The sequence below is a fragment of the Zootoca vivipara genome, chromosome 2 (genome assembly GCF_963506605.1).
Source record: "Zootoca vivipara chromosome 2, rZooViv1.1, whole genome shotgun sequence".
Lineage (NCBI taxonomy): Eukaryota > Metazoa > Chordata > Lepidosauria > Squamata > Lacertidae > Zootoca > Zootoca vivipara.
The window spans coordinates 57483170-57605065 of NC_083277.1; the positions used below are offsets into that span (position 1 = coordinate 57483170).

The 121896-nt window shown below is 43.6% G+C and overlaps 2 protein-coding genes across 12 annotated transcripts; one reads left to right on the forward strand and one right to left on the reverse strand.

Annotated features, from left to right (window-relative positions):
• Window positions 1–14951: 14951 nt before the first annotated feature.
• Window positions 14952–37854, reverse strand: ZNF346 (zinc finger protein 346). Of its 6 annotated transcripts, XR_004691979.2 has the most exons (8): window positions 37749–37849; window positions 32844–32947; window positions 32654–32749; window positions 31655–31841; window positions 31013–31249; window positions 25736–25821; window positions 19375–19468; window positions 14952–17977 (listed from the first exon to the last, which is right to left on the reverse strand). XR_004691979.2 is itself a non-coding variant. In XM_035105835.2 (7 exons), exons 1-7 carry the CDS (start codon window positions 37807–37809, stop codon window positions 17872–17874), a joined length of 843 nt encoding a protein of 280 aa, XP_034961726.1. In that variant the 5' UTR covers window positions 37810–37854; the 3' UTR covers window positions 14952–17871. The 6 variants fall into 6 exon arrangements, 5 of the variants coding, with proteins under 5 accessions (XP_034961726.1, XP_034961722.1, XP_034961719.1 ...); XM_035105835.2 differs by lacking the exon at window positions 25736–25821 and having other exon boundaries at window positions 31697–31841; window positions 37749–37854; XM_035105831.2 differs by lacking the exon at window positions 25736–25821 and having other exon boundaries at window positions 31013–31246; window positions 31697–31841.
• Window positions 37855–38692: 838 nt separating this feature from the next.
• UIMC1 (ubiquitin interaction motif containing 1) lies at window positions 38693–121656 on the forward strand. 6 transcript variants are annotated; one of them, XM_035105824.2, is made up of 14 exons: window positions 38693–38862; window positions 51414–51553; window positions 69713–69800; window positions 75528–75652; window positions 76034–77170; window positions 83617–83681; window positions 86708–86796; window positions 88269–88348; window positions 93194–93359; window positions 106316–106394; window positions 108841–108967; window positions 117028–117091; window positions 119095–119137; window positions 120011–121656. In XM_035105824.2, exons 2-14 carry the CDS (start codon window positions 51422–51424, stop codon window positions 120222–120224), a joined length of 2409 nt encoding a protein of 802 aa, XP_034961715.2. In that variant the 5' UTR covers window positions 38693–38862; window positions 51414–51421; the 3' UTR covers window positions 120225–121656. The 6 variants fall into 6 exon arrangements, 4 of the variants coding, with proteins under 4 accessions (XP_034961715.2, XP_034961713.2, XP_034961717.1 ...); XM_035105822.2 differs by having other exon boundaries at window positions 38694–38862; window positions 69710–69800; XR_004691976.2 differs by lacking the exon at window positions 108841–108967 and having other exon boundaries at window positions 38694–38862; window positions 69710–69800; window positions 120011–120101.
• The last annotated feature ends 240 nt before the right edge of the window (window positions 121657–121896 follow it).

The window sequence follows — 121896 nt, forward strand, 5'->3', positions numbered from 1 at the left end:
TGCACCTGAACGCCTGAAGGATAGAAAAAGCAGTTTAAATTTCAGTCAGAATGCCTATTGCTGTGCTGACTAGCATAGAGGGCAACTGCCTCCCCCCAAAACTCAGCAGCTAGTAAATAACTGCATTTCACCTGCTGAGGCAGCCACCATAGTTCAGCTTTATTCTACGGTAGTAGGGTTTGAGCGATCAGCAATTCCACCATATCAGAAATGCTTGCTGAGCTGATCATCTGGCTGAGTTAGTGACAGTTGCACAATCCTCAAAAGCGTAAGCAACAGAATCTGGAAAGGCCCAGTTTCATATGGCGTCTGGCACATTGTAAACACGACCCATTTGTCAAATAGCAGTAACTGTTATCAGAAGGAAGAGCAAGGGGAAGACGAGCATCGGAGGCAGAAGCGATGTGCAGCACAGAGTTATAAACTGAGATAGCCAGAAGGCAGGGACATGGCTGGACACTTGGGGAAGGTTGTTTGCTTCAGACTGATGTCCATTCCAGTCTACAGTGGGGGAGTACTGAACCAACAGGGGACATTTCTCAGCTGCTTCACCTACCTTGCGGAGTGAGGTAGAGAAGTGGAACAGCTGCCATTTTGTTTCCCCAGAAATCCCCATTCTGAAGGTTTCTTTAAAAAAATTTTTTTGGGGGGGGGGAGTGAAAATGGCCGCACCACAAAAAATGGCTGCCTCTTTTAGGGGTATCTCGTAGGCTTGATAGGGAAAGATATACCGCAAGTGAAAAAAAGAATTTTTCTATATGCAACTACGGCAGCCAGGGTAGTGATTGCTTCTAAATGGAAATCTCAAATCTTGCCCTCAAAAGAGGAGTGGATTTGCAAATTAAATGAATATTTAGAACTGGCAAAGCTAACCTCAATCATAAGGGATCAGTCAAATCAAAAATTTAAAAAGGAATGGAAATGTTTTGAAGATTATATGTTAAAATATTGTTCTAAGAAAGATATGCTAATATGCCTGGAATAAAAATGTAAAGTATATCTATGATTTATGGGGTCACGAAGAGTCGGACACGACTAAACGACTAAACAACAACAACATATCTATGATTTGGAAAAGAGAAGAGATAAAAGAAATAAAAAAAGAAGAGATACATTTGGAGAATGCAAAGATAAAGGTGGAAATAAGAGATTCAAAGAAGTCAAATTGTGGCTGAGGGAAGCTGCAGGTGGGGGGGGGGAGAGTATTATATGATAAGTATGTAATATTTGCTTTCAATGCTTTTGGATTGTCTTCAATCTTTCTTTCTTTCTTTCTTTCTCTGTACTACTTACTTAAACAAAATAAATAAAATTTGGGGAAAAAATTGGTTGCCTCTTTTACCACTCCCCTGGAGGCCATCCCTATAAAGATCAGCTGCTAATACAGAAAACCATTTTTACAGAGTGGGTAGATCGTTCTTCTAGCACTTACTGTTTTGTTTGAGTGGTGCAGTCTTAAATACCTCTCCAAAAGAAAGAGAAGTGAATGAAGCAGGCTATTTTTCAGCTAAATCACTGTGTGCATGGAATTACACCCATGAGTGCAATGCATGGCCCCTTCCTCTCACACCTCCCCTGCACCCCCTACAACTGTTCTGGAGGATATGGGACACCCTCTGAGCAAATTTGGGGGACGCAGGGAAGGAGAAAGAGGTGAAATCCTGCTGCGTTCATGGAAGTTATTCAGCATGCACAATGTTAGTTGGATACAAATCCATAGTCACAGTAGGCTGCTCCACGCCACGCTATTTTTGAAACCTGAAATTGTATGGGGTGGGACGGGACTTGTATTGCCTTTGGATTTTGAAAATAAAAGAAGGCCTTGCAAAGCCCCAAATATAACCTTATTTAAAAGCAGATCCAAAGCTTTAAAAGGAGTTCATTGCCCACTTTTGGGATGTGTGTGGGAGGGCATCAGCTGCATATCGACTCAGCGGTAAGGCCCATTGCATTCAATGAACTTAAAGGTAAAGGTAACCATTAGGTCCAGTCGTGACCAACTCTGGGGTTGTGGTGCTCATCTCGCTCTATTGGCCGAGAGAACCGGAGTACAGCTTCCAGGTCATGTGGCCAGCATGACAAAGCCGCTTCTGGCGAACCAGAGCAGCACACGGAGACACCGTTTACCTTCCCGCTGTAGCGGTACCTATTTATCTACTTGCACTTCGATGTTCTTTCGAACTGCTAGGTTGGCAGGTGCAGGGACCGAGCAACGGGAGCTCACCCCATTGTGGGGATTTGAACCACCGACCTTCTGATCGGCAAGCCCTAGGCTCTGTGGTTTAAATGTGAGTTGGTGAAATGCTGTAGTGAAACAAAGTTGGAATGATTTCATGAAACAATTGCTCCTCAAATTAAACGGTCACTGTCATATTTTGGGGGACAACTCTCTCTCTCATGCCAGCTCTAGTCTACACCAGACTCTACTGTGTAAAAAAAACCCCACAATAACATAATCAGCACCATCAGTGCCTGGAATGCTAGAGAATTAAGCTTAGGCAAGTACAAAAAGTTGATGTCTATACAATAGGTAGCCTACCAGGAGCTTCAGAAACAGCCCTCAAATGTCCCTCATTGCAAGGTACTCCCCCTAAAGCTCTTTTATTACAATTTAATAGTCTTTCCCTGTGTGTGTGTTCCTGTGTGTTCCTGTATTGCTGGCTTTACAGAGCTACAGGTTAATGGTAATAAAGGCCACTTTGGGGCCTGAGCCGTCAACAAAGTGGCTGATGTCCAGCAGCTCCATTGCTATTTAGAGCAGAAAGCTCAAAGGAAACAGGAGGGATATATTTATTCGATGTGCCTCAAGTTATCCCAGAGGTTTTGGTGTTCCACGTACTCAGCCATAGTTCCCAACTGCTGTCAGGTGCAAGACTCTCCTTTAAGTAGGGAGAAGAAATGCTGAATGCATACTCTCCAACAGTTCTCTGATGAAAATAGGGACGTCCCATTCCATAATGATAATTTTTCTATTTATAACCCCCCCCCAACTTACTGGGCAGCTTCCAACATATATATAAACATAATAAATCATTAAACATTAAAAAAAACACCTCTATACAGGATTGCCTTCAGATGGCTTGGGAGTTGGATAACTCCATATCCTCCAACATTTCTCCAATGAAAATAGGGACATCCTAAGGAAACATTCCGGGATCAAATCAGAAACCAGGACGGCTTCCCTACATCAGAGATGTCCCTGGAAACTAGGGACACTTGGAGGGTCTGTGAATGTAGGGCTCCAACCAAGGGTTCCCCCCAACCACCCCCAACTTACTCTGCCAAGGGCCATTTTGCATTTGGCTTCCAGTGTGATATGCCTTGCCTTACCACAGGATACATACACTCTTGAAGGCCCACTGTCTGCCTTCCTGCACTTTCATCAGACACTAGCAACACAGCCATTAGTCTCAAACAAATGTCATTCACACCCCAAATGATAGGTTTTTAAATCTCTCTCTCTCTTTCTTTTTCGCGCGTGCGTGCGCGCGCGCACACACACACACACACAGAGTCACATTATTCTAACGTGTGTGTGTTTTGAGAGGAATGGTGGGACAGAAATGTAATTAATTAATTGTGGTGATGCAAGTATGCATCTTTGCGCTTTGTATTTCTGTTATTAACTGGAAGAGTGTCTCAGCCTTTTTGATGTATTGTTTTTGAATAGATTTCTAGTCTGCTTTGTGGGGTGGGGTGGGGTGAGGAACCTAAGGCCAGGGGCTAAACCTGACCCCCCCCAACGCCTCCATGTGCCTCTTTGGACTCTCTGCAGCCTCACCCCTCAGCTGTCCTTCTTTGCACCCTCCTTGCATGTTTTTAGCTGGAAGGCACCCCTGAACTATGAAAATGGCTCGTTTGCCTGAATGGAAGACAGAGGTGTTGTGTATAAACTAGCCTATTGCACACAGAGAGAAAATTAGCATTTGTTGCTCCACCCACTTTTGGCTATGGTGCCACCCACCAGTGGCATGTGGTCCTTGGAAGGTTGCCCAGAAGATAATGTGGCCCTCGGGGGTGAACAGCGTTCCATTTCCCTTCTGTGTACCCTCCGCAAGCCAGGCTGCACATTCCTCTATGTCCAGCCAACTGCTTTATGCAACCCTTTACGCCAAGACACAGAAGGGAGCTTTATGTTCCACCTTACACCGTACACAACCCCATCCTGCGAAAGCCGAAGACTGGCTCCATCTCCCCAGTCACTGCAGCCACAGTCCTGGGCCTCTGCAAAGAGGAACATTTGAGGTGGGGAAGCCTGAAGTTGGCAGCTGGCAGAGTGACCTGACCTCTCCCCGTTTCTAATGGACTGAATGAGTCAGAGTGACCAGCAGCCAGCGGCACCTCTTGGGCTCCTTATTCCACATGCCTGCGCTGATCTGTGCCTACCCGGGAAATGCTGTAGGTGATTATGCTAATCCCCCTTCCCTCTCCCACTGCAGAAATGGCCAGAAATTAAGAGCTTGTTCCATTCCTTCCAGGAGTAGCTGTCAGGCCTCCCCATTCCTAGTACTGCAAACCCCAGCCCATCCCCCTCCCAGCCAAGCCAAAGGAATGTTTAATCCAGGCAGCCTATTCTAGTCACGGACAGGAGCAGGGGTTGTCTGATCCGTCTCTGGGAAGAGGTCAGGCAGGCATGGGATGCGGGGGTGGGGGTGGAGGGGGCTTGTGCTCCAGGATGCTTTAGAGTGCTGAAAGGAGGCAACAGGAAGGGTGCGGAAAGTTCCAGAACCAAGACAAAAGCATTATGTGGGCTCAGTAGGCACTTGAAGAGCTAGGGCTTGGGGCAAGCAAAAGACTAAGGAGATAGAAAGAGGCCGAAGCAATTTAAGACTCTATTGCAATAGCAAATAAATAATAATAATAATAATAATAATAATAATAATAATAATAATAATAAGAATTTATACCCTGCCCATCTGGCTGGGTTTCCCCAGCCACTCTGGGAGGCTTCCAACAGAAATATTAGAATACACTAATTTCTTAAATATTAAAAGCTTCCCTAAACAGGGCTGCCTTCAGATGTCCTCTAAAAGTCTGGTAGTAATTTTTCTTTTTGACATCTTGTGGAAGGGCGTTCCACAGGGTGGGTGCCACTACCGAGAAGGCCCTCTGCCTGGTTCCCTGTAACTTGGCTTCTCGCAGTGAGGGAACCGCCAGAAGGCCCTCGGCACTGGACCTCAATGTCCGGGCAGAGCGATGAAGGTGGAGACGCTCCTTCAGGTATACTGGACCGAGGCCGTTTAGGGCTTTAAAGGTCAGCACCAACACTTTGAATTGTGCTCGGAAACTGGGAGCCAAAATGCGAGAGAAACACTAGTGTGGAAAATGGGAATAATGGACCACGATGGGACTCCGCTTGCAGCACAATAAATGTGCATTTACTGTTTATTGTCTGCCCAGGGTTTTACTGACCTTGCCTTGAGGTTCCTACTATTGTGGTGGGAATACTGACTTCTCAGAGCAAAGTGCAGCAATTTGTACCTGGAAGCTATGCTGAATCCACCCTGCCCATCTGTTGCTATTAGCTCTTATCAGTGACATGTGGCTGTGTGAATTATCAGTAGGACGTAACACCAGACCAGGATCTAGTGAGGAATCATTAGTGAACCATGATTGCAAATTCCACAGTGGGCAAAATGGCAAAAACCTATCACAGGCCAAAGTGAGCAAGTGCGTCATTGCTCTTTTAGCTAATATATATGGCCCTCCTGCAGTAAATCTGGCCCAGTGGAAGTTTTATTCACTAGCTAGGTGTGAATACAGTGGTACCTCAGTTTAAGAACAGTCCGGTTTAAGAATGATTTGGTTTATAAACTCCGCAAGACCGGAAATAGTGTCTTGGTTTGAGGACTTTACCTCGGTCTAAGAATGGAATCTGAATGGTGGAAGGAGGCCTCATTAGGGAAAACGCGCCTCGGTTTAAGAACGGTTTTGGTTTAAGAGCGGACTTCCGGAAGGTATTAAGTTCATAAACCGAGGTACCACTGTATATAGCTCCTTGTTCAGGCAGACCCAACCCAAGCAACTTCCACCTCTTGCATCAGACACTACCAGCTTCATTATTAAGATCTGATTTATGTATATTCCGGCGTATAAGACGACTGGGCGTATAAGACGACTCCCAACTTTTCCAGCTAAAATATAGAGTTTGGGATACACTCGCCGTATAAGAAATACGACCCGGCGTATAAGACGACCCCTGACTTTTGAGAAGATTTTCCTGGGTTAAAAAGTAGTCTTATACGCAGGAATATACAGTACCTGTCCTGGCTCTATGCAGGTGCTGCTCCCAAGGACAATAGCTCTTGAAGCTTATAGTAATCAAAATCTAAGAAGAACCCTGTTGGAATCGGACCAAAGATCTATGCCAGGCATCCCCAAACTGCGGCCCTCCAGATGTTTGGCCTACAACTCCCATGATCCCTAGCTAACAGGACCAGTGGTTGGGGAAGATGGGAAATGTAGTCCAAAACATCTGGAGGGCCGAAGTCTGGGGATGCCTGATCTATGCAGTCCAGTATTCTGTTCTCAGAGGCGGCTACCAGATACCTCCAGGAATCCTACAAGCAGGGCAGGAGAATGCAACAGCATTCTCCCCATTCATGATCCTAGGTATTTAGGGAAATTTAGAGGCCTACTGTCTGCCCAACCTGCTAAGAAGTGCTCAGCATACGTAAACCTGACAGTCCAAAGCCTTAGTCAAGACACCACCACTTGGGATTTGGCACAGGCTGAGCTAGAGAGTTCAGCTCACTCCCACTCAGTTTTTGAGGTTAGAGTATTAAGCAGCTGCATTTCTCACTGGCTCCTGGAAGTTTTCAGAGGCTGGAATTTTGTGAATGAAGCTCAGAAGGTAGGACAAAGAGTGGTATAGTAGTGGCTGAAAGTCACATTGCAGCTGCCTGGCTGAAAAACACAAACAAAAACAGGAAACGGTCCCAGGCACCAGAAGTGGAAGCATTTAGGTAGAGTAAGATGCAATCTGGAGTGATCGCTTGAGTTAGACAGTTACAGGCTCAAACACAAGTCTCTGTTATTTGTTGTAAATAGCCATTTAGAACAGTGTTAGAAACTGAGATGTGAAAGCTAGGAGCTAAATGGCACTGCCTGCCCACTCGCCTAAAATTCTTAAAAGGGTCTCTTCTCCAGCCTTCAGAGAGTAGCTGGAAGAGGGGAGGCAGAAAAAGGTCCTCCTTTCCTTCCACTCTGCAGTTTTAATTTGAAATCTTCGGCACAGTACTGCGCCCAGAGCTCAGAAACTGCTCACGCTAATGAAAGTCCCTGTTGCAAAATGCGCCTAGAAAAATGGGAGTTTCGAACACTGATTTAGAACCAACAGTATACAGTACTAGGTATTGCATTACCTTTACCAAGTTTACTAACATGGACACAACCAAAATGACAATGGCAGGTGTGAAAATGCTAAGGAAGCAAGAATATGAGATCCCTACTAGATCAGAACTAGGGCCCACCTAGTACAGAGCAGGGGATGGAGGTAGCAGCCCACTTCTGTTCTTCAAGCTCCTGTTTTCAGAGATATACGGTCTCTGGAAGTGAAGATTCTCTTTAGCTATGATGGCTAAGAGCCACTGATTGATCTATAAAGTTATTAGTTTTTCTATATATGATTAATTTATATAGTTAAAAGCCATTTAAGCTAGTGACCCCCCTCCTTTGGGGGTGGGTGTCATTAGCTATAGCTATGATATTATGTGAAATAGGGTTTCATTTTATCTGTTCTGAGCTGGTTGATTTAACTGGGTGATCCTAAGTTCTAGTATTGAGGGAGAAGAATCTTTAACCACTTTTTTCAAAACATTCATAATTTTGTAAGCCTCTGCTATCATTAATGCCATTTTCTAAACTGGAAGGCTGCAGAATACTTCCTTTCTTCAGAGGGTGCTGCATTGCGCCGATGAGTGTTAATTGCTCTTTTCTGTAACTTTCCAGTACAAGATTTAGACATGGAATTATCAGAACTGAACACAGTATTCCAAACGTGGCTCCGCCATAGATTTATAAAGGCATTATGATATCAACTAGCAGTTTTAAACCCCTTTCCTAATAATTTCCACATTGAGTTTGACTATTTGACTGCTCTGCACAGCACAGATTTTTTTTAAAGTGAACTGTTTATCATAACTCCAAAATCAGAGAGCTCTTTTTGGAGCTCCTGGCAGTGTTGGAATTTTCACCATCCTGGGTATCATCTGCAAACTTGGCTACCTGACTGATCACCCTGGCTCCACATCATTTATGTGTAATTTAAATAGCACTGGTCTGAAGACAGGTCTTTAGGGGAACCCCTCTGCTTACTTCCTTGTGCTCAGAAAACTATTTAATGACTGCCCATGTAATAACAGGGGAGGTAAAGGCTTAAGTGGGAGCAAACATTGTAGCTAAGTTGAAAGTGAAGGAGGAAAGGCTTTGTGGAGAGGAGGATGCCAAGAAGCAATTCAGAAGCAGAGAGGGAATTAGTTTCATGGAGAGGAAGAGGAAAGCAGCTCCAGGAAAAGGGAGGGGCACTTGGGACAAAGGCTCAACAAGAGTGGATGCAGCCCTCAGTCCATGTTGCCTTATAGAAAAAAGTACTTATTCCAGATGCATGGTCAGGTGACTTCCTTATTTGATGCAAGAGAACATTGCCAACCAAAGACATTTTGCTGCCTGACCTGGAGCCCAATTCCCCCACCCCCAGATTTTAAAAAATTGTTGTCCTAGACACAAATCCTCTCTTCATATATTCCACCCACCACTTTTTCAGGTGGCATCTGAAAAGCAAGTTCTTTCACCCTACTTTATGGGAAACCCTTATGGTAGCACTATGTTTTCACATAACAGCAGTGTGGTTCCCTCTCTGCCGGGGTGTAGGACATTTGTTTAGCCATTCTTAGTTCACCAAACCTTTGAGAAATATGTTCCACTACCTGTTTGTATTTATTTTTATAACTCTGTGTTGCTGTTGTTTTTAGGATGCGAGACCAATACATTTTGAATGTAACGACTTCAGATCACATTCTGTGGTTGTCAACTGCCTTGTGTGTCCACTGGGTGGGAAAGTGTGGGCAAATAAATTAAATAAACCTTTTGTGAAATCTAGTAGTCATACCTCGGTTTAAGTACGCTTCAGTTTGAGTACTTTCAGTTTAAGTACTCTGTGGACCTGTCTGGAACGGATTAATCCACTTTCCATTACTTTCAATGGGAAAGTTCACTTCGGGTTAAGTACGCTTCAGGTTAAGTACAGACTTCCGGAAACAATTGTGTACCTAAACCGAGGTACCACTGTAGTGGAAATCTAGCAGAGCCCGAATGTATGGTAGGGTGGCACTTTTGTTGCAATATGTGGCTCCAACCACATATGCAACAAAACTGCACCAGGAAAGTCTTACTAATGTTTGACACAAAAGCATTGTTATCTACCAACCCTGCGTTTCTGCAAGAGAGACTCCATCCACATGCCTGCTGAGCCAACAAGCACATCCACCAGATATGCATGGATGTAACTGTTTACCTGCAGCGTCCAATCTTTAGTGTGTATGTCACTAACAACAGGAAACCCAGCTGGAGCTGCGGCAACAGTAGTTACGTGCCAAAGCTAGCAAAAAGCAAGGGGATGGGGCAAGAGTACAGCAGAGGAAGTTGCCTTGTAAGCAGCGGAGACTGTTTGTCCATCTAGTGCAGTCTGACATGCAGCAGCTCTCTAGCCATTATAAATACAGATGTCAGGGATTGAACCTGGGGAAACCCAGCTGGATGGGCGGGGTACAAATAATAAATTTATTATTATTATTATTTAACCTGGGACCTTCCGTATGCTTTGCCACCAAGCTGTTGTCCCTCCAATGACATTTAAGTCACAATGTCAGCTATTTCGAGAAACAAATCTAGAGACAGCACAGAGGACCAAGCAGCTTTGTAAAATGGAGTACACATCACAAATGCCTAACCTGCAGTACCTTCCCCCTTTCCAGTCCCAGCTTACTCACTTAATTCCAAGAAAGAAAACTGCAGCAATGAAAAGCACAGCTACGTTTTATGAATCACTGAGTTAGTCAGTGAGGAGAGTGCTCCATGCAACAAAGCCAAGGAAAAGAGCCCACATCAGATTAGGAAGCTAGCACAGCAGCAAGTTTGTTTACTCCACAGAAGTACATTGAAATCAATGGTGCTCATTTTCAAGCTTGTTTTAAAGCTGTGGGCGACTGTTGCAGTTTTAAAGCTGTGGGCGACTGAATGCTCCTTCATCACCCCCGTGTGGTCAGAGATGTTAAAACCCCAGAATTCTGTATTTATTCTTCTGTTCAGGCAGCCGGAAAGCAGTTTAACACACTGTATTCTGAACTCAGGACATGGTTTGGGGCTGGTGCTTGCCAACAGATGAGGAGGTGGTAAGCCTATGAAGAGACTCATCGGCAAGAAATGGAACTGATTTCAGATCACAAACACAGCAGGATGGCAGAATGCCATATATACAGTCAATCATGTGAGCCCCCCAGCTGCTGCATGAAGTGGAACAATATAGACCGAGGCATCCCACCTCATTTGCTTTTCGTGAGCAGGTCCTAGTTGGAAACCGTAGTTCTGTTTTCCGAGTTTGTAATAAGGCAAAGAAGGGCAGAGACACCAAAGGCATTCCCTGCCCCTTAAAACAGAGAGGAGGAAACTGGTGTTCTTTCAGATCCCATCAGCTGAAATGAGCATAGCCAACAGCCAGCATCATCTGGAAGACCCGATTCTCCCACCCCTGCTTTAAAAACACTGTAGTAGGTCAGATATTTATCTCCTACCTCCCCTTTCCCCCATGTGGTTCATCGTCTGATAAAACAGCTCTATGTATCACCAAGCTGATGTTCTGGTGTGCTTGTTGCTTGAAGCCTTGGAGGGCCTGAAATAAGTCAATTTCTGGTCTGCCTTATTCACCAGGGAGGTGCATGGAAACCCAGGCATGTCAAGGAAGCAACACTCAACTTTCAAGGGCTGAAAGATCACAGGAAATAACTTTCAAACTATATTCAGTAAGTGACCCCAACACAGAGCTTATTTCACATATTACACAACAGCAAGACTGTGTTTGCCACCATATCTACATATTAGAGGGGGCCATAGCCAAACTGGGCTGCCACCAGTGCATGTAGGATAAACACCTTGTGTTTGCTTTTAGGTGTAAGCTGCCCTCCCTTCATGTGCTCCTAAAAACTGTAACAGAGGAACAGGAATGACTCCAGCTTTTTACCAAGCTCCAGCAATGGGGATTTTCCCTTGAGAAACCATGTTTGTCCAGTTGAATATAGACTTTATACACACAAACCTCTGTCTCTCTAGGAGCTCTTTACAAGAAGCCCAAAGACAAGTTGCATTTTTTTTTTAAAAAAAGCCTGAGGACCTGTTCACAAGTATCTCATGACTCAGACCCTATTGCTTGATCACTGAAAACACATTAGCTTTTCTTTTTTAATTTTGAATTTGCAAACGCCAAGGAAGACCACATTTTCCTAAGTTATCTCACACATTTTACGATCTAGGCCCTAGATTCCAGGCGTAGTCACAGAAGAGGTGTGATTTGAACAGGACAAAATTGATTTTCACAAGTTTGGAAAGCAATGAAGTTCAACTTTGTTCAGCTAAATTAATAAAAATCTAGTGTTAGCAATAGGTATTCCAGATGTGTACAAGACTTGAATTCAGTGAGCAAGTCTGGTAAATTTAGTGTTTGACATAGGAAGGAGCCAGTGTTCCAGTCTTAAGAGGACGTCAGGTAGGCAAACATTATTTCCTCCAGGGAAAGATGTCCACCAGGGCCATTGCAATGAGGACCTCTTCCTCCACAGCAAAAGCTGTCACACTGAACTCCTAAGCACAAGGTATGTTGGATGAGAAAACATGGAGGCTCCCTACAAGGATGTAGGTATCCTGTTTGCACTCAGATGTACAGGAATAATTGTTATTCCACGCCTAACAACTGGTGTCTCTTTATATGCAATAAAACCAGTCAACTCGTTTTTTGAGGGGCATCCAGCTGCCTTTCCTCAAAGTATGCTTCCGCAGCAGGACCGTCATATTTTCTCAGCACTCACAATTACAGAATTGTGTGGTTCTGAAAATGTATTTTATCTACACATCTTGCATCCACGTGGAAACCCTCTGGGAATGCCGTGCGACAGGAGGTTCTACAACATGGATGAAGTGCTTCTTCATAGTATACAAAGGGCCATGCTGTGCTTCAAAAATGTCCTTGCACTTCAGTAAGCTTGTGTCAGACACATTCCTGCTGCTTCTCAGACAGAAGGGCTGTGTCCTTGAAAGAGAATGATGATACGGCTACTCCACTCTGTGCAACAGCAGCCTTGAAGATAGGAGTATTCATAGCAGACCCATAGCAGGAGTACTCATAGTAGACCCATTGGCATCAATGGTTGACTGAGGTTCTTTAATTTTAATGTGTCTACTCTGTGTATCACTTAGCCAAATACAACCAAATGTGTCTGTTCAAGCAGACAGTCAAGTTATGCTATGAGCAGAAAGCATCTTTTTTCCTTGAGTTTAACATCAACAGAAGCCAGACAGACCATGGTTTTTAGCCTACAGGTGCCCTGATAGAGATGGATGCAAAATCCTCCCTGATCACCCCCTGCTCCGACTCTTTCCCCTGGTTTAATTCCTGGGATGCAAGTGATCTTTGCTTGTCAATTTCTCTCTAAATTGGGAAGTATTTATGGTTACTTGGGTTACTTGGGGAGATTCAGCAAAGATCCAAAGATTCCTTCTCTGCAATTAAATATGACACAGAGAGCCATGCATTAGCAAGGCTTTGTGCTGCCACCTGATGGTAAAGCTCCATTGGTAATGAGGAAAACTTGCCCCAGGACATAATATATGCAGACACTTTCCTCTAATTTACAGGCACATGAAATATTCAGGGATCTCAGAATATATATATTTCCACAGCAGTTTCAACGATGAGTGTATATTGCAGAAAGAGGAAACACCACACTGAGGAACAGCTAGGTTCTTTGGTACAATGGAACGGTGAGTTTAGCAAGCGACAATATAACTGGGTCATCCATTCTAATGCTTGCTTTTACCAAACTCTTAACCATTTCAGAACATATGCATTTGCTGTAAATAAGCATAATGCTGGTGGTCAACAAAAGAGATTTAAAGACTGTCTCAAGGCAAATCTAAAAAAATGTAGCATAAACACTGACACCTGGGAAACACTGGCCTGCAAGCGCTCTAGTTGGAGAACAGCCTTTACCAAAGGTGCCATGGGCTTTGAAAACACTCGAACTCAGGACAGACACAAGGGAGAAACGTGCTAAGAGGAAGGCATGCTTGACAAATCCACACCATGATCAACTCCCGCCCGGAAACCAATGTCCCCACTGTGGAAGGATGTGTGGATCCAGAATTGGCCTCCACAGTCACTTACGGACTCATTGTTAAAACCGTGTTTATGGAAGACAATCTTACTCGGCTACGAGTGATTGCCAAAGAAGAAAGAATGCTGCTTCACACACACTTCGTTTTTTCTTCCATTAGCCTGAATCTTCATACTTCTATCATATCAAGAGCATATATTATCTGATAGGTTTTTTTTGGAAGTTTATTTTAAAAAAGGACAAAGGATTAGGACAAGTGATTCAATTATTTCTAAATAATAATAATAATAATAATAATAATAATAATAATAATAATAATAAACCAGAGGAGAAAGGGAGCAAGCAAAGACTAACCTCAGGCCCCTACATTCTTACAAAGTTCATTCACTTAGAATCATAGAGTTGGAAGAGACCACAAGGGCCATCCAGTCCAACCCCCTGCCAAGCAGGAAACACCATCAAAGCATTCTTGACATATGGCTGTCAAGCCTCTGCTTAAAGACCTCCAAAGGAGACTCCACCACACTTCTTGGCAGCAAATTCCACTGTCGAACAGCTCTTACTGTCAGGAAGTTCTTCCTAATGTTTAGGTGGAATCTTCTTTCTTGTAGTTTGAATCCATTGCTCTGTGTCCACTTCTCAAGAGCAGCAGAAAACAATCTTTCTCCCTCCTCCATATGACATCATTTCATATGACAAACTTAGTTGGTCTCTAAGGTGCTACTGGAAGGATTTTTTTTTCATTTTTCATTTGGAAAAGTTATGAAAGGCACAGCGAACCCTGCAGAAGTTTTACCTGCCATATGACAAGCCTTTTCACGTTTAAGGAATTAATCATAATCTTATTTGATTTGAATTTGATCACTCAAGAGATTCCTTGAGTCTCCCTGCATCAAAACATGAATTTGCACTGTAGTAGCTAATCTTCTGCTACAGAAACAACCAAGAAGCAGGACAATGTTCAGTTAGCTCAGTGAAGTTTCCTGAAAGCCAGAACTTTAGCAGTGTTTGTAGAGGACATTGTAGTATCCAGACAGATGAGCAGTTTCTTGGCATCCTTCAAATATGCCGCAAACTTATCAACAGGCCTTGTACTACCACTTCTATATTGTCAGTAGTTAATATTGTCAGCAATTCTGTTTCAGTTTAACTCTATTGCACCGCATCCCAAGCCCTCAAAACAAAACCCAATAGGTATCTACTGTTACTAGATCATGGTAACCTCTTTGCATATTGTGCTGAGAAGTGGATCTTCATGGGCTATAGCACACACTGCCATAGTTTCACTTCTATGCATGCTTTAAAGCAAGATTCAGCTCCAGTGGCTGTGGCTAAAAGTAGTCTCTCTCTCTTCTCCCTGTAATACACAATGCTGCCCCAAGCAAGCTGTTCAAGCACACACAGTGCAATTTACACACATCAAATTAAGGTATTTATGCTAATTTCTCATTTTACATAATTTGTTTCAAGTGCAGAATTTGGGTTTTCCTGGAATCATGTTAAGACCAGCCCTGTATGTTGATACCCAGCTCCTAGGGTAAAAAACTTGACACAAACAGAAACAGAACATCTACTGTTAATATGAATAGAAAAAACAAAACTTTAATCTCTAGAATAAGGCGGAGTGTACCTGGCTAACCCAACCCAAATAATAGGCAAGAGACAAATGGAAATTCATGAATTTATCATGACGCTTCCATATCAGGCTGAGCCAACATAGTCATCATGTTAATGATGTAACAGAGTACTTACTCAGCTTTGGACTTGCCAAAATATCTGATCTTAGCAACTGTAACAGAATGCAATATACAACAGAAATCAAATTGTAAGGTTAGATCTGCATGGAGGCAAATCTCTTCTTGCCCAAATCTCTACTCTAGGCTGCGAAAGTTCATTGGGCAAGTCAAAGACTAAAATCCAAGTACAGCACAAGACATTGGAGAATGCCAAAACAGAAAAGTCAAAGGCAGGAAAAATATGAAGTTTAAAATAAAGGGTTAGGCACACATAGCTACTGTTTAAGTCAGAAGATACATTATTTGTCCCATCAATTATTTACAGAAAAGCTGCATAGCGTGTGCATGTGATAGAGCTTTTCACCACATGTTATAAGAGCAGAGCCTTATGCACAAGGTTACTTTAATATCTCCCCCTTAGTCAAGGTGTTTGATTGAGGCTAAATAAATAAAGCAATTTTAGGGACTTACAGGACAAACACTGCTCAGTCTGTTGGAAATGGGAGATGTATATCCAGGACACCTAGCCTCATCACTCTACCCCAGTTTATATATATATAATCATCTGTGCTCGTCCTGTGTTCTACATGTAGAGAATATCTCATACACAAAAACCTGACATTGGTGAAAAGAGAAAGATAAGCTTTTTATTGTAAGAAAGACTGCTTACTTGGGATGCGGTAATGAATCGTCAATGTAGGGAAGAGAAGAGGGAATGCAAGAAAATGCACCACTGGCATGGTCTGATGTGAACCTTACCCTGACTAACAATATTGCTGGGAAAGCACAGAGACGAAGACTCTCTTAAGTGTTCTAGGGTGGCACAGAGGGAGTACACAGACATATCCAAGAAGAGCTGCATGTACAGTAAGTGTAAATACAGGTAGCACTATTCACTCATTTCCATCGAAGCAATACTGCAGATGGAGGCACAGAGGCTATCAGAAAAGAGAGAACGAGAGTGTCTCCAGTCAATACCGTCCCCCACTCCTGGGGTCAGAGTAGAAAGGGGAGCAAAATCACAATGAAAGCCACCAGATAAGGTAGAGGACAGGACAGTCCATCTCCCATACCTAGGTTCAAAAAATAACTGCCACCTAGAAGATTAGGTCAGGAATGTAATGAAGAATGAGAGGGCCTATGATACACAGAATTAAAATGTCTACAGAGTATACTGGTTTGCTGCTAATTACGGGGCTCATGGGCTAAACAAACTTACAAGCAGGGATGACTCCAAAGCTGCAGTCAGTCGAGACTCAAGAGTACAAGGTGTCCAATTTTAATGAATGTCCATTTTGAGCAATAACACTGAAGCAATTAGGTAGGAAGGGAGAAGCACTAAGGAAAAAAGAGCCACATCCTGTTTAGAACACGAGTAGAAAAGCAGTTTTTTTACAGTAGGCTAGGCAAGAGACAAGTATCTCACATCTCTTGCCTTTATGCTTATGTGAGTGGGGTTGTTTTTACAAATAAGATTAGCATTTCAACTGATTGCTTTGGAAACAGGCCATATGGCAGACTTGAAACAAACTCAGATGTTAGGAGACTTCAAGCTTACCTTCTTATATCCATACAAGGGAAAAGGAAATGACCAAAATGCAAACTAATTTTATCTCTGTCCAAACAAAGCATAGTCAGTTTGCCTCAAGCAGCATTCCCAGCTGCTACCTATGTTTTCCGAGTCTCAGGAAGCAATCGGAAAGAATGTCTTGTCTCTGAGTAATGGTTTCACATGGATGGAAACTAGTTATTGGACTTGCAAAGTTCACAAGTGGAAGGCCCACAATGCTATGGAAAGCACTATTTTTCAGCGTAGAATTGCCTCGAAGTCAGACTATAGCTGCTTGTTCTCTCACCCTTGCTAAACCTTTGTACAAATTAATTAAAAAGCTTTAAGGTTCTGAAAAAGGACATTTTTAAAACCTTCCATCATACCAAAAAAAGATTTATGATGAACATTTAACACATCAGAAAGCTGTACATAGTGAGGCTCAAAAGTACAAGTTTCCACAAATATGCCAGGAACCGAGGGAGAAGTGCAGTTTTCTGGAGTTACTCCTTCTGCTTGCCTTTCTGAAGCAGATTATGCATACTACTAACAGAAACAGCTTTTTATTAAACGGATTACCAGATGTTCCAGAACCAACATCTGCAGAACTACAAAAAGGATGCAAATGGCATATTGGTGACCTAAGAAACTCTGCACACAAACTCAGTTAATTCAGAAAGGGGCACGACAAACACAGTGATGTAACACCCCATTTCTAGGCAAGGAGGAGATAATCAGTCTGTCCATCATGCCCATTCCACACCTCACATTTAACAAGCACCCCATAACCAAGAATTATGAACTTTCTTCCAAAAGTTGCTCTTCTCTGATTGGTAGTGGGTGTAGAACTCCCGTCTGCTTCTTCTGGGCAGAGGAAAATGATGGGCTCGAGATAGAACACTGGTAGGTGCCAAGTCTTACTTGTGCCAGACACAGCTCCTACTCATTCCCACCTCACCCATCAGCTGTTACAGCAAGAGATTACACAATGAAAACTATTCTAAAGGTCTTTGCAAATGCCAACTAGTATATCTGTCCCTTCTAGATCCTTTAGCCAATAGTTAGTTCTGAATCAGCTAAACTTGCACACTGCAGGATAGGAGGGTTTCATTCAGCCAGAGGAACAATAAAACCGTAGTGGGTTGATAAGCGATGTTCACTTTTGGGCCACCGGCAATCCAAAAAGAGCACAGGAGCTTCTTCTCTAGAGGTCTTGGCTAAAATAGCTGTAGCCATCAGGGCCCGTTGTCTCCTCTCTTGTGTACAGCTGCTTCTGGTATCGTGCTGTAACAGGTACTCCTCCTGGTATACTGTGGATTGAGACAGAGGTGGGACAGATTATTGAAAGCGCTTCAAAAATTATCACTGCAAAGTGTACAGGAAATGAACGTCTGCTTATTGTGGAATCTCAAGCTGGACAAATACCTTGCAAAATCCAGTTGTCTTGAAAAATCCCACTTCCATTCACCACAATAAAACACCCTGAAAGTGTGTGATGGGTGAGGATAGCAATCTGACAAGATCTACAGTTGTAGCATACAAAAATGGCCTCACCTGTAGATTTAACTTCATACCAATGGAAAAGAATTATAAATCTTCGGATGATTTCTGCTAAAAGTTAACAGGATTATATGCAACAAGGCAGCACTGTCCACTTTTGGCAGAATGTCTAACTTGCAGCACAGCCAGCCACAGCCCTAAAACTTGTTTGTCATGTAAATGCCATGTTCAGCACATTTGGCAAACAGAGTTTCCCCAGCAAGTTGAGTGCATCCACATGCGTGCACAGAGCATGTGCCACCACTAGGATATAGCATCACCCAAGTGATGAAAAGACCAATGCCACCACCAGGATATAGCATCACCCAAGTGCTTAACGTATGCCATACAGAAAAGGTCATTAGATTTCTTTGATGCCATACCCTGTGAGTCTTCATGTTTCATGGCAATTCCATGGTGCTTTGACTGGTCCCACAAAAACAAAAATAATAGAACAATCTGCAGATCTGTGCGTTAAAATGATATAGTCGAAAATATTTTCCCTTGCCAACACCCTACCCCACCCCCACGGTTCCAAAGACAGGCAAAACACCACATGACATGTTCTATGTAAAATATTTTGCTTTCTCCAAGAAAACCTGTTTGACAGCGACATATATCGGAGGGTGTTTTTTAAAAAAATTCTCTACAAACTTTATCAAAATTAAAAATGCTCAGGCAAAACAAAGCAAAAAACAAAACAGAACTTTGAGTAGTAGATGCTGGGTATGGTACCCAGGAACTTGATGTTAATGACCAGAATAACAAGAGAAGTCAAGAGGGCTGTTGACTCCTACTTGTCTGAAACACATCTATGGAGAGGCTACTAGGACAAGGCCCGAACCAAATAAGAGGTTACAGTTGCCAAATTGGCTTAATCGATTTGGTTCTGGCCAAGTGAAGGGGATCCACGCCAGACAGCATCATCTGGAAAATCTGCAATGTGTCATTTGACTCATAAACCTCTCTTTCCCCAAAATGCTTATTACCTTTGGTACATAAATAGCAACATAGACCTTTTACACATTAGAGCTGCCTGCAGATGAATCTGAATTTTGTTGTTGTTGTAAAAATCCAGACTATAAACCAGATGCGAGACAATGCTTCCTATTCAGTAGCGGGTTATACAATGTAGCTACTACAGACAGAAGAATATTTAAACACTTACTGGTTCTTGTGTTTGAAGCCGCTGATGTGAGCTTGGTACTGCTCTATGGAGTTCAGTACTATGTTACAGCTTTCACATGGATATCCCTTCCCAGCTGAAAGACAGGATTAAACAAGTGTGAGCACCAAATTCACTAAAGCAAACACCCCAATGTCAATTACCAAAGATGATGCTAGGAGTTCTAAGCCAGGGGAGAGGAACAGGATCCAGCCAAACAGCTGGATCAATAGTTACCCCATGTGTCACTTGACAGGTGGAAAGGGCTGCCCTATGGCAGGTCATCATGAGAGCAGGTGATGAAAATTCAAAGGAAAAAATTGAGGGACTCATGATTTCCACTGTTAGCCTAGCTTGAACTCAAGCTGGGCTGCAAGGGAAGATTCCTGCCAAAGCAGAGTTTGCAGAGATAGGCTCCACTCAGGAGTTGAGTGGAATCAGCCACAGCATGGTTTGCATTGGGCACCAAATATAAAAGGTGTCAATACAAGAATTGCTTATCAAGGAACAACCAGGAGTGCACATCTGTACCTACCCCACAACTGATGCTGTATATGATGTCAAGTGTGGGGCAGGTGGGCTTGATTTGGGGGAACCATGCTGGGCCTAATTAGACTCATGGTTCCAGAGCTTCCCCACCACTGCTCTAAGCACTGCTATCCAGCTCCTAGCTGCCACTTTTAAGTTGCACAGTAAAATGATCTCTCAGCACACAGGGAGCTTAATCAACATTTCCAAGAACATTCCTCTGACTCAGGGTCAATTACAGAAGATGTGGGAGATCCATGATTAGATCTCCAAATGGATCTATTTTTGCTGACAACTACTGAAGGGAGTTTCAAAATCAGAGTGGAGCACTGTTGTTGTTTAGCTGTTTAGTCGTGTCCGACTCTTCGTGACCCCATGGACCAGAGCACTCCTGTCTTCCACTGCCTCCGCAGCTTGGTCAAACTCATGTTCGTAGCTTCGAGAACACTGTCCAACCATCTCATCCTCTGTCGTCCCCTTCTCCTACTGCCCTCCATCTTTCCCAACATCAGGGTCTTTTCCAGGGAGTCTTCTCTTCTCATGAGGTGGCCAAAGTATCAGCTTCAGGATCTGTCCTTCCAGTAAGCACTCAGGGCTGATTTCCTTAAGAATGGATAGGTTTGATCTTCTTGCAGTCCACGGGCCTCTCAAGAGTCTCCTCCAGCACCAGCACCCTCCCACCATTTTTACTATCTTAAAAATGTTTCTGCCCCAGCTGCTATTTGCCCCACTGGGGAAAAATACACAGGTATATTTCACCCTGCACAGTAAACAGCAGCTGCTGCTGCAATACATGGGGTGGGTGGGTGTTAGATTTAAAAAACGACATGGAAAGGATTAGGCCTAACCCCCTGTTTTCCTAGGGCAACTGTTCCAATTATTTTTTTGGGGGGGGGCATTTAAAATAAAAAGAACCAGAACAGGGTGTGGTGGGAGGGAAGGAGGGAGAGGGGGGGGAGTTATTCCATTTGGCAAGCAATGCTTGCACTGATCGGCACAGTGTGATGCTGAATTCCACTTCAAGTGTCTTGGGGCACCTTAAATAACAACAAATTTAACACAGCACAAGCACTCTAGTTCTCAAATGCTTATGTCCTAATAAATGTTACCCTTTAAGGTGTCACAATACATTTTGTTGGTTTTGCTGCAACAGTTTCAAGTAAGTGCCCCTCTAGAAAAAGTAAAAACAGAAATATTGTACAGGAAGATCTGATCACCAAACTCCTGTTCTTCACAGGACTCCCACTACAATTTTATTCTCTGTATTTGTCCCTTTTGCTCTGGTGATTAAATTGTACCAGAAGAAAAGTAGAATACTTTAAAGCAAAGAAACAGAGTAAGACACAGTGTGTTCAATAACGCAGTAATATTCCGTTTTGTGATTCATCTGCTTCAGGTCGTCTATAGTTACTGGGGCTGCAATCCTAAACCAACTTGCATGGGACTAAGTCTCAAAGAACACACTGACACCCAATTCTGAGTAGATATGCATAGGACTGTACAGTTGAACCACCTTTTGTAAGTATGGTATATAATGTATTCAAGCTATGTTGGTGGATTTTCTTCAGTATAGTTCTCCAGTAAAGACACGTATGTCTGTTCTATCATCTAGGGGATTGGTATCAGTGAGAGGAAAATTTAAGAGGCAAGGAATACACCAGTGTCTTCATGCTAATACTGCATAAATATGGATGCCACGTTGCAGGAAACAATGAAAAATGGGTATATTATAATGGCAACTGTGCACTATGGAGAATTCCAAGGCTCAAAACATCTGCTTAGATGAGAAAAATGGTGTTAAGGCTACATTACAGAACGGTTCCTAACCGTGAAACTGGATCAGCCACTTGTAGAATCAATTTGGTTGGAAATGCAGATTGTAACCATCTGATGCCTCAGAATTCTCACTTGGGAAGCATATTAAAGTGTTCTTGCCTGTAACTACCATCTCCTTTGCTGCAACAGCCCCAACATTCTTTCATTGGGCTTTAATTATAAGAAATGCAGTTATGTAAGTAACTTGAACACTGTTGGAATATCTGTTCCCCAATGGTTAGGAAAAACAACTTTTTACACAGCAGTAGTAGGACATTTTTGAGTTCGTCCAGGCAAGGGTGGCCAATGAGGTGCCCTCCAGATGGTTCTTGGGCTACAGCTCTCCTCAACCCTAACCATTGACCATGCTGGCTGAGGCTAATGGATGGAAGGCATTCACTGGCAAAAGCCTAATCCCCTGCTGTAAACCCACCTCCATAGCACAAGTCTACCATGCTACCCCCTGTGTGGAATATGGGAGCCAAAATGGGCATCCACATGAGAGGAGGTGCAGAATGCATAGAGGCATAGTCGACAAGCGTGTGATGTGGCTACTTAATGCTGTATGACTATGAAATAGCAGACATTAGTCTTAGGCATCCTTTCACTTCCCCCAACTTATCTTAGCTGGAAATAGTTTTAAAGCAATTTCTGTGAATAATTTTCTCAGTTCTAATTTGCAAGCGTTGACAGTTTGGGAGTTCCAGATCTTAATAAAACTAACATTTTTGGGGCCTCTAACTTAACTCCCACCCGTTCCCATTTCAATGAATCAAATAAATCCAAACCAAGAAAATGAATTTTCTGTCTTTTCACTCAAGGATCATGAGAAATGTAAAATAAGGTTCCCTAGTCAGCTAGAAGGGGAGTCAATTTATCATAAACACAACAACACTAAAGGCTTACTCAAGGCCTATTTACCCAAACATTGTAAACAGCCTGATGAAAACTCTTCTCAAAAGGATTGAACATACTGTCATACCTTGGTTTAAGTACGCTTCGGTTTGAGTACTTTCAGTTTAAGTACTCCTCGGACCCGTCTGGAACGGATGAATCCACTTTCCATTACTGTACTTTCAATGGGAAAGTTCACTTCAGGTTAAGTTCGCTTCAGGTTAAGTATGGACTTCCAGAACCAATTATACTCATACTTCGGGTTAAGTACGTTTCAGGTTGAGTAATCCGTGGACCGTCTGGAAAGGATTAATCCACTTTCCATTACTTTCAATGGGAAAGTTCGCTTCAGGTTAAGTACGCTTCAGGTTAAGTACAGACTTCCGGAACCAATTGTGTACTTAAACCGAGGTACCACTGTACTATGGAGAATTCATGACACTGCTTCTGCACACTGGCTCACCGATCACACTGCTTTAGACTCAAGAGGAACATTCTCAGCAAGGAGAAACAAAATACATTAAAGGTTTCAACAAAAAGCAACACACATAAAACTTGAAATATCTTCCACCATTCAACGTTAATGACCCTGGGAGAAAAAGTCTTCCTATCCACTTTCCCTATACCATGCATAAATTATACACCTGTTATGCTCATTTCTCTCACACCATCATTTTTTCCAAGCTAAGAAACCTCAAATGTGATCCTTCCTAATAGGGGATTTTCTCATCCACCAGCATCATTCAGGATGCCTCTTTCTGCACCTTTTTCCAGATCTACAACATTTTTCCTGATGTGCAGTGACTACTACTGTAAACAGTATTTCAAGTGTGAAAACACCATAGACTTATATAAAAGCACTATGATACTTACATTTTTTTTACTTTTCAATTCATTTCCTAATGCTCCCCCACCACTGAATCAGTGTCCCCTCCCCCAGCAGCCAAACACCAAGAACAAAGGATTCATTCTGTATGTACTGGAATGTACATTAGCTGGAAGAATATTAGCCTATGAAAAAAATCTACTGATTTCTAAATGAACCAAAAAAAGGGCATGGGTACAACAATACTGTTGCAGAACTGTGAAACTTCACTGTCTTTAGATGGAGGAAGATTTGGGGTTTTAGTTGAATTTACTGAAATGACACGCACTTCTTATTCCTGCTATGTTGCATCACAGAAGTGAAGGTAATCAAATGATGATGATTGGTTTTATTTTGAAACGCCAAACCCCATTGAGGAGTTGGAAGTCAAAGTACTATGCCTTTCTGTATACCTTAAATTAAAAACTCATTCACACTATTTGTCTGTGGCTACTGTACGGCGATTCTCATCAACAGCCTTCTAGGCCTCCTGAAAACCTACACATATGGGTTGGGGGACACTCTGAATGCAGTGGGGAAAAGGGGTACTGCCTCTACCCACCCTTTCCTCCTTCAGCTCACCACACCACAGCCTACTACATTCAGGAGTGCTTACCAACAACTGACAATGGCTTTTCAGGGGGCTTAAAAGGCTGTCAGAGAGGGAAAGGGTGATTACTTTTCAACTATACCATTCTGCTGCCATTTCCCTGTAACCAAGCAACTGATACCAAGGTCTGCTTTTGAACTTCATTAACACTGAATAGTATTTTCACAGCCTTTATACATACAGGATATCTGTTTGCAAGAGGGCAGCAGATTTCCCACTTGCACAACAGGACTTCCTCTTTCTTTCTTCTTCCTGCATTCTCCCAAAAACTGCTCCAAAGGGTTGGGGGACCCCTCCAGAGCAGCTCTGAATGGTGCAGGGGCTTCCGAGGAAGGAAATAAGGGGGAAGCCTGTTCATATGATCTTGCATTGTAGTCATATTTGTATAGCATCTATAGTCATGTAGTCCAGCACTGGCTGGTTTGCTGGCTACAGCTCCTTTCAGACTGAGATGAGTTGCTTCCCAAATTCAAGATGGGATTATTGCAAAGCACTCTACATGGGGCTGCCCTTGAAGATGACTTGGAGACTTCAAGTGGGGTGGTGGCCTGGGAGAGGACGTTCTCTGTGATGCCCCATATGTTGTGGAGCTCCTGTCACACAGAGGGTACCATCATTATACAACTTTCAGCAAATGCTGAAGTCACTTTTGAAAAGTGAGATATATATTTTTTGGACCCACCTAACTTCTGTGAGTTTAAGTTGTTTTATACTCTTTTAAATATTGTGGTTTAATGTTGCAACCTGCACTGGGATGCTAGGGTGATGGGTTGGTAATTAATATCATTCATATCCTCTGCTATTTTTTCTTCTTCACTAAGGACGTTTTCTGCACTTTACCAATATTCTTTAAACTTTACACCAACTGTATACATTTAATACAGTCACATCAAACAAATGTTTGTTTCTTCTTGAATTCAGCATTTTTTTTATTTGTATGTTTCACTTCTCTGCCAAGCGAGAGGCCCCTATGTCAGCTAACAAGAGAAAACTGCAATGTAAGATATAATCACAAACAAGTTCCCCTAACCATTATCAACAGTAAAAAAAATCGAAGGTATCTGAAGAAGTGTGCATGCACACAAAAGCTCATACCAATAACAAACTTAGTTGGTCTCTAAGGTGCTACTAGAAGGAATTTTTAAATTTTGTTTTGACTACGGCAGACCAACACGGCTAGCTACCTGTAATTATCAATAGTTTATGCCTCCTTGGAACGGGAGTTCTAAGGAAGGAGCTCTACTTGAAAAATCCCTGCCTATAGTAGCCATCCATCTGGAGGCGGCATCTAGAACAGGACCTCTAATGAGCTCAGCTTGAGAAGTTTGTATGGTCTTTAAGATAGCTTGATCTAAGTCCTTTTAAAGCCCTGAAGGGGAAAACCAGGACAGATAGAATCCAGTGGATTTATTTATTTATAACTCTTCTAGTACTTCTGCTTGTTTCCAAACAAAGCAATTTTGAATTGGAGATCACATATCATTTGCTTTTTATAACATATTTATTTCTTTTCTCCACTGTCTTTTCTCTTTCACCACTTCTTCCATGCCCTATAACATTGCTGCTACTGTCTTATCATTTTAGCTATTTGTTGAAAATAGTATAACCTCTATCCATGTTTTTGTATATCTATTCCCCCCTGTGATTCTTACCAAGAGTATTTTTGTGCTCTCCTTCCATAGATAAGTTCCCTGGTCCTTGGTAAGATTTTGGTTCTGGGTTTCCCCCTGGGTTTGATCTATATTAAATAAAGGTTATTATTACTTTTCTATTTTTTAAAAAAATATTTAGATCTGCAACTTACCCTCTATGCATACATTGTTTTCTGTATTATCTGTTCTATATACTCTGCTGACCATGTTTCCCTCTTTCAAATATGCATTGCTTTATTTCCCCCCCTTCTTCAGGATGTGTTTGAGGATCTTGTTAGTTTGGCTGGATTTTGTAAAAGGACATTGGGCGATAGTCAACCTTGTGTCAGTGTTTCTTCTTCTCCTCCCTCCCACAGTCCCCTGTACTCCCCAATCTCCTCCAGAGGGTCCCCCTCCCTTTGGAAGAGATTCCTGGGATGTGCAGTGGCTGGAGAGGTAGGAGAAGTCCCATTTGCACAATTGGAAATCTGCCAGATGTCACCCATTTTTTTTTGCTTTTCATTCTTAACAATTTTTTTAAAAAAAACACCCTCAAAAATATCTCAGGATAGTGCACAATAAAAATATCAGCACAAATGTAGAATTACCAAACCTCTCCACTGTTCCAAATACCTTGATAAAGTTATATTTGTTTTATGACTGAGACAAAAGTTCTCATCTGAGAACACTGCCCCCATATTACAGGCATCAGGGAGCTAAAAGGGGGCAGGACTGGGGGGGGGGGATGAGATGAGCAAAGTTTAAGCTAGGTGGCAAAACTCAGTAATGTTCCTCCTGGTAATGCTAGCTACCTTTCAAAATCCCCAGAGCTGCTAGAATGAAAATATGCAATGATGAAACATCTTTCTGACAGGGGCACCTAAGGACTTGTCATCAATGACTTTTGCCCTCTATCTTCTAAAACATTACACCACCCACCCTTCTTCTTTATTCCTTGGTGATCGCTTGTGGCAGAGTAAGATTGCCTTCCATGAACATGGTCTTAACAGTGAGTCCGTATGGTAGCTTGCATATGGAGAGGCTATTCTAGTTCAGCCTTTTGGGTTTGCCTCACATTAAATTTATATACAGTGGTGCCTCGCTTAACGAATGCCCTGCTTAACGAAATTTCCGCTTAACGAAAGGATTTTTCGAGCGGAGGTTACCTCGCTAGACGAATGCGTTTTACAAAAAATTCGTCTAGCAAATCGTGGTTTCCCATAGGAATGCATTGAAATTCAATTAATGCGTTCCTATGGGCAAAAAAATATTCAATAAAAATTCAATGCATTCCTATGGGATTCGCTAGACGAATTTTTCGCTATAAGAAAAGACCCGTGGAACGAATTAATTTCATCTAGCGAGGCACCACTGTAATCTGCTTGTGTTCATTTGGATACCAAACCCTCCTTCTGCACTTCAGTTCTCTCTCCCCACTTTGCACCCTTTGCCCAACCGCTCCTCTCTGCACCTGCTATCTGCCAGGCATGTGAAAAGCACATTGGCACATTAAATATCCTGTTCCTAATCATTATGTTCCTATTCAGCCCTACTCTGTGCAAAGTTGTGCATGCAAGTCTATTTTGGGGCATGGAACTTATTCACGTCCAACTCTGTACAGAATCACACTACACATTATTAAAGTTGAAAGGCAGAAGCTGTTTTTAATTGGGAATTACTTTTTACTTGGGAATTACTTTCCCAATTAAATGAACTTAAAAATAAAGTTTCTGGCATATATATTCAGTATCCATCTCTAGGTGCTTATTCTGCAATCTTTAAGAGTGAACAATTTTTGTACATGTTCAAAACACACAGTTGAGAGTTCCACTTATTATGCCACTTTGTGTTAATTAACCTTAATACCATCACAATCTCTTTTTTTCAACAAAAGCTAATGCATAGCTAAGTCACTACTTGGAAAGAAATTCCTTGGATGCTTTGCACTGCGTATCATTGCTTGATACAAGCTGTAATAAAGGTTCCATTTCCTAATCCAGGGAGATATTGTGCAAACCTTAACGGGTTCTCATTGTTTTCTACAGATGTATATTTTGAATATTCAACTTTTTTTTCCAAATCAACCAACTGTGGCTTGACTTAAGTGATGTAATAAAACTTCAGCTACTTCAAATGGCTTTGAATTTGCCAATGCTTGCACCGTCATACTAATTTGTAGATGGCTCAAGCTTTGGGGTTGGAAAGCCCAGACTCATTTGTTAAACCATATGTTTCCAAGATGTTACTTATTTAAATTCCATAGTCTTAACTACCTTGCTGAGGCAATTTTGAAAATACATTAATTCCCTCCCATAGGTCAGCTTCATTTGATGGTTGTCAAATCCACAATGTATGCAAACATCTGCCCTAATAAAAGAGGCACTTTGAAAGATATTGTTTCTTCAGTGGCATTTTCCATATACCCTTTTCTACTGCTTCCTTTTAAATGTTCATAGCTGCTTATCTACAGTACATTAAGACAGATCCGGAAGGTTCCGGTTTCCGCCTGCAGGAATGGCGGACCTGTTTTCCATCTCTCTGACCTTCGTAAGGAATTTGGCGGTTGCTAGGGGAGTAAATGGCAACCCCCTACCCTCTCCGGGGGTTACGGAGAGGGGCCGCTGGCCCGCGATGCCCCCAGACCCACTCCGACTGTTTTTGGAGTGGGGGGAGCTTGGGCTGAGCACTTACGAGGGCCAGGACTCCCGGACGCTAATCTGCATGGCGGGGATTTCCATGGTTAAAGAAGATAATTAGGCTTAAATCTATGGACATACTTCAGAAGGAGGGGAAGAAGCGCTGTTTACTGCTGAGAAATTTATGCTGCTGAAAGGAGAGGAGTCAAAGATTGTACTGCATCTGGAAGAAGGATTGATGGGGACGGAGCGATAAGGGAAGCGAGTTTTTATTTTTATTTTTTCCTTCATATTGTTGCCTCGTACCTTCCCGGACGCGATGTCCTGGCTTGTTTGGAGTGAAAGAGAAGCAAAAGACTGTGTGAGTTGAACTTTATAACTGTTGTTACTGAGCATATTTTTTTAAAGATGTGGAGTTGCCGATGAGAAAAGCCTCCCCCTAGTCGGGCGGAAGGAGTTCTGGACGCGCTCGGAGGATTTATGAGTTGTGACGCACTTTAAATTGGAGCAGCGACCTGAAGCTAAGTTCAGCTATAGGGAAAGGAGATCCATTAATTTACCAAGAGTTTATGGTTTGATGTTTGGGTCTCCTGCCTGAAAAAGCTGTAAATTCTATAATGATCGTGAATCTTCATGGCTATGAGAGAAAGCGAAAGTGATTTGAGCTTTTTGAGATGGCGCTGCTTCGGGCTGCTTCGACGCAACAAGGAGCTCCATTAAGAAGATTTATGGGGAGGCTGGACTGATTAACTCACACAGGAGAAAGAACATCTGTGAAACTTTGTTTGATATTTATCTCAGCGGCTGGGAAACAATCGGATGAAAGTGGAAAACATCTATGTGACTGTAAGGGGAAGATCTGGATTATTATGAACTTGGAGGACGATTTGAACTTTAGAAAAAAGACGGCAGTGGACAGTTGCGAGGAATTCCCAATTTCTTGAAGCATGGGAACCCAAATAAAAAATTCAGACCTAAACTAGCATCTTGATAATCAAGCAAGGAGTTAAACCTGGCCTACATCTTACATGCTGATGTGGTATTCAACACAGGTGACCATGTTGGAAATGATCAGTGTAATAGCACTGTTTACTGCCATGGTTGATGTCTTCTATACTCTTTGTACTGAATATAAATGTGTTGTGAACACTATGTCATGTTGGGAGCTGGATTTTTATCCAAAGCCAAGGAGAAATGTTCTCTGCTGGATATGCTGCAGTACGTCTTCAGTATTTTGTTTGACCTACGGTATTGATTACAGCAGGCATCCCCAAACTGCGGCCCTCCAGCATAGCTGCCAAGTTATCCCTTTTTTTAAGGGAAATTCCCTTATGCTGAATAGGCTTCCTCGTGAGAAAAGGGAAAACTTGGCAGCTATGCCCTCCAGATGTTTTGGCCTACAACTCCCATGATCCCTAGCTAACAGGACCAGTGGTCAGGGATGATGGGAATTGTAGTCCAAAACATCTGGAGGGCCGAAGTTTGGGGGTGCCTGGATTACAGTGTAACTATTACAGAGCCACAGTGAAGCTTTGTCTCTCCCACCCACCATGCTCATGTAATTCAGAAAGTTTCCTTTTCAAAGTGTGTAGACCAGGCATAGGCAAATTCGGCCCTCCAGATGTTTTGGGACTACAACTCCCATCATCCCTGACCACTGGTCCTGTAAGCTAGGGGTGATGGGAGTTGTAGCCCCAAAACATCTAGAGGGCCAAGTTTGCCTATGCCTGGTGTAGACAGACTATTTAAAAAAACAAAACAAAACAAAGGGAGACAGAATACACTGTCAATTCTCTGCTCTCCATTCAATCCCACACCTCCAACTACCTGGTAATTCTGCTTGAATGCTTCAATATACGGTAACCTGAAGACAACTTCTCGTACTTTCTCAGAAGCCCTTATTTCCCCATTCACGTTCTTTTTCAACTGGCACTGTCACTGTCACCACTCACAGGCATAAACCGCTGCTTTTCTTTTCAACTTTTGCCCCCCAAAGTTGGTCCATTTCCAGGGCCGTCTCAAGTAGGTCGGGCGCCGTGGCGCCGAAATTGCTCCGGTGCCCCCGCCCTTGCAGTGCGCAGCATGGCTTCTGCGCGGCTTTGCCGCGCAGCGCCCCACCTACCAGCCCCGCGCCCCCTGGGACTACACCTAGAGCCGGGCCTGTCCATTTCCAAGTCATCTTGCTTTTCCCTTTCCAACACCAGAAAAATATGGGCCTTTCTCTTTGCCCTTTCAGCAAAAGCTCTTGCCCATAACTTGGTCATGCCTTGTTGTGACTCCTACATTTTTCTGTCTAGTCTTCCACTGTCTCACCTTCACTCAGCACTCTGCATTTTCCTCTCACCTTTCAAAGTTTCAACCACCTCCCTCTTTTCAAGTACACATGTGCAGCAGGAGGTTCTTCCTCGTGTTCAGGATTTTGTGGGGAGCTGGGAGTCTTTCCCACCCCAAACCAAGATTTTCCTACTACTTTTGCCTGTGCCCATCTGAAGGGATCGATTCAAGCCCATTCCCTCTACAGCTGGTATACCTAACGTAGTGAATTATCTGAGAGCTTGTTTTCCATGTAGGGCGTTTCCAACAGAAGGCGAGTTGTGGCTTTGCAAACCTTTACAACTCTTTACGCTCTTTATTCTGGAAAGTCTTGCTGTTAAAAACTCACCTGTTGAAGCTGCAGGTTCCTCGGGGCTTCTCCCATAGTGTGCCATTAGCTTAAGTTTGGTCTCCTGCTTTTTGTGTTTTTTGCCCACGTAGTGTTGTTTTGCCATCAGGGGATTATTGAATGTAGCATGGCAGAGACTGCAGAATTTGTCTGGGTCAGAAGTGTTTTGGTTCTCTTCATTAGAGGGCACAGTAGTGGGAGGAGGAATAGCTGGTTGTTTCTGAGCATGTACAGCTGCTGTAAAATCAACCCCGCAAAACATATGAAGAAAATCCAATCAGAAAAGTCACAATTTCATGTAATCAGAACAAGCATAATAATCTCAACTGTGCCAAAAAAATCCCACTTAGAATAATTATTTTCTAAATAAAAGATTTGGATGGGCTTACTGTGGGCATATACACCAATATTAGCTACCCAGTGATCAAAAATAACAAAGAAATATTTTGGTGTAAGGTTTGTTATGTCTATCTATCTCTGACCACCAGGGTCATCAAGAAAATTAATCACACCAGAATTCCAATTTTCAACTGGAAAACATGTTTTCTTGAACTCCCTCAGTGTCTGCCTCATTATCATATATGTGAAGCAGGGTTTACTCTTCTGTGTTTGTACAATAGATACCCAGGAGCCTATTCTGACCTGGACTTTTCAGCACAGCACCAGGAGACAATTCCTCTGTACCTTCTGCTTTAGGAGGTTGCTCCTTCATCTTCAGATTCTTGGCATGGGTCTTGCCTAGGTAATGGGAGTTAGCCACAACAGGTGACGAAAAGGTCATATTACAAATGGGGCAGCATTTGTTCCTGTCTTCTTCACTGCTGCCCTCCTGTTTGTAAGAAGGAATGAAAAAAAATTACTGGGGCTGCAGAATGAAAGTTCATCAGCAAAGTGTTCCAAGTTCAGTAACTGGAATTTCTTTTGTTCAGCTTCACCCTATCCTTTACTGAACACACTGAAAGAAGTAGTTACAGGTAGGTAGCCGTGTTGGTCTGAGTCGAAGCAAAATAAAAAAATTCCTTCAGTAGCACCTTAAAGACCAACTAAGTTTATATTTTGGTATGAGCTTTCGTGTGCATGCACACTGGTGTATCTGAAGAAGTGTGCATGCACACGAAAGCTCATACCAAAATATAAACTTAGTTGGTCTTTAAGGTGCTACTGAAGGAATTTTTTTATTTTACACTGAAAGAAGCTAGAGAAGACTATTAAAGCTATTCAAGACATGTTATGTAGCAAGATACAATTGCCATTCAGTTAGTAGTTTTGTAACTACAAACAGAATTCTTAATAGTGTGCCAAGGCTGAATTCTACTTTTCAAATAAATTTAGTATGAAATGAGCTTATTATAAGTAGAGTGTATAACCATTTTATTCCCAATGGTTTTTGAAAGAGTTATCTCCTTGCACTCAGCTTCTTCATTTTTCCGTGTACAGGAACATACAATAAGGTGGGCAAAGTTTAAATGTGCATTTGCCCAAGCAGAATAATGCATAGATTGTTCTTGCAAACAGTGCCTGATCTTCAAAATCCTCTCTGGTGCATTATTCCACAACCCAAGAAATGCTATTTGCCAAACTTTCTAGTGCATTAAATTTTTAAACTTGTTGTCCTTGGATTACTGGCCTGACTGGCATTACCTGCTTTGTATCCAGCTTTATTTTCTTGCTTGAGCAGACCTCCTCTTCACCATGGATAGCCAGGTATCGACGAACTTTGTTGGCATGTTTCTTACTCTGAAGGAAACAGCATAGAAGAACAAGATAACCATCTCAGGAACCCCACACACTCAGGGCAAATTTCAGTAACTGCCTGTAGATTTAAGCATACCTGATAATGAGCGAGCTTCTGAGACTCGGAGATGAGCACTGCACTACACACTTTACAATGGGCATCCGTGAAGATGTGGCTGTTCTCTCTGATCATACGATCCACTGCAAAAAGCAAGCACACCAATATTAAAAACGAAACAATACAGGAAACTTTGCCAAGGGCCCAGCTATCACCTCTTAGGGGTTTTGCCAGCATCACCCAAGTGTTCGCACCAACTTTGAACACTGGTTAAATAAAGGTCTTGTGGCAGATAATGACAATTCTAATTCCCCAATCAGGGAGACATACCAGTAATTTAAAACATGTAAATACATTAAGGCAGTTTTTTCTCCTTGTCCCACATTCAAATAAGGGTGAAAATGCACATGAGGTGGAAGTCATCCAGTAATAACACAGCAAAGAATGAGATGTCTACTGTTTCTTTGATATGCTGCATTGCATACTTTCCATCAGGGATGAAGTATAGGATTGAGCGATTTCCACAATGCTACATAAAGGACAGGCTAACAGTAAGGAATCATGCAAAGGCAGAAGTAACTCTACTGTTAAGTGACATGCCAGTAGTCCGCTGCAGAATAAAACCGTTTCCAACAACTGCAATTAATGATTTACCATGGAAATAATGTTGTTTAAGTCAGCACAGAACACTACACTACACAGAAAGGCTCGATATTTCTTCCTACCATTGATCCATGCCCAATTTTAAGTACAATGCCAATGCTTCCATTAGTCTTCAGCTAAACAGTCAATTGGCTAATGGGTCTTTCATTTAGAGACACACAGAATGTCAGCAATTGTTTTCCATTTCCAAAGTTGCAATGCTTAGCGCCTCAACAGTGTCAAGATGATAAGTATCACTTTGTGGTCAACAGCTTGGTCAGCTTGGTGTGCATGTATTCAGGTCTCTTAGGCAATGATCTTACAAGCAAGAAGTTGCTATTTACACACTGATTAAGAGGCAGACTGGAAATATACAAATGTGAGGGTAGAAAATCTTCACAGCTGTGATTGATTTGCAATTGTCTTCAAAACACATCCCTTACATTCACTTTACAAACTCCTCAGAATCATTATATTGACATGACAAAGTGCATTTCAAATACTGCCATTAGGCACATTGGGGAAGAAAATCTATTTTTGTTTTAATGACCCAGTACAGTTTAGTATCATCAGCAAACTTGGCCACCCCAATGCTCACTCTTAACTCTAGATTGTTTAACAAGTTAAAAAGCACAAGTCCTTGTAGGACTCCACTTTCTACATCTCTCCATTTGGAGAGCTGTCCATTTATTCCTATTCTTTGCTTCCTGCAACATAACCAATTCCTGATCCACTAGACGAGCTATCCTCTTATTCCTTGACTTATGCAGGACTCTTTGATGAAGTACTTTGCCAAAAGCTTTTTGAAAATCCAAGTATACTATGTTAACTGGATCATCTCTATCCATATGCTTGTTGACACTCTCAAATAACTCTAATAGGTTTGTGAGACAGGCCTTGCCCTTGCAGAAGCCATGCTGGCTCTGCTTCAGTAAGGCTTGCTCTTCTATATGCTTGGTTATTTCAACAAGTTTCCCCAGTACAGACATTAAGCTTTACTGCTCTGTAATTTCCCAGATTCCCCCCTCACAGGTTCCTTTTTCAAAATTGTTGTTACATTGGCTACTTTCCAGTCCTTGGGTGTGAAGGACAAGCTGCATGTTTTTGTTAGAAGATCAGCAACTTCACATATGAGTTCTTTGAGAACGCTCAGGTGGCTGCCATCTGGACCCGGCAATTCCTCAGTTCTTATTTTGTCTATTAGGCCTCTCATCACCACCATCTGCTTCATCTATACATCCCAGATAAAAATCATATATCCTCAATGATTTCCAGGCCATTCTGCACAATCATAGAGGCTGCAGCAGAGGGAGAGAAGGGAAGCATAACTATTTTAGCAACTCCGCTGAGAGACCAGCTCCTTTTGTGTCTTTTAGACTGTAAGTCTGAAGGCAAAGATTTTTTAAAAATACTAATTTAGAAGTCACTTTGGGACTCTGTTAGGCTGAAGTATGTGGTGAAAATGCTGTAAATTACTAAAAAAAATGAAAGGGAAAACTTGGTATCAAATAGGCTATCCTTAGGAAGGTTAGTGACAGAAGACTTGTGGCACCTTTGCTGAATCCACAAGTGCATTTAATCTCTTTCTCATTATTTGTATATACAGAACTTAAATAAGTTTATTCCACCACCACCCCATCTCACACACAAGTATACAACTCTTACGTCTTGAGGAACCAAGTAAAAAAATTACTGTACTACAAAATTAGCGTCATCTCCTAAAGTAACACTCTTAGTCTAAACTCACATATTTTATATACTGTAATCTAGGTTAATATCATTCCAACAAGCAGTTAGTGATGCTTTTATCTTGAATTTACGCTGTAAGAAATACCTTACTTGCTGAGGCAGTCGAAAGTTAGAGCTGATTTAATAAAACATAGACAACTTGTAATAGTTGACTCTCAGCATACTATCTAGCATTACTTAGAGTCGACATCCAATATTTCTCTCGGGGGAAAAAATGGGGAAAAAATTGTCCAGTAGCACCTGAAAGACCAACTAAGTTTGTTCTGGGTATAAGCTTTCGTGTGCATGCACACTTCTTCAGATACACTGAAACAGAACTCACCAGACCCTTCTATATAGTGGGAGGATGGTGTGGGAGGGTAGTAGGAGATGGGTGATTGACTCAATGGGTATGGTAAACCAGTGACTAGTTACAGGTAGGTAGCCATGTTGGTCTGCCGTAGTCGAAAAAAAATAAAAAAAATTCCTTCCAGTAGCACCTTAGAGACCAGCTAATTTTGTTTTTGGTATTAGCTTTCGTGTGCATGCACACTTCTTCAAATACACTGAAACAGAAGTTGACGACTGTTAATGATTGCAATTAGTCCTACAGGAAAAAGCAAGGAATAGTATGCAGATGACCAAAAATTGCTTTAGCATGTGTGATGAGACAAGAATCCAATATCTCTATTCAGACCAGGTCTCTCCATATTTTTCAGTTTAGTAATAAGTTGTAATTCAGTTTAGTAATGATTAAATATGATAATTGCTAACAGCACAAAGTATTTTCTGTAGCCTAGTGACATACGGTGGCTTAACAAGAAACATCAAACTTTAAACAGAACTGTACTCACTACACATTTCTACCAAAAGGTTCACAACTGGACATGGTAACCACTGAACAAAGTTGATAGGGGGAGGGGAGCTTTGAGCACATTATAAACAGTAGTTTTCCAGTAACAGCTGGGCAGAAACTCCTGTTTCACCTTTCTTACAGTAAACAAAATGCTTCTAAAAATTAAAGCAATTGTGATGAGAGTAAGACTGCTGCCCTAAGACCACCACATTGCATTAAATATATATCTGTACAGCTATTTAAAAAGAAGCTGACCGGGGGCTGGGGGAATGCTCCAGTGAGACTTGCATTTAAGGAAATGGATCTATTAAAATACAAAACCAGCATCGAAAGCAGGGATAGGGATCCTGTGGCCCTCCTGATGTTGTTGGATTCCATCTCCCATCATACCTGACCATTGGCCAAGTTGACTGGGGCTGATGGAAGTTGGAAGTACAACAACATTTGGAAGGACACAGATTTTTGAGTCCTGTCCAAGGCAGTACAGTATAACGTAACAGAAGAATGTTTGCAAGCAGAATATTTGCACAGTCCATAATCTGGCAAACCTACGTGTCATTGTATGACAAAGATTCAGAAAGCACAGGATTAGGATTTTAGTGTGAGGAAACACACCCAACCCACATGTTCATCACCCCCATTCCATATCCTTTTTTTTCTATTCTCATGCCTTCCTGTTATTTCCCCAACATTTTCAATTTCTTGCAAATTGTCTACCTTTACTATGACCACAGAACACATATTGCACAGGTTGTAGACCAGCAGACAGTAATGCTGCAGTAAATCAAGAGTTCTCTGCAGTACTCTCGGTACTCGCTCATCCTAGGTTCATCCACCCCCCCCCCCACATCTCAACAAGAATATTTTGCTTCTATTCATAAATTTTATTGTGCTGACCGGGAACTGCATGCACATCAATAACTGAAACGTATGGTACAGAACTTGGACACTGTAAAGTTTGTAGTTTCTTTAAGACACCACTCTGGAAGTTTAAGGAAGAAAGGAGAGTATGTATTTTCTACCCATTACGAGGATAGAAATCTAATCCCATTCGTAAAAAAAACAAGCCAAGGGGATTTAGGAAATCACAGCCACACATTCTGTATATGTACCATAATCTGTGAATCCTACACTGTCCCATAAAGCAGATATGAAAGTTCACTTCCCTCATCAAATAGAAGAGCAAGGAACAAACGGAATATGAGGGGACAGAGAAGTCAGATCTAAAGCCACTCTAACGAGGATTTCACTAGCAGGGGGAGGATGACATATTCTTCTACACCCGCTCAATAAGCAAGAAGATCAAACACTGAAGCCTTGAGGCAGTTTAAGCGATGGCTAGACCTGAATATGTAAGATACAAGCTTTTGTGGGACCTAGCCTACAAAATCTTACATTTTGTGAGTGTGTGTATATTAAAAACCAGGATCGATAGGAATTGGAAGCTTCAGGCTGCGAAACTAGCAGCGGAGGACTTCTTGGAGGTGGCGGAAAGAACGCAGAGTTAAAGGTTCGCTCGCTCCGCCTCCGTGGGTCAAAAGAATCGGTAGCCACTGGCAGCCACACGCGGGTCGAGTTGGGGAGAAGAGAGGCCAACAGGCCCCACCCACCACGCTCCTGATGCAGCGCAGTAAAGCAGAGCCGGGCGAGGCAGAGTAAGGAGGAGGCAAACCCCCGCCTCCCTCAGAAGGAAGATGACAGAAGCGCCCCCGCCTCACCTGCCTCCTTCCCCACCGGTAAGGCTGAAGCGTCCCCGTTGCTATCCGCTTCGTCCGCCATCTTATCCCCGCGTCGCCGCCCCCGAGGTACCCGCCTTCCCCCGGACCTCTCGTGGATCCCGCGAGATGCTCCGCTCTCCAAGACACGTATCGCGAGATCTCTCCCCCCCCCCCCGCAGCCCGGGAACCGAAAAGATCGGGAATCGCGAGGAGAATCGAACGCCCTCGCGATATTTGGTTTGCACGTGTTCGAAGCGGCCTCTCCTTGGGCGTCCATTTCTCTTGAGGACACAGGGGAGCAGGGAGCGGTTGCTGTGGGGATGGAGCCTGGCGGCATGGCCGCTGTCGTGAGGAGGCGCCGACGCAGGCGAAACACTTGCACGCATCCCCCCCCCCACCTGGGCATGCTGCAAAACGCCTCCAACTGGTGTGTGTGTTTATGGGCCCACACATTTCTATGATGTCGCATTTACACACCTCATTTCTGTGCACAAGAGAGTAGCAGCTCTGTTAAAAGCACACACCCCTCTCTTGGGTAGGGGAACATGGTAGGCGACTAATAATTACGCTACGGCCGAATGCGGCTACAGGACATGCGTGTTCTTATATGGAGAGCCCCCTCGCGGAAAACCCGATTTCAATCCGGTTGGGGGGAAACAAAAGGCAGAGCCCCCAGAGGGCGACTGGAAAGGCCGCGCCTGCAGGAAACCACAGGTGAGGGTCGAGCGAGATGACCCTTAGAAGCCGAAAGGGCTTCTGTGTCGGCCGGCGGCGCTGATCCTATCCAGGCCCGGGGAGAAGCCCGCTTGCCCGACGCTGAGCCGCCTTCACCCAGGATGACACCGAAGGACTGGGCTGTGGGACGGCGCGAGAAGAACAGCTCCCGTGACCCCCCCAAGCCCCGCCCTTCCCTTCAAGCGAGGCCGCCGACTATTTCCATTTTAGCTCCGGGAAGTGAAGTTATTGGCGCCAGCTTGAGTGCGGGCAAAATATCCGCTGCCGAGCACCCGTCACTCCCAGCAAGGGGCAGTGGAGCCGCCGACTTGCCTCTGCTGCTGCGCTGGTGGGAGGAGAGGGCGGGGCAGTGGCCCAGTTTGGGGAGGTGCCGGCCCCGGTGAGTAGCCTTGTCCGTCCGTCTGCCTGTCTCCCTCCCTCCCTCCGTGGGGCACGTAGGACCCTTTTCATGCTTCCCCTGTGGGGGCTCTTCACCCCCCCCCCCAATCGCAGGGTCGCCCCATGGATCTAGCAACCTCTTCGCAGGGAGTCTTGGTGGTTGGGTGGCGCTTCGTTGCGACCTTAGTGGTCTAAACCCACCCCCTCCGTCTAAAGTAGGGGAGGATTCAGTAGGACCCGGGCTGGCCTGGCCGCCTACTTTTTTAACAGCCGTTTAATATGCAGAAATAGTGATGGGACGCTTTTTATGGCTTGAAGATGCCCACCAAGCTGGCAGAGCTTCCGGAGCCCTTTCAAAAGTTTGCAACCTTAGAGTGAAATCTGACAAAAAGTTCGTTCTCTCTACAAAGGCCCTGTCTCTCTACAGGAGACCTGCCTGCTCTGATTATCTTTTGCAGGGTTTTTTATGTGTCTCTTTTCAGTTCTCTTCTCCTCTGTTTAGTTTATGCACTCCTCTAGAAGTACCTTCTACCTCAGGTTCTTGATCTTGGAGAATGCAGAACTTTTAAAAAGATTGCTTATGTCCGCAGCCTTGCAGATTAGTTCTGTTTGTACTTGATAACAGCATTCCTCAGAACAGGTGAGGTTACAGGGAACCGGGCAGAGGGCCTTTTTGGTAGTTGTGCCCGCTCTGTGGAATGCTCTCCCAGCAGATGTCAAACAGCTATGTGATTTTTAAAAGACATCTGAAGTTCAGGGAAATTTTTGTGTGTGATGTTGTATGGTGGTTTTACTCTTTTTTGTTGGGAGCCACCCATAATGCCTGGGGCAACCCAGTCAGATGGGCAGCATATAAATAATAAATTATTATTAATAATAATATTCCCTTTAAAGAAACAAATCTGCCAGTGACAAAATACCAATAAAGCTTTCTGTGTTTCCTGCCCTGCCCTGCCCCTGCAATTCTTTGGCCATAATTATATTCTCATTTCCTTCTTAGTTTAGATTTGATTCCATGCTTTTTGTGCCTTTCCAGTTCTGGGTTATAAAGCTCTCTCATTTTATTTTTTTAAATGAAAGTCTTGTCTAGTTTGCTCATCTGCTTATAGTATCACATAACGGGGTTAGTAAAGCATGTCTGTGCAGAAGGGGGGGAGACACAGAGTAACATGGCTGTCTTCTAACAAGAAACAGTATTCTGTAGCAAAGCACCCCACATCTATACAGGTACTTTTACCATGGGAACTGGAAAAAGAGCAGAGGAATGGAGTTGGGGCAGCTTTTAGGTTTGCAACCTGTATTCAAACAAAAGAATGATTGGTTTTGAAGTAATTTTAGCATAAGCCCCCCCTTTAAACATGGAACATTCTTATTTTGGTCAGAATTAAATATAAGGAATTGGGTGTTCCATATGGAAAGTGTGTTCTAGAAAGCTGTGGATTTATGGAAAACTGGAAATAGTTAAAATTCTGTTCTGTAAAGCTGTGTATAATTGAATAGGGTAGCATAAGTGTGCCTTGAGATGGGGTTCCTTTATGGACTCCTTAATCATTAAACTTGGCCATAGGTTGATTTGTACAGGAATACAATGCGATAATTGATGACCTTATTTCTTGGCTAGCAGGAAATATTTTATTGCTGCTGTTTCTAGTCTTTGTCTGCATCAGAACTGTAATAGGGTCAGGTCTGATTTGAACATTATTTACCTGCTCATTGTCGAGGAAATGTTTCCATGTGGCATTCAAAATTCATATTGCGTATACCAAATTGGCAGAATCTCATAGAACATCATGCCAATATTAGATGTTCTGTAACACTGATAGGGTGACATTCCATGCAATTGGAATGACTGACGTGCTGAGCCTAATACAAACTTTACTTTCTGCTGTGTGGAGTGCTGTCACAGGTATATTTTAGTAGTCTCCACTTGTGGCATTAGTAGATCTGAATCAGCACAGAATACGGTAGTTGCAGCCCCCCTAGAGGCGGACTTTATTATCGGTGCATGTGTTTTCAAAGGTAACAGCCTCAAGCCAGAGATATATATATTTTGTACAAGCAACCCATCTTAAACCTAAACACATTTTCTTAGAAGCAAGTCCCTTTGATTTCAGTGGTACTTTCAAGGTATGCTTAGACTCTCAGTCGTTGCATAAAAAAGACTTGTCTGATGCATAAGGTATGAATCTGCAGCTCTGCTCTTCTGAATCCTTATTCCCACTTTGCTGCTATTTGTTCTTTGAGCCTGTGCTTGCAACCACTGACGTGAACTCTACAGATCTGTTCTACATTTGGGAGACTCAGTTGAATTCATCTTTCCTTGTAACTGCCGGGTGCATCTAAAAATTGATCCATTCGATTTTACCAGATTTGGGTCAACCTTATGGTACACCCTCTGGTTCTTCCTCTTGCCTTTGATGCAGACAACAGTCACACACACAAGAGTCTTATTAATCTTGAGCAATCAGCAGAGATTCAGAGTGCAACAGTGTATATCCTTTCTGAAAAATTTGTAACATTATGTATTCCTTTCATCTTGCTACCCAGGTCATAAACTCATAGAATTGTTGAGTTGGAAGGGACTCCAAGGGTACTTTAGTCCAGGCCCCTGCAGTGCAGGTCCCCTTTAGGAGTTTTCTGAACAGTGGGGTACAATAAACCCAATCTTTTGGGGCTGTTGTAAATTTGTTAGTTTTCAGAAAACATGGTAAACTGTTGGGAACAGAATTTTTAAAGGAGAGCACTATGTATTTTGTTTAACTACAAATTTTGAATCCATGGTGTTGAATCTCATAATTTTTTCCTCATACCTACATTTTGGATAGCAGCTTACAAACAGCTATCTGTAGCTTGAACCTCTCTAACTCATTTGGGGATGAGATTCATTTTTGGCCTTATTTTTTAGCATTTTAAGCTGTCACAGCTTGGCAGGTCTAGTTGCTGCAATGTCAAGATTGTGAATTATCCTGCTGGTAATTGTTTTCTGATTCATCAAAGTGATAGATGATGATGAAAGAAAATGGCAAATAATCATAAAAGGGGAGTTTTCAAGGATGCCCCTGAAAAGTGCAATTTCTGAAATGAAACACATGGGCTTGCTTATTAATGGGTCACCTTTACTGTCTGACCTTAAAGAAAGAAATGTTCTTAAGAGTCCAGAGATGGGGTGGGGGACCCAGATGATTGGAAAATCAGCCTGTGAGCTAACATGCAAAATTAGTTAATAGACTCCCAGGGAGAGAGTAAGATGGAGGCATGAAAGCAAAGCAAGATTTTCAATGCTTCCTGACTTGAATTCTCTAATTTTTGAGATTGCAGGGGCATCAGCCCTGTTGGCTTCAGAGCACCAGTGACAGTTGTATGGTTGAGTATGCAATCCTAAACCCTCTTACTTGGAAGTAAGCCACATTTAAGTCAATGGGACTTTTTCTGAGTAGACATGTATAGTGTTGCTTCTATTAAAATGTTGGGGATAAGTGAGTCATCCTACCTGTGTTTTGTGCTTCATAGCAATCCCATATTGATGTGATCTGTCAGGCAGATGATATACTGCACAATCTGAGCAAGTTGAGTGCTGGTGTGAGTGTTGTTTTTTTGGCAGGCTTGCAAATGCTCTTCCCCAATCTGCTTCCATGTATTTCACAGGCATACGAAGATGCATGATCTGATTTATTGAATATGAAGTAATAACACAACCAAATCTTTCAGAATTGTCTTTTGTATTGCATTTGCCTATTGCTCCAAAGTGTGTAACTTGTAAATATTTGAGTGTTTTTGCTTCCCTTTCTGTAAGCAGTGGAAATTTCAGAGTGGCAGTAGTTGTTTTCCCTTCAAAGTGAGAGCATTGGAGACTTTAGAGGGTCTTTGTATTTACAAACAAACATACAGGGCAGGATTCAGTTAATGAGTCATGCTAACAGAAGCCTGCATGGAGACTTCTGCTAGTGCATCAGAGCTTTCCCCTCCTTTCCTTTCTATGCAGAGCATGATACTGGCTGTGGGGCAGTCTATATCTATATCTCTACAGTATATATCTGCAGCACTTTCTAGTTCTTTGTTTACTTTGCCACTGGATCTTTGATTGTCTAGCTGTGGGGGGTTGCTCCTGGATTGTTAGCCCACTTTGCATAATTAGCTGAGCTCTGAAAGTTTTTGGGGTGAGAGCAGGAAGTTCTGCTGAAAGAGTTGGGGTTAAAGTTGGCTGCACCTGAGAACTTCTATCAGCGAGGGGAGGACAACAAAGCAGGGAGACAGGTGAATGTCTTCTTGCTGAGGAAAGTAGCAAGACACATGCAGGTGAAGCTGAAAGAGTTTGCTGGTTTATATGAGGGCTTATCCTCATTGCTTATCAGTTAAGAGGGAGGAGGGAGAGAGCAAACAAAGCCAGCACACTATCTGCAAAGTATCTGTAAAGTATTGGTTCAGCTGAGCAGTAATTGGTTCAGCCAGTAAGATTGTCTTCCATAAACACGATTTTAACAATCAGTCCGTAAGTGACTGTGGAGGCCAATTCTGGATCCACACGTCCTTCCACAGTGGGGACATTGGTTTCCAGGTGGGAGTTGATCACGGTGTGGATTTGCCAAGCATGCCTTCCTCTTAGCACGATTCTCCCTTGCATCCTGAGAGCGAGTTTCTTCAAAGCCCAAGACACCTTTGGTAAAGGCTGTTCTCCAACTAGAGCGCTCGCAGGCCAGTGTTTCCCAGTTGTCAGTGTTTATACTAAATTTTTTTAGATTTGCCTTGAGACAGTCTTTAAACCTCTTTTGTTGACCACCAGCATTACGCTTTCCATTTTTAAGTTTGGAATAGAGTAGTTGCTTTGGAAGACGATCATCAGGCATCTGCCCAACATGACCAGTCCAACGAAGTTGATGTTGAAGAATCATTGCTTCAACACTGATGATCTTTGCTTCTTCCAGTACACTGATATTAGTTCGCCTGTCTTCGCAAGTGATGTGTAAAAATTTTCGGAGACACTGTTGATGGAATCTTTTGAGGAGTTGAAGATGGCATTTATGTTTCACAAGCATATAGTAAGGTTGGTAGTACAATAGCTTTGTAAGCAAGCATTTTGGTTTCCCTGCAAATGTCCCAGTCCTCAAACACTCTGCACTTCAATTGGGAGAAAGCCACACTCGCAGAGCTCAGGCACATAGCCCTAGTCTGGAGCCTGTGGGAGAAGGAGAGAGGGAATTGTTTCATCTGGTAAACTGAAAGGCTCTGCTAAATTCCTCTCACAATTTCAGAGAAAAGGATAGAGAGCTGCAGCACCCAGTGCAGACAGCACTAGTTCTGAACCCAGTAGAGTACATGAGTCTGCTCCATAAATCTTCTTTTCCTAATGTAAATCTCTATCCTATTTCCTTCTGTTAATAACCTGATTGCTAAAGCAATAGCTCAGACAGAACTTGTATAGCTATTCCTGTCTGTCATTGCTGCCTGAATGTATCTTGTTCTCTTAAACAACTGTGTGTTTCTCCTTGCTGTCCCTTGTTCCTGGATTTCCACCCCCCCCCCCGGGAATAATCTTTTGGTTCTACTTCTCTCTTCTTCCAAATCCTTCCTCCATATAGTTCTTGATTATCTGTTCAGTCATCCTTAAATGTGTGTTATTATCCTTGCTCAAGTTCAGCTCTCATTGCCCTTGCCCCTCCTATCCATTCTCTTCCATTGTTGAGCTTTGGTTCAGAGGTGGCAGCCACAGAAATCTATGGACTACAGCTCCCATATCCTTGACCATTGACCATGCTGGTTGAGACTGATGAGAGGCGGCAGTCCAACAACATCTAGAGGACCAAAGGTTAGCCACCCCTGCTTTAGATTGTAGGCTCCTGCCCTGGCTGCTTTTCTTTCTACTTATGCGGTAAATTTGCATTATTGCTACATTCTCTCATATAAAAGCAATTTCCAACATTTCATAGCATTCTAGCATGATCAGGAAATGAAAAGCAGAGCTATGCAGATTGGAATAGGTTTAATTCTTAGTGGTTCTCATTGCATTCTATGATACAGAGAATAGGGATACATCCAGGAAGATGGTTACGAAAAGACCAACACTTACCTGTACTGGGGTAGCTGTTTTTATGGGAGGAGACTGTCCTGGTAACATCTGCATTTGATATATGGTGGGGTGCACAAAGCCCCCCCCCCATGGCTAGTGTAGTAGGGCGTGTCATTTTAGGGGGCGAAACTTTTGCAGATTTCTTCAGTGTCTTTAAAATATGTTTTTAATGAATTCAATTCTTCTTTTTTTATTGAGTAGCATTCAGCTTGGTAAATTATGTTTGATTAGAAAGCACATAAACCAGGGGCGTACCCAGGATCAAAACTGGGGGGGGGCAAGGGGCGGGGCCAAGGCACAGGAGGGGAGGGGCCACAAAGTGGGAACGTGGGCGGGCTACGGAGCCCAGGTGAAACTGACTCTCACCTAGGTCTCACCTAGGCGCCATGAAGCAGCGGCCGCAGCATACCCCCAAAAGCACATGTTATTACCTAAGCCAGGGGTTCCCAACAAAATTTTCTCGAGGACCCCTCATCGAGCCGCTATTGTGACAAGGACCCCCATTAATTCCTAATCCTAAAATTAAAAAGTGAGAGCCAAATTAAGAGTCTTTTTATATTTTATATTTATACGTTTTTTACAGTTACAACAGAGTACTCCATCAGTATACAGTTAGTTTTAATTTTCAGTTCTTAATGAGATGAGTTAAATCTGTCCTTTGAGTCCATTATTTCTGAAATATTAGGTTCCAAACTTAAGAATAACTGAGTAATCACTCCTGTGTTGACAACTGATCTTTACAGAACAGCTTGCGTATTTATTTACTGTTTTGCAAAGAGGCAGCATGCGCCAGGGAGGAGGGAGGGGAATGGAGAAGACAGGGTACCTGCGCAGTAGCGCACAAATGAAGCCGACGCGCGCAAAGCATCTTTGGGAGGTGAGCGTTAGTAGAATGCGCGTGCTGCCTCTTTGCAAAACAGTAGTGTTTGTAAAGCGCCACCTAACGGCATACAGCAGAACTACTGCCTCTATCTAATTCTAGTTTTGCGCTAGACTCTGCTCATGCAGGAAGCGGCCAAAACAAAAAATCTGTTATCATACGAAATATATTTAATATATATTTTTTTCTAATAGCATCTTGCGGACCCCTCTGGCATAGCTCGCGGACCCCTGGGGGTCCGCGGACCACCTGTTGGGAACCACTGACCTAAGCATTTCTATATGTTCAAGTACGCATATCACCGGGCTTCCGTGCTCTGGGCAACTGCGCAGCAGGCAGGCATTCGAGAGGTACAGCCTTGGCTCAGCCTAGCGGTGCTGCAATGAGAAACGCTTCGCCCGTCATCTGGCCAGCTGTGGAGGGTCCATGAAACCTTCCCTGGCAGAAAAGAGGCAACCCGATCCTAAGACGGGAACCGTTGCTGGATCAAAGCGCCCCCTTACAATAAAGCACCGGCAAGACTAGGGCAAGTGTCCCTCCCTCCCCTCCAACATCCCACCTTCAGAAGCCTGCCTGGCCCGCCTCTCAGCCGTTCGTAAACAGCAGATCGCCGGAGGCCGCGAAAGAGCAGCTTCGTTACTCGGCAGGCCGCCGGCGCCATCTTCGCTTGAAGCCGCTCCAGGAGCGCCTTCCGAGGCTGCTCCTCCTGCTGCTACTTGGTGCGCCGGGTGGCTGGCTGCAAGTTGCGCTACTGCTCCGCCTCGGAGAGAGAGCCACTCGTCGTCACTCACCGGGCTCTCCCGTGCACAGCGGAGAGATCCAGGCCAGCTTCTGGGGGGGCAGCTGCCCCCCTGCCCCGCGGTGGGTACGCCTATGACATAAACTGCTCTTGGAAAGCCAAAGAACTTTAATTTTGCCTTCTGAAAATGTCTATAATTTTTTTTGTTTCTCTGCATAAAACATATCCTTTTAAGCATACAACATTACCTTGTAATCATAAAACAATGTTAGAAAGTAATAGCATCAGTTAATAAGAAATGTAAACAAGAAGTTTAAGCAAGTCTTGCTTTGATTCGTTCTTGGACATCAGCTGCCGATTTGCTTCTTTGCCACTGATGAAGCCCTCACACTTTTCATGTGTATAAAGGTAAAGGTAAAGGGACCCCTGGCCGTTAGGTCCAGTTGCGGACGACTCTGGGGTTGTGGCGCTCATCTCGCTCTATTGGCCGAGGGAGGCGGCGTACAGCTTCCGGGTCATGTGGCCAGCATGACTAAGGCGATTCTGGCAAACCAGAGCAGCGCATGGAAACGCCGTTTTCCTTCCAGCTGGAGCAGTACCTATTTATCTACTTACACTTTGACGTGCTTTCAAACTGCTAGGTTGGCAGGAGTAGGGACCGAGCAATGGGAGCTCACCCCCGCGGGGATTCAAACTGCCGACCTTCTGATCGGCAAGCCCTAGGCTCTGTAGGCCTGTGTATAGACCCTGCCTACTGGCTCCGTGACTTGTTTCACACACCTCTGTATAGACCGAGCATGGCAAGGCTACTATAGAACTTGCATGGGCTTGTCAGTGGACTTCTTTACTTTGGCTGTGTAAGTTTACACGTCAAAGGAGGTTCATATACCCAGTCAGACCAGTCTTATCAGCTCCAACAGGGACAAAGCACAGGGGCTGATGCAATATGTCTTCCTTGAACGTACAGGAATGCCTCCTAGTGTGTCATTATCTCCGCCCCTTAAGTCAACAATCTTTTGGACACAAGCTCTCCTCTCTTCACTGTCATCTGAGCACAAGAGTCTGGATTATCATTTCACTGAATGCATACCATGCTGAGCACTAAATGGTTGGCAAAACAGCATCCACTACAGTCTTTTGTAGCTGAAACAAGATGCAGTGCGTGCCTTCCACCCAACAGTGTTTTACTTCGATGTTGAACCAGCAGGGGTAGTATACACTATCAGTTGTAAATTGTTGAGGGTTTTGTCTTTAAGTCTTTTTTGAAACCCATATGGAACAAAGCCTGTTTGCTGCTGTTACCACCTTGAATGGTTCACTGGAACAATGTCTAGAAGAGCCAGATCTGTGGTATGTTTTTCTGTCCTTATGGCCTGTGTGATCCGATACTCATACACTTAATCCGTGGACGGATCCTTAACATCATTGACACTCAGAGGCTCTCCAATTGAGAGTTGGGTGAAAGAAGGATCAATTTCAAGTTCTGCAGCAGTGTCTAGCATCTTGTCACTGTTACCTGTCCACTTGCTGTTAGACAAGGTCTTCCCATCAAATGCTGTGATCAAGTGTCACAGGGGTTACTCATTAGTGTGAACACAAACCATTAGAGCAGCTTATGACCTGGCTTGACCTCTACCCAGTGCTCAGAGGATGACCTCCAAACCATCCTAAATATCTTTGCAGAAACTTACGAAAAGCTTGGCCTATCACTCAACATCCAAAAAACCAAAGTGCTGCACCAACAAGTACAAAATAACCCCTCTGCAGCGCCACAAATCCAGCTCAGTGGTGTAACGTTGGAAAAAGTTGATCACTTCACCTACCTAGGCAGTTATCTTTCCACAAGGGCCAACATTGATACTGATATCCAGCATCGCCTGAGCTCTGCAAGTGTGGCTTTCTCCTGATTGAACTGCAGAGTGTTTGAGGACCGGAACATCAGCAGGGAAACCAAAATGCTTGTTTACAAAGCTATTGTACTACCAACCTTACTATATGCTTGTGAAACACGGACCCCTTATAAACGCCATCTCCGACTCCTCGAAAGATTCCATCAACAGTGTCTCCGAAATTTTTTACACATCACTTGTGAAGACAGGTGAACTAATATCAGTGTACTGGAAGAAGCAAAGATCATCAGTGTTGAAGCAATGATTCTTCAACATCAACTTCGTTGGACTGGACGTGTTGTGCAGATGCCTGATGACTCTATTCCGAACTTAAAAATGGAACGCGTAATGCTGGTGGTCAATGAAAGAGGTTTAAAGACTGTCTCAAGGCAAATCTTTAAAAATGTAGTATAAACACTGACAACTGGGAAACAGTGGCCTGCGAGCGCTCCAGTTGGAGAACAAGCCTTTACCAAAGGTGTTATGGGCAGACAATCTTACGAGTGATTGCCAAATAAGATGGTACCACCCACCCACCAACCCAGTAGTTAGCATTTGTAGAATCACCTCCAATGGCCTGCAGGCTCTTCTTCATGAAATCTACAATATTATAAGCAATAATGTTAGCTGGTTTTCCCCTCTTTGAGCCTTTCTCTGGAGTGAGGTGGTAGAGATATCTTCCACCTGGCTCACTGCACACAGAATAATGCTGTTCCGTGATGATCCTGGGGAACTGCTGATCTGAATTGCCTGCTTTCAGCATATCTTTAGTTGTATCTTCACAGCCATCTAAAAAGATGTAGTCAATTTCATCCTTCTGACAAAGATAAATTCCTGATCCAGGGATTTCGTTACTTTTTCTTGTCCCCTCTTGACTTTATTGTGATCAGTTACAAGTCTCTTGTGTTCTTCAGCGACCAAGCCAGCATCCACAAAGGCAGCAGTGGTGATGGCAGCTATGGGATGTAGGTCAGCACCATATCTAATGCTATGCTTGGCAACATTATATATTTCAAATTGTTGTATATATTTTTCTAATTAAAATGTTATTTTTTGAAGTATTACAAATGGAAGGTATACTTGGTTTTCCTAATGTCAATTCCTAATGAAGACTCCCTGGAAAGACTCCCTGTAAAAGACCCTGATGTTGGGAAAGATTGAGGGCACAAGGAGAAGGGGACGACAGAGGACAAGATGGTTGGACAGTGTTCTCAAAGCCACCAACATGAGTCTGACCAAACTGCAGGAGGCAATGGAAGGCAGGAGTGCCTGGCGTGCTCTGGTCCATGGGGTCACGAAGAGTCGGACACGGCTAAACGACTAAACAACAACAACAACAACAATGTCAATTAATAACTTCCATAATTTCCAACTTGGGCATCAGCTATTTGTTCTTCATTTTCATCAGTAGAGAAAATATTTTCATTTGATGATATTGAAGCATCCTGCTTACTTCTCTGCTTATATTCAGCAAGACTTACTCTCTCATCTTCTTGCCACTTGCTTCTTGACTTGTCTCTTATACCCAGGCAGATCTGGCAAGCCAGACTGATGTGATCCAATCATTTTTAATGATTTTAATGTAATTTTACAAACATTTGTTCCTATTTGTTTTTTAATATGACAATTTTAAAATTATTGGAAATTCCACAAAAATGTTAAAAGGTCATTATGTTTTATGTAGGTATATACCAAGCTAAACTAAATTACATTAATTTAACCAAAATATCATTTGAATTTCCAAGTGATGCTACAACTTTTTAGCACCCCTCATTTTTGGAATTTGAAAGTTGAAAAATTCAACACGCCCTACCAGGGCAGCCCTTTGCGAGCCAAACCTAACCAGTATGGCCCTTGACCATCATCATGCACATATCTCTGCTGGCTGTAAGATAACCCAGAAAGGCATTCCTACCATGATAGCTTTCATGCAGGTGGGACCTTGTATTTTCTCTATGTATTCTTTTGGTTTCTTTTTCGTGTTGTTATCACTTAAGATACAGATCTGATAGCCAGAAAAGCTTTGGAGAACATAGTGCGGGGGTGGGAATGGGGAGGATTTGCGGTGTTGCTGCTTCTCTCAGTTGGCCAAGAGCCCTAATCAGCTTTTTTGGCTGTGCTTTCACTGTTAAAGCTTGTTATGTAGCTCTCTTGCTATGTATAGTGTGGCAATGAAGGACTTTGCCGGAAGCGCCAGCTCTAATTGCACTTGCACCTGCCCTCCCCTCTGTTTCTCATAACTCTTAGCATTTCTGGCTTTTCAGCAGTTTCCCCCCTCTAGCTGCAGAATGCCCTTTCTGGAACAGGTAGCCATGTTTTTTCCCAGCAGAGGGCACTATGAGCATGCTGTTCAGTGGGCGACTTAGGCTATAAAACGAGAGCCAAGTGTCCTTGACTTTTCTCTCGCGTTTTCATTTAGTCTTTTTGCCGTTCTTCTGACCTTTGTCTTATTCCTACAGTAGACTTCCAAGCTGTTGCTCTGTGAGCATATTACTTGAAAAATGCAGCTCCTTTCCCATGCCTAATTGAATATGAAAGCTGGCAACTGCTTCTGATGCTTTGGTTTTCCCCTTCTGTAGTGCTGAGTCTAGCACGATCCGCTGTCCCTTTCTCAGTTTTTCCTGCATCAGCAGTGGAGCCAGGTTTAGGCTAATAGGGGTTTGGGATGGCAGGCTGATGTTTTCTGATGTTGCATGAATAACTTTGGGCATGTTGGAAATGTGTTTTTGCTGTTGCTATTCATTGCTTTGGAACCTGCTGTTAGTCTGTGTTTTCTAGCTTCTTCCTGATTTAATCAGCTATATAAGGTAGTTTAATTGGGTGAGCTGGGATTTATGAATGTGCCTCCAAATAAGTCTCAGGTCTCCACACCTATGAGACAGGAATGGATTGCCTAGGGTGTTCTACCTCCAAGTAATCAATTAGGAGGGGAAACTGAACCAGGATCAGTTGGACAAATAAATATTTCTGTTTGTTCCAGTGGAAAGGATGCCAAAGAAAAAGCGGAAAACTTCAGATGGACCTGATTCCCAGAGCCAGGATCAGGGAGAAGAGTCAAGGGAATTGTCAAATGCCATGGTTGTGGATTCGTGTATTGTCATATCTGACAGTGATGGAGAGGTGAGTAGTCAAGAACAAACAATGCAAATTCTGACTTGAATTCTATTTGTATACCAGTGCATTTTCTTTCCCCTCCCCCATAAAATTCAATTTTGAAATAAAGTTGGAAATGCAGGCAACAAAATGAAAGAACACCACAGAATATTATTATATTATATCATGATTATATTATATCATGATCACTACTTAAGAGGAAAAGGAAAAAGGAACTCACTGATTACTGGCCTTGGTATATCAGGCAATGGCTGCTGGGACAATTAGAGTTTAATAGCCTGGGGAGAGGGTCACTAACTACTGGATGAGTTTGGATGTCCGAACTACAGTTAGAAGAAAGAATATGCATCTGTATTTGATTAGAATGCAGTCAGGTGTTTGATGGGCTTCCATAGGAGATAAGATAAACAAAAGCCATGGTGTCAGACGCCCCGTTACCCGCCCCCCAATAAAACTGCTTCCTTATTGAGCAACTTCATACATAATCATGGTCCCCCAAATTCCATCAATCTGCTAATTTATTTTTATGGGAGAGTTTATTTTACCTGTCTATCTGGAGTTAGGTAGCTGGACTTTGACACAATAGTCTATTTATTCTGCTTAATGTATTTTTAGGGGTGCTTTGATTTATTTTTCTCTAAGTAATCATATTGTAATCTTTGGAAAAGACCCTGATGTTGGGAAAGATTGAGGGCACTAGGAGAAGGGGACGACAGAGGAAATGGTTGGACAGTGTTCTCGAAGCTACGAACATGAGTTTGACCAAACTGCGGGAGGCAGTGCAAGACAGGAGTGCCTGGCGTGCTATGGTCCATGGGGTCACGAAGAGTCGGACACGACTAAACGACTAAACAACAACAACAACAACAATCATATTGTCATACATGGGAAGAATAGGCATTTGGCATTGGAAAGAAACTCTCCCCATCCCCAATTTTCTCTCAATATAAGCCACAATTTTCTCTCAATATGCTGTAGTGATGGCAAAGTGTTGTTCAGCTGTACTTTAAGAAGATGTAACAAATGACCCTGTTCAGAAAGGAGTCTCATTCTGTCCAGTGTGACATAATTATGTTTAATAGAAACCAAATGCCAAGCTTGGAGGCATTCCGCAGAATTCCCTAAGGACAACCTTTTACTATTAAATAATAATAAGTGATTATAGCAGCATTATTTACACAGTTTACTGATTCTAGGGAAGGCCCAAATCCCTGTAAGCTAAATCCAAGTCCAGCATCCTCACCCAGTACTTTTAAAATTTCAGGATAGCATTTTACATCATACCAAGGGCTCTTGACTTCCCTACTGATTATAGATCTTGTGCCTAGTTCCTTTTGTGGCCAGTATTGATAAGCAGATAGTTATTCTGTGCAAAGACTAAAAACAAAGCAAAAAACACAAAAACAAAACACAAACACAAAAAAATCCCACATAAGCTAAACAGGTTGGGGGGACCTTTACATCAGATGATATTGAAAGTTACATCTGCACACTTATTAGAGATCTCCCCTGCTGAGAAAATTCTTTAAAGAAATACATCATACAGGAGTGATTATTCCTTTTTGTTAAGCCCCGATCTCGGCAAATACGCTAAGCTAACTTCAGATTTTTGCTGTGTTGCAATCTTCATATTGAAATCTGCAAGGAAAGACAAAAGCAATAACGACAAGAGAGTCTACAATGCATGCAAGATCAGGACCTATTGTTGGCCTCAATCTTTTATTTCAGTGTGCATATATTTGAAAATAGAGAAACAAAATAACTCTTAAAATGAATCCGTAAAAATATTAGGCACTTTCACTTGACTATACTTTCAGACCTATAAACAATAAATTCTGGTGGCATAATCTCTCGTAGTACAGTACAGGATATGCTCAGGGAGACCATTAAAGAGCCAATTAGGTTCTGTTTAAGTGAAAACAGTTCACAGCCAGTTGAGTAAATGGATTTATTCTGTTTGCTCTGTTTTGAGATCTGAGGCTATAACCCTGCCTTCTCATTTCCTCTCCTGCAAAAAATACATTCCCTGGGAATTGTGAAAAATGTGTCTGACTCCTGAAACATTTCCTCAGATTTGCCAGGCATGCAATACAAAATTCAAGTCCTGAATTCCGTTGTTGCATTAATGTAAAAGGCATGTAATAGTCTGGATAACCGACAGTTTTAGAGAGGAATAGATTCTTAATTCTTCTGGCAGCTGCTCACATGTGGTTCCCTATGATACACAGATTTCTAACAACAACAACAAAAATCCTTCCAGTAGCACCTTAGAGACCAACTAAGTTTGTCATTGGTATGAGCTTTCATGTGCATGCACACTTCTTCAGATACCACTTCTTCAGATGCACACTTCTTCAGATTCTTCTTGGTATCTGAAGAAGTGTGCATGCACACGAAAGCTCATACCAATGACAAACCTAGTTGGTCTCTAAGGTGCTACTGGAAGGAATTTTTTTATTTTGTTTCGACCACGGCAGACCAACACAGATTTGTAAGGCAGGCTTGGAAAACAGAAGTTCATTGGGCTCTCTCTCTTTGGCAACCTCCTGACAGGTATCTTTAGAACAAGCCTCCCGTACTCCTCTTGAGCCAGGATGCTTTGTAGCAGTTGCAGCTGGAAAGTCTCCAGCAACTCACTTTTGATGATCTCTGGCAGGCTGAGTCTCCCTGGTGTTTCTCAGTCATGCTTTGTTGTCAAACTCCTCTGTGCTATTTTGCAAACTTCTTTTTGCAGTGGGCTTTGCCATAGCATCTGTTAAGGCTAATCTGAAGCAACTTTTCTGCCCAGTGGCCTGTCTAATCAATACTGATTGCCTCATAGGCTCAAGTTGCTTTTGTTTTCAACTTGTGCTATCTGTGCATATGTGATTAGGCCCTTTATTAGCTTTTTACTGATATCTACAAAAAATGGTTTCTTTTCTCAGTAGAGTGTGTGTAGATTGTGAAGCGATGGTAAGCTGAATTCACTCTAACATATTTGTTACATATTTATCACACCCTCCTTCAGAGAACTCAAGAGTGCTACCCTGTAAAGTAAATTAGACTGAGAGGGAAAGGAAGTCCTGTTGCATGGGCAGAGGTCTGTGTGTTAATGGGATGGTTTTGTTGGATACAACCATTTATACTGACTTTCTTCTGTAGTTTTACATATTTCATTAGGACAACTTGTTGAGCTGAATCTGTACAGCTTTCTAAGTATAAGAAAGAAGATGTGAAAGCTGGCATTGGGTCAGCCTTTTGATCCATGTAGCTCAGGACAATCTCCTTCAACTTGCAGTGACTCCCTACTCTGTTGCTGTCATCCTTTCAATTGGAGATGCTAGGAATTGTACCACAACCATTCCACATGGCAACTTTCTATTCATTTTATATATATACACACCACTTACATTATAGAATATCAAAGCAGCACAGAGAAAGCCAGAAATAAGTCTAAAATACACATCAGAAACAATACAATTAAAATATCAGTATAACCCCAGGAGATGATCAGTGGACAATAATTAAAAATCGCATTCAGAAACTGGGTAAATAAAAAGGTCTGCATCGGAAACGGCAGATTGTTGGAGCCACAAGAGGTCTGGAGGGTGGCAACACAATAACAGGCCTTTTCTATGGTGGCTCCCCATTTGTGGAATGCTCTCCCCTGAGAGTCTTGCCTGGGCCTTCATCTTTAGGTGCCAGGTGAAAACTGTTTCTCTGTAATCAGGCCTTTGGCTGATTAGCATTCTATAGTCTTTTAAATGTGTTGATGGGATAGGGGTTATTGGCTTGTGTTCATTTTATTATGTATTTTGTGCTCTTGTTTTCTATTTTGTATTTTGAACCGGCCTGTGATCTTCAGATGAAGGGTGGTATACAACTGTAATAAATAAATAAAATTAATACATTGAACATGGCCTAGACCAGGCACCCCCAAACTTCGGCCCTCCAGATGTTTTGGACTACAATTCCCATCTTCCCCGACCACTGGTCCTGTTAGCTAGGGATCATGGGAGTTGTAGGCCAAAACATCTGGAGGGCCGCAGTTTGGGGATGCCTGACCTAGACTGAAGCATATGGTCAGCCAGTGCAGCTGCTTCAACAAAGGTGTCATATATTGATGGCAGTTAACTCCAGACAGCAAGCTCACAGCAGCATTTTTGCACTAACTGCAACTTCCGAACCAGCCTCAGGGACAGTCCTGATGAAGTGCATTGCAATAATCAAGTGAGCAGTGTGTGTGCCACTGTCGTGAGATTATCCCTGTCTAGGACTGTCAATAGCTGGCATACCGGGCTAAGCTGGTAGAAGGGAGCCCTCACTACTGAAGCAACTTGAGCCTCTAGTGCAGTGATGAGCAACCTTTTGAGCTTGGTGTGTCAAAATTCGCCAAAAAACCGAGCATAACTCGGGTGCTGTGTCACTTCGAGAAAAAACCCATAATTTCATGATATTTATAGTTCAAATAACAAAAATGTATAATTGTAATATATAATTGTATTTAATAAACCAAAAACTAATTATTTAACTTATTTTTTAAAAATATATATAAAAAGGGGAAAAAATAAGGCAAAACCCAGAGATCTTTCCCAGTGGGACTCTGGGCTCAGGCCTTCCTCCAACGGGTCTGCCACTGAGGAGGTGGGCTCGGGTTAGGCCTGTGCCTCCTCATGGCCCTCTTCAGCCCATCTCTCCCCTCACTTAGCTATGCTTGCGTGGCAGTGGGGCAACAGGACGTGAGGTTGAAGATCCGTGCAGTAGCCAAGGATGAAACATCCTTCTCAGCATGCGGCTGCGTGTCACCAAAAATGGCTATGCGTGTCAGTGCTGACACGCGTGTCATAGGTTCGCCATCACTGCTCTAATGACACATGAATCAGTGAGTACCCCAGACTACGAACATGTTCCTTTTAAGGGAGTGTTCAGAACAGACAAATGGCCAGTTTCCTGGGTGCCCAAACCACCTACTGGCAGTGCCTTCATCTTGGCAGGAGAGAATTTCAGAATATTGGCCATGTTCTATCTCCACTGTTGGAAATAGTAGGCTTCTGAATACCATAGCTGCCAAGTTATCCCTTTTTTACAGGGATTTTCCCTTATGCTGAATAGGCTTCCTCGCGAGAAAAGGGAAAACTTGGCAGCTATGCTGAATACCAGTTGCCGGGAATCGCAAGCAGGGAGATTATAGTTGCACTTAGGCCCTGCTGGTGGGCTTCCCATAGGCATCTGGTTGGCCACTGTAGGAACAGAATACTGGACTAAGTAGGCCTTTGGCCAGAACCAGCAGGGCTTTTCTTACCTTACATATTATTTGCAAGCCCAAGCAGAGTGCAGGTTTTTGTGACAGAGGAGAGACTATTGAAATCTCTCAGCTACCTCCGTGAACTACATGCACTTATTTTACCCTTCTTCAGTACAGAAGCTATGAGCTTCAAAAGTCAAAGTGCTTGAAAGAAATATATTGGATGAATCTTGAACAGGTCAAGACTACTGGTCATTCCAGAATATTATTTCATAGAATAAAACACTTTTCTTCCACTAGCATTGATCCAGCATGTTTACTGCTCGTGGGCTTCTCATAGGCATTTAGTTTTATTTATTTTATTTATACAATTTATATCCTGCACCCATCAAATGTGATCTTGGGCCCACAACAATAAACAGTCAAGTATCTTTGATTATATAACGGCTCATTCAGAAGCCCTGACAGCAGGGGAGAGTCTTCAGCTAGTGCAAAATAATAATAATAATAATAATAATAATAATAATAATAATAATAATAATAACAACTAAAGTTGGTACCTGGCAATGCTTGGAGGGCGGGTTGCTGGTCAGTTTGAGGACAGGTTGCTGGGCTAGATGGTCTGTGCTGGGAGGACTCATGCATTAGAAGGAAGTGTGCAATTCATTGCTGCAGGGAGAGGGCTTGTCTTACTGGTATTTGCCACTTCTGAAAAAGGGCTACATGAAGTTTCCAGTGATTAGAATAGGAGAGTTTTGAGGGAGAATACAATTTTCTCAATGAAAATAAATAGTTCTTTGGACGTTGGGAAGATACAATACTGGAAAGACATTTAAATCCCCTGAAATGTGCAAAACAAGTGAGCGAAATAGCGATAGCCCCAATAGACCCTATGTATGATTTGCTCTATTGGATAGCTGCAGTCCAGAGAGCTTCTGCAGTGAATCCAATTAATCCTCATGGTCTAAACATACACACGCGGTTTTCAGTGACTCAGATTTTTAAAAGCATACTTATTTAATAAAACCAGAAAATGAAAAACACTATTTAATTAGGTCTTAGATCTGCTCATGGGAAGATTTTGTTTCTAGTGGGAGCAAACCCCTTAATCCAGAAGTACTCTATATCTGTGCTGGCGAGAATGGCCTTGAGATACCTTCATTGAATGCAGAGAAGGAAAGAAATCAACAAAGGCAGTGGGGCTGCTCTAATCTGACCCAGCCTTTTAATAATGCTCATCCGCCTACGAGAATATCAACTACTCAAGGGACCATTCAACCAACTGCCTTTTTAATAAGACTGCTAGTCCAAAAATAATCTTAATCAATTAAGTATCTCCAACACTGCTACAAGGTCATTCCTAATGCAAAACTTACAAGGAAAACTAATAGTTATGCTTGATTTGATCTCTGTGCTGTATTCCTCTGTTCACAGGAAGAATTCTGGATAGAGTCTCCCTTTCTTTGGGTTAAAAAGCTTTCAGAATATAATCATCTGTGTTGCTTTTTTCAAATAGGGATGCGCAGTTTAATTTATGCTTACAAGCAATTGCAGCGTCAGTTTTGTCCAAAGACTGCAGAAAGAGATTTGTTCTTAAAAACTCCATATATTTTCATTCAAAAGGAACTGATTAATTTACCACTGTTTCAAGCTACATTATTTGAAAACTGTTAGTGAATTCTTACAAAACAACCTTATGTGCAGTGACTAGAAAATAAGGACCATTGAAATCATCTTAAATAGCCTACATAACTCGGTTATATAAAATCTAGATGTGCACAATATTAATACATCCAGTACTGCTGTATAGGACAGAATCTTGGGTAACAATGAAAAAATGAGAAACACACATTGATGATATCTGAAAACAAAATTATCAGGGAAATCTTTGGTCATATCAGGGAAAATGAAACCTGCAGATGAAGGATTAAAGAAGAAATAAGAAGTCTCTATGACAAGCCAAGCATAGTGGGCGAGATTAAGGCAAATTTATTTCAGTAGCTCAGGCGCATCCGAGATACAGATAAGCAGAGCACAGTGACAAAACAACTTTTGTAGTAACACCATGCCTTATTATTATAATTTATTAAATTTGTATACTGCCCTTCATCTGAAGATGACAGGGTGGTCCACAACATAAAAATGCAAAATGAGAACATAAAATACACAATGAAACAAAAACAAACCAATAACCTCTCTCCCACAAACACAGAGAATGTTAAGCCAAAGGCATGGTTCTAGATGTTTTTGCCTGTTGCTTAAAGATATGTAATGAAGGTGCCAGGTGAGCCTCCCCGGGGAGAGCATTCCACAAGTTGGGTGCCACCACATAAAAGGCCTATTCTCACTTTGTCACCCTCCTGACCTTATGAAGCAGTTCATATGGGAAGAGGCAGTCCTTGAGGTACTGCGGTCCTGAGTCATTTAAGCTTTTATAGGTCAAAACTGACACTTTGAATTGGGCCCCAAAACTAATGGGCAGCTAGTGCAGTCAGGCCAGGATGGGTGTGATATGCTCAAACTGTCTTGCCCTGGTGACCTTATTTCATTTTAACTTTTGCAGGGTAGTCCTGAAAATTCCAATTTGGGGGCAATATGAGGGTGGGGGTGTTTCAGCAGGGAGGTAGCTTTGTTGCAGCGTGGGAAGTCAGCCATGCTGCTTCCTTCTCACCACCTACAGTGGTACCTCGGGTTACAGACACTTCGGGTTACAAACTCCGCTAAACTAGGAAGTGGTTGCTCCAGGTTAAGAACTTTGCCCCAGGATAAGAATGGAAATCGCCTGCCAGCAGCGCAGCAGGAGGAGGAGGCCCCATTAGTGAAAGCACGCCTCAGGTTAAGAACCGTTTCAGGTTAAGAACGGACCTCTGGAACGAATTAAGTTCTTAACCCACTGTATTTTTCTTAAGACAGGCCTGTACTCCAGTGCAGCAGAAAAGAATAGGATTGGCATATTTCCCCGTCTGGGCGGAAATCACTAAAATGTATGGGAAAATCCAGACGTATGGCAGCCCATATCGGCAGTGCCGTTTTTGCCGATTCTCTATAAAAACTGCTCAAAAACGGCTTTTTGTGATTTCGGGCAGAACTAAAAAAAGCTCAACAACTTTTCTGTCCGGATTTTCACTGTTTTAAAATATGGCAACCCTAGAAAAGAAGCAACCAGTGTGGCTGTAGTGGTTAAGAGCGGTAGACTCGTAATCTGGGGAACCGGGTTCGCGTCTCCGCTCCTCCACATGCAGCTGCTGGGTGACCTTGGGCTAGTCACACTTCTCTGAAGTCTCTCAGCCCCACTCACCTCACAGAGTGTTTGTTGTGGGAGAGGAAGGGAAAGGAGATTGTTAGCCGCTTTGAGACTCCTTCGGGTAGTGATAAACCGGGATATCAAATCCAAACTACTCCTCCTCCTCCTCCTCCTCTTCTTCTTCTTCTTCTTCTTCTTCTTCTTCTTCTTCTTCTTCTTCTTCTTCTTCTTCTTCTTCTTCTTCAGCAAGGACTCATCAGTGAGCTGAAACTAACTTGTTTCACAGGGAGTCTGAAGAAACCTTTTGTTAATGTCACCTTGACAAAGAGTTGAGCTAAAGTATCAAGGCAAAATCAGAAGTCTGGCTGCCAGGAGTAAAAGTGACAAGGGGTTTCTCTGAACTTTGTCACGAGAAGAATAGGTGCAAGCTTAGAGTCCATGCTGGGTAATTGCCTATCCGACTGTAGTTTGTTAAAGAGGACCAGCTTTCCAGTGACAAATATAGGGCACTGACAGGGGCTAGCTCTTCCTTTTTACGCAACTGCAAAATGACGAAGCTTGTAAAAAGAATATGAAAGTGTAAACAGAGGAAACGAGAGGAGAGAGCACAGCAAGGGGGATAAAACAGGATGGCTGTGTAGCTATCCAAACCCACCCACACAACATCAAGCAGCAGCAGCAGCTTTGCTCTGCTTTAGTCATGCTGTAAAGAACCATCTGGGAGTCTCTGGAATAGTTAACACCTGTCATGTTACTACAGCCAATAACAAAACAGTCCATTTGTGAGCGCCTTGATAAAAATGGATCATCAAAAAGAAGGCTAGATGGATTTGTCTGGAGAGAAAACACAACACATATAATGGCGAGATAATGCTGTTTGTTTTTAATAAAGTGGTGGTTTTTTTAGGTAGTGTAATTACTATGCCATGATCATGTTAAGATATTTGGTATATTTCCCACCATATCTTCTCATAAGCAATTAGGAAAATATGGGTTGTAAGTGTCTGCTAGGGAGGTAGTTTCCTCCTCCAGAGCCATATCCCCTGGATTCCCAAGGGCTCTCCACTGCTATTTCACCAGATCTACCAGAAATAGTAGACCATTTCTCTGGCGCTATTAATTTATTTGGAATATTTAATTTGCCACTCACCTGGAAAAAAATCATGCAGATACTCATGTTCGCACATTAGTCTTACGTGGCTCACATGTTGTACCCCTGATCATGGCTTGGAGGAAATGCAGAATTCTAAAGGGGCAGGCTGTTAGATGAAGCAGAGCAGAGGTGGCTACCCTGTGGACCTCCCATTGTGCTGGCTGGGACTGATGGGAGCTGGACTTCAACAATATCTGGAAGCCCAAAGTTTAGATAATAAATAGTCACTCTTTAAGTATTTTCAGATAATGCAAAGCCAGAATAAATTCCACATGACTATTCACCACCCTGCTTTCTAGCAGAAGTCACCATTGGCAGAATTCCCCCATCAAAGTTAAGATTCTGCCGCTACTTCAACATGCCTTATCTCTCGACAGTCCTCCCTAGCACTCCTTCTGTCATTCTGCATAGCATACTGCCCCTATTGATCTTCTCTTTGACTCACTTCTTCTTGCATCAGTTCTGTGTCATCATTGCCCTTTTTCTCAAAACACCACACTTTCAACTTTCTCAGTCTATTCCCTATACTCTGTATCCTTCTTTCAGTTTCCTTGCCTCTGGGCTCCCTTTCTCTTTGTCCTGGGTCCTCAGCCTAGCCCAGTAATGTTTTGATTCCAGCAAAACTGGACAGCTTTACCTTCCCTCACAGAAGTTAGACTATAGCTGGCTTAGTGTTCTTGTTACTACACTAGCTCAGCCAACCACAAGCAGGAAACAATATCCTGCCCTGAATGTTCTTAACACATTGGGAAATGGAAGAACAGAAGTCAAAATTCACCTAAGACGAGCATAATTATATGAACAAGAGAAAAATCAATGTTGTAATAACAAAATTGGTTAGATAATTGCTGCATTTAGAAAAATCTGCATGGTTCTAGGGAACTACTGTATAGCCTAAATAACTATGTTGCAATGCTGATATGCCCAAAAGGCAACTTGAACGAGCAGAATTTTAAACATTGCTTCCATATGACAGAAAATCATTGTTTCATTCTCTTTCATACTAGTCAGACCTTAGTATGGACTTGGGAGAAAAATCAAGAGCAGAATAAGGATAAAGCTTTTGAAAATAAGACTTAGTAGAAAAGGCTGATGGTAGAGTCTGGAGATGACAACCACTTTCTAATAGATGTACATTTTTTCTAAAGTTGTTCAAGCAGAAATGCAACTGACAGGAAGTAATGGACTTTTGTTTGAAGGAGGGAAGATTTTTAACATCACGTTCAAAACTGAGAAAAGTTAAGAACTCAATAAGAGAGGTTTGGGAATACCTCGACTGTTGGATGTTTTTCAGTAGAGACAAAGATCAGTTAGGTGCAGTTAAAGTGGAAATGATCATACATGGGTCTAAATCAGGGATGGGTAGCTAAAACCAACTCATCTGCTATGTTCTGAGCAGTGCTCATTTATTGTTCCACTAGAGTCAAGGATCAATCAATAACAATGAAATGACAGATAATTTCCCTGTATATATCCCAGGTAGGTATGTACATTTTAGGTGTGTCCAATTGACATGTAATTGCCAACTTGTGGGTCCTCTTGGGGCAGAGCAGAATGGAATGGAAGGTGGGGCAGGGGTTGGGAGCAGAATCCCTGTGTGAAATGGTCACTGCCTGTATATAAATTGCTGCTTAGGTGGTGGGTCACAGCAAAGAAGTATGCAACCTACAGATTATATGTTGTTGTTATTCCATCCCCCAAATAGGTTACATATTCATTTTCTGCTCCAAAATTATCTGATTCTAGGAAAGGCTATATTTATTTTCTTTCTAGTTCTATGTCATAAAAATATATTTCCCCTTAGATAGAACCAAGGCCCTTGGGCTGCCTGTCCTCTTTAACACATTAAGCTAAACATGGAAAGCAAACGTACCTCCAGGCACTCTCTTAATCCTTTTAGCAGGTAGACTCTGAGTGGTCTGCAAGCAGATTTTTTAAAGGGATCAGATGTGCACTAGGTGAACATCTAGTTGTTGCATTACATACTTATGAATTCCAAGTTGCAGGATCAGCAGTCACTACCTGTTTAGTCTGCATGGTTTTTCAAATCTACTTGGTTTTTCAGAGAATCCTTTACCTACTTCCAAACAGGGGTCAATTCAAATATGCAGAATTAGCAGAAATGCAGAAATAGCAAGTAATACAGTCCTTCCTTGACTGTTGCACATTAGGGCTGCAGGTGGAAGGAGGGGAGGGGGGGCGTATGTTTAAATAAGCCCCTATGTAACTGCCTGGATCACTGCAATGCTCTCTATATGGGGCTGGCTTTAGAAATGGCCTGGAAAGCCAGAACCGTTTCAGAACACAGCTGCCAGGATGTGGTAGCAGCAAGGCAGTCGGGACTTATTACAGTACACTGATTCTATACCAACTACATGTGTTGCCAGTTTTTCTGGGCTCAGTTTTAAGAGCTGGTGTTAATTTTGGTCTAGGTCAGTGGTTCCCAATTGGTGGTCTGCATAACCCACTTAGGGGGTCCGTGGCACATATCCGTCAACTGTCTGGGAAATCCTGTTTTGAGAAGCCATGCTCTCGTGTGTTAGCATGGAATGCGAAAACATGCAGGTCATGTGACTCATGTGGGAGTGCAGCCCAGAAGACGGGCATCCCAGTTTTGCGCTAGGACATGGTGGCACCATTCACATAACAGAAACTACCACAGATACAACACTTTCAAAAGTAGGGGTTCTATTGCTTGGCTTTTGAAAAACTGGGTTCTGCAGTACTTAGCTAATTGGGAAGTGGTGTCTAAACTTTTTTCAAAGAGGGCCAGATTTGATCAAGTAAAGGGCCGTGAGTTGTTGACCTTTTTTTAGGATTGAACACGTTGAGCTTTTTTTTAGGGTTGAAGTTGAGTTGCGTTTTTTGGGGGGATTTTACCCCAGGAAATAAACTGCCACAGGGGCCGGATTAGGCCCCCAAAATGGACTTTGGACATGTCTGGAAACTTTAGGCCATTTAAGTTTTGAAGGGTTATCTGGTGCAAGAACTGCATGTATCAATATTAGTTTGCCTGAGCTCAGTATCAGAGGCTATTCTCTCTTGCCCTTCATTGGCAAAATCTGATTGGCAGATACCAGAGATGGAGCCTTTTTGGTGGTAACAGAGCATCTGAGGAAATCCTTCCCTGAAGAGCTCTGAAAAGCCACTTCTGCTGTATTTTTATGCTGATGTGTTTTTACCTCTTCCGTTGCCCCCCTTATTTTTAACTGTTATAACTTTTCTAAGCTGCTTTGGAAGAAATATTTTAAAGAGTAGGGATATAAACAAACAAACAAATAAAATAAAGCAGCAGAAGAAAGTAGTCCCGAAGGCAAGCTTTCTGCAGTTTTATTCAGGTCAAAGGAAATGAATGGCTGGGGAAATATTTCTAGAAACTATAGGAAGAGGAGAGCCAATGGGGAACTAGAGCTTGTGAGTGTGCAGCTTACAAGCAGGTGAAAGCAGGGTGGTGTCATCAGGTCTGGTAGGGGAGATTAAGCAGCTCAGCTCAGAGGACAAGGGATGCCGGGTTGTAGACTCTTGGACTAAGCGGGGCATGGAGTGTAACTGTGTTGGGAGAAGAACCTGTTTTTCAGAGAGTGAATGAACCATATTTTGAATTTGTATATGACAGGGAATAAGGCCTTTTAAAAATGCATTAGTATTAAAGCTGGAAGGTACTGTGAGAAATAAATGGAAGTGCTATCTCTTAAGTGAGTGGAAAGGGAGTGGTGAATAACTACTTCTGTACTAAATGGCTTGCTTGTTTGATTATTTTAAAAGCAGTGAAAGAAAATGCACATTGGGACTTGGAGAATCATATAATACTATGCCTTGCACTTAGTTTGTGAGGCATGCTCCTGGGATGAATTTTTTTAAAAGCTCAAGACAGGGTAGCAAAGAACAGCAGTGAATTCAGTTCTGAGTAACAGCACAGAGAGGAAGGGACTGGTGTGTTGGGTTTGCTTGTGTTTAACGTCTAAATTAATTATCAAAATCTACGCACTAATGAAATCCATAGATGAGATTAAATAGTGAGAAGCTGCAAGCACACATCATAGCAGGATCACATTCCAAAGGGGCCAGGAGTACTTAGAAAACATAAACAGAACACCACAAAATTAAGCATGATCTGTAAAAGTACAGTATAGCTTAAAGATGTGAGCAATGCATTACGCACAAGCAATACATTAAGCACCATTCCCTTCTCTTTGAATATTTCTGACCATAGAATCTTACCCAGTAGTTCAAGCTTTTTGAAATCAGCCTTCTTAAAGTCCAGAGTGCATGTCTGACTACACCCAGCTTTCCCTCGTCTCTGTGTAATGAAACCCAAGAGAACAGGATCACTTTCTCAGTACTGAATGTTTGGTAATCTGATCTAGGAAGGTATCATCCTAGCCTTCAGTCTGGCTTCGCAGGCTATAGCAGACACCCACAGTATATCTGAAGAAGTGTGCATGCACACGAAAGCTCATGCCAAGAACAAACTTAGTTGGTCTCTAAGGTGCTACTGGACATTTTTTAACACCCCACCCACCCACAGTGAAGTCACTGTTGTTTCCCTCTCCTACAATTTTTACTCATATACTCTTAGTCTGCCTTCTGTCATTCAAGTCATGGATCTCTTCATAAGTGTACACATTCTTTACATATAATTTTGCTACCTCTCCCTTCCTGTATGGGCTATTCCTTTTGAATAGGGTATACCTCTCAGTTTCTACATTCCAGTCATGAGTTTCATCCCACCAGGTTTCACTAATGCCTAAACGGTCATATTTACCAACCTGTATTAAGAATGAAAATTCTTCTTGCTTGTTTCCCGTACTCTGTGCATTAGTGTAGAGACAAGTGAAACAATGAGTCTTTCCTCTGCACACTGCTGCCTCTGTCACCCTCAGTAGCAAGTCATCTGCTGCCACCACACATCTCTTTCTTCTATGGAGAGCAGCAGGAATTGTTCTGTTCACTGTACCTTTCACTGCCACCTCAGTGTGTTTTGGGCTTGCAACTGCTGTTCTTGCTCCTCTGGCTGAGAATCAGTGTCCAGGGTGAGGGCATGGAATTGATTTTGCCACTCCAGAGACAAAACATGGCTCCTGACAGTTCTGCTTTCTTTGTGTTATGTTCCTTCAGGGGGTTGCCTCCTGTATTGGGTGATCTTGCTCCTCCCTAGGGTTCCCTGCCTGCATCTCTGCTCCAAGATAGTCCACTCTGGTCTAGTGAGAATTTCCTCATCTTGCCTGATAGCTCAGAGTGTGGATAGGCAGGTCTCAAGTTGCTGTACCTTCTCTTCCAGCAAGGTAACCAGCTTGCACTTGCTACATGTGCAGTTTTGCCCGTTCTTAGGCAGGAAGACAAACATGGCACAGATGTTGCTGGTAATCACAGCAGATCCATTGCTCTCCAGGTCTCTTGGTCCCCCACACACTGTGAGACAGCTCTAGGTTTCCCCCTCAAACTAAACATCCTTGCAAATGCCCCTGTTTACAAATCCTGGTCACAAGAGCTTCACCTGCTGGATTTCTTCCTGTAGTGTTTGTATTAAAGTACAGCAGCTCTGCCTTGTTGCAGGTGGCGCTGTTGCCAAGTTTGAAACCGCCTGTCTTTGAAGCATCTGCTGCGCCAAGATGGTGAGGCCCGTGAGGCCCTGCGCTTGAAGAGGGGGTGGGCAGGGAAGCCACAGAGATGAGTTTTGCCAGATGCTGAGAGGGCAACACGACCGCCTGAGGAGTTCCGGGCAATTTTCATCCCCCCCCTCCCCACTTTTTCTTGTTTGTATTCTTACTTGCCTTAAGACTTGCCTTCTCAGCAATGCCACTGCCTCAACCTTTTCAGACGGATAGCCATGTTAGTCTTTTGCATCAAAAACAACAAAAGAGTCTAGTAGTGCTTTCAAAGACTAACAAAGATATTATGGCATAATCTTTCATAGAACAAGTGGACTGTAGTCCATGAAAGCTTAAGCCATAATAAATGTGTTGGTCTTTAAGGCGCCACAAGACTCTTTGCTGGTTTTCACTGCAGCAGATGAATACGACTGCTCCTCTGGAAACTCTTCCCTGACATTATTTATGAAGCTAAACAGCCCAGGCCCCAGAACTCACTGCAGAACTCCACTTGCCACCTCTTTTCTCTTTTATGTCAATTCATTATTATCCACTGAGTGGAGTTATTTTTAGACACTTGCATACCCACTTTATGGTTGTTTCATTTAGTTCACATAATTCATCCTTGCTGAAGAGGATGCGATTTGGGGCTGGATCAATATCCTTGTTGATATCTGGGGCTGTGAGGCTGCTTAGAGAACACTAACAGGACTTTCCGATTCCTGGCTGAAGAGTGGGAGGAATCTCCTTGTACCGCTGGTGCGTCTTCTACCGCAGCTGGCGTTGTCTATTTATGGGCTGTAGATTGCAGCCTAGATACTTTCCACCTGTATACTTAACTAACAAGAGAAGAGAACTAACAGAGCATTTCTAATCCCCAGGTCTCCTGACTAGAGATGGTTTTGGATGAGACAAAGGTACCTCTCAGCCAGGGAAGGTCCATGCTCAGAGCAGAGGCCCTACCATGGTCGTGGCTGTACATCTGCCAGTGGGTGTTTTGGCTAGTAGAAGCCATTATTAGCCCCCAATATTTAGTTTCATGGGGACAGATGGAAATGGGACACAGTTAGCCTGGGATCCACTGGATCTAAGACGCACAGGATCAGTCCCATTACTTAGGCCAGCCAGCTGAGCCATTTCCCTTGACATTAATTTCAATGGGAAGTTGTTGGTTTTAAAACAAAACAGGACGTACATTGTACAAACACGCACTTGCGTGCGTGTGCACACACACACACACACACACCTGTCCTGACCAGTGCGATCATGCAGGGCTTTGGAAATGGTGGATCATGCACCACTTCATCACCCACCCCCACCCCCTGCCATAATTTCTTCTGTAACATCACTACAGTTGCTATGAAGAATAGGCTTTGTTTTTCTCTAAACGATTCTACCAATATTTGCCTCATTTTGAATCCCTAGCACTACCTTCCTTAGCCCTTTAAAAAACCCCAACCCTGTAAAGTGGAACCTCGGTTGTCGAACGTAATCCATTCTGGAAGACCATTCGACTCCCAAAACGATCAACAACCGAGGCACAATTGCCGGTCGGCAAATTCCATTGAGAAAAATGGAGAAACACGCCTTGGAAGCTGTTCGACTTCCGAGGCGTGTTCGAAAACGGAAGCATTCACTTCTGGGTCGTTGGCATTCGATAGCCGAAACATTCGACTTCTGAAGTGTTCAACAACCAAGGTTCCACTGTAGTAGGGTTTGTGAATAATATCAATTCTCTGAATTCAAATTTGTATAGAATGTCCCATTCAGATTGCCCAAATATTATTTCACATGCTCTTTTCTGCTACTGACTTCGTGTTTCTCTTCAAGTTTTGTTTCTATTAATATCATTAGTTGTTTCAGTACTTCACCTTTTAAAAAATAGATGTTGTACTCTATTGTACACTCCGTTGGTATCTTTTTCTGAGGTAAACAACACACTTGAGATGCCTTTCTTTGTTTGCAGCATAAAAATATCTGGCTCTAGCTGCTTGCAACTCATTGTGTACCTTTCCTTTTCTGACTTTCGTCCAGCCTTACACTCCTGTGCTGGATCAGTATTCTTGACCTTAGCAATCTGTCTCTCCTCCTTTTGGTCAGTTTCCATTTTAGACTCTCCAGTCATTAAAAAGATTCCTGCGTCGCCGTTATGTGTCATGTTCAATTTCTCCTGTTCTTTCTCTGCTTGGATATGGCTTGCAATTGTGCTTCCATTGTTGCATCCTTTAAATCTTAACTGTCCCTGACAAATGCTCATACTGTTGACTTTTAAAAATGTACTTAGTTGTCAGTTCAGGGAGGCCTTAGCATGATAGCCATTTTGATGGATGTGCCCCCCCTTCAAAGGGAAATAAAAGAAGTTATCAGTCTGAAGTATGATACATAGGAGGGTGACGTCTCATAGTGAACAGCATTAGATTGTGGAGTTCTTCCCCCCCCTTATTAACCAAGTGCCCCTTACCTTTGGGGAATCAACTTTGCTGGATGATACCTTTCCAGCTGTACTAAGAAAGCACCTTGGCCTGTTAGATCTCCCTGCTGGAAGATCTAATCAGGTTTTTCTTTTGCATTCCTACTCTTTATGACTTCCTGAATGTAAAAGCAAACAACTTCTTGTTAAAATCCTATGCAGTTGGTACTCTGCATGGCAGTGACTGACATGAGGTCTATTGTCCTTTGCTGCTAATCGGTTTACACGTTTGCCTGCATCCCTCGTTGCTCATTATACTTACCACATAGCTCCTTTAATAGCTACAGAGTACTCTTTTATTTGTGCCTGAAAGTCACATTTCTCACTAGTCAGGAGTCTGCCTTTGTGCCAGCTTTTCCTCCCCCCCCCTCCCTGGGCTTGGAGATTTGGATGAAGGTTGAGGGAGGAGAGATGGGGGAAGGGTGGCAAATGGTAGCATCTTCTGTAGTTTATGTATTTACCATATTTCTTCTCCTGCAGCAGGACTCCAAGGAGGAACATGGTCTGCAGAAGAAAAGAACAAAGCAGCAGCTGGATAGACTGAAGTTTGCCGCAAAAAGGAAAATAGCACGTAGGTCTCATTTGCGCTGGGGAATGTGGGAGCTGGAGAATGAGCAGTACACTGGTTTTTTTTTGTATGGAGTTTCTTACATATGCCTTTGCACGACACATGCGGGGGGCCTACCAACTCAAAAGTAGCCGCTTTGTATGAGGTCTGACATTGTAGGCGGATAAACAATGTCACCACAGATACATATAGATATGATACAGCTAAGTGTCATTGTGCATATCTATTGGCATAAAGGAGAAGAGCCTTGTTAGGGTGCCAAGGTTGTCACTGTTTATGCAATAGTACAATATTACTATCCGTTTCCTCTATGAAAACAATGGAACAATGGCTATGTTATATGGCAGCTGAGATTTGAGAAAAAGGATAAGAAGACCTTGAATCTAAGCTCTATCCAGAGACAACTGTAGTTGGTATGTAGAGTTACAGTGAGCGTCTCACTGACAGAATATTCTTGCTTGCAGCTTGATTGGTTATTAGGGCCAGAGTACATGTGGTTTATTCAGTAATTAGCCTTCTGGGTGACTCTGTAACTTACTTTATTGGTGAAATGAAATTCTTTGCTGTGATTCCAGGATCTTGTTCTTCTAGAAACATGCTGTTTCACAGAGGTAAGGTAAAGGGACCCCTGATCATTAGGTCCAGTCGTGACCGACTCTGGGGTTGCGGTGCTCATCTCGCATTGTTGGCCGAGGGAGCCGGCGTACAGCTTCCAGGTCATGTGGCCAGCATGACTAAGCCGCTTCTGGCGAACCAGAGCAGCACACGGAAACACCGTTTACCTTCCCGCTGTAGCGGTTCCTATTTATCTACTTGCATTTTGACGTGCTTTCGAACAGCTAGGTTGGCAGGAGCTGGGACCGAGCAACGGGAGCTCACCCTGTTGTGGGGATTCGGACCGCCGACCTTCTGATCGGCAAGCCCTAGGCTCTGTGGTTTAACCCACAGCGCCCCTGGTTCACAGAGGTAGTCTTGGTTAAATCTCCTCAGCTGAGCCCATTGCTGTAAGTTTGCAACAGTGGTTTATAAGTATGCTCCAACTCACAAGATTTATTGTGAGTGGTGCCGGTTTTACAAGGAGCATCTGATTTGGAAATATAATGGAATACATTTCTGAATAGACCCCAAGCAGTGGCTGTAAGCCAATAAACTCCAAATGGAGGAGATGGCAGGTAGGTTGCAAATAGCCCTCTTTGAAATCCCTTTGTAGGAAGAAAGAAGTGCATATTCAGTACTCCAAACAAGCAAAAGGCCCACAGATGTGAGCAAGAAGGCGTGAAATCCTCTGTGTGTACAGAATACCTAGGAGAGAGATTAACATGAAGCCATCCATGTTTGGTGTTGAAAATGTAATGTGTAGAATCCATTTGCCGTTGGCAGCACAAGACTAGATCCTTAGTCCAGCATCCAGCAGAATGTGGTCTTAGAGCTGCCTTTGATAATTGGCATGAGCAAAGGTAGTATGTCTCCTCATCAGTTTGCTCCTTTGGATGCAGGTCTCATACCTACTACATTAGAGCAGTCAATTAGCAATAATTAATTAGGCACATCCACTTACATGTCTGCTCTTTTATTTATTAGAACTATAATTAGCCTTTTAGTGTTTATTTTTAGGCAAATTAAGGTTCATTTCTTTGAAATAAAAACCACTGTCAGTGTTTTAAAGGGTTGCTTGGGTTTTATGACAAATTGGCCTCTTGGAGGTGAGGCTGCCTAGGGAGGGTGGGATTGTTTGGCCCCTCCTCTCTGGGCCAATTGAGACTTATTCGAGCAATTAATAACTGTGTGTAGTGGTAGTGATGTTTTTATTCAAGAAAAGGCTGTTTTCCTCCCAATGCAAACAGCAATCACCGGGGGCAGGGGCTGGAACTGGGGTTATGGCCAAAGGGTTAAAGTCCCCCTCCCTGCAGTTGGCATTTCCCCATGGCCACTATTTACTTAAAACAAACATTCACCCAACTACTAATCCGTGAACAATGTCAGGTCTGGTTTCATCCTATGCGGAGAAATAAGGCCCGCTTGTGCTGCCAATTTCCAAAGCTGGAACATTTCTCATATTGTTAGTATTTAAGGCACATTGTTCCTTTCTGACTTTGTAACTTTTAATCATTTTAAACGTTGAGCTATAATTCAAAAACACCCGTGACATTATATTTTCAACAAGCTAAGATTAAAACCTACAAACCTACATAAATCCTTTTCTTTGGGTTGTTTCTGATGTGTTTTTCCAGAACAGTCAATCTCTTTTCACTGTACAGTAATTTCACTATGATTGTGAGTGTAATACAGCCAACATTTCCGGGTCGGGGAGGGGGGGAAAAAGATCTGTTAGCAAGAGAATTCGGAACTGGTGGCGCTTTGAATCTAATTCGTTTTCAAACGTCCAACTGAAACATGAATTGCGTAGTAAATTGGCATATTAGCATGTAAAAAGGCTCAGAACTAGTTTAATTTAAGTCTGTAATGTCTTTAAAAACAGTGTACACCCCCTCCTCATGTTTTCTTGGCAGGATTGATCATAGAACACTGACATTTCTACCTCTCAGTAGAACTAGGAGTGTAGTGGGAGCCTAGCTTTGGAAAAATGAAACTATGCTGACTTCAGCACACAAACAAAAAAACCCCTCACATTTTATAATGGAGCTATTCAGAATTCATGGGCACATATGTGCAAGGACATAATTTGTGTCCGAAAGGGCATGCAAATGGTTTTCTGTCTGCTAGACATTGGTTGTATAGACTACCTGCCAAACCATTCAGACAGTGCTTGCTTCTGAGAGCTCAGCTTCTATTTTTGTGTCTTGGAGCTCTTAAATAGTCTGTTTGCCCACACCAGTAGGAGGCTAACGCAATACTTAGAATTTCTAATCATCATAAATTATGACCAATGTAATCAACATCAAGCGCACACAAATTGTGAGCGTTTGCAGACAGCGTTTAGAAATGATCAGATGTTAAGCAGAATAATACATGATAGCCAGAGATACACAGCATGGCTTTGACAGAACAGATGCCCTGCTTCTCTCAGGGAGATGGCTTGCTCCTTTCACTGTTGTGCAAGTTGTATGTATTTCATGATGGGTGGGTGGGTGGGGGGCAAAGATTTATCCTTTTCAATGCACCCGTGAATTTGGAAAGTGGAATAAATGTTGTTTATTTTTCTCTCTGATATGCCAGAAGGATTCTTGTCTAGAGTTTTTCCCATGTTCCATTTTACTATGCCCTTTTTTCACTCTCTGGCAGCGTGATACACCATATTGCTTCATAGATGGAATTTCATTTGCATTGTGTTTTATAGTTGTCGACAGTCTGGTTATGCAGTCACATTTTTTTTAAGTGAGAGATTGAGAACAGGTAACTGATGGTTGTGATCCTATGTCCATTAATTTCAGCTTAGATCCCTTGTAATCAGATAATGCAGTTTTGCTGCCAGTATCTTAATTATACGAATTCCAGTTATTATAAAATATTCTGCTGGTACTTGAGGATGTCCAGGCCCCGTATTGTATATGTACAAGAATACACAGCCCAGTGGTAAAGCTATAATATGGCTGCTCAAAGCACTGTTGCTTTTAAGAAAGGGGAGGGGGAGTAACTCAGCAGCTTATTTCTGCATACAGCTGTTAAAGGCACAAGAGCCCTGTTTCCTTAGTGGCAAACTTAAACCAAAACCTAGGCTGTCATCCTGTAGACACATACCTGGGAATAAGCCCCATTAATCCCAAAGAGACTTATTTTTCAGTAGACATGTATACCATTGTACTGAAAGTTAACATAATGAGTGTCTGGCTTTAGGCCCTGCACAGCAGGAGACACACCCTAGCATATTTGAAAAATTTACACGTTTTGCATTTGCTATTCAGGAAAGGGATACTTTAACAACCAGTTGCGCTTACTGTGTAGTAGTATTTGCAGATCATCACCTGATCTCATATGAACCCACCACAGGTGCATCCTGGTTACCAGGAAAAAAGGAAGGGCAAACTCTGGAAATCTCAAGCACTACTATAGAATAAGACAAAAACAGGACAGTGCACTAAAGAACCCCAAGGATTCCTGCTGCCTGCTGTCCAAACAACTCACGTATCAATCACAGCTCTGACACCACTCATTGGCTATAAACACAGATAGCTGGGAGCAGCCAGGCTGGCTCACTTTCACAGAAATCGCTTAGGAGGATACCTGCATATTTTGCTTCATAGGTTTTTTTCTAGGAGGGTAGAGATTTTCTTAAGAAAATAATAATAAATAAACTTAGGCTATTGTGTCCTGATACTGTACCCATGGGTGGGGCATTGCCCCCACCCCCCTGTCTTAAACTCAGCTCCAGGAAAGATAATGCCCATTAAGCAGGGCAAAATGAAACTGTATTGTGTCACATAGTTGCTTACTCATAGGATATTCCAGGGGTGTTGCAAAGTCCATGTTTCAGTTTAGACCTGCTGCTTTTCTCTTGAAGTTGGGAAGAGGGAGTGATGAGGTTCAGTAATCCACAAATGAGCTTTCCTCAACACTTCTCATGTGTTGAGAAGATGCTCCTGAGGAGGCTGTGATGGCATCCTAATTGCTTTGGTGTCCAAACACTTTCCAGTAAAGGAATCTGAGGTATTCACCGTGTCTGGGAGGTGATCTGTTTCTTCAAAGCCTTTCTCTTTAGCTTCTTCTAAACTTCTGAATATGATGTTTTGTGCTCAGGTGCACTTGTTGGGTTAAGAGTTGTTATGTGTGAAAGAGGATTTCTCAGGAAGTGCTGCTCAGAATCAACCTACAATGGTTTGACTGAAGAGCGTTTAAATGTACTCTTCAAATTCTCAGAAAGCAGGGGAGTTGCTGGAGTTACTTTTTCATTCTGGTTTTCAGGCTTGGATATTTTTAGCTAAGTGAAAGTGGTGGGTCAGAAATCTAAAAAAAACAAACCCTGGTGTTTTCCGGAACAGCTTTGTTTTTGTTTTTTGTTTTTGCAACACTTGTGATTTTTAGTATGTCCCAGAAAATCATTTAGGGAACAACTTTCTATAGGTAGGGAGAGAGTGGTCTCATCCTGAGTAGAAAAGCATGCAAAGGAGTATTTGGCTGTGACAGTTTCTGATCTGAAGATCATTCTCTGCCTTTTCCAGGTTGTTCTTCTAATTTATTTTTTTTGCACCAGCCCATGCGAATGTGGCTCATGACCTTTGCCCATCTACATTTCAGGAGGCTTGGCAGTATACACCACAGAGCACTATGACTTTTAAAGTTAATAATAATGTTGAGTGGAAAGGAACTAACTTCATTGTGCTCTACCAGCAGACTATGCCTTTTAGAAAAAGTCTGTTCATGCACAGTTCAGTGTTCAAAGTCTACCGCTTTTCCTTTGTGCCCTTTGATGATAGTATTGCATGTGCAAGTACAAAACAGGGTCGCTGCCAGATGATTATGTGATAAAATATTTCATTGTGATGAATTCACCAAAGAGTCAAAGCTGAGATCACTATGGGAACCTTAACTAAATGCCCTGACTTGGTTCAGTGATTTGATATTGCACAAAATGCATTACTCTGCATTTAGCACTGTCTGTTCCAGTTTTGAAGGCACACGGCAAGGTAAGCTGAGATGTAACAGCTTTGATCCAATTTAGTTGGCCTTTTCCCCCTGTGAAGGTGAAAGTCCCCAGGCACCTTCTTCAGGGCATAAGGAATGAGAGCCTGCTGCATTGTATTGTGTTACGCTTTTCTTTCTCACTTTTTTCAGAGATGACGGAAGATGAACAGTTTGCCCTGGCTCTGAAAATGAGCGAGCAAGAAGCCAGGCAGTTGAACTCGCAAGAGAAGGAAGAGGAAGAGCTTCTGAGAAAGGCCATTGCTGAGAGCCTTGGTGTAAGTGAAGCAGAAATACTTGGGCTACAGAATTGCCTGTTCACATCCTTCCCTGCCCCGCACTCCCCCTCTGCAGTTCAAATGAGGTGTTTGTTATGGGACAGGCTTCCATCTGGAATTCTAGCCAGTCTTCTGTAAGGCATAAATGCATCTGACAAGGTGAGCTCACAATACATTTGTTAATCTTCACCATGTTAACAGCCCCAAACACAGCTAATGAATGATTTCACCTTTAGCTATCATTTTGTAGATTAACATGGAAGTGTCCATTTATATATTTTACTCTGCGGAGCAGCAGTCAGTTTGATTTAATAATTAGGAACGTACATTTTCGAAGGCAAATCACTTGTTTTTGTGTGCATTTTTCACCCTCCTTTCTAGAGCTGCCAGCCTTCTGAGTCTTCTGCTGCAGCTGCTGTGCCCCTTCCTTCCAAGGCACCAGTGTCTTCAGCACAAAGCTACCCAGCTGGGCAAGAGGATCCTGAGCTCCTTGCAGCTCTACTGCCTTGCCCTGAGTCTCCTTGCTCCAAGTACAGCTCCCTCTCACACAGTGACGAAACTGATAAGAATGGACAGACAGATGTCGCCAAGAGCCCCCTAGTAGTACTGACGAGGTTAAGCCAGGCAGCAGTTGAGAGCTCACTAGTCTCTAGCATAATTGTATCTCCAGGGAAGTGCCAACCTTCTGCAAGGTCAAATGAAAACCCTTCCTCACCAGCAAGGAGCAGTTCCAGCGATACACCGCCCAGTCTAGAAGAAGGGACATCAGTTGCGTTAAGTCCCACCTTTCCCCAAAGGCCTCGGGGCACTTTGTCACTGGCACCTCAGAGACTTTTTGCAGAAAGGATTAGCCCTCCAAAGCCAACAGGCAAGGGAACTGAAAAGCATTCCCAAAATTACACGGAAGGAGATCCCCTTCCTGGTTGCTCAGAAGCTCCAGCGAAAGTGGCCCTGGAGCACAGCACATTGGACTATTCCAGCAGACCAGGGTCTGAGCTTGGACATCAGTTGGAGCCCATCAAGAAGGCATGTCTTTCTCCTGGGCTGGTGGGAAGGACTGAATTGCCCGGAAACGCTCCTCCTCCACTCTGCGCACTTCATAGGGGTGACGAGGAGTGCCAAGAAGGCGAAGAGAGAGACATGGTGCACTATTACTGGGGTGTTCCCTTCTGCCCTAAAGGAGTAGATCCCAACAAATATACCCAGGTCATCCTGTGTCAGCTTGAGGTTTACCAGAAAAGCCTGAAACAGGCTCAGCGACAGCTTCTACACAAGAAACCATTTGGGGAGCCCGTTGTCCCCAATTTGTCTCACTTGAGGCGAAGTGACCGTGGCAAAGCAGCAAAGGAAGCATCTAAGAGAGATGAAGGTACAGATGAGCAGGAAGGAGAAGAAATGGATGAGAAAAAGGAGCCTGAGAGCACAGCCTGGCTTCTGTCCCCAATAAATGGAGAGCAGAACATGGCAGGGGGAAGAAACCCCGAGTGTGACGATGAGCCAGCAAGCAGCTCAGTTCAGGTAAATTTGCTGCACTGTCTTTGTCGGTCTGGTGAATTCTGAATGAAGGAGGGGGAGTGGCTAATTATCTTGCTTGATGTTGTGATCTATACAACAGACTAGACCCCAAGGAATGTTGGTGCGTATTTAGGGGTACATTGTTTCACTATGACTTACCACACTTCTAAGGTCAAAGAGATTCGGTGAACTTTGCAGCTTTTTAAAAGAATAGTGGACTACTCAGAAACTTGTAGGATCTAGCAATATAGTGAATTGAATCTAGTAGGTGGCTGCTCAAGCAAGGGTAGAGAAACTTTTCAGCCCCAAGCTAACCTTGCGGCTTAACCTTCTGGGGGCCACATGCCAGCTGTGTGCAGGGCCAAAGCTAAAAGGGGGTATACACACATTCCTTTACAAACACTTCCAGGTTCTCTCCCTAGCTTCAGTCTCCAGGAACTTGCCCTCTCCTCCCAGAGTGGCAATCAGACTTGAAAAAAAGCATTGGAGCCAATGGAAGTAATTTTTTCAAGCCTAATTGTCACTTGGGAAATATTGGGGGCATGGGGCATGTTGCAGTCATGGGGCATGTTGCAGGACACACTGGCTGTGTCTGAGCCCAGTGGGCTTGAGGTTCCCCATCACTGAGATAGCTTGTTTCTGCCAAGAGATTAAATAATAAACTTGAACCCCAGTTTGTGCTCTCTGGTTTCTAAATTGTAACAAATGTGTCTTTCCTTTGCAAGATAAATCTTAGAAAGCATATGCCAATGTATCTAATAGCCAAAATTTTCAGCTCTTGATGGTTATGCTAAAATATTAGCTATGAAGGCAACCGCATGACTGAAAATTGTGGTTTATACACAAAGAGTTCTAGTATAGCAAGTCATCTCCTATTGCTGGCATGAGCATTGCTGTATTATTATTTTTTAAAAAATGTTTGTTTTGCTTGGCCTGTTCTCTGCCTTACTAGGTAAATCCATATGCTACCAGAGATAGTAAAATGCTGTGTGACCTAGTTCTAAAATATATTTTCAGCAGGATAACATTTGCTATTTCGCACTGAATTTTTTACATTATTTTTCTCTTTGGGAGATGTACCATTCATAAAACTACGCAATCTCTTAGGATTTCTCTGTGTTTCTTAGCCAGTTGCACAATTTAGGTTTTAAGGGCGCCTAAGCAACAGTGATTGATTTTAATGTGCAAGCTTTCCTATATGTTTATCATGTCACTGGACAGAGGATGAGATGTGACAGGGAGAATGTTATAATCCTTCCTCATTGGTGTGGCATGCGCAGCCAAGATAAACATTAACCTGTTCCTCTTGCTTTAATTGTTGTCTCTGTGTGCCATTTTTTCAAGCTGTCGGACAGCCACTAGGTGTCAGTGTTTGTTTCATTTCAGGAGCTAGAAGCAGCTTTCGGTCATTGCTGCTGTTTAAACAGATTGCTAGTCAGATGAAGTATTTATTGCTGCTGTATTTTAGGTTTGTGTCAGCCTTTTCCAACCCTCATTTTTCATAATGACTTCGCTGCTAGATCATTGTATAACTTTATCTTCGCTCTGACTGAAGCTCAACCTTGTTGTTACTATTTTCAAGTGTATTTGATTGTTTACTCTAGTGATGGAAAGATACTTAACTTGTTTTGTGATATTTATATTCTGTCTTGTAATATTGAACGCTCTGAGGAAAAACTGTCATGTCTGCATTTTCTTTCAGAAGCAAAAGTGCAGAGCGGCCTTGCTTCTGGTTTCACAGTTTTGGATCCAGGGAGGCTATATTTAAACACACCTTAAAGGTGACCTGCGAAGGAGAAAATGTTGGACTTGTGCCCTATTTTTGCTCATTTATGATAGATTGAGATGACCGAGATGACCGAGTGTTTTTGTGTCAAAGCGGTTTTTATCTCTCTGCCTCTGTTGTTGGAAATCCGGACCTTATTTAGCCTGGATTTTTGTGTGTGTGGCAAGCGAAGTTCTGATGAAAATCTAGGGAAACCCCAAAGGCCTGATAGCACTGGTAGCCAAGAAAGGGAATTAATAATATAGGAAGCTGTCAAATGGGAGACTGTGATGAGCTGATACATCTAAGCACAGAAGTTAGATGTACCCCAGCTTCTTCAAAGCCATTCTTAGGAACACAGGGAGACTAGACAGAGTCAGACCATTGGTCTGTCTAGCATTGTCTACATCAGATGTGGGGAACCTTTGACCCTCCAGGGGTTGCTGAACTACAACTCCCATCACCCCTGGCCATCGACCTCGTGCTTGCTACAGCTGGTGGGAATTGTAGTTCAGCTACATCTGGAGGACCAAGGTTCCTCATTGCTGCTCTACACTGTGATGTAGCAGCTCCCCAGAGTTTCTGATAAGGGTCTTTCTGAGCGCTGTCTGGAGTTGCCAAGAACTGAACCCAGGGCTTTCTGTACACAAAGCAGCTGGGGAAGAGTCACCACCCATTGGTAGAGCATCTGCTCTGCATTCAAAAAATCCCAGGTTCAACCCCCAGCATCTCCAAGAAGAGCTAGGAGAGAACACTGCCTGAAATCCTGGAAAGCTGTTGCCACTCAGTGTGGACGATGCTGAGCTACATGGACCACGGAGCCACAGCCCTTCTATTTTTAAGCCCCAAACGAGTTTCTGGAAGAAGGCGCATCGTAACGCAAGATTCAGTGTCCCTTTCGACTACATCCTCAAGGAATGCAGGCTTTGAGTGTACAAGTCTTAAGCAGTCTTCCAGCAAAAATGGAGAGTAATAGATTTGACATTTAAAATGGCTCTAGGGCCATGAGAAACAAATGGGGTTGTTGGGGCGACCTGAAAACACAATTAAAATGTAAAAAGCTCAAGTTCCAACTCATAAATATACTCTAAAGCACCTTAAGGTATAGCAGAGAAGCCAAGGCAGGGCTTCAGCCGAGTATGACAATATGCTTTGCGGCAGGTGATTCTTAACACCCCTTTTCTTTCTTCCGCCATGTAATGGAACATGGAGCTGATGGCAGGTAATTCAAAGACCACTTTCCCATGTTTTAAGCCTCATTTGAGCACTACATTTTTCTCCGCCATAATTACCCACCGGCGTTCTTTGTCACTGTTTCAGCACCCTTTGTGTTGACAGTAGTGTAAGTCCTAATGTATTTAAGGTGCCAAAGTGTCTCCTTAGCTGTTGAGTCCGGGCGGCTGCTACCTCTCCCCTCCCCCCCCCGCGCTTCTGACTTGTTGCTATTCCAGTACAGCTGAATCCGTTCTAGCCTGGGATGTTAAATCTGCATCGTGCTTTTCCTGGCAGTTTGAGCTGCTGGCAAGCCTGTTTGACTATGCCCCCTGCATCTGCTGAATTGCAAAGCTGTTAATCAAGACAGTAACTACCATTTCCTTCAAGTCTTCCCTAGTGGTTCCTCGCTCCATCCTGCTACGGTGAAATGCTGCTAAAATGGACATTGTGCTTGAGCTATCCCTTCAGACTCTGCTTCCCGCTGTTCCTTAGGAAACGATATATACCTCTGTTGTCTCTTTAGATGAACGGCTTTCATGATTCATTGCCTAGAATAGATTGAAACTAGATATTATGGCAGATGTGGGCTTCTACTGAAAACAACAACCCCGTGTCTCTGTCTCTTCCTTTCTTGTTGTTCGTAAATTCTAGGTATACTGCACGCCTGATGTAACATCATTACCTTGCAAGTTCCCATCACCACCACTTTATTGACCGCTTCTTGCTCTTCCCATAAATGACAAACAATGCTCAATACAATTTTGGGTAAAGTCAACACCCCAAAAGTTGGAAACAAGTGGGAGATGTATAGCAATCACATAGCTTTGTGTGTGATCACAATTTATATACATCTAATCTAGAGCAAGCCCTGCCATGCAGCAAGGCGAGCCTCTCTGTTTAAGCCAGATTACCCACACCTCCCATGCAATGTCTTTATGGTTGCCACAGCATCACTTCCAGCTTCCAGTGCTTCATTTGGGTCTAGCACGGTGCTCCAATAATATCTGGTGTATGTAGAAAGGAATAAGAATCTTGGAATGTGCACCACACAATAAACTCTGGACCACCCCAAATTATACACCCCACATATACCATACACTGGATGGGAGGGTCTTCCAACACATAAGACCAGGTGTTCTCAGGACAAAATAAACATAAACATAGACCTTTACAGGTTACTTGTGAGATTGCTGTAAATGCAGTCAATATATACTTGCGTGGATGGTGGTTGGGATGTTTAGAACAATTATTTAAAGCAATGCATAGAACATTGCATTCTTGTCTTAATTGTTGGGGTCCAGAGCCAAAAGTGGGAGAGCCAAAAGTGGGAGAGCCATCAATAAGATAGAAACATCTGTAGAAGAAAGCTGTAGAAGATCAGGTATTTTCAACCTTTTCACACCCACGCCCACTTTTAACCCAAGCATGCATTTGGGGACCCATTTCTTAATCTTTTACTATATAAGCCCACATGAGACTCCTAATGTCAGTGTTGTGAGTTTGAGCCCTATGTTGGGCAAGAGATTACTACATTGAAGGGGGTTAGACTAGATGACCTTTGTGTTCCCTTCCAATCTACTGTTCTGTGATTCTGTTTGCATGGTGGTAGTACTGCTGTTGCGACCTACCTTCGATCAAGCCATGCCCCACCTGTTGAAGACCAGAGAGGCTAGATGTTCTTGATGTGTCTGAAAATATTTATTTGTGCATGATGTATGAAAGATGAAGTTAGTTTAATGTGGAATGAGCAGGAGTAGAATGCAAAACCCCATGACAACTGCATTTGGAGTCTAATACAGGAAATAGGAAGCTCAGTGACGGATGGCTCAGTGATGGATGACTTGATATAAGAATAGGGCAGAATATAAGAATGAAAAAAATAGAGGAGTCTACCAGCATCTCCTTTCTTCCATTTCTTGACCCCCTTTCCTGTGGCAACTTATCTGAGTTCTTATTTGGGGAAGGACTGTAACTCAGTTGTAGAGCATCTGCTTTTAAGACAGAAGCTCCTTGGTTTAATCTCCAGCATCTCCAGAAAGGGCTGGCAGGGATTCTGTCTCAAACCCTGAAGAGCTGCTGCTTGTCAATGTAGACCAGGCATAGGCAAACTCAGCCCTCCAGATGTTTTGGGACTACAACTCCCATCATCCCTGACGATTTGTCCTGTTAGCTAGGGATGATGGGAGTTGTAGTCCTGAACATCTGGAGGGCCGAGTTTACCTATGCCTGATGTGGACCATACTGAGCTAACTAGCAATGGTATAAATATAAGGTATAAGGCAACTTACTCAGTATAAGGCAACTTCCTGCACTCCTACCATGCTGCTGGCTATTTAAAAACCTTGGTGAATATTGGAAAGGAGCACCAAGTGGTGGCAAAAGCATTAAACTTCAGTTGAGGTTTGTGCCTGATCCAAGAGTAGGCAAGAGAATAGGAAAAAAAGTGAGAGGAAGAGTGAAAGAGAAAAGTAGAAATAAAAGAGGCAAGACTATAGTCAAAAATTAAAAGTTGGTTTTGTATTGCCAGATGAGGTTAAAGATGATCTTAAAAGGTTGAACATTACTATGCCAAAGAACCTTACAGATTCCACCTATAGATTTTTTCCCCTTTCCCCTTTATATCAAGAAAGTGGCATGTGAGAGAGCATGGACAGGTGTGATTCAATTTTTTATTTATCTAAGGAAGATACAACACTTGATCTCTTTGCAGGAAGATGGGTAGAATTCTGAAATTCAAAGAGCCATTTAATGTACAGCTTTTTAGAGTGAAATACATTTGCACATGGTTCGTACAGTTAGAGTGCTACTTAATTAATTGTTTCAGTGGCTTCCATTGACATGTAATTGTAATGCATTTCCCAGTAATGTAATTACTTGGCTAATTCTGGCATAGGACTAGTTTACAGTTAGTTCTGAGCTACAAGTTCTCAGAACATCTTGTGAGATAGTTCTTTCTGTTTATGTTCCAGCTAAGGACAATGTTGCAACCAGCATCTTTGCTTTTCAGTGTGTTCCTGACAGCTTCTGTCTCAGCTGTGAATTTTGCAAGTGTTTTCCTTCTGAAGTTAACCCTTCAAGCTTAATGCTTTCAGAGGGCCTATTGTCTTTGCCTTTGTCTCCTGGTTCAAGCAGCATAATGTGCCTCTTTTTTTTTATGTAACTCTTTGCTTGTGGCACAGTCTGTCTGGATATGGATTAGTATATGGATCCTGCCTTACAGTGGCAGGTTGGTCGTGGTAGCTATCTGGTTTCTTCAAACTTTTATAATTCTATGACCAAATGACCTTCAGACCCTTTTAGATGCACGTTTACACGGTTAGCTGATTCTTATTGCACAGATATTTTTCCGGTCTCTGAAGGACTTTATGTTGCTGCTGCCCTACTTTTTTCTTACATTGGATATGCTAGCTTAGAAGTATCGAGCTGCCATTGAAAGATTGGCTGGTTTGATTATTTCCTTTCTCCTTAGGCCACCCAAGTGCTGTTTGCAGAAGATGTGCTTGAAGAAAGGGAGCCTATGCAGATTACCCAAAGGTAAGTAGGTGTACATCAAAGTAGTTCATTATGGGAGATAATAAGCTTGCTGGAATGACCTGGTCTTCCTGGGATCTTCTTCAGAAGCTGTTGCACAGAAATTTACTTTTTTAATGCCTGCGACTGTTGTATATTTCAGGTTGTAACTGGAATGTGATAAGTGGGCAGAGGAACCTAATTCCTGTTTGTATAGTGTCAAATGTATGTGACTCAGAGCCTTGAACGAAATCTCAGCATGCTCGAAATCTCAGCATGCGTTATCATTCTTGCAATAAATTTGTGTCTATTGTCAAACAGAGAAGTATGACCCTCTACAGTACCTGTGTCTTAGAAATGTAAAGCAAGAAGTAGCCATTGCAGTAAAGATTAAATAAAGTTCAGTCCTTGGCCTAAGGAGCTAATTTAATTTGATTTGACACCACAAAGCAATAAATTATGGCTGGTTGAAAGTTGAGTTTCAGCAAGAGTCTCAGTGGGTATGCAAACAGCATGGCAGAGCAGTATTTAAATATATATAATATGTAATATATATATGCAGTTCTTTGAAGAGGCAAGAACAGAAGACAAGACCAAGAAACCATATCCTAATAGTGGCAGCACATTTATCTCCTTGAGACAGCAAGCCATGTTCCGGGAGTACCAATTCAAGTATCAGCAAGTAGCATGTGTGGTTAGGGAGGGTCCAAACCCTGTTTGCTTCAGATGATTAAATAACGAGTTGGGGAGGCTGCTGCCCGTGTCTCGCATTTGGGCCCCTGCTGCTGCTGCTGCTTTTTCTGGCAGGGCACAGCATGGCGGCCATTTCTGGAATACCTCCTGGGAGGACTGCCGCCTTAAAGGTTCCCAGAGCCCAGGAGTAAAGCATACTGGCTGGGATGGCTTGCAGTAGAGATCGGGAAATGAAGGAAACGGTAGGAGATGGTGTAGATAGGGGAAGATTCATGAAGTAATTTGCCAGGAAGATTTCAATATTTTCTGCTCAGCCACAAGTCTAGCTGTGAGAAGTTCCTTGATTCTTGGGTTAGTTTTCCCAGGTTTTATAATTAAAATGCTCTTGGCACGAGGCCACTGCTTTTTCTCTGCCTGATATTCTCTCTTCTCATTGATCCAACAGCATTTTGGCTGAATGCTCAATGAGGGGAGCAGACTGGCTAATGTGATAGCTCTTCCCACCCTGCAGTGGGGTAAGGTCTCCTATGTACATAGTCTAATAAGGAGGATGGCAGTTTCACCCTTATGGTGATCATACTTGGGATGAGAGATTCAAGTGTGGATGCCTTTCTTTGCTATCACAGCTGTCAGGAGGTTCTGGGACTGCGTGGGGAAAGAGAGAGAGAGATAATACCCCTGTTTCCTCACTAGGGCATAATATTTCAAGCACTCATTAGTCAGAGCTTGACTGGAGAAAAATCCCCCTAGTAGCTCCATCCAGGGACAGCATTCATATAAACAACAAGTGGCACTGGTGTGAGGCTCCTGCCCTTAAGGCTTGTTCCGTTTCCCCCTCAGACTGTAGGTAATAGGATTAGTCTCCTCTGTTTACATTGGGTGCCTTGCACATTTTTCAAGCCACAAGCAGGGATCTCAAAGTACATCCCACTTGCCACACTGTGACCCCCGGGAACTTTGCAATGCAGCCGGCGGCTGCCCTCATCAGGCTGCTAGGATCAAGATTGACCATTACGTGCTGCGACATCTAATTTGATCAGACGGCACATCTGCATTAAGATGACAGTGGCTGCAGTATTCTCAGTTTTGTGCACATTAAGTGTGGCCATCTGGCACCTGGCAGTTTGCCAGCAGAGCCCTGCGCTGGGCAGAGCACAGGCAACCTGGTCAGCGGGCTTCAGATGCTCTTTGGTTCTGATGCTGCTGGAGTAATTTTGAAAGCAGCTTTAGCCAACGGCATCTCCCTCCCCCATTTTCCGTGGGCCACTCAGCTTTGTTGTTTCCTGTGTTGTGCAAAGTACGCTAGATTGAGATTTTAATAAATGATTATATGCTTTGTTACTGGGAGATAGTTGGTGTAGCAAGCAATGTGGGTTGACTTCAAATTGATTAGCCCATTTTATAAATGTCATAGCAAATTGTTTAGTGTGAGGTCTTTTGAAGTGAGTCTTGATGGTTTACACAGCGTAAGCTGTCCTCAGCTTGGGCTCATAACAAATGCTTTGAGATGGTTTATTTAGCGAGAGAGCGAGAGAAGTCACTTGTGGTTTCCCATCCGGATTTTCTTATTTATCATAAATCTGTGGTGGCTGTTCCCTACTCTCCGAGGCTCATAGCCGAGTTTAATAAATCTTCCCTTTTGTCAGTGTGGGGATTCGTGTTTTTCAAGTGTGCACTTGCATACTTGATCAATCCAATAGGAAAGCTACATAGAACTCTTAAGGTTGACAGGGTGGCAATGTCACAGTGGCTCAGCCTGTATCTTCCCGTGACGTGGAGCGACTGTGCTTTGCAGAGAAAATGGCGGCACTGGAAGGTCAAAATGAGAGGAGCCAGGCACTGTTAAATGCTGCATAAAAGAGCTGCTTGGTTCGTGTTGGCAGAACTTTGCTGTAGGGAAGCTTTGAGTTGTGTCAGATTCCTGCTGCTTTAGAGAGCTGTGTGCAGTGATGAAATTGGGAGGTGGGGGAGAGAAACAGCAGTAAAGGATAGGAGAGAGAAGAGTTCAGTGTCAAACAGATCTCCACCTCTTCCCACTCCTCGCTAAGGATTAGGCTGCTCTGCTACCTGCAGTACTCCTGTGACCAAAAGCAGAAAGCATCAAAGAAACCTTTGCAGTTCTGAGTAGATATTCTTACTTCTCTTGCATGACACAATGACCCTTTCTTTTGCTTTAGAAAGTGTCTCTAGGGAAGAAGGGCTTCTCCATGTTGTTTGGGATGCTTCTTTCAAGCCTGTAACTTTCTGCATTCTCTCCTGCTGCCTTTCTTGGATAATCAGTGCTCCCAAGGCTGCAGCTGACTTTCACAGGCCTGCATGTTGTGACACTGGTTTGTTCTGTGTTTGCATTCCAATAGCATTTCTGCCTTGACCCCGTTGGACAGTAGGAGAAGCCCAGACATGGCCACAGAGAATCAAGCTGAAGAAGAAATCACTCTTTGCCCTGGTATGAGCCCTCTAACAACTCATTTGTTGTTTTGAGCCAAGAAAATCAACATCCTTTAGTTGCAGACAAAACTGCTGCTTGGCAGGTTGTAAATCATGAGGTCAAACTGGTAGGTTGGTAGGTGGATCCCTTGAAAAAGGCCTGACCAGTTCCTTAGGAAAATGCAAAATCCTGCTGGCCCCTTGCTATTCCAGCCCTAGTGTCTAGATGCAGGCAGGAGGAAGGTGCCTGACTTAACTCCCTTTCTGCTCTTTCATTTAGGCGGTTGCATCAATGGTACCCTGGAGAGGGGCTTCATGCTGTTTCCTGTGGGCTTTTTGCTTCATTGGAATGCCTCCCTTGGAGCGCCATGAAGGATGCTGCTAGTATGCCGCCACTGCCATCATTTATTTGCTTGGCCTCAGAACAAGGGTGACACTGAGCACCACCTGCTGAGCCTCTTAGTTTTGTCCTAGAACCATTTATGTTAGTTTATATTCCTTGGTTAAACATACTGGGAGAAGGACTCCTGAACCTATTTTTTAGAAACTGAATGAAATATGTCTTCCTCTCAGGATGAGCAAATGAACTTCCTCCTCTGCCTTTTGCAGTCCTGTGTTTAATGAAGCTGCAATTGCTAATCATTGTTTGGACACTCGAAGCCAGGGGTGTCAACTACTATGGCTTTAACAGGAGGGTTACCTCCTGTTAGAAGAGCCAGCGCTCCCCACCTGCTGGGTTTGTCAGTGACATCCTGAATGATGTATTCCCCCACCCCCCAGTTCAGACCAAATCAGTCATACAGCAATGCTTACAAATCCATCTGCCCTGAGCATACATTTTCAAAATCACACCAGAGGAAAGGAATTTTCTTATATTCAGTAAGCAAGAAAATTGTTCAAGGTTAATTTGTTCTCTTCAAGACCCAATCTGATTTCAAAATTATTTTTCTAAAGCAAACCTTTTTTCAGTGTCACATCTCATACAGGAACAGGTTTAATTGTGAGGTTCCCTGCAGGAGACTGGATGAGGTTTTCATTGTTGGTAATAACTGAGGGGTGGTGTTCTAACAAAGAGGCAGAGCAGGTACAAAGGAAAGGCAAGCTGTACAGCAAAGCAATAGGTGTGTTGCCTTTCTCCCGAGTTGAAGTGTTTGCTCCTGCATTGTGCTGTTCGCCAGTAAAACCTACCCTGGCGCACAACCTACATGCCCTATTGATTCCTGCTCCCTGTTAAGCTGCAACGTGGCAGTAGCCTTATCCACACACTGCTGCACTATAGCTTTAAACTTCTACTCCAGTTATGTTGTTGCACGTTGTCTGCTAACATTTGTGACAAGTCTAAAAAATGTTTAGAAACTGTGAAGACACTGTAAAGCAAATGGGATAAGTTTTATCAGCTAGTGTGGAATGTGCTGGGGGGTTGGAGGGGGGCTTGTGGAGAATAATAGGGAGGGGCTGAGCTGCTGCTAACATGGGAGGCTTCTGTTACAGAGACCCAGCCGAGTCCATTGCAAGCTATCGAGCCTGAGAGCGGAGAAATCCATTCATCCAGCAAAGATGTCTCTCTGCAGGTAAGCAAATCCCTAAGGGATAACAGCCAGTGAAGCGACTGGAATGCAGAGTCTCGTTTCCTGCCTGTCTCCCAAAATGAGCTGCTTTGGAAACTATGCAACCTGCTAGGAAATGTTTGTGTAGGAGTGTGTGTGTGTGTGTGTGTGTGTGTGTGTGTGTGTGTGTGTGGCCTCCTGTTGTTCTCCCTCCCTTTGTCAGCAACTCCTCCCATTCGTTTCTTTTCCTCCATCTATGCGGCCGTGGACTACAAGCCTAGCACCTTTGTTAGCGGAAGGGATTGCTGTTGACTTTCTCACGTTTGTCATCTTGCGGGCAACACCTATTCAATGTGCTACATGGGTTGCAATGTGCCAAAGGACACCACTGGGCCCAACGAAGGAAAGGGAGCTAGTTGCTTGTCCCCAAGCTGCACGTGTCTGACTGAACAAAGAGGTTGCAAGCATGTTGGCAAAACTGTGACTCTGCAGTGTGATTAAGCTGTTGCTGTTGGCTCTTTACAGCTTTGAGGCTTTGACAGTTGAGCATGTGTACACAAGAGGGGAGTGGGAGACGGCTTTAAGATTTGGCACTGGTCTGAATGCTGCTGCTGCTTAATTTTGGGGTGCTCACTGTGCTCGTGTGGGCCTTCTGACTATTACCTTAAACGAAGTCTTCGCAGTCATGATTTATCTTGGATATGCCTCTAGATAAATCCAGAGAAAGGCCTTTCTTGCTTGTCTCATTGCCAAATGAAAGCTGTTGTCTTTGCTCTGCTTTCCTGAACCACCACACCTGTGCTGCAGTCACCATGCCACTGTCACAGCAGTGACATCTGACTTCAATGGCTGTTTCTGGTAATATAAAAATAATGCCTATTTAGGTTGCTGGTGGTGGGAATATAAAAGGGATTTTCAAGTACTGTTCTGACAGGATACATAAATCTAGGTGAACTGGAGAGCACTTGACAAGATGATTCATATGTAAAAGGCTAATTCTTGGAGTCTTCAGCCTGTACAGGGTTGTCTGTCTCCATGATGATGACTGTTAACATGTAGAAGCAGCATCACATTGTAACAGGTACCTTAATGAACTTCATAATAGCTCAGGTTTTTTACGTTGTGTGCCATTCATCAGTTAGGCAGTGTCGCTGAGTGAGATAGTGCACCCAGTGAGTATCTGAACTCTCGCAGCCTATGCTATGTTTGCATAGTGATTATGAAACTTGGGGACCTCTAGGGAAACCAGAACTAGTGAGTTGTCTCTTGTGTTATGGGACTAGTTCCTGGGTGGGATTTGTGCCTTAAAAAACCTATCCAGGCAGAAAGACACCAAGTGCTCAGAAAGGCCCTAAGGATAGGTCAATAGCCCATTTTAGGCCTCCCAGTGTTAACTTGGGTGATCAGAAGGACTTGAACGCTGTGGCAGGATTTGAACCTTGTATCATATGGCTCAGTGGATAATGGGAGCTGAGCCATGAACCAGCCAGCCTGATCTCTTGCCTCTGCTGCTGGCCCATAGACACAAGCCCTGTTTGAACGGAGGCGGCCTCAGTCGCTCAGGGCATCTCTTCTTGTAAGCGCCGGCGTGGGATGGTTCTGCTTTCCCCTTTGCTGGGTGGGCAGCCAGTCATGCGGTTAAGGCTTCTCTCAGCCGTCCTCCCAGGGCTTGTCAAAAGTCATTCTCAGGGAGGGGGGTGAGGAGAGAGGGCTGATGTGTCGCTACACAATGCTGCATTTACATTTACAATGAGTTATTTACTGTGGGAGTGTAAGCAGTTTATTTGGACACCTGGTATTTGCAAAGGATGTGATCTGCAAGGCTGTGTAAAGTGGAAATGGGAAGGAGCGGAGAGCTCTTCACATCTGTATATGTGTCATCTTATTAGATTAACACCAATTTGATCAGAACTCCTTATCGTTGGCATGTCTTGTTTTGTGTTTGGCATGTCTTCACGACACACCACAGGCTCAGAGCACTTAGCAAGATGTACCAATGCCGAGATGCAAAATACTAGGAATGTATGGTGTAGCAGTAATAGCTATAGTGTAGCTTAATAACTGCAGAACTCACAGAGCAAATTTTTCCACTTTGGAGTCAGGTCTCTTTAGAAAATGATTTTTTTAAAATGACTTTTGCCTGAAACAATTGTTGACGGTCCCTGCAGTTTGATACTGATCACCTGTCAGCAGGGAATTTGGCACATTTGTGATTGGGCCTTAAGAAAACACCAGCCAGTCATACACACCCCCTCATATACAAAGCAGTCTTCAATAGTCAATGAAATTCTTCACATAGAATTAGGCTCTTGCTTGACAATGTAGATTCTGCAATGAAGCTGCTAAGCAACAGCCTACATAATGGGGACCACTCATAAAACAAAACATGAAGCCTGCCTAAGCAGTCAGTCAGGCTCACGTCTAGTGATGGTTTCCTTGGAACTGTGCAGTTATAAGGACACAGATGACAGTTTCTGTGTATTTTGTAAGACATGCTTGTCTTACCCCAATAAAAATCACCAATCCTAGAATATTTCCCACAGGTTCCATCTAGCTGGTTTAATATTTAAACAGACGTTTTAATAGTTCTGGCAAATCTCCTTTGCTTTTGAACGTTTAGGAACCTTTGAGATAGGGTGACATTATGTAGAAGTCTTCCAGTATTAAGAAATAAGAAAGATGGCCTCTGCCTCTTTCAGACGTGGATAGTTCAAGGCATAGGCTGTGTGTTTCAGAGGGAGAAATGCACTGTGGCTCTGAGACACTGTTGGGGGATATTAAAAAAAATGAGTGCATTTAATGACATGCAGATAATAGTACTTAACTTTATCCTACAAAAGAGCCAAGAAAGAACTCTGACGTGTTTTCTTTCATCCTGTATCCCTGCCACAAAACCTGGGGCTGATCTGGTTGGACCAGCATGCTTCTCACTCACAAACCCAAGGCCCAGTGAGGATTTGGGAGTTAATTCAAAGTAACTGCTGTAACTCTTCCACATATTTGTCACTAGAAAGTCAGTGGGGTGGGTAGAGTGCTGGACCTGGACTAGGGAGAGTTGAGTCAAATCTGCTGCAGAGCTCACAGCATGGCCTTGGGCAAGCTGAACCTCTGCTCCATGTACTCAGCCCTGAATTGCTTGGGATAAAGGTTGGGATGCAAAGGTGAAAAGTATACACCCAGATAGGTTAAAAGGCGTACCTGGAACAGTCATGAAAACTATGCTTCCCTTTCTTACTGACCTCAGGATTGTTTCAAACATTTGCAACTCCAGTTAGACACAATTGTAGATGATATTCAGAGCCAGTTCATTATGACTACCAGCTGTTAAGAGCAAGCAGCAGTGGCTATCTCAGTCTTGTCTGGTTTGGCTTTAACAGAGACCATCCGGGATGCCCGTGGGAAGCTCAGGCTGCTGAGCTAGTTGGACAGTTACTGAGAATGTGAGAGAAGCTCCGCTGATCAGACCAAGTGCCCATCTAATCCAGCCTTCTACTTTCAGCAGTGACTTTCCAGATGTTTCTAGGAAACCCACCAACAGGGCAGGAGGCAGCAGCAGCACCTGGCCTGATCCTGTACGACAATTTTTACATTGTTGTGCTCCGAGCCCTCATAGTTCCCTGCCTTGAGAATATCCAAGTAGCACAGTCCCAAGATGATACCTGGCTCTCTCTCTCTCTAGTGACAGCTATGTTTTATTGAAAAGCAACAAAAAGATCATCTTAAAACAGGGTTTATTGAGAGAAAATCCTCGAAGGTAAAATGTAACAAAATAAGTGTAAAAATAGCACACGCAATTCTTAGGTACCAGAGTTCTTTAAATTATCAGTCCCTTGGTAGTGATCTCCATCAGAGAGCCAAATGAGCCACTTCTTCACCACATTTGGTAAGCTGCATTTCAAGCCCAGGTGTTGTTTTCCCAGGGACAAAGCCACACTCTCCTTTTGTGGGCTAGTTGAGGAATCTCCCATATTCAGATACAGCTTGGTTTTCTGGGTCAAGCTGCTTTGAGAAAGCATTTTAGCAACATTTCAAAAATTGTACATATAATTTGAACCTAGCTGGGAGTCAATAAAGGGATTTTTTTCAGGTGGAAGCCACAAGATACCCAGAGTCTCTTTTCCTCCAAGAAACATCATTGAACGGAATTGTGATCAAAGTAATTTCAAGTATATGTTCCATTGCAACAATCTCAGTCTTGTAGCTTAACCTTTGGATTTTGAAAACCCGACATCGTATAAGATGGCTGTACTTTGGTAAAAATAAATAAAACGCCCAAGCTTGTATATAGAACAGCAACATGCCTCCACCTCACGAACGCACATGCAACTTGCTGCTATGCAGACCATGATCTAACTCGGTGAACATTTCTCACTGACTCAAGCTAGCCATGAGAGTGGAGTTGGCAGTTTCTTTTCATCCTGGATGGGTCCACACTCTGAAGGCAGTACTGCCAACAGGGAACTGACTGACTCTGAATTGGGTGCTTTAGTTTTCTGTCAGTTGTGTTTGTTTTTTTCTTGCTGGCACTCTGACTTTCTCAATTTAAGAATGTTTTACACTTTCCCAAGGGAGACACAGTGGCGATGCAGGTGATCCATGCTTTAAATAGAACATACGGCTCTCCAGAGGGAGCCTCATGGTGATTTGGGAGGGCACAGTGCCTTTTGAAGTAAGCATTAGATATTAGGACTGTTGAGTGCGCTCATCACTGCAGGGTTCTTAGATCTGACCTGTTCAGTAGGAATGAAAACTGGTGATGGAAGCCCAGAATCTGGAGAGATTCAGAAACTGCAGGAGATCAAGGGAACTAGGATGATTGTTGAAACTGCAACTAGATCAACTTACCCCTTCTCTTCCTCTCTTTCTCAGGCTGATGCAGCTGAAGATGCTGGGGAAACAATGTCTGCGGGCAGCTTTCTTGGTGACGAACCTATTCCATGTCCACTGTGTGATCGCAAATTCCCAGTTTCGGAAATTGAGGTGCACGCCATGTATTGTAATGGCTCCAGAGAGGACCCAACCGAAGATGCTCCAGGTTTGCTAAGCACCTGTTCTTATGTGCCACTTGTTCACGCTGGTCATTTGGAGATCTTGCCCCACACGTCTGTATTTGTTTATCAGTTGTGGTATTAGCTAGAGTAGTCCATTTGGGACTAGTCTTAGGCAAATTCTTAAAATCAGAGAGTCAAGAGGGACCTAGTGTGTCACCCAGTCTGATGGCTTGTCCTAGCACAGCATATTCTGTACTTAAAAAACAAATGTGTGTGTCATGTGTTCAGTTCTGAAGGGTATGCAAGTACCCCAGAGGCAGGCAGGATGGAGACAAGGGCCATAGTACAGGCATGCAGAGGAAGGACTGAGCAGCCTCCCTCAGATACAAGCTGCACACACAGAGGGAAGTGAGAATCTTTCATAAACGCCAGTGGCAGCAGATTGGCTGTCCAGTGTTGCCTGGCTTCCTGTGAACCTCCCAGCCTGCAGTTCCCTCCTCTGACCCTGGTGGTGTAGGGAGCCAGTACCCTGTGGCACCTGACAGTTTGCATGCCCACATCCATGCATCCTGCTCTGGACCCCCCGAGGCCCAGCATCTCAGTCAGGCCCTGTGATTTGTTCAACACAGCTCTGTCACATCCTCTCTTATCATTTCTGCTGTGGCTATTAGTGAGCCCTGGCGCTCCATTCTTGGCTGGATGTTGTTTCTCATTCACAGCTCACGTCTGGCTCCAGGCCCACTGAACCTCTTGCCAATCACTTCCTCCTGTCATGAGAAATGTTGCCCATAGTTCTGGCAGAAATCCCCTGTGCCTGCTGGTGGGGTAAAAGAGCTACCCCCTGTGAAAAGTTTCTCTAGGCAGCTGCTAGTAGTACGGCAGGCAGGTTCTGCCTGTTATAAAGAGCACCCTCAATACTTCCAGTGCCGTCCTGGGCATGTCTATTCAGAACATCTTACTCCTTTGCAAGCATGCTTGGGATTGCAACTTTAGACTCCTTCACTTCCTTTGTGCCTTTTGGAAACAGACAACATCCTTTATAGTTCTTGTAATCTTTCAGCTTGTAGAATGCTGGGAAAGGCTTTCGGATACCCCAGCAAATATAGCTTTGAGCAGATTGAATGCGAATGCATACACAGAAAGACTGTTCACTATTAATTATCTACCTCAAATGGGGTAACACTTTTTGTGTTTTAATTAACGAGGATATCAATCCCGTTTTCCCACAGACATGGCGATTTTATGTTGAGCTATTAGTCACTATATGAAATCTGCTAATGCAGTGCCTGACTTTCCTTGCGTTAAGGTAGGGAAAACCTGAGGACCACATTAGAAATACATCATAAGCCAAAGGCCTGTTGCCAGTTTGCATGTTTAATAGCAAGTGATTAACATAATTGGCAAAGCTTTTTTTGTGTTAAATTTGTCGAGCCAATCTGAAATAAATTATTAGTAGGCATGATTTCTATTCCGAAATTGTTGACCTCAAATGTGAAAAACTTGACTTCACCTTTAAACACCTTGGTGTGCAGAATTAGACATTGTGAATGTTAAATGCAGTGAATTGGGACTGCTTTTTATACTTTGCTTTCTGCCATTAAACTCTTTTGCCGTTAATTATTCAGACATCTCTCTGCGGCAATAAGGAGTAGGAATTTTCTAATAAAAGCAATATTATAATTTATTTTTTAAAAAGGAATTCTAACAAGTGTTTGTGGTCTCTAAGGAGGTGCCTTTGGGTCACATTGCCTCCCTGTTGCTTTCCTACTGTTGAGGCATCTTGTGTACTTTTGTATACCTTTATACCCTGCATACAACACATGCTCGCTGATATTCATGCCACCCTGGGATCTTTGGATAAAGGACATACCGTATATAAATTGAATAATAATAATACAGGGAAAACAATTTTTAGTTATGTAGCATTATCATTTCTATGACCTTAAGCACAGATTGAGATGCAGGCAGAGATCCCAAGTGCAACACAAAGAAAGTCTTCACTTTCACTATGCCTGGGGAAGCTGTGCAGCATCTAAGCAGGTCTTCATTGGAACCATTAATACAATATTTATTTATTCAGAGATTTCTGTACCACTCTTCACCAGAAATGGTCACAGGGAAGTTTGCAACAAAAGACAATATGCTACATAATAAGCAAGAACATTAAATATAATTCTTATAATTCTTATAAGGAACATAATTAGCAGCATCATAATTACAAAATGATATAATGCATCAGCCTCTAAAAGGCTTCAAAAAAGGTGAGTTTTACCTGGTGTATAAAGGTGCGATGGGAGGCTCTTCATTGGGGAGATGCGGAGCTGCCACCAGAAAGGCTCTCCCATGGACCCCGCAACAGACCTAATTTAAGGCAAGGACCACAAGGAAAGCCTCACCTGCTGATCTTAATGCAGAAACAGCTTGATCCAGGGCAGGGCGTTCTTTCAAACAGTTGGGGATCAGGTCATTCAGGGCTTAAATGTTAACAGGAAAACCTTGAAATAGGCCTGGCGGACAAGTGGCAACCAGTGCAGCTGTTTAGGAATAGGAGCTATATGCAGCTACTTTCACCCTGGCCGCTGCATTCTGCATTAGTGGCAACTTCTAGGTCATCTTCCCGGGCAGTTCAACTTAAAGCACATTACAGTAGTCCACCCTGGAGGTTACCAAAGCATAGAAAACTATAGCTAGGCTACCTTTGTCCAGACAAGGTTGTAGTTGATTTACCAACAAAAGCAGGTTTGTAGGTAGTCGTAGCCACTGAGATCACCTAGGAATGATCTTTTTAGTAGCACCCACCCACAGTGAGCTTCCTCCTTGGAGAACAGTGCAACCTCATCCACAATAGGCTGTCACACAAAACCCCAGACTTGGGAACTACCCACCCAAAGGACCTTCATCTCCTCTGGGTTCAGTTTCAATGTGCTTGTCCACATCCCACCCACTACCACCTCCAGGCACCAGCTCAGCACCTTCACTGCCTCTCCTGATACTGATAGGCTCGAGAGAGGGAGAGCTGGGTGTCATCAGCATATTGATGGTTCCTAAAACAATGTGCTGTAATGGTAATTAGAACAAATCACATGCAGAGCAAGAAATTTAATGCATGGGTTTGGGATCTTGGAAATCGGAGAAATTAGGCAAATGCAATATTAAGAAATTATCTCCCAAACCAAAATAGAATCCAATCTACTTCTCACTCCTTTTCATACCCCCCTATCTCCTCTTCCCTCCCAGAGCCTTTGCCTTCTCTCCACCTAACACCATACCTTTCCCTTCTTTGAAGAGCCTAAAGCTACAGTGCCTCTTAACCCTTCCCATGACCTCCCTAGTTCCTGACTACTTACTCCCTTAAGGCTGAAACAAAGATATCCGCCTGGTCCTCCACACAATATAGGCATGTTCACACATACTTGTGAGCACTGTGTCTATGCACAGTGCCTGGAAATAATTAAATAATTCAATTCATACCAGGGAATGGAGGGAGAGAGCTGGGGAGTTCTTGTGGCTCATGAGGAGAAACTCCCTGGAGCCCAGAGAGGACATCGGTGAGGGTGGAGGAAGCCCCTAAGAGACTAGAGGCACAGGGGGGCTTTGTTTAGGCTGCTCAGCCTCCCCGCCTAACTGATGGTGTGTGTGGTAGCACACCAGCAGCAGCTGCTTTCCTGTGCATCCTCCAGCCAGCCCCAGAGCTTCAATTCCTGTTGTGGATATTTTTGCTACAGTATTTTTGATCTGGATTAACAGAGAGTGGCAGAGAAGGCATCTAAAGGGTGTTTAGGGGGTGCTTCCTCACTTATGCCGTTTCCACTTATGCATGCGGGGCACTGGAACATAACCCACGCATAAGTGGGGAGTCACCTGTATCTGTAACCTGGTAAATCAGAATCTTCATGGAATAGTTGAGGATGCGGGGGGCTGGGATTCCTTCATCCCAGTAAGCTTACATCTATGAAGTTACTTGGGGCACCTTCATAGAGCCATAGCTCAGTGGTAGAGCATCTGCCTTACAAGCAAAAGGTCCCAAGTTCAATCCCCTGCATCTCCAAGTAGAGTTGGGAGAGGCTCCCTGCCCGAACCCCTGGAGAGCAGCTGCCTCTCAGAGTAGACAATATTGATCAAGATGGACCAATGATCTGACTCTGTACAAGGCAGCTTCCTATGTTCCCTGAAAAGCTGGCACAGCCTTGCCTGAAGCATGCTGAGCTGAGCTTGACTGGTATTCTGTGTTTTGCATCCCCACCACTTGATTTAGTTCCTTCAGAATTACATGCTCATATTTGGCTGCCCTGCATAGCTGCCAAGTTTTCCCTTTTCTCGTGAGGAAGCCTATTCAGCATAAGGGAAAATCCCTTTAAAAAGGGGATAACTTGGCAGCTATGCTGCCCTGTGATCAGTGTGGGAGAAAATCAAAGCTCTGTGCACCATCCTCCCTCTTGATTTGCTTCAAGAGGGCTGCTGCAGTTCTTCCGTTCTGTTGGCTTAAGGGTCAGTGATCCACTTTCAGGACCTCTTAATTGGATTTACTCCAGAGATCTCTGGTACTATATAAACGCTTATCATCTTTCAGTGTTTTCTATTATAAAGGAACCTCTGTGTCTATCCGTCTACAGTTCTGTTACTTCTTAGGGTAAATTTGCTGGCTCTTCTTTAATGCTTGTAACCTAAAGAAGCTGTTTCAGCTTGGATGATACTTAGAGCCATTTTTTCACTTGTTGCAGCTGTATGTCTTTTGTCTGCACACTGTTGCTGTGGCTCAGAGCACAGGCACGGTTGCCCATTTAAGTTGTTTGGAGATGTTGCCCTAAGCCAGGGGTGTCAAACTCAAATTCATCAGGGGCCGCATCAGCAGTTTGGTCACCCTCAAAGGGCCGGTTGTATCTGTAGGACTATGTGTCCACTCTTTATTATCATAAATTATTGTCACTGCATTCAATTATTACTTTTTTGTAATAATGTAAGTAATAACTAGCTCTGAAAGCAGAAACCTAGTCAGAATAATGGCAAGTAGATATTCAAATGTACAATTATTGTACAATTTATTGAAAAATTATTTTTGGTAACTGCACTGGGTGGTGGAGGCTCGCTAGGGTTTCATGCAGGACCTTTGCAGAGCTACTAGTACCTGGAGATGCTGGGGTCCTTCTGCATGCAGGACAGATGTTCTGCCAGTGAGCCACCACCCTTCACCAAAGGGACTGGCTGAGGTTGACTCACTGGAGCTGCTCTCCTGGTTCCAGGGTTTAAGGGCCAGAAGTATAAAGCAGCATCCTATGTTTCAGAGGAGAGGGAGAGGGAGGGGAGGAGAGGGAGGGGAGGGGAGGGGAGGGAGGGAGGGAGGGAGGAAGGAAGGAAGGAAGGAGGGGAGAGAAAGAAGAGTAGGGAATAAGGAAGGGAATAAAGAAGGAAAGAAAAAGAAAGAGGGAGAGAAGACGGAAAGGGAGAAAGAAGGAAGGAAGTAGAGGGAAAGAAAGAATAAGAATGAGGGAGAGGAAGAAAGATGGGAAGGACGGAAGGAAGGAAGGAAGGAAGGAAGAAAGAAAGAAAAGAGGGAGCAGGAGGGAGAGAGGAAGGAAAGAGGTGAGAGAAAGAAGAGTAGGAAAGAAGGAATAAAGAAGGAAAGAAAAAGAAAGAGGGAGAGAAGACAGAGATAAAGAAGGAAGGAAGGAAGGAAGGAGAGGGAAAGAAAGAATAAGAACGAGAGAGAGGAAGAAAGAAAGGGAAGGGGGGGTCGCCGCCTTGATTCAGTGCCAGAAAAGAGCACGAAGGGACCCAGGGGCAAAAAGCATTTCCCGTGCAGCGTGAGGCAGCGGGTGTCCGTTTTAGGAGAAGTGCGTAAAGCCTCAGAGTTGCACGTTCGTGAGGCTGAGCCGTGGCAGGAGGAGGAGGTGAGGCAAGAGGAGGAGGAGGCAGCGGCTTGCCGGGTCGGTGCCCGGCAGCGCCGTGCGGAGAGTCCCGAGCCTCTGGGACGCAGCAGTGCTCTGTAGCACTTTGAATCCTCCTCCTCCTCCACGCAGCACTGCTGGGTGCTTTGTCTGTGCTTCAGCAGCAGCAGCCGTTTCCAGGCGCTGAGCCGTGGCAGGGGGAGGAGGATTCAAAGTGCTACAGAGCACTGCTGCGTCGCAGAGGCTCGGGTCTCTCCGTGCGACGCTGCTCCGGCCGCCTTTCTACCCCCCCCCCCCGGCCCCAGCTGTTTGTCGGCGCTTTGTCGGCGCGGCGCTTCAGCAGCAAGGTCCCGCTGCTGGGTCGCGCTGGCTGGGGCACTCGGCGGGCCACATGACGAGGTCTGGCGGGCCGGATTTGGCCCCCGGGCCTTGTGTTTGACACCCATGCCCTAAGCTGACCCATTTATTCTATGGCAAGTCTATCTGGAATCTATATTTAGGAAACATGCAGAGCACCTTCATAGGCACTATTGCAATTCATCAAGCCTGCAGGCAAGCTGGGAAGCAGACAGCAAAGCAGGTGTACCAGAATAGGCCACCTGAGAGCATAGTCTGTGCTTGGGAAAAAGAATTGCTCAGACTGAGCAGCCAGGCTGGAGTCAGCAGCCTTACAGGACCGGGTGGGGCTCAGTTAGCCCCTTGTCCCACTTGGCCTCTGCTGATCAGGTAGCTTCAGTTCCACCCTTGGACATGAATGGCTCTTCCATTTAGCAGGACGAAGCACCTATCATGTGGAAATAGATGAGGGTAGGCAGGAACTGATGTTCTGGATCCAACTCTGCCACTCGGAAAGCCTCAGTGGCTAGTGGCTAGAAGCATTATTTCCCTATTGTAACTTGTTTGACATCTATGGCTGTTCCTGGACTAGGAAAGCCTTGCCACACTAGTTCATGCATTGGTTCATAGACTGGATTACTGCAGTGCATTCTATGCGGGGCTTCCCTCATGCTTGATTCGGAAGCTGCAGTTAGTGCAGGATGCTGCAGCACAATTGCTGACCGGAGTGAGGCCTTGTTAGCATACAACACCTGTGCTCAGATATTGGCACTGGTTGCTGATTTGCTACCGAACCAAGTTCAAGGTGTTACTATTCGTATATAAAACCCTGAACAACTTCGGACCAGTTTACTTGCACAATTGCCTTACCTTATATGTGCCCACTTGACTGCTTCAATTGGTGGAACATACAGGTGCCACTTAATATCTGCTCTACATTCGTAAGAACTCAGTCATTTAGTGTGGCAGCGTATGCACTTTGGAACTCCCTGCCTATTGACATCAAACAAGTTTCTTCACTGTGTTTTCTTTGACACCTACTAGAAACATTCTTGTTTAGACAAGCCTACCCAGGTACTTAGAAAAATTGAGGTAATTTTTAAATGTATTTTAGTATTATAACTTTTGCATATTTTAAAGTAGGGTTGTAATTTTTTCCTTGATTTTCTTGCTTTATCTTTCTGTAAATGGCTTTGAAGGTTTTTTTGTTTTGTTTTTTAAAAAAACAATCCTATGTATACATTTTATGAAATAAAATACAGTGGAACCTTGGTTCTCAAATGGCTTAGTTGACGAACAAATCAGCTCCTGAACGCCAAAAACCCGGAAGTAAGTGTTCCGGTTTTCAAACGGTTTTTGGAAGCCGAACATCCGATGCTGCTGTCGGCTATTGATTCCGGGGCTGCACCTTGGTTTTTGAACTTTTCATTCATTGATTCGAAAGCTGTACCTTGGTTTCTGAACTTTTTGGAAGCTGACCAGACTTCCAAAACGGATTACGTTTGAGAACCAAGGTACCACTGTAAATATCTGAACGGTGCAGTAAGTCCTCTTAAAGTGTTTGCCTGGTAAGGTGTGGATGGGCACCATTTGGTCTCCATTTGGGGCAGTAAATGTCTTAGTGTTGCTCTTCTCTCTGAGCATTTGTAGTGATGCTGAAGTGCAGCAAGGTCCAGGCCAGTAGCTTCCCTTTGGGCAAGCTACCGCTTGGGGCAGAGAGCAAGACACTTAGGTCTCATGGCTGCAGGTTTCCCTTTCAGACCCCCTGATGCCTTGCCCCCAGCCTTGGTATAAAACAGAAAGAAGCCTTTCATTTCCCTTCCAATCTGCAGATATTTCCAAGGACTGTTCAGACAAGAACATTGCAACTGGCTGGTTGTTACCTTCCCCAAGCCTTTTTGTTCTCAACATGCCCTCTAGCTTTATTCCTCCGCTGCAGTGACCACAAAGCTAAAGCTGTCCAGCTCCATAATAGGTCAAGGCAGGGTACCATTCTTTTCCTTCCTGCAGCCACATCTCAGGTGCACAGAGTGACACAGTCTTCAGTTTTCTGAGCTGCAGCCATGCTGGTGCTGATGCTGTTTTTTTAAAAAAAAGCTTCAACACCGAGAGAAGTGGCACTGATGCAGCATAAAAAAAGTAACAGAACTGGCGCAGGGAAAAGCTTCATCACTTCTTGGAAGGGCCAACGTACAATAAATTATTTCCATTAATAGGATCCTTCACACAAAAAATAGCATGACTGGTAAACGAGAATAGATATTTAGCGGGGTGGGGAGGAAGCCCTGGATAAAGGCAATAGGAAGTCTGCTGAAAAATGTAAGCAGTATACCTAGACACTTGATATAATCTGTTTCGTTTATGGTTCCCCAATAGTTGCAAAGGATGTGAGCTATACTCGGTTTTGATGCTAGGAAAAATATGCTGAACCGAAAGGATCCAATTCTCGTCCAAAGGGTATCTTCTGAGGGATTTCTTGCACTCTTGGCTGTAGTCCTTTATCATAGAAATAGTCGTGCAGAGAGGAATCTCAGAGAAAGTATTATTTATACATTATTACGTAACATTTATACACTAGTGGATTGTAAAAAAAATTCAAAAAATAAAATGGTAAGAAATATTTACAGCCCTTCTTTAAAACATACAGAAGTCACAATACTAAAGCAGATTAAAATTACCTCAACTTTCTAAGCATCTGGTGGGCTTGTCTAAAGAGGAATATTTTAAGCAACTGCCAAAAAACGCAGTATAGTGAAGGCACCTGCTTGATCTCAATAGGCAGGGAGTTTCAGAGTGCAGGTGATGGCACACTAAACAATTGAGTTCTTACCAATGTTTTATGTGGCACCAGTAGTAGTGCCAATTCCGCTGGTTGAAGTGGTTGAGTGAACACATGTAGGATAAGGCGATCTCGTGTAAACTGGTCCCAAGTTGTTAAGAAAGTAGGAATGGAAAGTTGCTCTGCATTTCTTGGGTGGTGTGGGTTCCATCACTTAAGTTAGCCCCCTAACCATTTCTCCCTGCACTGTGGATAGGCAGGTGACCAGCACAGACTGCATGCAGCCACAGTGTGGATTACAGGAGTCCTGTTGTATGTTTGCTGTGCCCCTGACTGCTGCTTCCCTCCAAATGGCCCATGCAGACACACCCTGAGACACAGGGCAGTCTCGAGCAGGTCGCGCGCCCTGGTGCTGAGGGGCGGAGATCGCTCCAGCGCCCCCGCCCTCGCAGGGTTTCCGCGCGGCTTTGCCACGCGGCACCCTGCCTACCGGCCCGGCGCCCTGACACACCGCACCGCCGGGGGTCTACCTAGAGCCGGCCCTGCTGAGACAATATTTTGTTCTCTGCTTGTGGTTTCATGTTTCTTCAAATCTGAAGGTGATTTCCAAGAGATCACCTGTAACTCTTAAGTAATAAGACAATGTACTTTCAAGGCGGTAAGGTCATGGGAAATCATTGCAGTTATGTGATTTGCCCAAGGCCATATTGGAAGATCTATCTTTTTCTATAACTCAGGAAGCAGTTTGAGCTGTCAAGTTTCATAGCAACCAAAAGAGCTCAAAATGTACACAATTTTTAAAGAAAAGAATGCTGGAATCCTCAGAAACCCATCAAGTTATGCAAATCGCTGCAGGCGAGCTGTGTATCAACCCCTCAAGGTGTATTCTTACTGTGATGTGCTGCCTTAAGCTCCTGGACCATCTCAGTATGGACAGAAAAGCCTAGGCAATGTGGAATGCACAAAAAAATGGTTTAGATGATATCTAGAGAAGCCAGGAGGATGCCAAGGTTCTTTTGTACTGACAAGATGAAATCTGAAGCTGATAAAGTTTTAATTTGACTGCAATGAGCATTGTGAACATGTCTGACTTAGCTCAGCATGTTTTGAGGGGAGATGCTGTGCTCATTTTGTATAGATGGTTGAGAGGCATGCTTGCCCACTCCTTTTTCTTGCTCTAAGAGGAGATTTATCTTGTAGTTTCTGTTAAGATTCCCCCCCCCCCACTAGGCTTCCTCCTTGGGAACCTTGTTCTAGGCTTGCTATCTCTGCTGGAGTTGAGCTCCGCTGGTGCAATCCAGCAATAGCACTCTTGGGTTGAGCGTTTGGAACAGGAGCAGGCCAGCTCACCTACAACGGGCTGAGTCAACCAGTGATGCCACCCCTGCACTTTCTCTTGCTGTTCTTGGCAGCACAGCTGTCACACCAGGTCTTTTCTGGTGTTTCTGTAGCGCCAGTCCCAAAGGTTTCTAGCAGGATTGCTGTGCCAGATGTGTTCTTTTCTCTTGGAAAAAAATAGCACTGATTAACACCTGAGCTGTGCACAAGGCACTCTGAGAGAGACTGTTACAGGAATATTAACAACTGTGCACTGGCTTAGAGATCTTCTCTGCTTTTGCTGCAAACGAGGTTGTTAAAAAGCCTTTGGGAGCGTCAGGTGACTCGGGGATTAACAGCAGGCCATGGAAGCCTCGTGCACCCAGGTCACTGATTCACATCCAGGCCAGGCTGGCGGAAACAAGGGTGCCCTCTTTTGATAACTGACAGGTCAGCAAGAGAGAGAGAGAGAAAGAGAGAGAGAAGCTCCATTCTGTCTTACACGCAGTGGGCACCCCAGAATCCTCTGCAAGCACAAGCTTTAACCCAGAGAGCGCACAGACTACACACTGGTCATTGTAGTAGATACATTGGGGCATGAAAAGTAGCAGATGATCCAGTCCATTATAGCAGCCAGCAAGGGAACAGGGACAAAAGAACTGTGGAGCAAAAATGTATGCTTCAAGGCCCCAGACTGCTCTGGCACCAATAAGGCATCTTTCTAGTCTGAACTCTGTGGGCACCCACTTTACAGCAGATGTTGAGCAAACAGTAACAGTTTTATAGTGCCTATAACACTGATTCAGACCTTTCTCCTAATGAGAATATTGAGCACAGGAAGATCTGATACAAGGCTGTAAAAGTGTTCTAATACACTGTCCCCTCCACTAAATTGCCCAAGAGTGCTTAAAGCAACATCTGTTTCTGCATTAGAAACTCCAGCACCCTGGTGGAAATGGCTGAGGATATCTGATATGTTCCCCAAGTAGCATAGCTGGTGGCCTGTCAACAGGAATATGTTGATAGGAATTCAACTGTATGGAACAGCACTTTTAAGTTTCTCCTTACATATATTTGGTAAGAAAAGCTGGAGCATTTGGCTGGGCTTGCTGACAAACACATATTTTTATTTTTGGTCACCCTCATCACCAGTTCTGATTGAAAAAAAGAAGTCAGCCATTGTTTGAGGGGGTGTATGTATGTGTACTTAAGTGCAGTGTAAATTTAGGCTTGATTAGCATCTGCCTTTGTTGTTGTTGTTAAAAGTGTGCTCCTGGTCCTCATGGGTGCTAAGAACATAAGAATAGCCAGCTGGATCAGACCAATGGCCCATCTAGTCCAGCATCCTGTTCTCATAGTGGCCAATCAGTTGCCTATGGGAAACCAGGGAGCAGAAACTGGAAACCGTGGTTTCAGCAACTGGTGTTCGGAAGCATTGATGTCTCCAGCTGTAGAGGTAGAGCATAGCCATCATGACTACTAGCCATCAATAGTCCTCTCCTCTGTGAATTTGTCTAAGTCCTCTTTTAAAGCCATCCAAGTTGGTGGCCATCCTGGGGGAGCGAGCTCCATACTTTAACTATGTACTGCGAGGCGGAGTACTTTATTTTATCTATCCTGAATTCTACAGGTTCAAAGTACATGGTTACTTCATCTGGAAGTGTGGAATCTAAATGTAACAGAGCAAAATGAGCAGAATGCCTGGTGACCAATGATAGACAAAGGATTTATGCCATTTGTTAATGCCTACCTGTCTTCTCCTCTGCCCCCATGGATCTTCATCCTTATTCTCAATCTTCTCCTTCCGCTACTGAATCTGTGCCAAAGGATTCCAAAATCTGCCAAAAAACAACAACCAGGATCTCAATCAAAATAGATGATGCACCTTAAGTCAGTGCAAGCAAATGTGCCTGGTTCATTCTGAATATAGAACTAGGATATTTTTGGATTATACACTGAATAAACAAATCCTGCCCACAGTTCAAGCTTTCCCTCTTCCCTCCCAGACTTTTAATGCTTAGCTATGCAGTGTATAGAAAGCTTCTGTAATAGTGTTCACCTTTACTCATTGAGGTTATCCAGCCAAGACTTCACTGAGCCCAAGGGTCTTGCACTTCCTGGGATTGAATCACAGTTCTGGAAGAGATGGAGAGCCTGAAACCTACATACAGGAATCCTGTGTTATGTGGTTTTCCATATAGGTTCTGGCCTATGTAGTGCAGCCAAGTAAGCAAACCTAATCTTTATTTCAGGCATTGAAACAGCTCTTTAGCTTAATTTTTTAGGCTGCCAGCAGAGGCCATGTGAATGTTGAAACTGAGCTATACATTATTTGCTCAAAAAAGTGTTTATGTCAGCTGAGGCAAGTAACATCTAAACGCTGCTGTCATTATCTTTTTATGTTATATTATGTCAGGAGGACAAAGAAGTTAGCAAATATTCTTTCTGGGCAGAAGCCTTACAGCTGCAGCTTTCACAGTAGGAAAGACTAGGCCATTAAAAAAAGACTCCTCTTTTTTACTTTTCCCACTGTGATGTCCCCAAATGAACTGGTACTGCCTGGGTAGGAGAGCTTTGAAAATGCTTTCCAAATGCACACTGTGTATTTTGTTGGGACTCTTGACAAGCCTCCTAAGGTTCTTAAGAAGTGAGGTGGAACAACTTTTCTGTTCTTGTTTTGAAGTGTTAACCCGACGGCAGAGAGCAGCCAAGACTAAAGTCACCAGTTGCAAAGAGTCTTCAGAACCCGCTGACACTGACAAGTAAGTAGGTATGCTGGCATGTTACAGCATTTTTTCCTCTTTCCTTTGAAGACCCTCTTTTGGGCCATTTATGGGTCCCTTTGCTGCACCAGTCCATGGAGCTTTGGCACTGTCTCTCTCTGCTTGAAGGTGATTGCATTACTGCCTGCCTCCACCATCCTTCACTCTGGCACCTGAGAGACTCCTGTGAAAGAAAAGCCAGGCTGATTCTAACCTGTTTTTGCCTTTGGCTTCCCTTTCACTTATTTTTGACTGGCTCTGTGTTCTGTTTGTATCCTGTCAAGTTTTGCTGAGGTGCTTTTGATATGCTATTCTCTGTTTTAGTGCTTTGCTCTCCCCAGTTCTCCCACCCTTCCATTCATCTCCAAAGCCCAATATTGCCACACACGGAACAATACTTTCCCCCATAAAACTCAGTGGATGATATGAAGGTTGGTCCTGAACTTTGAAACCCCTTGGTTCTTTGTCCTTGTCACATTCAATCTCTTGGGCAGGGAGTAAAAAAAGGAGGAGAGAGGAAAGGGGGGTAACTGACAATCTGATTTGGTGTCTTCAGTTCTGCACACAAACACCCACCCACCTACCCACCCATCTACACATTACTTCAGAGAGAGTGCAGCCCTAGACAGAAAAAAAGGCTGCCCATTTCAGCACTACAGGGATCTTGAAATGCTAGGATTGGCACCTAAGTTTTATAAATGTTTGACAGATCATGGCTGAGTTCATTTCGATTCAACCAGCTGGTGATCTGCAGTACACTATACAGTGAAATCATCTGGAAATCAGACAGTGCCACTGGGGATTGCATTTGCATGGTTCAAGTAAACCATTATGAGTGACTCAAAATTTCTAACCATTTTCATTATGCAAAAAGCCACATAGAGCTGCTACTCAAATGGTAACACTGTACTTGCCTGTTGTGGCTGCCATGTTTCATCTGAGCTTGCATTTCCTTGTGCCCTGCTTTGCCTCTCCCTCCATTCCATGTCTCAAAGAATGATCATACAACAAATATGCCCATTTTCTACCAAGGTGTTGGAGGGGGTTGCTTGTACAACTGCACAAATCTGTAATGATGGTGTTTCATTGTGGTGGAAATGAGCAGGTTCCAATTGCTCTGAGGTTTGCTTTTGTGTGTTGTTGTTGTTTTCAAAGTAATCTATAACAGTGGCTGACAAGCAAAATCCTATAGTGGTAGAAAATTGCACCTACAAAGCTTGAGCAGCATTTTTTTCTTTGTTTGTTTGCCCTGGGACAAAACATGCAATTTAGTTATAATTCAGTGGCTAGAGTTGCTAAAGTGAACATATATCAAATCCCTGCAAGCAGCAGAACCTTGGGCTGTTGACAAGCTCTAAGAACAGGTAGCTGTTGAAGGAATGGGTTAGTTTTGAGTGGCAGATCTGCATGTCAGAGAGATGCTTGATGAAGAAGGCTGGCAAGGATGGTAGCTGCAGTGATATCCTTAATGAAATTAGACTTTGTTCAGATGGAGATGGTTTTGTTTAATCTTTCTTGCCGCCACCCCTCCTCCCCCTCCCACCCACACAGCATCATAAGAAAGGATCTGACAGTAAAAATCCCTGCCATGGAAGTAATTTTGCTGTTACAAACACTGGATGGCAACATCACTAATGGAATTAGGCTAATTATAGAGAGGACAGCTTCTGTTTAGACACATTATCTTGGTAATCAGCAACGACTGGAAAGAAAATATGGAAAAGTACTGCAGAATTTAGCATGGAGGGGGCTCTTCAGAGGCTTGTTGAGCTGTTCCAGTTCAGGACCCCACAGTTCAGCAGCTGCACCTTGTTCCAGTTCTTCACTTGCATCCATGCTGTTCTTGCGATCTAGCTGTCCTTCCTGCTTGGTGGGCACAGTCAGTTTCATAGCACGAAACATGTGTACACAGTTTAGGAGGTTGGAGTGAAAGGAAGAGGATGGCATTTCTGCCAAATTTTCTGAAAACTGGGCGATGCTCAGTTCCAAATCTTGCGAGGTCTAAAATGGAGTCGGCGCCCTGGAAGACTTGATGTGCTAGTTTAGATGAGTTCATTCAAACCCAGGAAAACATATCTCTGATTTAATGCACATAGTATGCTTCATAGGCAAAATGTAACTCCCTTTTCTGAAAGCATAACACTTCATTTCAGCTGTGTTGACAGGGTGTTTTATGTCTGAAGGGAAATGGGCATTGTTTGAGATAGTTAGAGGAGCTGATTTCATTACCATCCCACTGCTGCAGCAGCAGGACACAGAAAAGCAGTTGGGGGAAAACCACTAATCACTCCATCCTTTTGATTGGCATCAGGCCAGTTTTATTGGTCATCCTGCTGTGCACACCCAGCTCCATTGACAAGCCTTCACCACAGAATGGCTTGGAGAAGCAAAAAGCACTCAAGGCAGAGTGAATCCTAATGTGATTCTTTCTCTTCTGGCCTGGTAGGTATGAGAAGTGTTACCTCTGTAAGACTCTGGTGCCATGGAAAGAGTATCACAGGCATGTGGACGACTGTCTTTGGAGTCGGACTGCTAATGGAACCCAGGGTGACAGTAGGCCAAGGCGCACAAAGGTGAGAATAGACTTTTGTGAAGCAGTTTTATTTTCTCATGCTTGCATATCTGTTCCAGCAGGTCTATTCATGCATTAGTGCATATGCTTTTCTAAAGGGAGGTCATGCATTAAAGTAAGACTTACCCCGGCTGCTTAAAAGCTGCTCATAGGAACCCAAGAGACTGCCTTATACCAAGTCAGACTGTTGGTCTATCTAGCTCAGCATTGACCACAGCGACTGGCAATCTCTCTCCTGGATTCCAGAGAGGGGTCTCTCCTAGCCCTATCTGAAGATACCAGTAATTGAATCTGGACTCTTCTGCATGCAGAGTAGTTTCTCTGCCACTCAGCTGGGACGAAGAAGAAGAAGAAGAAGAAGAAGAAGAAGAAGAAGAAGAAGAAGAAGAAGAAGAAGAAGAGATTAATTTTATATACTGCCCTTCATCTCAGGGCGTTTCACAGGAGAAAAATACAGGATAGAAGCACAAAATAAATAGTTGAAACAAAAACAGTAACCGCCCCACTCCCACAAACACATTTTAGGGTTCGTAGAATATTAATTGGCCAAAGACCTAGTTGAAGAGGAACATTTTCACCTGGCACATGAAGATGTATAGTGAAAGTGCTAGGTGAGCCTCCCTGGGGAGAGCATTCCACAAATGGGGAGCCAATGTAGAAAAGGCCCCTTCTTGTATTGCCACCCTCTGGACTTCACATGGAGGAGGCACATCAAAAAGGGCCTCAGATGATGATTGCAGTGTCTGGGACGGTTTATATGGGGAGAGTTGGTCCTTGAGATATTGTCTTTCTGAGCCATTTAAAGGCTTTATAGGTCAAATGCAGCACTTTGAACTGGGTTTTATTATTTATTAATTACCTGCCCTTCGCCCTAAAGTCCCAACCTTAAAACACAATTGATGTAACTGTGCAGATGCCGTGTTCTCATGGGCCTTTTGCATGGAACCTGGCATGCCTCAATCAGATGCAGCACATATCTACTATACCTAGCATGACTTACTACAGTGCACCAAAAAAATGAAGCACTGTGCTCAGCGTCAGAGTGTAACAGTGGGGAGCAGTGGGTGAGGATTAAATGGTCAGCAGGGAGAGGAAGTAACTTTCTGTGGGGCAGCTGAATGTGATATCTGTAACAACAAAAGTAAGCTTGGCTATGATGCTATTCAGACTTACTACCTGCTGCTTGAGAGCTGCTCTTCCATGACATGATCCCATGTAGAGAGGTTCAAATCCCTGCTCAGCCATGAGCCTCGTGAATGCCCTTTAGCAAGTTATCTCTTCAGCCTAATCTTTCTTGCAGGATTGTGCACCTGAGATTAGACTGTGTTATAATTCACCCTGAATTCTTGGAATGGGATGAGAAGTCTCAATTCTCCTAGCCCCCTCCTGTTTTTGACTAGTCCTTGTGGATGTGGAAAATAGGTAAAATCTGTGACTCTCAGATCACTACTTTCCCCTGAGATGATGATGATGATTTGCATGCAAAGTCTCATGGGTTGTTCTGTGTTGTGCTGTAGTATAGGGGCTCTCAAACTTTCTTCCCCCTGAGCCCACTTGAGAAGGTTAACATTTACTGACGCCCGCCAGTCACAAAGTGGCTGTGTGTGGGCAAAGCCAGTGATGAAATGACAGTGGTGATTATGCCAACAGTAAACTGACACAATTTGCTATTGATGTCCCCTCTTCTGTAAATCGTTGGATTCATTATCAAAGCAATTTCCTTGTGCAAGGAGTTCCATAGATCAGGTTTCCTCAAGCTAAATACCCTGTTTCCCCTTTTTAAATATGTAGTCATAAAGTAAGCCATGGCAGGGTTTTTAAGCATTTGAAAAATATAAGACATACCCCGAAAATAAGCCATACTTCCGCGCCACGGAAACCAACCCCCACAGGCACCTCCACACACAGAGTCACTCCATGCGGCCGGCACTGCAGGAGCGCGATCAGCTGTGAAGCTGCGCTCCAAGAGCGCCGCTTAACAGCTGATTGCACTCCCTCCTTGCTGGCTGCATCCCCGCGCTCCGCCTTCTCGTCCACCGCCGTCCCTGCCGCTTCTGTGCTTGCCGCCACCGCTGGGCTCACTGCTTCTTGTTTGCCTGGCCCGGCCAAGGAGCTTGGAGCGCCCTGCAGCGGCGGGCAGAGTGCCTGAGCCAGCGGCCTCCGTCTGGCCCGGCCAAGGATGCCTGCCGCCCCGCCACCCGGAACCGGTGGCTGCTGCAGCGCCGAGCACTCAAGAGAGCCCAGCAGCGCCCTAAGCCGTAAAAACCGTATCAGTTAAAAAAAAAAAAGACATCCCACCAAAAGTAAGCCACCCTGTGTTTTTTTGAGGGAAAAAAGTTATAAGATGGTGTCTTAAAAAAGGGAAACACGGTACAGGGTGGGCTCTGGAGGTGTCTGGACTCAGCCCTGTCATCCAGTTTTAGAAAGAATTTCTTCCTACAGTTCCATAAGTGTATTTTTATTTCAAAGTTCCCTTTCCCCCACCTCCACCTCCCCAAGTCTCTCCAAATATTTTTTATTAATCTCTTGTCATGTCTTCTACCCTTCTCCTTCCACAGTTAGCTCGTACCCTGTTCCCACCCCCATACTGCCAGCTTTCAGCAATCCTCCTTCTCCACCACCTGTAACAGCTTCCCTCTCTTTAGTCACATATTATTACTTGAAAAACATTTTATCTCTTTGTAGTTTCCTTCCTGCTCTTGCCCTTTTCCTTCTGAGGAGGGAGGAGAGGCTTCCTGGCTCAGCTGGTGACTAGTTGGGAAGGGAGATTGGAGCGTGTCTGTGAAGTGGAGGACGGGCCACCCTAGAGGCGTCCCCTTTCCCACTCCCTCAGCCTATCTCTCCTTGTCCTCTCCATCCTTTCCATTCTTTCCCTTCCTTCCCTCATGCTCAGCCAGCCATGTGGTCCTTTTCTCCTCTTTCCATTCTTCCCTTCCAGTTCTGCATGTTCCAGCCTCGTTCTCTGACCAGTTCCTATGCACCACACATGTGTGGAGCTGCTGCTGCTGCTGCTGCTGCTGCTGCTGTCCTGCCAACCGAAAGGTCACTGCATGACCAAGGGGCAAGCTGAAGGGTTGAGGCCCAATATTGGTCCCCAGCCCACAACGCTTCTCTAGTAGTTTTGCAGAAGTTGATAAGGGAGGGCCCCAAGGACACCTGCTTCTCTCTCAGGAGCAGGAAGTCTTTATCTCCTTTCCTAGCACCAAAATTCTTCCATTTCTCAGTGGTACGTGCTGGGGATTGCACTGCTAAGCCAGAACAAAACAATGTCTGTTTCAGGAATAAGTTTCCATCTCTGCCTTTGCATCTCCCACAACCCATGTACTTGCTTCCGCTTCTGAAGTTGTGTGCCACACCAGCCAGTTGAATGCTGGAGCAGCATATTTGTCTCATCCCAAAAGACGTGTTACATTCACCAGGGATGCATTTTGCTAAGTCAAAATTGATACCAAATCCCTGAATATCCGTAAGAGGCATGCCTTGCTGCCCTTCAGTCCCCAAACAGACAGCCCTCTCTTTTTGTGTTCTTGTTATATGTTTCTCTACCTGCATGTTCATCTGCAATTTGTATATTTTGTTGTTTAAGCTGCACCATAGCTACATTGTGAAAATGGATGCTGTTATCATCTCTGCACTCATCTCATAATATTATTTGTCTGTTATGAACATTTATGGCCTGTCCTTTTGTAGGCAGCACAATAGAAGAATACATTGTTTCCTGCAGTGGCACAGACAGCAAATGCAAATATGTTTTGATCTAGCCCAAAGTTGGGACCTTGAGGAGAAAGGACAGGCTCTGCCCTACTGCTTTTCCCCAGATTGCAGAACCTATCAGTGAGAATTGGGGGGACATCTTTCACATATGATCCAGGAGCTCATAATGCTTCCATGTCATGCCATGCCATGCCCACCAAAGGCCATGAAGGGGGCAGTTGCAGAAATAGTTTATCATCATCATTACCACCATCATTTATTAAATTTGTTACACTTACTTGTCTCACTTCATCTTGTCCAAGGCAAACCACAGTGACTTACATATTTGCTTCCAGGAACATATGTACATTTAAAAGTACTGCATTGCAGTATTCAGACATGACACATTTAAAACCAAATTCACAGGCAAAAACATAGAATAAAGGTATTGACATTGGCGAGCTCTCATTCACATTATGTCTGCTGCTGGTAACATGGCAAGTCTGCAGGCATCATGAAAGAGTCTGAGTTGACACTCTTTAGAAGAGTGTGCATTAGAGTGCCATATTCTTTGAGAGAGAGAGAGAGAGAGAGATGCAAACACATGGTTCCAAACTCTTTATACTTCTCCCTTGGCAAAAAGAGACACTGGTCTATACTACACACCTGTACCTCTTAGAGCTTGTTTCTCAGGAGTTTCTGTTCTTTCAAAAGGCAACTGTGCCGCCTCCTGAGCGCAGAGTATGTGTTACAGATAACCCCTTTGCCACGAAGTCTACACTACATAGGTGCAAACCATAGTTAACTAAAATTTATGGGTGTTCCCAGTATTAACTGGAATGCAGACATTCAGATATTTTTGACAGGCCACTTTTCCTGAATCATTCACTGGGCCCCAGTTTGCTGCAGCCCTTTGTTTTCAATTATACTATCATCTTTATGCAATGACAGACTTGGTATATAATTATTTTGTCAAAACACTATTAATCCTGGTCTGTATACCATATGATAATTTAGCTGGCCCTCTCCCTTCGCATTGGTCACTGATGTTCCTTCAGCTAATGCCTTGTGGGCATTTAACCTCCGGCATATGAAATGGGGATCAGCATCCTGGTGCCCTCGCGCCCTCTGATGCACTTGCCTGTTACCTTATGCGCACTGCCCATCTTGTTTGTGGTAGAGGTCTGCGTGCAGCCTCCTTGCTGATTTATTTCTGACAGGGAGGTTGTAATCCATGGCAGCAGCAAGAGTGCTAAGGCAATGTGATTTCTCAGCAGGAAGATGCAACATGATGTCTCAGTTTTGTCTAATCCCTTAAATCCATCACATACCCCAGGCCCTCGGGGATTCGCATGCAAATGACGAGATTGCCTGTTGATGAGTTTGGCTGGGACACAGCCAAGCGTTATGCAGTTTCCAGCACTGTGGGAGGCCTCTGTTAATGCCACTGACTTCAAATCTCTCTCTTCCGATGTGGACAGAGCCTGTCTTATACTAAACAGGAGGCATTACACACCCCTTTGGCGTTCCAGGTCCAGGTCATCTCCCTTGTTCCTCAGTACCTGTACAAAGGAGCTTCCACATGCTCTCACAAGACGTGGGCATTGCATGTTCTGAACGGAAAGTGTGCTTCTCCTGAGGCTCGCTCTCTCTCTCTCTCTCTCTCTCTCTCTCTCTCTCTCTCTCTCTCTCTCTCTCTCTCTCTCTCTCTCTGCCCTGTCTGTATTCCTTGGGGAGCTGGAGGAATGCCTGCCCAGAATTTTTTGATGTACATAAGATTTTTCTGAGTGTTTTTTTTAAAGGAAGAATCATAATCTCTAAAGAATCTGGAACCTTCAAAGTTGACAAATTTACTTTAGTATTCTACCTGATTACCACATAGAACTTGGTGAGCAATTAAAATAAACTAAAAGAGTTTGATTAATGGTGGATTGTATTTAGTTGGCCAACAGATGCACAGCATAACAGAATCAGAATGCAGTTTCTGGTCTCCATTTGATTCCTAGACTGAAACTAGATGCCCTACAGCAGGGGTCAGCAAACTTTTTCAGCAGGGGGGCGGTCCACTGTCCCTCAGACCTTGTGGGGGGCCGGACTATATTTTGAAAAAATATATGAATGAATTCCTATGCCCCACAAATAACCCAGAGATGCATTTTAAATAAAAGGACACATTCTACTCATGTAGAAACACCAGACAGGCCCCAGAAATAAGCCAGAGATGCTTTTAAATAAAAGGACACATTCTACTCATGTAAAAACATGCTGATTCCCGGACCTTCTGGGGGCCGGATTTAGAAGGTGATTGGGCCGCATCCGGCCCCCGGGCCTTAGTTTGGGGACCCTGCCCTACAGCTACCACCAAAAGCAGCAATCCTACAACCCCTCTGGCTTCTTACTCCCCCAGCACAGCTAATAACCTAAAATGCAGGATTCAGCATCACTACACTTATTACCATCAATCCCTTTGCTGGGTCTGGGGATTTTTATTTTTGTGACAGCCAGGGACCTCTCATAACATCTCATCTCAGTTCTAATATAACAACACAGTTCTTCTTTGTTACCTCCTGGCATACCATCATGGGATGTGTGTGTATGTCTGTTTCATGTTAATTATGTTTGCCATAGCATGTAATCCAGATGATAAATCCCCAAATTCTTTCTAATCTTTAGTGACTTTTTTGTGAGCCTCTCACCAAATCTGTTCTACACTAAGCCCTTCTTTTGTTACAGCCAAATATACATATTTGACCACTGCTAGATGCTCCCATCCATCTTTGGCTTTTGATTTGTATGCTGCTGCCGGGCTGGGCAGGCAGGGGATTTCTTGGGTAGAGAGGAAAATGGAAAGATAAACTGGGATCACTTCCATGGCAATTAACATTTTGAAGTGACAGAGACATTTAGGGAAGTTTCATCTGCATAGCAAAGAGTGTCACAGGAGGCCAGTGGGCCCACAACAGATTGCAGCTCCTTTCAGCAACCTGATCATATTCTCTTCCATCCCTTTAGAATTAGTAGTGTCTAAGGTTGGTGCGGGATGCAGGTGGCGCTGTGGGTTAAACCACAGAGCCTAGGGCTTGCCTATCAGCAGGCTGGTGGCTTGAATCCCCACGAAGGGGTGAGCTCCCATTGCTCGGTCTCAGCTCCTGCCAACCTAGCAGTTCAAAAGCACGTCAAAGTGCAAGTAGATAAATAGGTAGGTAGGTAGGTAGGTAGGTAGGGGGAAGGTAAACGCTGTTTCCGTGTGCTGTTCTGGTTCACCATAAGCAGCTTTGTAATGCTGGCCACATGACCTGAAATCTGTATGCTGGCTCCCTCGGCCAATAACGCGAGATGAGCACCACAACCTCAAAGTTGGTCATGATTGGACCTAATGGTCAGGGGTCCCTTTACCTTTTAAGGTTGGTGCAGGGATTTTGCATAAGTAGTTTGCAGCTAGAGTGTTAAGGCCCAGAAGATGTCATCTCTCTCCCCATAAGCTGTTAAAAACTGGAAGATCTGGGCAAATAATCATTTCTCTGTTTTTCCGTTTATCTCGGCTCATGGAACTTCTTTACCTGGCTTGATTTGTGCATATTTTAGACATCTTCAGTGAGAATATGTCAAAATGGTGCTTCCTTCAGACAAGAGGCTGAGCTTATCCTCAGTCTACAGAATGAAATACGAAAGTTGACAAAACAAGGGACAAAATTTATTTGCAAAGGCTAGACTTGGAGCCCTTGCCTGTCGATCCTTATGGCACACCTCCAGTAGAACATTCTCTGCTTATCCAATTTAGTGCACCTACAAACAGGATGTCTAGGAATCTTGTTTACTCAGATGACCCATGGGGAGAAGTGGATTATGGCTTTCAAAGCCAGTTGTCCCAATCTCCAATAATCATAGTTGTCTTAAAAACAACAACTCATGTTCCTGAACATTAGGGTTGCAAAGAAGTGCCTGAAAACACTGTGCCAATATCTACTAAAGAAAATAGAAGATAAAATGGGATGGCCTTCTTTGCTCAGCACACTCGCAAATTGTTCATTGCTCCTCTCTCCCCCTACTTTTACACACCAGCTTTCTATGAGACTCAACCCTTTCTTCCCATGCTCTGGCAAAGCTTTTGACCATGGATCCCGAGCCACAGGAGATGTGCAAGTTTTGAAATAAGGTACAGGTTCCAAAATGTTTTGTGTTCCAGACTGACATAATTTTGAAACCGGTGTTACATTGCCAAGTGCCTTCTACTCAGGGAGTTGTCTTCTCTGTGACATTCTCCCAATGCCTTTTTGCCTCTGTCCAGAATACATATTAGGAAATGTTCTGCCTTAGGGGCTCTGTTTGTGCAGGACCTAATGGGGATGTTTTCTTACTTTGCCACAGGAGAAGGGAAGAATGGAAGGCCACCTCCTGAGCATGCTGGAGCAATCTGAACACAAGGCTTCAGGTAGGAGAGCCAGCACACTTCATTGCATGGGTGGGAAACCTTGTTCAGCTGGAGAGCTACATGCCTTCATGGGCCACATGCTAGTGGTGGGCAGCAGGACTAGAGGCAAAAATGGGTAGAGCATTAGATTATTTGTACAGTATGCTATATTCCAGCCACACCAGAGGTTTCTAACCTGCCACCCATGCACTTCTCTCCATCCACCATCCAAGCAAAGAAGAGCACCCATTGCAGTTCATTCCTAGGCACATTCCAGCCAGGCAAACACACTTAAGGAGGGCATGGAGCAGGGCTGGCGAGAGATAATGGGGAGAGTCTCAAGGGCCAGATAGATATGTCTGGAGGTCTGCATTTGGCCCCCGGGCCTGAGATTCACCACACCTTTGCCTTACTGCTGATATATTGATTCTACCATTGCTCTCTAACATAGCATAAGAACATGATTGCCTTCTATCTCTAGAGCATAGATCAGCCTTGGTTGCTGCTATTCTCCCGCACATGCATGGTTTTTTTTCTGAAGAAAGACCCAGGCCTTTGCGCACCACAGTTCTGTTGCTCTAGTCTTAGCAAAGCTGTTTGGCCATAATGAGGGCAAAAGTCATTACTGGGTGTCTTGATTCTTGAAGGAACATCCCCAGAAGCTTTGTGAGAGGTCTCTTTTGAAACAAGGCAGCAGAAACCCATCCGCCTCCTTTCCCCTGCATAGTAATTATTCAGCTATATTAAAAAAAAAAATCTTTTCATTTCCAGTTTTTCTGCTAACATTTGGTTTTAGTTTGTCTCTGTAAAAGGCGATAGTTCAGGTGATAGAAGTCTAAAACAAAATCATTTTTAAAGCTCCATCTGTTGCCATAGGACTCCTTCCAAGATTGCAACACCAGAAAAGGTAGAGTTCCCCCTCCTCTGCCAAATCCAGTCTGGCTGAGCAGTGTTTTCCAAGGGATGCAGCTTCTCATTGGAATGAACATTGTCTTGAAAGAGTGGCCAGCCATGATCACAGAGTTGTAGGTTTTGAGGGGTTTTCTATGCCTTCCAGTCCAACCCCCTGCTCAGTGCACATGATATAGAACTGGAGCATCATCAATAGATGGACATTTTAGACCTCTGCTTGAAGACCTCTAGCAAGGGGAAGAGCCCACCAACCCTCTAGGTAATCTATCCCACTGCTCTTGCTGCCAGGAGGCTTCCCCAAACATTCAGCTGAGTTCTACCCTCCTTAATCTTAAACCCATTAGATTTTGTCTTGCCCAATGGGGAAACAGCGAACAAGGCTTTGCCCTCTTTTGAGTGACAATCCTTTGGGTATTTGAAGGGTGTTATTGTGTCTCTCCTCAACCTTCTCCAGGCTAAATATACCCAGTTCCTTTTAAGGTCATTTCTGTATATTTGCCCCTTTTTAATTTGATCAGTTGTCTTTGAGGAGGGGTAGAAAGGCCTTCAGGGAACACACAATGATTGTTTAAGCAAGAACACACACTCATACACACACACACACACACACACACACACACACACACACACACACACACTGCTCACCTTGTAATATTATGAACCCTTAAGGCACCCTTCCTCAATCTTATGCCCACTACTATTCCCTTCATCCCTGACCATTGTCCATGCTGGCTGGGGCCAAGGGCCAAGGACGATGAGAATAGTAGTCCAAAACATGTGGAGGATACCAGATTGAGGAAGGCTACTTTATGGTAAAAGACAACGTCGTCCCCCCCCAAAAAAACTAAAGTTCTTCTCCCCTCCCCCCAAAGCAATGTGTTCTGAACCTGTTCTAATTTGTCTACAAAATCCTTCTCAAAGTGTAATGCTCAGACTGGACAACTAATACTCCAGATGAGGTTTTATGTATTTCTATATATAAACTGCATACTTGCCATAATGACTTCTAAGCAGTCACTAGTGCAAAATAAAATGGAACTTGCACTTCCTATGACTTGGAATTTTGACCACTGCTAGTGGGATTAAGATCCTGTGATGCACTCTCATTTCAGATGCAGAGGAGGCTGCCGCACTATCTGGAGAAGACGACTCAAGGTGAGCTAGTGCCACAGGGTCTTTCACCTGCCATAGCAAAAGTATGATCACCCTAGTGCAGGTTTTGAGCACCGTGCTATCAGCAAAGCTAAAGGAAAGGCTTTAGTAAAGTAGAAAGTTGACTGTATGTAACATTAGTTTCTGCCATTGATGGACAAGGAACTCAGCCACTTTTGAATAGGAAGGAAATAACTCTGAGTGCAGGTGGGAAGAAATAACTCTGAGTGCAACACTAGGAGGTGTTGACTACATTAGACAGCAGAGTTCTCATTTTATATCTTCTTCATTGGTTGCCAGTATGTATTGGGGCACAGGTTATGGCGCTACTGATAGCCTAAAAAGCCCTAAACGGTACTAGAATATTTGAAGAATCACCTTCTCTTACATGACCTGGCCCTGCTTGCTGCATTAATAATTGGAAGGCTTGCTCTGCACCCTGTTGTCATTGCAGATCAAAGTGACGGAGACAGGGCCTTCTCTGCATTGGTCCCCAGAGTCTGAGGCTTCCTCCTCCAGGGTGTCCCACTGGGCTTTCATTATTGGTGATTAGGCAGGTTGCTGAGACTTTTTTGTTCAATCGTGCCTTTAGTATAATTCTTCCTCCTCCCCATTGTTTTATATGTTTGCTCTATTTTGTGCAATATTCTTTCTCTTCTTTTTATCTTTATTACTGCATGTGTTTCGTAGGACGTTTCAACTTAGGTTGTGAGCCACCTTGAAGGGGACCTAAAGGCAGGGTAAAATGCATTAAATAAATAAAGAGGAAGAAGCTGGAAGAGTTGCATTTTGTAAGACTATGGCTTACAGACTCACGTTGTAAGACTAGCTGTCTGGTTTTACATTTTGTTTTCTTTTGTATTTCCTTCCCATCAGGCGCAGCTTGGCAAAGGCGGAAAAGAAAGCAGAGTGCAGTCACAATGTCCAGAGCACCTTTCCCCAAGCAGGTTGTAGTGACTCTCCAATTAAATCTTTCACCTCCATTTCTGAAGCCAAAGACTGCCTAGTGGACTTCAAAAAACAGCTCGCCATTGGCTCTGGCAGTCAGAAACAAGCCAAAGCCAGCCTCAGGAGCAGGAAGAAATACTGAGCATCGCACAATGGAAAAAGGGCCTGGAAACGGAATAGGAAGCAAGCCCTTCCATTCCACCGACTTTGTCTGGCAGGAAGAGCGCAACTTCTCTACCAGCTTCAGACATCCCTCTTCTGTACATATTGTATGAACCGTACAAGATTTGTCATGTATTGAATTGGTTGTGTACTTTATAGATGCCTCTTCAACCTTGCTTTTCAATTATAAAAGAAAATGAAATATATTTATTATGTTTTTATAATCTGCAATCTGCTGCTGTTTGGGAATCCCTTTTATTATTGTTTTATTTTATTACTTCACAACCTATGTGTCCATAAAAATGCCCACTGGTCAGTATGTGGCATCTCATCGCATACTGTACATCAAAAACTTGGTGAGCGGTCCAGCCAAAGCTGAGCATTTTCAAGACCTTTTATATGAGTGAGAGAGACATAAAGGTGTGCTTCTGCCATTAAAAACAATGATTCTTTATAGAGGTGTATATAGCTTTGGTTATAGCCTGCCCCGTTTTATACTAACTTCACACCGCTGATGGAATATGAGTGTGATGGACAAGATTAGCCAGTCTTTGGCTTACATTGTACACGGGCAGGTACCATGACTTGAGCACAGATCGATAAATACAAAAGAGGAGAAAAAGAGGTCAAAAATTGGGTTTTCATCCTAATATATTAGGTTAAATTAAATTAAATCAGAAATGGCCAACTTCTTAAATCTGGTAGGCTGGATTATCCCTGGCCAAAGGGCTTTGGGGTAGATTTCCAATCAAATGGGGTCCATAGGCTGCCAATTGCTACCCTGAGTTACACGCACACATAGCAGGTCTGTGAGGCTATGGTATCAATAGTGTGGCTCCCCTGCTTGTCCTATGATCAATCCCCTCTCGGCTGCTGTTTTAATTTTAATTGAAGGCCACATTTAGCCTGAGCTCTGTTGTGCTGGGTACTGTACCGTAATATAATTCATTCAGTCCCTGCCTGAAAGAGCTTCGAATCTAAAAATTAGGCCCAAGGGGTATCTAACATGGCCTGTGGCACAGCAAAAGCGAGCAGCCCACACCTTGATGTTCTGTTATTACCTAATTGTTCCATGTTCCTACAAAATACTGTGCATTCTTGGGACTTTATTTTATTTTGATGCAGAGCCTGCGCTATTGCAAGAGCTCAAGGGCAGGTTACAGGTAACAGCAATTACACATAAAACAAAGAAATCCCTGTCTCTAAATTGCTTACAGAGGCCAGGGAGAACTAAAGGAAGGATGACATCCTATCTTAATGGGACATTGTTTTATCTACTGTGAAAAGGCTGGTGTCGACTCCTGCTAAAGACAGAAGGATTTTAGTGGCCTAGAGGTGTCCTGCAAAGCCATATGTGCATTCTGCATGTGCAGAAGAGAAAGGAAGGGGTAGAAGGGGTTTCCCTTTTCAGGGGGGGGGGAAATGATATAGGATAGATTTTCCTTTATCTGGGCTTCAGGCGTCTTGAGTTCCAACCCTACCTGGCTGGAAGAATGGGGGGGGGGCTTTATTTAGAGTTTGCTGGCTTTGTCCATTACATGGCCAAAAGAGTGGTAGTGTTACCCTTCACCTTCACCCAGTACCATAGGGAGCCTTGTTGCTCCCCAAGTCCCGTGGGCTCCTCAAAGTTTTGTCTGAACCCATAAATGGGC

What these genes read in the sequence shown, in the direction of transcription:
- ZNF346 (XM_035105828.2), bottom strand. Translation starts at nt 37,809, where the DNA reads ATGGCGGACGAAGCGGATAGCAACGGGGACGCTTCAGCCTTACCGGTG. An exon ending in AGAAGCTCGCTCATTATCAG is followed by an intron (nt 32,750 to 32,843) that starts GTATGCTTAAAT and finishes TGTTTCCTTCAG; the next exon opens with AGTAAGAAACATGCCAACAA. An exon ending in TGCTGTGCTGAAAAGTCCAG is followed by an intron (nt 31,250 to 31,654) that starts GTCAGAATAGGC and finishes TTGATTTTACAG; the next exon opens with CAGCTGTACATGCTCAGAAA.
- UIMC1 (XM_035105822.2), top strand. Translation starts at nt 51,422, where the DNA reads ATGCCAAAGAAAAAGCGGAAAACTTCAGATGGACCTGATTCCCAGAGC. An exon ending in TATCTGACAGTGATGGAGAG is followed by an intron (nt 51,554 to 69,709) that starts GTGAGTAGTCAA and finishes CTTCTCCTGCAG; the next exon opens with CAGGACTCCAAGGAGGAACA. An exon ending in GTAGGCCAAGGCGCACAAAG is followed by an intron (nt 108,968 to 117,027) that starts GTGAGAATAGAC and finishes ACTTTGCCACAG; the next exon opens with GAGAAGGGAAGAATGGAAGG.